Here is a 142,874-nt window from a genome sequence, read left to right on the forward strand (position 1 = left end):
CCTAGATCAGAGAATAAGCTTAGAGACAAGTGACTTGATTGATTTCACCATAGAGATGTACTGTACAATAGTGTTTAACACTTGGTAATAATTATTCTTACCTCCTTCCAGTCCATAAAACCAAACACTTTTATATGAACTGACAACCATCATTTTACACACACTAAGACGAGCCCTTTTGAACATGAGCAGCGTTAAACATTTTAATAAGGTTTATTTTCTTGTGTTTATTCATGTGTACTTTCGTAGCATAGTTGTATACCATAATGTTTAGCATGCTTTTGATGAGAGATTTTCATGCTCTGCTCATTTTCTAATCTGTCCTGTGATGTGGTGGTGATGCATTAAAAAGAATTGTCTCCAAACATTGTGACTCTTTTGTATCAGGGATCTGATTGCCAACATGTACACAAAAGTACAAATGTTAAGAACACGTGTGTGATATACTTGAGTTTACAGGGCTATGTTTCCGCCTTGTAATGTGTTGGAATGAATCTCAATGAAGATTGACAATGACAAAAATATCAATTAAGAGGTGATAAGAGTTGAACGTCCTGTTCATGTGAGTTATTTATGAATGTAGTTCATTCATTTAATCGACAGACATTTTGTGCTGTCCTACAAATCATTGCCAGATTATTTATTATACAGTATTTGGATTTCAATGTGTTATTTTGAATATGAAAATGTAAAAAAAAAAAACTTTTATATTGATCAATGTTGTCTGTGAACATTTGATCTAAAACCGGGATACTTCAGAACACACAGTACATGTGCTTGTGATACTTTACAAAATGATTTACTTCACTTTATTTTCAATGTATACACAGCATTGTTGATCATATCAAAAACAAAACCTGACTTGTAGCCAGAGACTCCTGCCAGTTTCTCAAGCCCCTTATAGTTTTGCTTGGAGGAAGACTTATTTTCTTTCTTGTTTCTGCATAAAAAAATCATAATGTATTGTTTTTGCCTAGCAAAAAAAAAGTTATAAATTATGCCTAAACAGAGTTCATTGAGAGCCTTGCTCAGATGGAATGCAGTCAAGGTTGGTTTCATCTCTCTGTGCAGAGTCCAGCATGTTTCACCAAAACGTTCCAACACTGGTGAGCGCCATGGAACAGTGCTCGGATCAATTCCATTTCAATACTAGTCGATACAGCAATTGAATTAGGAATGAAATTCAAAAAGATCAATGCTGTACACATTGAGGTTTGGTCTGGGAATGGAGCAATGTCAAGCGAATCTGGAAGTGATTTACAGATACTTTCCAACAATTCTAAGACAAGCAATTTTGTGGTAGACCTGAGAGTTTCACACCAGTGGAAACAGTGTCCTACCTCTGAGGCCTTGATGCCCATCGTGTCCTGGCAGACCTTTACCAGGCTCACCGCCCTTTCCTTTTGGACCTTTTATTCCTGTGGAGTAGAACAGAGATCATGCCTAATTCAACTCTGAAGCTATGCCACTAAAAAGGTGCTCCACTCATTTTCACTTGAATTACCCTTAGTGATCAGGGTTAGTTTACCTGGAATCAAGTTTGGAAGAACTATGTCTATTGGTTGGATTTACATACCTCTTTCACCCTCTGTCCCCTTCTGACCATCGCTGTGTCCCCTTGGATGCCCCTGCCTCCTTTGACTCCAGCTTTGCCCGCTTTACCCTGAGAGAGAGAGAGATCAACAGAACTTATCGTTTGGAATAAAGTCTTTCCTTAGTAGATAGGGGTTGGTTTGGGGGCTGTGTGACTCACGGGTTTGCCTGATTCTCCAGTTGGTCCCCTGGTTCCGGGCGGCCCAATAAGTGTGCGGTTGTTGATGGGGCAGCCCTGGGAACACTTGACCCGGATGGAAGCTGCATACTGGGAGATCTGGGCTGTCACCACTCCTTTACACAGCTGCAATACCTGCTCATCTGTCAGCCCTGAGGTCAAAAAGCTGGCAATCAATCAACCAAGCAAGTAATCAATCGATCAATCATTCAGTAAATGTTCTTGCTAGATATGTGTCAATGTACAATAATGCTCCTGATACGCACAGGAGCACCTAGCACTCCTTTAGGTCCAGAGCCACCTTTGAAGCCCAGGTCACCGCCTGGACCTGGCTCTCCTCTGGAGCCTGGGATGCCAGGGGGTCCATTTAGTCCAACAATGCCATCAGGGCCGATGGTACCTCTCTTGCTGCCATTTAGAGATGAGGGGAAGGAGAGAGACAGACAAAGGGGGGACATTGTTCAGTCACTAAACACAAAAAGTCACGATTTAAACTCAATCTCACTACTTGTACCTAATCAAATCATTTAATTCTCAATACTTCTACCAAATTAAAGAATTTAATTATCAACACTTCTACTTGATTAAAACAGTTCTCTTAGGATATTAACATATAACAGGAACTCAACACTACAGTATGTGCTGTTGTATCTGCTGTCATCTAGGAACAGCATAAAGTGTCAGTATTGTGGTTTTTACATGACATAAAATGAGTTGGGGTGAAAAAACTCATACTTTTACTAAATGGATTGTAGAAACCTGTCCTTTGTCACCACGTGCTCCAAAACTTCCCTGTTTGGAAAGAGGAACAGAAACATATTTGGTAAGAAGAAAAACAGTCCCACTGCATCAATGGAAACAGGAAGTAGATGTGAGAGTGACGTAGCCTCGGCATTGTCAAATGATTACCGTGTCTCCTTTCTCTCCCTTCACACCAATTCTTCCAACCCCACCCTGAGGAAGGAACAATCAGCACATTAGATAAGTCAGTAAGTAAGATGCCATGGCAATGATAGGACTGCTTATTACAGCTTATCAGTCACAAAGGAAAGACCCAAACATAAACAGTAGATGGCCAATACACATCCACTTTCACTTACTGGGGTGTGTGTGTGTGCTTGATTAACTGTGAGAAATTGACTGGTAATTTAGCAGTGTGATGGGGAATGTAAATACAAGGTTACCTTCTCACCATCAGGTCCTGTCTCCCCTTTGGCTCCCTAGAAACAACGCATCAAATCATTAAATCAGCAATTGTATAATCACAAAAGTCAATGATGATAATTGTAGTGGTAATGACAATGTTGGAGTAATGACATATACACACAGGCTGGGCCTGCAGGCCTTTAGGTCCTGGTTTCCCTGGAATTCCTGCATCTCCTCTCGCTCCTTGAGGCCCCTGTAATAAGAAACACACACATAGGTAAACTGCTGCAAATACACACACACACACTTTATAATGAGAATCTTTGTTCAAAAAGAGTAATTTAGTTAAATTTCAATGAATGCCATAACATCTCTGACAGTTTTTCTCTTTAAAAAAAAGAATACTAAAACCAGCATGACCATCTGTGGTTTTACATGACACTGAAACCTTTTTGGGGACTTTACTAACATATCTGTTACCTTCCTTGTTTAAATGTCAACAATGTCACATGGGTGTCTGTCCACCCACACGAAACGCTCAAGCAACATTACCACCAACCCCGGACTGTCTTGTCTCATTACGCACACGTGGTTCCCATTCCCCCTGATTAGTAAGTGTATATATGTGCCCTCCGTTCCCCATTGTCCTTGTCGATTATTGTTCCATGTCCGTTGGTCTTGTGAGGATCTGTGCTCTGTTGTCTCGGCTTACGTGTGAGTGTGCACTTGTTATTACGGATCTCATCCTGTGTATTTATTAGAGGTTTACATTTCGTTCTTTGGTTTGGGTTACAGCCCTGTGTTATATAATACGTGTTTGTTTTGAGCTTTGTCCCCGTAATGTTCATGACGTACTCTATTTTGGGTAGTGAAATTTTAAAAACGATTTCATATTCCTTCGCTTGTCTCCTATCATTGTACAACGTGACAAGCTCCTACTCTCCCACACCACGATTCCCTCTCGCGCCCTAGGACAGAAGACTGGCCATTATTTACAAAGTACTAATTTACAGTTGAAGTAAGGTTAGTTTAGGTTGGAGTCATTAAAACTCGTTTTTCAACCACTCCACAAATTTCTTGTTAACAAACTATAGTTTTGTCAAGTCGGTTAGGACATCTACTTTTTGCATGACAAAGTAGATAAGTAATTTGTCCAACAAATGTTTACCGACAGATTATTTCACTTAAAATTTACTGTATCACAATTCCAGTGGGTCAGAAGTTTACATGCACTAAGTTGACTGTGCCTTTAAACAGCTTTAGAAGCTTCTGATAGGCTAATTGACATCATTTGAGTCAATTGGAGGTGTACCTGTGGATGTATTTCAAGGCCTACCTTCAAACTCAGTGCCTCATTGCTTGACATCATGGGGGAAAAAGTCTGGTTCGTCCTTGGGAGCAATTTCCAAATGCCTGAAGGTACCACGTTCATCTGTACAAACAATAGTACGCATGTATAAACACCATGGGACCACGCAGCCATCATACCACTCAGGAAGGAGATGCGTTCTGTCTCCTAGAGATTAATGTACTTTGGTGCGAAAAGTGCAAATCAATTCCAGAACAACAGCAAAGGCCCTTGTGAAGATGCTGGCGGAAACAGGTACAAAAGTATCTATATCCACAGTAAAACGAGTCCTATATCGACATAACCTGAAAGGTCGCTCAGCAAGGAAGAAGCCACTGCTCCAAAACCACCATAAAGTAAGACTACGGTTTGCAACTGCACATGGGGACAAAGATCGTACTTTTTGGAGAAATGTCCTCTGGTCTGAAGAAACAAAAATATAACTGTGGACATAATGACCATCATTATTTGGAGGGAAAATGGGGAGACTAAAGAACACCAAAGAGCCAAAGAACACCATCCCAACCGTGAAGCACGGGGGTGGCAGCATCATGTTGTGGGGGTGCTTTGCTGCAGGAGGGACTGGTGCACTTCACAAAATAGATGGCATCAAGAAGTAGGAAAATTATGTGGATATATTGAAGCAACATCTCAAGACATCAGGCGGGAAGTTAAAGCTTGGTCGCAGATGGGTCTTCCAAATGGACAATGACCCCAATTATACTTCCAAAGTTGTGGCAAAATGGCTTAAAAGGACAACAATGTAAAGGTATTGGAGTGGCCATCACAACGTCCTGACCTCAATCCCATAGAAAATTTGTTGTCAGAACTGAAAAAGCGTGTGCGAGCAAGGAGGCCAACAAACCTGACTCAGTTACACCAGCTCTGTCAGGAGGAATGGGCCAAAATTCACCCAACGTATTGTGGGAAGCTTTTGGAAGGCTACCCAAAATATTTGACCCAAGTTAAACAATTTAAAGGCAATGCTACCAAATACTAATTGAGTGTATGTAAACTTCTGACTCAGTGGGAATGTGATGAAATAAATAAAAGCTGAAATAAATCATTCTCCCTACTATTATTCTGACATTTCACACTCTCAAAATAAAGTGGTGATCCTAACTGACCTAAAACAGGGACTTTTTACTATAATTAAATGTCAGGAATTGTGAGAAAAAAATACGGAGTTTAAATGTATTTGGCTAAGGTGTATGTAAACTTCCGACTTCAACTGTACATGCTAAAATCACCACTTAACCTAATACAATATCTGCCTATTTTCTTCCAGCAATTTAGCCCCTGTCTATGTGATGCGAGAGTTTGTCTATCACACTGTGTGTAGCCAGAGGATGTGATACAGAAATACTTTCCTCAAAACATTCTCAATCACATTTTAACTGCAAAGTAGGCTTACCTGGCAGACTAGCCTATATCATGAGTAAGTATATAAGTTGTATCTATTATTTGTTATTTGCTAACTTTACCATGAAATGAGCAGCAGCAGGACTGAACCATTGCTAGACCAGCACATTAGATAGTACATTCCTCACTTGCTGTATGCGCAATTAAAGGGCCAGATGCGTAAATAAATGGGAATTACACAAAAAAAATGGTCTGATGTAATTTAAACATTGACATGTACTCAGAACACCCAATTTCGCTGTTTCTCTATGAGAAATTGTCATTTTCAGAGTGGAAAGGCTAATACATTCTAAAACTTGGAAAAATTAAACTGAACAGAATTTGGGAAAATAGAAAACAGAACTTGGGAAGAAATTCACACATTTTACAACTATTAAAGTTGTTAACTAACCATTATTTTACCAGGTATATTGACCGTAAAATATAGTGCACTACTTTCTATTTTTTCTATTTGAAAGCTTGAAAAAAATGAGTCGGTCACGACATGTGTTATTGTTTTTAGGTTGCTCTCATGCTAAAATTGGTGATAGATTCATAGCACAAACATGTGGAACTGTTATGTAAATGTATGTGGAATGCAACAATGATGTGACTGTATCACAGAGTTTTAAAACCATCTACTCTCTTTGACTGTATTGTGTATCATGAATCTGCTCCACTCCAATATCTCAGAAATGCTTTATGTTCCTCACATGGATGTATTAAAAGGAGACATTTAAAATACCATACAAGAAGCCTTTTTGGAGTAATGTTTGTACTGTCATAATAATAATAATAATACTAATAATAATAATAATAATAATAATAATAACAACAAATACAAGTTATTATTAAGTCTTTGGACACTGTGTTAACTAACCTCCAGACGAGCTTCAATGCCATACAACTCTCCTTCCGCGGCCTCCAACTGCTCTTAAACGCAAGTAAAACTAAATGCATGCTATTCAATCGATCACTGCCTGCACCTGCTCGCCTGTCCAGCATCACTACTCTGGACGGCTCTATCTTAGAATACGTGGACAACTACAAATACCTGGGTGTCTGGTTAGACTGTAAACTCTCCTTCCAGACTCAAATTAAGCATCTCCAATCCAAAATTAAATCTAGAATCGGCTTCCTATATCGCAACAAAGCATCCTTCACTCATGCTGCCAAACATACCCTCGTAAAACTGACCATCCTACCGATCCTCCACTTCGGTGATGTCATCTATAAAATAGCCTCTAACACTCTACTCAACAAACTGGATGCAGTCTATCACAGTGCCATCCGTTTTGCCACCAAAGCCCCATATACTACCCACTATTGCGACCTGTATGCTCTCGTTGGTTGGCCCTCGCTTCATACTCGTCGCCAAACCCACTGGCTACAGGTTATCTACCAGTCTCTGCTAGGTAAAGCCCCGCCTTATCTCAGCTCACTGGTCACCATAGCAGCACCCACTCGTAGCACGCGTTCCAGCAGGTATATCTCACTGGTCACCCCCAAAGCCAATTCCTCATTTGGTCGTCTTTCCTTCCAGTTCTCTGCTGCCAATGACTGGAACGAACTGCAAAAATCTCTGAAGCTGGAGACTCATATCTCCCTCACTAACTTTAAGCACCAGCTGTCAGAGCAGATCACAGATCACTGCACCTGTACATAGCCCATCTGTAAACAGCCCATCTATCTACCTACCTCATCCCCATACTGTATTTATTTATCTTGCTCCTTTGCACCCCAGTATCTCTACTTGCACATTCATCTTCTGCACATCTACCATTCCAGTGTTTAATTGCTATATTGTAATTACTTCGCCACCATGGCCTATTTATTGCCTTAACTTACCTCATTTGCACTCACTGTATATAGACTTTTTGTTTTCTTTTGTTCTACTGTATTATTGACTGTATGTTTTGTTTATTCCATGTGTAACTCTGTGTTGTTGTATGTGTCGAATTGCTGTGCTTTATCTTGGCCAGGTCGCAGTTGCAAATGAGAACTTGTTCTCAACTAGCCTACCTGTTTAAATAAAGGTGTTCTCAACTAGCCTACCTGTTTAAATAAAGGTGTTCTCAACTAGCCTACCTGGTTAAATAAAGGTGAAACTAAATAAATAAATAAAAGTGCTTTTCATACACTATGCTCAAAGCGCAATGTTACCTTATTTGGAGGGGAACTTCCTCTCTTGAAGCATCTCAAGTTACGTTTTCCATTCATTTATTGACAAATGTTATGCTCTGTTTATATTTCAGGATTAATGATATTGTTGGTCCTGTCACCTCTGGTTATTGTGATCAGCGTGATCATCAGCCGTTACTGCAGATCTCGTCCAAATGAAGGTGAGGGGGCTTCATCCATGGTGTTGTAATCCCCCCCAAAGGACCTAGATGACATCTATCCTGCCAATGAAGAACACTGAATGAGGCATTATCTTAAAATTGAGCCAGTAGGATTATTGACAGATAATCCATTCGGGACTGCTGCTCTACCTCTCAAAAGGGAAAGAAAATGAGCTTTTAGACCATGTAGGTTTTTAGTTTCATTGCAGACAAATTAAAATGATGTAGTTCTGTGAAGCACTCAATGTTGTGCACTTTCCTGCATTCTCTTTTAATTCCAATACTCGAATAACCCCCTAAACTTGTTTACCAGTGATGCAGGAGACGTTGGCAGTCTTTTCACCTAAGACAGGAAGGAGAAAAGGCTTAGATTTTTCTGTGAAAATGTGTTCTTGCTGCTAACATTTGAAACTGCACTGCCTCACAATGCTGGGACATATACTTAGTGTTGTAGTATTAATGTAGTAATAAGTATTTCCAATATATTGATTGCTCAGTTCATGTGAATATGACATATGTATAAGTGTAAAATGAGAAAGGTATGGTATTTTTAGGTATTTTTTCCAACATTTCAGTTTAGTAATTGCTACACTGTTGTCGTGTCTTTGGCTATGCCGGATTAAGAGATATGACATGCTATTCTATAAAATAATATTACCTGATTGAGCTAATAATGTAATTAACTAGATAGTTGGGCACCACAAACTAATATTTATAGAGCTGTTATCTTCCGAATAAACTTTTAAAAACCTAGTAATATTTTATATCAATAGCAGTCAATATTAATTGTCATCTTAATTCAGTCTCATCTGAAAGTGGTAAATTCTTAGTTATTTGCACGAACCCTGGCTAACAAGTTGAATCAGCAATACAAAATTGGGTTTAATTACTAAATACCTAACTAACTAATCACACAGAATTACACATTAAATCATAACTTGATTACAAATTACATAAAGGAAAACGTCCCTAGCGGGCGGAACAGATATGACAGCTTGTTTCACAAAAGAAAAGGGGCTGGGTTAACAGAAAGCGCTCAAGGTTCATCAGTTCATCTTGGGCTTGGAATTGATGAAATGAACTGGCTATTGGAGAATTACTGGTCTGAAACCCTAATGATATTGTGCCCATGAGGAAGGTACTCACTTAACCTGTGGGACCAGTGTCAAAATGAACAAGGCAAAAAAAAATTAAACACATTTTTATAGTGTCCACTATCTACTCTGTAATTTGTTATTGGTACAGAAATACATTTCTTGTTGAAGTTACAAGCTACACTTACCCCTATATCAGACAATAAGCTTAGAGACAAGTGATTACATGAATATGTTGATATCAAGCTTAATATTATTATTATTATTATTGTGCAATAATGTATTGAGTGCTATGATCAGACAATTGTCATGAAAAAGGTCACTGTTATTGTATATGACCCATATCCATGCACTCCTCATGTCAAATCTGTCCTGTGATATGGTGACGCAATACATTTTAGTTATTCTATAGTATTAAATGTTTTTTAGCTACATGGAATTTCATGTTTGTAAAGGATTCACGTGTTCAATGTTGTTTAGATCATATGGCTTAACCTGGCTTTCATTTTATGCTGTGTGATGTTACTTTGTAATGTGTTTGACAATGACAGAGACTTCACACAATTGTTTGTCACTCAAAAGATTATTAGCAAAGAGGTATTTATGTATTTAACTATTAAAACAGCTATCCAAAAATATAATTGAGGATGATTGTGATCATCCCAATAATTGTGATCATCCCAATAATTGTGATCATCCGGGCTCAAAATTTGCACATTAGTCATTTACGTCACCTGTCAATGTTGTCAAGTCAAGGTACAGTATATAACTAATATAAAAAATGACAGAATGTGTCTTGTGAAATAGGTAGAGATTTGTTAAAAGCCATTTAGCACCTCAGACAGCATACATCAGATACAGTTAGTTACAAAATTATTTACAAGGCTTTATTTTCAATGTATCCACAGAATTGCTGATCATATTTAAAAAAACAATACAAGTTACTTTTCACCAAAGCCCACTTTCATTTTGCTTAGAGGAACATTAATCAATTTTATTTCAATACCAGTCAGTACAGGAATTGAATTAGGCGTGCAATTCTAAAAGATCAATGCTGTACACATTGGTCATTTCCCAGTTCAAAGTCAATGTCGACCTCAATTCCTGGGTTGACTCAAATGTAAATGGGATTAACCCCCACGTTGCCATGGAGCAACCCTCCAGAATGACCCCTCATCGTCGACCATTCTTGCACCCCTTCCTGAAGCTCCTTATTGAGGTTAGATCTTGGGGCTTAGATCGTGGGTCCCTTCAGCAGGCCCTGCTGCTTGCGCATCACAGGCGAGTGGATGCTGCAGACGAGCAATCATTGCTGGAGAACTGCTGTTCTAGCCTGACTTTGTACTGCTGTTTGGCTGCCTGAGTGAAAGGGTATAGGCTACAGTTTCATTTCTTTGAAAAGCCTACACATATTGGTTCTATAGTCCCGGCCAGAGGGTTGTCTGCCTCCATCTGCTCTAGAGGTGAACTCTTCTCCTGGAAGGTATAAGTATTGGGTTGTTAGTTTACCTGAAATGCACAAGGTCCTCTACTCTGACAATTAATCCAGAGATAAAAGGGTAAACTTAGTTTGTTTCTAGTAATCTCTCCTCCATCAGTCTTCTTCTGACTTTATATGGCGTTTGACAACCAACTTTAAGGTGCATTACCACCACCAACTGGGCTGGAGTGTGGATCGCATCTTTCAATCACCCATGTGGGTATATGCTCTGAAAAACCAATGAGGAGATGGGAGAAGCTGGACTTGCAGCGCATAAAGCGTCTATTTTAGCGCCTAGCTACGCAGGCGCTCGTTGATGCGCGCGAGCAGTTTGGATGGTATTGCTGAATAACAGGTATGTGTACATTTATTTTGCCACGCTCACGCACATAACGCAAGCGGTGTGGTCAGCATGATAGACTCGTTGCTCTGCTTCAAATGTGCCCTAGTATTTCTATGCATTTCCTCTTTACATTCAAGTATACAATGAGCCCAAACTAGCAGAACAGGCTCTCACACACAGACATGTTTTATGGAACCCTGTCTCGACCAGTTTGGCCCCAGAGTGTAAATCAACATTAAATCTTTCTTCTCAAGGGGTGCATCTAGAAGTGGTTCTTGTGGATACTTCTTACTCCTTTGCAATAACATATTCCGTAGGATGACCTATGGTAAAGATGAGGATTATTGAGTCAATAACTGTAACATTTCTAAGAAAATGAAATACATGAAAACCATCACCATAAAATGTTTGTTTCTTTTATCTGTTAAAAATAATAATAGAGGAACAGCTGGCAGTGTTGTAACTCACATAGCTGATGGTGAATATCAGCAATGCCGCCACAATCCCCACAATGGAAAGAACTAGAAAGGTATCCCTTTCTTCTGATTGGTCTGTGAACTCAAGGCAATCTACAAAAAAATGATCCACAAGTCTTTGAGCGTCACTGGAATTTAAAAAAAATATTTAGCAGCATAGATGAAGTCTCTCTCTGTCCAATTTAAAACACTCACATACATTATACAGTAGGTCTACATACCAAAACAAGCACATAATAAGAATAGAACACACTCACCTGTCACTCTGAGGTGAACCTGCCCCTCCTGGTTCTGCTCTCCTACAGGTGCTGCCAGGAGACACTTGTACCTCCCGCTATCAACAGCCGTTACATTGGGCAGGAAGATATCGAAAGAATCATCAGCCAAAAGTTCCACTTCACGCTCCAGACCTGCATACCATTGGGTGGTGCTTTTAGGTGACAGCCTCTTCATCAATAGACCAGACACCTTATTAGAGGGCTCCTCACCCAGCTGGGAGAAGAGGGTGTGAGGTTACTTTATGCCCTTAACAGCTGGTCTGGGACCAGTGCTGTATGTTTTTGGCATATATTGCACTTGTACAAAATTTGGTCAGATGGTTCATAACAGTTTGTGCTATCACAATAATTGAAAGCTTACCTTGTACCACCTCACCGCCAGGTATTGGACCCCAGGCTTACATATTGCTTTACATTTCAGAATTGAGTCCTCTCCACAAACTGACTTCACCTCTTGTGTAGGCCTATCCTGTGTGAGGCCACCTTGCACAGAGGCAGCTTTAGACAAACACAAGGTAAATCATTATTTCAGGTGAGCCTGCCTCATTGGAATATCAAATTCATTGTTAAAAATAAATGACAACATACCTATTATGCAGACGAGTTGAAAAAGCATAATTGTAGTACACAGCAACGAAGATGACGATTTAGAACAGGAGGGTAGCAGTTTATATACTTCCGAAAGAGAAGTTAAACTGGGATTTCCCCGACTGCGTCACATTCTGAAGTGCGCGTGTACTCCCTCCACCCACATGACCGAATGCGAATCTGACATGAGACATGCCCACCACCGCTCTCTGCAAAATAAATGTACACACAATATACCCACATGGGTGATTGATAGATGAATTGAGGTCCACACCGCCAGGTGGTGGTGGTAATGCACCTTAAAGGTGGTTGCCAACCGCCATATAACGTCCAAAAATAAGAGATTCTTAGAAATGTACTAGGTTTACCCTTTCATCTGTAGATTAATTGTCAGAGTAGAGGATCGTGTGCATTTCAGATATATTAACAACCCAATGTTTATATCCCAGGGCAAATTAGGTAGCTAAATTGGCATGAATGTTTCAGGCGTTTTGACCTGTCTCCAAATTAATATAGTTGGTTCAGAGTTCGTTTTGATATTTCCACGTGCGTGTCCTGATCAAGTCTGGTGTGGATGGACAAAATTAACATGCGCACATGGATGTACGAGCGCGCGGGCTCTGTCATCATGAGTCAGTGGAGATATGATGGCGATGCGTTGGTTCATTCTCCAGATGTGTTTGGTTATGTTTTTTTCAATGAATCTGGCGTTAAATTTAAGAGAAACCGGAATTTTAGTTACTGGGTGTCGTTTTTTCAGAACGTTAACTCAATACTTTATTTCGCAGTTTATTAGTTGTAGCCTGTATCATTGCATCATATCCTAATTTGTAGAAGGCAATTTTACGCACGTGCTTGTAATGTATGGCGGTAACTTTGGTGTCGTGCCTATGATTTTCTTTCTGTTGAAGAAGGTGTTAAAATAGATAGAAATACAACATTACAATATAGGCAAAATATTAAGATAGGTCTACACTATATTAACCTTTGGACTGGTTTTTGCTACCTGAAAGTGAATGTTTGGGGTGGGGGAATTCCCAATGAATTCCGCGATCAGACTTCCTCAATTAGATTTGGTTTACTCGAAACGTGTTGAGTGGGTCGTTGGAGTAATTATAGCTGTCTGTGTCAGATTAAATAACATCTCTTATAGTGTATTAGGTATTTCAGTTAAAAGACAATCATGGAAATACACACTTCATTGACAAGTATGTGGGCACCTGCTCATCGAACACCTCATTTCAAAATCATGGCCATTAATATGGAGTAGGTCCCCCTGTTTCTGCTATAACAGCCTCCGCTCTTCTGGGAAGGCTTTCCATAAGATGTTGGAACATTGCTGAGGGGACATGCTTACATTCAGTCACAAGAGCATTAGTGAGGTCAGGCACTGATGTTCGGGATTAGGAGTCTGCGTTCCAATTCATCCCTAAGGTGTTAGATGGGGTTGAGCTGCTCTGTGCAGGCCAGCTAAATTCTTCCACAACGATCTCAACAAACCATTTATTTATGGACCTCGCTTTGTGCACAGGGGCCTTGTCATGCTGAAACAGGAAAGAGCCTTCCCCAAACTGTTGCCACACATTTGGAAGCCCAGAATTGTCTAGAATTATATTGTATTGTGTAGCGGTAAGATTTCCCTTCACTGGAACTAAGGAGCCAAGCCCGAACCATGAAAAACAGCCCCAGACCATTATTCTTCCTCCATCAAACTTTACAGTTGGCACTATGCATTGGGGAAGGTAGCATTCTTTTGGCATCCACCAAACCCAGGTTATTCTGTCAGACTGCCAGATGGTGAAGTGTGATTCATCACTCACAAGAACATGTTTCCACTGTTCCAGAGTCCAATGGCAGCGAGCTTTACACCACTGCAGCCGACGCTTAGCATTGCGATCTTAGTGTGTGGCTGCTCTGCCATTGATACCCATTTCATGAAGCACCTGACGAAAAGTTATTGTGCTGACTTTGCTTCCAAAGGCAGTTTGGAACTCGGTAGTGAGTGTTGCAACCGAGGACAGACGATTTTTATGCACTACTGTTTCAGCACTTGGCTGTCCCATTCTGTGAGGTTTTGTGGCCTACCACTTTGCGGCTGAGCCATTGTTGCTCCTAGACGTTTCTAGGACTTACAGTTGAATGTGGCAGCTCTAGCAGGGCAGAAATTTGACAAACGGACTTGTTGGAAAGGTGGACTCCTATGACGGTGCCACATTGAAAGTCACTGAGCTCTTCAGTGTCAGTGTTTCCTATGGAGATTGCATGGCTGTGTGCTCGATGTTATACACCTTTTTGCAACATGTGTGACTGAAATAGCCAAATCCACTAATTTGAAGGAGTGTCCCCATACTTTCGGCCGTGTAGTACAGTTCACTCCTGGTACATGGTGATATCATGTACTTTTTGACCAATAGTTGTTTTTTTTGGCTTGTTTCCCTCGTTTTTCTGTTTTGTCCTTTAACCAATGTATGTTAAAATAAATAGCTTAGATACAATAGTGAAAACAGATAAACAGTTCTACAACTGAACATCAGAAATCAACAAAGTGCCTAACCTGACACGAAAGGCTGAGGTATATGAATGACGCTGGAGAGAATGGCTGCCGTTTTACAGTATCCTAACCAATTGTGCTATTGTGTTTTTTAAAAAGTTATTTGTAACCTATTTTGTACATCAAGTTTCTGCCACCGTCTCTTATGACCGAAAAGAGCTTCTCGAAATCAGGACAGCTATTACTCACCTCGTATTGAAAGACAATTTTTTTCTTTAACAAGGCGGACGAGAGGGATTTACTCCAGACACCCGACAAGGCCCTCATCCCCGTCATTTGCAGGAGACAGAGATATTGAGAATGAAGATCGGGAAGCCTTGTAAGGATCCGGTGGTGAGTGGGTAATTTGCCTTTGTACGTCGGCTAATAGGACCGATGGTAATCATTGGATAATAAAATAGACAAGCACGTATATCCTACCAATAGGACATTAGAAACTGTAATATCTTAAGTTTCACCGAGTCGTGGCTGAACGACGACATGAATAACATACAGCTGGCGGGTTAAACACTGTATCGGCAGGATAGAACAGTAACCTCTGGTAAGACAAGGGGTGGCGGTCTATGTATTTTTGTAAACAACTGCGGGTGCACGATATCTAAGGAAGTCTCAAGGTTTCGCTTGCCTGAGAGTATCTCATGATATGCTGTAGACCACACTATTTACCAAGAGAGTTTTCATCTATATTCTTCGTAGCTGTCTATTTACCACCACAAACCGATGCTGGCACTAAGACAGCACTCAATGAGCTGTATATGGCCATAAGCCGTATAGGAAATTGCTCATCCAAAGGCGGTGCTCCTATTGGCCGGGGACTTTAATGCTGGGAAACTTAAATCCGTTTTAGCTCATTTCTACCAGCATGTTAAATGTGCAACCAGAGAGAAAAAAAATCTTGACCACCTTTCCTTCTCACACAGAGACGCATACAAAACTCTCCCTAGCCCTCCATTTGGCAAATCTGACCATAATTCTATCCTCCTGATTCCTGCTTACAAGCTAAAACTAAAGCAGGAAGCACCAGTGAATCGGTCAATAAATGAGTGGTCAAATGAAGCAGATGCTAAGCTACAGGACTGTTATGCTAGCACAGACTGGAATATGTTCCGGGATTCTTCCGATGGCAGTGAGGAGTACACCACATCAGTCACTGGCTTCATCAATAAGTGCACCGATGACGTCGTCCCCACAGTGACTGTACGTACATACCTCAACTAGAAGCCATGGATTACAGGCAACATCCACACTGAGCTAAAGGGTATAGCTACTGCTTTCAAGGAGCAAGACTAACCCAGAAGCTTATAAGAAATCCTGCTATGCCCTCCGACAAACTGTCAAACAGGGAAAGTGTCAATACCGGACTAAGATCGAATTGTACTACACTGGCTCCGACGCTGGTCAGATGTGGCAGGGCTTGCAAACTATTAGACTACAAAGGGAAGCACAGCCGCGAGCTGCTCAGTGACCCGAGCTTACCAGTCAAGCTTAATAACTTTGATGCTCGCTTCGAGGCAAGTAACACTGAAACATGCATGAGATCATCAGCTGTTCCGGACGACTGTGATCACGCTCTCTGTAGCCGATGTGAGTAATACCTTTTTAAAGTTGTGCACATTTTTCAGGAACTTATTTTTGCTCGTGAGAGCTAATTTCAAAACCATTGTTTTTATAATTTAAGCCATTCTGGAAAATGGATTTTAAAGCTTAGCTTTGGGGATCTAACGCAAGTTTTTAGGTCTCCGGAAAGGTCATCGCACTATTGTGACCACATCCATTAAACTGACACTAGTTAGTTTAGTATGCTGCATAATACAGTGGATTTAGGTTGAAATCATCCTTTCTTGATGTTAAGTGGATTCCCAATCCCACTCATCCTTTTCTTTGTTCACTTTTCAGTTTCAGTGTCCGCAGCCCCTGTAGCGGATAATCAAATTGCCTACATATGTCAGGAGGGTAATGTCACACTAGAAGCACCGTTTTAAAGAATTGGATGCCCAATGTGAGGAGAGCTGGACCATTGGCAAAGAGGTAAACTATTGCATATATGCTTATGACAAGTAGATACAATGTGAAGTCAGGCATTTTCTATTAGCATTATAATTTTTTCACATCTCACCATTGATAGTATCATCAACAGTATGCAGAGGGGCAGGGGCCATTTCAATTGAGACATGACATGTGATAAGATATTTTTCTTTCTGCAGCCCATTGCCATTTATAAAAACGACAAGGGTAAAGTAAGGACAAAGGAATACATTCCTCTATGCAAGGATGTGTTCTTTGAAAAAGTCATCCTTAGTAAATGTGCCAATTAACTATTGGTTGCACCAAGGTAGGTCAACTTTCTGAATACAATTCACCTTCCTTTCCTCTGTTAGTGTCTGCAAAGTACCAACATAGTACAAACCTTTCTTTTTATTCACCCCTTCATTTTTTAGAAACAGGATGGGTTACATAAAGAGACCAGGATCCACTTCTTAGGTATGGTTTCCCCTGAAGTTATTGGTGTATTACACAACATATCTACCATTGATATAAATATAAAGCATTGTTGTCATCATTGCTCATATCACTCTTTTTGCTACTTAGAGACAAACGCTATCGCTGCCACCGCAAACGCTCAAATTGCTCATTATGGTAAATTATGCTTTTTTTAGACCATGCATTACATTTTGATTGTACTATTATCAAAATAAAATATACTTTACAGCTGCAGATGATCCATTTCTATAACTATCAGAACAAGTTTTGTTGCCACAGGGAAATTCTTGTTATTTTAATTTTATTACAATAAGAGATTTTGAAATGAGTGTTAGACAATCAGCATTTTTCTAATAATGCAAGTAATTATTTTAACAACTATTTTCTTCTTTTTAAAATTGTAGGGCTTTGGGCATTGATGATGCTTTTGGTCTTTCTGATTGTACTTTAAATGTCATCTGAAGGAAGCTAAAGCAACGGGACTCCAACGATGTTGGTCTCACCCAGATGACACCCCTTGACATCGATCCAGCTGGTAAAGCACAGTTAGGCCCACTTTTTCAAAGTTAATCTACTATAAGCATGATGTAATTAATCTAAGGGAAACAAATGACTTCTACAGCTTTTAGTTGTATGGTTTTTGTCTCATTACTGTCTTCTACGCAACGTTACTTTCTTTCTTTCTTATGACCACCCATTTTTTTTTAACCTGTACAGAACATAGTAAAACTCAACCAAGTAAACCAGTATGATGGGTAAAGTTCACATCTTTTTACCTGAGAGGAAGAAAGTGTATTGTGTTTTAAATGAAAATTCAACAGAACATTTCTCACTGCTGACCGCCTAGTGAATATAAAATGCAAGTATGAATGTACAATTAGCTAGAAAAACATTGCCTTCTCTCCCTTGGACAATTTAAGGCACACAATGGTTATACTTCATCAAGATGCTTTGGAACCAGTGCCACATTTTAAGAATATATATATTGTAAAGTAGTCTTATATAAGTACTCCTACTCACCCCTAGATCAGAGAATAAGCTTAGAGACAAGTGACTCGATTGATTTCACCATAGAGATGTACTGTACAATAATGTTTAACACTTGGTAATAATTCTTCTTACCTCCTTCCAGTCCATAAAACAAAACACTTTTATATGAACTGACAACCATCATTTTACACACACTAAGACGAGCCCTTTTGAACATGAGCAGCGTTAAACATTTTAATAAGGTTTATTTTCTTGTGTTTATTCATGTGTACTTTCGTAGCATAGTTGTATACCATAATGTTTAGCATGCTTTTGATGAGAGATAATCACCCATTTTCATGCTCTGCTCATTTTCTAATCTGTCCTGTGATGTGGTGATGCATTAAAAAGAATTGTCTCCAAACATTGTGACTCTTTTGTATCAGGGATCTGATTGCCAACACGTACACAAAAGTACAAATGTTAAGAACACGTGTGTGATATACTTGAGTTTACAGGGCTATGTTTCCGCCTTGTAATGTGTTGGAATGAATCTCAATGAAGATTGACAATGACAAAAATATCAATTAAGAGATAAGAGTAAAGAGATAAGAGATGAGATTAAGTGATAAGAGTTTAACATCCTGTTCATGTGAAAGTTATTTATGCAAAATAAATAATGTACATGAAAATCTATTTAAAAATCAAAATCGCCATCCAATGAATATAGTAAATTTATTTAATCGACAGACATTTTGTGATGTCCTACAAATCATTGCCAGATTATTTAACTATAGAAATTCCAAATACAATATACTGTATAACACATTTCAATGTATTATTTTTAATATGAAATAATATCAAATAGTATGTTATTTTTTATTTTATATTGATCAATGTTATCTTGACTGTGAACATCTGTTAATTGGGGGGGGGGGAATAAATTATTTAGATTAACCCAAATATGAGATGACTGAAAGAGACCACACATTCTCAGAAACACGCTCAAACTGTGGCGACTAAAAAAGTGAGGACTCATCTTAAGAAAAAGTAAGACAGAATTTATCTAAAACAGTGATATTTCAGAACACACAGTACATGTACTTGCGATACTTTACAAAATTATTTACATCACTTTTTATTTTCAATGTATACCCATCATTGTTGATCATATCAAAAACAAAACCTGACTGGTAGCCAGAGACTCCTGCAAGTTTCATTTTCTGCCAATTTCTTTTAGCCAGTTTCTCAAGCCCCTTTACTTATGGTTTGCATGGAGGAAGACAATTTCATTTTTTGTTTCTGCATAAAAAAATCAATTTTGGCCTAACAAAAAAGGTATCAATTATGCCTAAACAGAGTTCATTTGGAGCCTTGCTTGGCTCAGATGAAATGCGTCAAGGCTGGTTTCATCTCTGTGCAGAGTCCAGCGTGTCCCACCAAACCCTTCCATCACTGGTGAGCCCCATTGAACAGTGCTCAGATTAATTACATTTCAATACCAGTCAATACAGGAATTGAATTAGGCATGAAATTCAAAAAGATCAATGCTGTACACATTGGTAATTTCCCAGTTCAAAACTCAATGTCAATTCCTGGTTTGGCTGAGATGTGAATTGAATTAACTTCAATGTTGCCATGGAGCGACCGTCCAGAGTGACCCCTCGTCGTGGACCATTCCTTCCCCTTTTCCTGAAGCTCCTTGTTGGGGTTAAATCTTGGGGCTTAGATCGCGGGGTCCCTTCACTAGGCCCTGCTCCTTGCGCATCACAGGCGCGTGAATGCTGCAGTCCCGTGCCTCACAGAAGCCGGGCACTCCTGCGTTGCCTGCCATGCCAGGCTGGCCCAAAGCGCCTGTGAAACCACGGGGCCCTCTGTGACCTGCCATACCATTCTTTGGCTCTGCTGGGTGGCCTGGCAGCCCTGTGGGGAAATGTTTTTAACAATTGGAGGTGGCGTCTTAAAAGTTCACTTGAAAAGACTTCCTGCTAACATCAATGTTGAATAAAACCACACAATGCCTATTCCAGTGAATCTGGATGTGAGTTACAGATACTTTCCAACAATTCTAAGACAAGCAATTTTGAGGTAGACCTGAGAGTTTCACACCAGTGGAAACAGTGTCCTACCTCTGAGGCCTTGATGCCCATCGTGTCCTGGCAGACCTTTACCAGGCTCACCGCCCTTTCCTTTCGGGCCTTTTGTTCCTGTGGAGTAGAACAGAGAGCTTAGGGGTGCACTCTGAAGCTATGCCACTACAAAGGAGCACCACTAATTTTCACTTGAAATGAGCCTTACTGATCAGGGTTTAGTTTACCTGTAATCAAGTTTGGTTGAACTAAGACATTTGGATTACATACCTCTTTCACCCACTGTCCCCTTCTGACCATCCACTCCTGTGTCCCCTTGGATGCCCCTGCCTCCTTTGACTCCAGCTTTGCCCGCTTTACCCTGAGAGAGAGAAAGGTCAACAGAACTTATCATCGTTTGGAATAAAGGCTTTCCTTAGTAGATAGGGGTTGGTTTGGGGGCTGTGTGACTCACGGGTTTGCCTGATTCTCCAGTTGGTCCCCTGGTTCCGGGCGGCCCAATAAGTGTGCGGTTGTTGATGGGGCAGCCCTGGGAACACTTGACTCGGATAGAAGCTGCATACTGGGAGATCTGGGCTGTCACCACTCCTTTACACAGCTGCAATACCTGCTCATCTGTCAGCCCAGGGCCCTGAGGTCAAAAAGCTGGCAATCAATCAATCAATCAATCAACCAAGCAAATAAATAATCAATCAATCAATCAGTCAGCAAACGTTCTTGCTAGATATGTGTCAATGTAAAATAAGGGGGAGACCCTTCCTCCAGGCAGACTGGAGTTGGCTCCTGATACGCACAGGGGCACCTGGCACTCCTTTAGGTCCAGAGCCACCTTTGACGCCCAGGTCACCGCCTGGACCTGGCTCTCCTCTGGAGCCTGGGATGCCGGGGGGTCCATTTCGTCCAACAATGCCATCAGGGCCGATGGTACCTCTCTCCCCTTGCTGCCATTCAGAGATGAGGGGAAGGAAGGAGAGAGACAGACAGAGGGGGGACACTGTTCAGTCACTGAACACAAAAAGTCACAATTTAAACTCAATCTCAATACTTCTCCCTAATCAAATCATTTAATTCTCAATAATTTTACCTAATTAAAACAGTTCCTTTAGGATTTTATGACATAACAGGAACTCAACTCTCTACAGTATGTGCTGTTGTGTCTGATGTCATCTAGGAACAACCTATGATTTTTATGTGACATAGAATGGGTTAGGGTGAAAAAAACCATACTTTCACAGAATGGAGTATACAAACCTGTCCTTTGTCACCACGTGCTCCAAAACTTCCCTGTTTGGAAAGAGGAACAGAAACATTTTTGGTAAGAAGAAAAACAAACCCACTACATCAATGGAAACAGGAAGTAGATAGATGAGAGAGTGACGTCGCCTCGGCCTTGTCATATGATTTACCTTTTCCTCTTTTTCTCCCTTCACACCAGTTCTTCCAACCCCACCCTGAGGAAGGAACAATCAGCACATGAGATAAGTCAGTAAGATGCCATGGCAATGATAGGACTGCTTATTACAGCTCATCAGTCACAAAGGAAAGACCCAAACATAAACAGTAGATGACCAATACACATCCACTTTCACTTACTGGTGTGTGTGTGTGTGTGTGTGTGTATGTGTGTGCTTGATTAACTGTGAGAAATTGACTGGTAATTTAGCAGTGTGATGGGGAATGTAAATAAAAGGTTACCTTCTCACCATCAGGTCCTGTCTCCCCTTTGGCTCCCTAGAAACAACGCATTAAATCAACAATTGTATAATCACAAAAGTCAATGATGATAATTGTAGTGTTAATGACAATGTTGGAGTAATGACATATACACACAGGCTGGGCCTGCAGGCCTTTAGGTCCTGGTTTCCCTGGAATTCCTGCATCTCCTCTCGCTCCTTGAGGCCCCTGTATAATATGAAACACACACATAGGTAAACTGAATGAGAACCCTTGTTCAAAAAGAGGAATTTAGTTAAATTCCAATGACAGATAATTTTTAATTGTCTCAACTTATAGCAAGAGACACGGTACTCTTGCCACAACATCTCTGACAGTGTTTTTTTAAACTAAAACCATCTGTGTTTTTAACTGGCACTGAAACCTTTTCAGGGACTTTACCAACAGATCTGATGTTTTCAGGGACTTTACTAACATATCTGTTACCTTCCTTGTTTTGACTGTCAACAATATCACATGGGTGTCTGTCCACCCACAGGAAACCCTTAAGCAACATGGCATTTACATCTGATTAACAACACTGAGGGGACTTTACTGAGGAATGTGGAAGTGACAGTGTCTGTATTGTGATCTGTAGTCTACTGTGCACATGTGATTGAGATTAGAGCACCTCATATAGTGGTTATAAAGCCTGTCTTACCCCAGATCCTACTCTCCCAGGAGGTCCCCTCACACCACGATCCCCGCTCGTGCCCTAGGAGGGAAGACTGGCCATTATTCACAAAGTATTCATTTAAGTATTAAAAGTTCATGTCCACTTTTAGTTTATTTAGTAAATATTTTCTTAAAACTGCATTGTTCGTTAAGTGCTTGTAAGTAAGCATTTCACGGCCATTGTGATAATGTCATCCTGATACCCAGCATGCAATTCTCCTTCACTTTACCTTTTGTCCAAACTCTCCAGGAAAGCCGATCACCCCAGGAACTCCAAGAGGACCCTGGAAAATAAACAGTAAATGTAGTTTGTTAGGAGAAATCCCATCAACAGATTCCTTATCTATTTATTACTAATTTAGTGGTTATCATACTGGTACTCACATCCTCTCCAGGCTCCCCATCACTGCCTGGCATGCCCCCTGGGCCTTGGTCACCCTGAGAGAGAGGAAAGAGAGAGATACAGAGAAAATAGAAAGTAGAAGAGAAGAGAGCAAGGGAGACATACTACAGTATCAATCTAATCTCCCACGTGGAGAAGGTGCTATCGTTATGGACAAAAGTGTTGAACAGCCACATGACTCACAAAATCAACAATAGCAAAACCTTCAGTGAAAATAACAGTATGCAGTTTAGGGAAAACACCCATGAACACACATACATCTTGGGGGAACCAGAGTAGTTTCTGTGAAGAGTAATGGACAATGACTTTTGAGAGCAACTAGAGTACTTTCTGTGAAAACAATATAACTCCTGTGCCCCTAAACATACCTTGTGACCGGTCTCTCCTCTGCCTCCCGGCTCTCCAGGATACCCCTATAAAACACAGAAAGAAAAAGCAAGTTAGGATTGGTCTCTCTCCATGTAGGGAATAGCATAGTCTTAGTAGATAAGGAGAAACAAGAGATCCAAATGGAGAGATGAATGGTGTGACAGATAGACAGACATCCATCTTACATTATAGCCCATCTCCCCATGGTCTCCTGAGAATCCAGGTGCTCCAATCTGACCCTGTGGAAGAGAACGGATGAGATGGAAGACATTTTAGACAGGAAATAGAAGTTATATGATTTGTTTTAAATAATGAGTTATTCAACCCCGGTTTAATTAACCATAGTCACAAAGCAAGGTTGAAAGGCATTACCTTTTCCCCTTCTGTTCCCTCAGGACCCTGTTTCCCTTCTGCTCCAGTTGATCCCTGAGAAGGTCGGAAAAAAATATGTCTCAACATGGCCAGAACAAATTATAAATGTTAAATGGAAATGATCACATCACATAGCCTGTTTGAGGCTTTCACGTCACAAAGTCTTAGTATTGCTTCTAGTGAGAGCTGTGTAAGGAGCTGAGTGAAGAATTGATTTGAGCATGTTGAGAATGTGCTGAGTTGTGGTAGCAACACTGAGCGGTGGCAACTGTTGTGAGTGGACGGTGCTGAGTTGTGGGAGCCACCATATTTACCTTGATACCTCCAGTTCCATCAGGCCCACCAGGCCCTGCCTCACCAATTCGACCCTAGAAAAAGACAAAGAACTAAAGACATGAGTAGGGACAGACAGAAACATGCTGGGGATTTAGCATCACATTTCCTTACACTCATTTGAGGAATAACTTTATTTTATGCTACAGAAATGACCAGGTAGTGGATTTCCTTAGAAAATCCAACGGTAACTGGTAATTACACGATAATAACCTATGGATTGTTTCTTTGTTTCTGTGAGATTAATTGAAATAAAATCCCTGCTATCAAACCAAATATGGTTACCTACAAAACATAACAGCTACATTGTGTCAATACTCACAGTCTCACCCGTTACCCCCACTCCTCCGCGTGGCCCCTCCATACCGATGTCACCCTGTTGAGGATAAGGAACACACTCAGGCATAGACAGCTTCAAATTGTCAATGAAGATTTTTTTGGTGTAATTATCAAATACTTGTGATGGCACAATGGTATTCTATGATGCCATGCTGATACTCTGTGATGTCTCTGTGGAATAGTGGGGATTGATAATGTCATACCTTTTTGCTGGTTTTGGGGTCTACCTTTATAGATGCGGTAAAGGAGTCAATGAAACGCAGACCGTTACATTGACCATATCTGTGGTGTCTTTCAGTACAACTCGGAAACTCAGAACCTCTGAGTTAAAATGTACCTACGTTTTTTACGTAGAGCTTCCTGCTGGTCAATTCTGATATTTTCCAAGTGGAAAACTCGGGCCCCATCTTTCTACAATACCTTTTTAAGAGTTTCTGAGTTCCGAGTTGTCTTGACCGTGGCAATACGGGTTTTCTGTAATGTCACACTGGTTCCCTGTGATGTCATACTGGTCCTATGTGATGTCATATTGGTTCTCAGTGGTACAGCAGGGGTTTTATGTGATGTCATGCTGTTTCTTGTAGGTTTAAACTTTAATAATAACATTATGGTGGCTTGGGCTGTTATTAGTGAACATTCAAATAAGATTTTGTAAAGGGTCACACTGTTTTTGATATGGGGTTATAATGGCTTTTTAGGTAAAGAGTGATTTTGTTTGATGTGATACATATTTTGTAGGATGCCGGTCTGGTTTAGAGGAAGGGTCTTTACCTTCAGTCCTAGCACCCCTGTCTCACCTGGATCTCCAGGAAGACCAGGCAAGCCCTGTAGGAGAGAGAAAGAATGAGAGACAAGGTGCAAAAGAATGGAATAAAATATAGACCAAGATAGAGAATGAGAAAGAGCTATCCTAGTTGTTGGAGCTCAGCCTTTCACCTCAACGACACAACATAGCCACTCTCCAGTTCTGAATAATAAAGAGATCGCCATCTACTGGCCATAATCAATATAGAAAAACGTTACATTGCTTGTGCCATGTCACAGAATTTAGACCAGAGCAAAACAATGAAAGAGAGATACATTACATCTGTGATATCCTTTGGACGCCGATTATTACCTGGGCTCCAGAGAAACCAGAGGCACCGCCCTCCCCATCAGGCCCGGAGTCACCCTGTAGAGAAGGCAAAGGTCAATACAGCTGTTGAGTCAAGTTCAAGGGTAATGTTGATGCCATACTTTTTAAGTTACAAACATTCTTCCCAGGGAGATACTGTTTCTCTTTTGAGGTTGTGGCAAGCCTGTTTGCAGTGGGGTTGGGCAACCTGGGTTCAAGCCTCGCTTAGGGAGATGGATAGTGTCTAAGGCTGATTTGGGTGAGGTCTTTTATTTGACTTTTTTCACTTCCTCACCTCAGGCCCTGTGTCTCCTCCTCTTCCTAGAACTCCTTTGAATCCTTTGTACCCCTGAACACAACACAAAGGAACAATATCAACAGCATTACTCTAATAAGGATATGAGCACTATGAATTTGATTTAGTGACTATACAGTGATTAACACTCACCTCCCGTCCCTGAACCCCAGGGAAGCCATCTTTACCTTGCAGTCCTCTGGCTCCCTAGGTGGACAGACAGATAGACAGACAGATATTTTGTTTAGTCCAGAAAACAAAATGATACCACAGGATGGTGGTAGATGGGGTGAGTTACCCCCATACAACGCAAATCACTTAAGGACCCAGTGAATGCTATATAAATGCCATTTAATCAGTATTAATCAGCAAAGCAAATGGATGTTTGCTGTTTATAAGTTTCTAAATTACATTTGCACCTTTGTCCTACCTTGGGCCCTGCAAACCCAGCGAACCCTGGCTCTCCAGGCTCACAGTTACAGTCTGTTGGCCCCTCCTCCCCCAGAGAAGCCTCCCCACCACCAGGGGCCTGGAGCGACTCTTCGTAGGGCTCCTGCTCGTATGGTACCTGCAGTTATAACATGATATCAACTTACATGACAGAACACAATGTTACATGACATGACATTACTAAACATCACACATAACATACTTTCCCCCATGACTTCCCCTCACCTGTGTGGTGGTGGTGTAGGGGTAGGAGTCCTCTGTGATCATGCTCACACTGGTGGGGGCTGGTGCATAGGGGTCATATCCAGATGAGGGTTGCTGCTCCTCATAGCTGTGAGTGGGCTCCGGTGGGTATTCCTCTGCCAGCGAGGAATGGGGAGCGGTGGAGGGGTTTAAGTGAGGGAAACGTTTGCATTCTGGCTTTTGACTAGAAGGAGAGACTTTGCTATGTTGTAGTTATTACCTGGTTGTGGGTATCCTGAATGCTCATAGTTGTCGACCAAGGAGCCCTCATTGGTGTGTTCATCACCTAATATGACACAAAACAATAATTGAACAAGCCTGAAACCTTCCCAGTAAAATGATAGTCTGTTTACAAAACAAAATAGCCTGTTATTAGATAGATAAACCAATGTAATGTTTGTAAGCAAATATCAAAAATGTTTCATTGTGGTGACATGAGAATATAGGTCTATACATTTTAACTGCAATCTAGGTCAACTGAAATAAAATCAAGATATAGCCTACTGTTTTAGCTTACCTCTAGAAATGTGGATAATTAGCTAACATCAAGCAGTAGCTATTGGTGCAAGGCTAATGGCGCTAACAGTGCACGTCAGGCAGCTCACCTGAGTGGTAACCAGAGTACTCGTCCTGAGCGTGGGAGGGGAGGATGCACAATAGGAACACGAGCAGCGGAGAGATAACCAAAACCTGTCGAAAAGGCGGGAAAACAAAGCGAGGTTAAAACGACCATTTAGGCTGTAGCCTATTTCTTCGCCGCTATAACGATAACAGAAGGTAAAGATTGGAAGACCTACCTTTGTTGGAAGATGGAAGACCTCTCAGCTCAAAATGAATAGCCTACAGGCGCTCTTATTTCGTTACACTTTTAACTCCTTCTTAAATTAATAACAGTTTTGAGGACGAAAAAGTAGGTGACTGTAGACGTCTAGGCTAATGAAGGCTAATGGATCACTAAGAACATTTTATACCCAATAACCATGGCCCTTTTAAAATGTCAGATATATCTCCCTCTGGTGGTGGTTACGCACATTATAACAACTCATTAAACGCAAGCCTGTTTTCTTGTCTTGGCATTCCAGACATGTATTAATTGCCCACTTGTAGGCTATGTAACACTTGTAGGCTATGAATAATATTCAACATTTATATGGTCTATATTTGACTAATTCCTTGACAAACATCAGATTTCATATCAATCATAGTATGACATCTGCAAGATCATAGGTCTGTAGTTATATATCATATAGGCCTGCAGTAAGCCTAGGCTACAGTTGGAGTAGGCTAAATGACTACATTTAGGCCTGCCAATAAGGCCTATGATTAATCTGCTAAATAAGAAAAATGCTAACTTTATTTTCACAAAACGGTATATATTGTATGACAAGCAGCAAGAGTGTATATCCTACTTCAAAATGAATTCACAAAAAGCAACAATTTGTGGAGTTGTTGCTTGGGGTTGTTGAAATACAAATTGGGCTGCAAGGTGGCATATTAGACCATCACTAGAAAAGGCTATATGTTATTAGGGAAGATGACCAAAGATGGTCTGTGGTTGGGTAGTTTGCCAGAATATTTGGTAAATATTTGTTAAAAGACACGCTGGACATGTCACGAAGCAATCATTTCTGGTATTGAGGCATATGGCTAAATCATGTCCAAAAATAGTCGCTTCTTCTTATTTTCCAGAAAGAAAATGGGCCAATAAACTGAAGTCACTTCCTTGGATTAACAGCAGCCTATTGGATGTCACATGACATGAGACATGTGGGAGGAAATTCTGCAGGTATCAGCCATCCAGGTGATAGGGTTGTATTATGCTCTGTAGATGTAGGCAAGAGCTCATCTGTGCCTTGAACAAGATAGAGATGAGAAATACAGGCTCAAAACGCTCTTTGTTAAGGTAAAACCACAAGGTGAGCCACAGCAGTTCTCAGGCCCTTCTCACATTCCAGGGCACTTTCTCTGTACTCTAAAGGCTCTCTTCATCCCACTCCTCTGAGAAGGTAAAAGGCCTTTTCTCTGTTTGCTGTGATGTCAAGCAGCTGTCTGTCTACCATGAGTCAACCACTTTTCGTCCATGCCATTTCCAGCTTGTTATTCAAAACTCCAGAGGACATCAATAAAACACATGTGCAGTAGTCTATAATGGACTTAAATCAATTATTAAAAGACGATGAATAAGAGCATACATGACAAATGGTGCTCAATGATGACGCAGGTAATTGAGTATATCTGTTGAAATAAACCAATTGATTTGGAGTATTCCATACATTACCTGGGCAAGTACCCAGAATGTAGAGTTGACGCCATACGTCTGCCTGGTGGTGTAAATCGGTGATCACCACCGACCTCCAGGCCCCCTGGGACACTGAGGTGCAGTGTGGGATATAGACTGCTCACCTCCACTAACCCTAATCCTTCCATTTGAACAGTTAGTAGTCATGAAAAAGCTATTCATTGAATAGTAATACACTATCCACAAATAATTGCTGCAAAGAAATAAGAAATGTAACTGCTTCCATCTGTACCCAGAGTGTAAAATGAGATCCTGGACTTCTTGATTGATGCAAATTTGATATTGTTAATTTATATTTAGCTACCGTTAACAAAGAAAAAACATACATTTACACAAATTTTCAAACAACAAAATCACCTCTCAAAGTTGTAAAGTGCAATGTTTCAAGCCTTGTTGGTTGACTTGCTGTTGTGTGTAGTGGAGTGCTCTGTAAGATAAAGTCAAATCGGCACATTCCTGAGAAACGTACAGACTAAAGTAATCACCCTTAATTCAGAGGGAACTCAAACACTGTTATGGGCTGCATGTGAACCACTAGGCTAATCATCCTGAAAATAGGTCACATAGTATTTAAACGCCAATGTATATTTAGGTTTCTTTATGCTCACAACCCACCAGCTAAATCAGTCCATGTCAAATACACTCTCACACAGTACCAAAAATAAACCCTCATTACCGCATCATTACACAACCACTAGTTAGATTAGGTTCCTCAATCCAGCATCACTGAGTACACCACCTGCGGACCAGAGAACCTAGGCCCAAGAACCACACTAGTGGACCAAATACAGCATTCACATCCAGAATCTCAGAAACCTTGTTAGACCATGCCTGCTCTGCTTGCTTACCTTCACCCTGGGGGCTTCCATGGTGCTGGTTCTGTCTGTTTGGTTCTGTATAATCCACTGAGACCCTCACTCAACGTATCAGATAGTCCACAGGTTTTTTTTAAAGAAAGACAGAAAAGTCCAGTTTATTTCCTCCCTGAACTGTACTCCTTACAGCATTCTCGCTCCCCACTCACAGCACTGGTCCCCTTCCTCTCTCTCTCTCCCTTGCTCTCCCTCTCTCAGGGATCCATAAGGTTCTCAGGCAGCCACGGGCTCGGCTCCCTCTTCTCCTCGACAGGGTGAGAAATACCGGAGTCTAACCCTAACCCCAAATACAAACAGGGGCAGAGACCCAGACAGAAGAGAGGGATGAGAGAGTAATGAGAAAATGATAAATACAGAATTAGAGAGGGAGGGTTTAAAACAGATGAGACTAGTGCAGGGTCCATTTTGTTGTGACCATTTCAGTATACTGACACAGTTGTGCAGGTGGTGAATACCCCAATAACTAAAAACATTCAAAAGTTGACATTTGGAGCTGTTCAAGTAGTTAAGGTCAATTCTATAGTCATTCAGTCAAAAATAATCTATTGACATTCTGATTATGAATTGAATACCCATTAAAAGTAAGTATTTTTATCCCATCATTAAAACACTGCAGATGCACATTGACCCCAGGCCTGACCTTTTATGTCCTTTTGACCTGCTGGCAAAAGTGTGCCAACTATGGACACTCCTGTCCAACATTCAATACAGTACACACTGAGAAAGGCACAAACTGCCCTGAGGGGTCTCAACCAATAGGGTTGGCCTGGGAGGGGCCATTTACACCTAAATGATTACATTAATATACATATCTGTAGATATTTCTGACCATTTCTAGTCGCAACATGGAAAGACACTGACAATTGTTTATGCAGAGTTCTTGTTAAAAAAGGAAGTAATCCAAGAATTCTAAAGTAATTGTGGCTTTACAACAGAAGTCATTTTTGTGAGAATGAAAGGTAACCTTACTGAAGTAAGACTTTTCTCTGAATACTTCTAAATAAGGGCCATCACACAAAAGCTTTTACACAGATTATGACCATGATCATTAAAGTACACATATGAAGCTTCTATTCAAAGTTCAAACACAATGCTGTTTTAACTTTAAACATCAAACCGTTTTTTTGGAAGTGAGTCAAATACAGGGGTAATTATGAATGTACAACAGAATTCTGAGAATCGTGTTCTAACAGTTTATTTACATTCTGTAATCTAATACAACAGGCATTTAATAACCTCTCTAGTTTAAGACAAATGTTTAAAGCTGCACTGTTGCTTTAAAATATCATCATCAGATTACATCAAAGAAAGATTTGTCTGTGAGTCAAACTATAATTTCTACACACGCATACCACTTAGTATGAAGCCATGAATTGGGCACTTAGTATGAAGGCGTACATTCTAAGTGGTACGCCATTATGAACATTGGATCGTAGCTTTGGTTGGCTCCTTGACCTAATCTCTGGTTTTCCAAGCCAAAGTACTAAACTTGAAAATCGCTTCTCTTCCTTTTTCTTCTTATTTTTCTTCTTTCGATCATGAGGTCTCTCATCCGGCGAGCAGGAATCCCTGTGAATGTCCACACATTCAATTGATCAAACATGTTTACAACCAAAGCATTCATCAACCACTAAATGTCTACAACCAGCCTTGATGGGGACTTCATACAATTAAACACTGTCAGATTTGAATGCATGAGACAATTGATATTCAGTCAATCCACTACTCTCTGACTCACCTCTTTCTCTTCTTCTTGCGCTCCTTCTCTCGGCTGCGCCCCTGGCCCTGCTCTGGGCTGGGGTCTTTTCTGCGCTCTTCACTGCGGTGGCGTTTGTGTTGGGAGACGTGTCCATCCCTGGAGCTGGCGTGAGATTGGCGGGACTCTATGGAGGCAGACCGCCTGTCCTCAGAACTTCTCCTGAGAAACAAACGGTTCAGGGGAGTCTGTTTTTATTTTTTACATGCTCCTTAAATAAGTATTACAGTACTAACTGGATTTTGTATGAGCCATCATGTAGGTACGAAGACATTGGTTGGATTACCTGTGAGGGCCGTGTTTGGACTCTCTAACCTCTTCCTTCCTCTCCTCCTCTTTCCACTGACTGGACAGTTCAACAGAGTGGACATTAATCACATCCCGAATCACCTGCAGGATTGATGAAAAACATATCCAGATATAACACACACACACACACACACACACACACACACACACACACACACACACACACACACACACACACACACACACACACACACACACACACACACACACACACACACACACACACACACACACACACACACACACCAAAGTCAAGTACATCCATTAACATTCTATTGAAACAGTCACACCCCCACACACCTCAGTGTAGGACTTCTTGGTGTTATGGACGTTCTTGGCTCTGTAAGACTGCCGCCGTCTCTTGTAGTCCCTCATCTCAGCCATCAGCTCCAGGTGAGACTTGTGCTCGTTCTGATCGTTACCTAAAGAACAGAAATTAACACAACAGACTCACTGGAATGGATTTAGAGGAGCAATTCATAAGAAAAGTGGCTTAAACCACACTACTGATCTCAATAGTTCATGTTTATAGGCCTACCCTTTTTGAGCTTGGCCACCAAATCAACATAAAGGTCCTCGTTGTTGGTTGCAACAGCTTGATCCTTCTGTTTGATGCCCTCCCTTGTCACGTGATCAAAAAGAGCCAATCGGTCTGCCACAGTAAGGTCACAGATAGCTCGCTTCTGGTTCTGAGGAACTTCTGTAGGGTCTGTGGAGTATTCACCTGCAGCACAATGAAAAGGGCTTTACACACACTCACATCCTACAACAGTATCACACAGAGTAGAGAGTCATGAGAAGTCATTCATTCAAAAGCTTTTCAGAACACACTGATCACATTGAGATAATCACTCACACCTTCAGTATGAAAGGGTTAAAAAAAGAGTTAAGGCCTTTCCCCAACACGTACAGGGAAAACATGTGTGTGAAGCGCCGCCAACAGAGGCAGCATGTTTGAAAGGATATGGCATTAAAGGATACTGCACGTAATCAGTAAGCCTGAACGAGGGAAGAACCTCCTGTAATTACTCACCCCTGTCACTGAAAACAAAACACAGAACACATACAGATGACAAACTCAAAGAAACTATATCAAGAAATAAAAAACCACAGCCACCATATTTAGCAGTGTTTATAATGAATTAATGCATGTTAATTGAGACCTTTTTAGATTTGGGCAAGGCACTGAAGACCTACGAGCTTGGTAAAAAAAAAAGCAAAACATTGGTTGCTCTTTGGTGAAATGACCGTTAATTGCTTCTCCAGAATAAAAGCATAAATATTTTGTGGGGCATGTCTACCACAGAGGCGAACTAATGTCGATGGCCATGAATACAAGCATAGGGTTTTATCAGTGACCTAACACTAATGTAAGGGTGTAAAGATCTTACTTTGGCTGTACAGTCCCTCTGTCCTAATTGGCGGTGCACTTGCTCTTGCTTGAAGAATCACTTGTTGCTGTGTGTGTTTGTCTACAGGTGAGGCAAAACACAAAGAAAGATGTGAGACAAGCAGTGGGCTTCCCCAACCCAGGGTCAGTCCATGGAATTTTGACTACTACATTAAGTTGAGATTCACTTTGCAGTGGAATAGTGTGACACTCACCCATTGTGAAGCTGGTAATGCTGGCATTCTCATAACACAGAGAGGGGTCATACATCTCAGCCTTGGAAAAGGAGTTTACTTTTTATAAAAGCTTTTAAAGAACATAACAGATAAGGTTGTTGTATAATTAGGGTGGAGAGTTTTTCCTGATCATTTGACCTCACCACTTTGGTCCGCTCTAGTTATAGGGTCCAGTTTTTCTAGGTCTGGCCCCATGGTCAGGAAAAACTCCTTACCCTAATGACAAGCTACACCAAAAAGTGTTGATGGCTCAGTTGATATTTCAGTTGAGTTTGTGTGTGTGTGTGTGTATGTGATACTGTATACAGTGCATTGCGAAAGTATTCGGCCCCCTTGAACTTTGCGACCTTTTGCCACATTTCAGGCTTCAAACATAAAGATATAAAACTGTATTTTTTTGTGAAGAATCAACAGTACTACTATACAGTGCATTGCGAAAGTATTCTGCCCCCTTGAACTTTGCGACCTTTTGCCACATTTCAGGCTTCAAACATAAAGATATAAAACTGTATTTTTTTGTGAAGAATCAACAGCAAGTGGGACACAATCATGAAGTGGAACGACATTTATTGGATATTTCAAACTTTTTTAACAAATCAAAAACTGAAAAATTGGGCGTGCAAAATTATTCAGCCCCTTTACTTTCAGTGCAGCAAACTCTCTCCAGAAGTTCAGTGAGGATCTCTGAATGATCCAATGTTGACCTAAATGACTAATGATGATAAATACAATCCACCTGTGTGTAATCAAGTCTCCGTATAAATGCACCTGCACTGTGATAGTCTCAGAGGTCCGTTAAAAGCGCAGAGAGCATCATGAAGAGCAAGGAACACACCAGGCAGGTCTGAGATACTGTTGTGAAGAAGTTTAAAGCCGGATTTGGATACAAAAAGATTTCCCAAGCTTTAAACATCCCAAGGAGCACTGTGCAAGCGATAATATTGAAATGGAAGGAGTATCAGACCACTGCAAATCTACCAAGACCTGGCCGTCCCTCTAAACTTTCAGCTCATACAAGGAGAAGACTGATCAGAGATGCAGCCAAGAGCCCCATGATCACTCTGGATGAACTGCAGAGATCTACAGCTGAGGTGGGAGACTCTGTCCATAGGACAAATCTGGCCTTTATGGAAAAGTCTGGCCTTTATGGAAAAGTGGCAAGAAGAAAGCCATTTCTTAAAGATATCCATAAAAAGTGTCATTTAAAGTTTGCCACAAGCCACCTGGGAGACACACCAAACATGTGGAAGAAGGTGCTCTGGTCAGATGAAACCAAAATTGAACTTTTTGGCAACAATGCAAAATGTTATGTTTGGCGTAAAAGCAACACAGCTCATCACACTGAACACACCATCCCCACTGTCAAACATGGTGGTGGCAGCATCATGGTTTGGGCCTGCTTTTCTTCAGCAGGGACAGGGAAGATGGTTAAAATTGATGGGAAGATGGATGGAGCCAAATACAGGACCATTCTGGAAGAAAACCTGATGGAGTCTGCAAAAGACCTGAGACTGGGACGGAGATTTGTCTTCCAACAAGACAATGATCCAAAACATAAAGCAAAATCTTCAATGGAATGGTTCAAAAATAAACATATCCAGGTGTTAGAATGGCCAAGTCAAAGTCCAGACCTGAATCCAATCGAGAATCTGTGGAAAGAACTGAAACCTGCTGTTCACAAATGCTCTCCATCCAACCTCACTGAGCTCGAGCTGTTTTGCAAGGAAGAATGGGAAAAAAATTCAGTCTCTCGATGTGCAAAACTGATAGAGACATACCCCAAGCGACTTACAGCTGTAATCGCAGCAAAAGGTGGCGCTACAAAGTATTAACTTAATTAAGGGGGCTGAATAATTTTGCACGCCCAATTTTTCAGTTTTTGATTTGTTAAAAAAGTTTGAAATATCCAATAAATGTCGTTCCACTTCATGATTGTGTCCCACTTGTTGTTGATTCTTCACAAAAAAAATACAGTTTTATATCTTTGTTTGAAGCCTGAAATGTGGCAAAAGGTTGCAAAGTTCAAGGGGGCCGAATACTTTCGCAATGCACTGTAGCTCTTTAACCTGTTCCTCATGGAAGTATCCAATCTGGCGGAATTGGCAGGTGGCTTTGTGTCTCCCCATGCTCCTACTTGGCACTCTGTGGTTCGGGTCATAGGGGCACATCTCCATCAGCTCCTGTGGAAGGTCATTTACAAGTTATAATCTCATCTCTACTTGTTGTAGCATGCATGTCATGTATACGGAGACTTAATGAATCACCCATCATCTAGGGTTTTCCCATTTATTTGGAGGCCTCCTATCTAGCTAGCTACACATACACAACAGATGGTGCACATTTTTAATATAGATATATGGATATTAGCTCAGGTAACGTTATGAAAACATTGATTATGGGGTGAACTAGTCCTATAAAGAACGCCGTAGTTTCAGGGCTAGGAGAACCACCCATCGTATCTGAGCAGTTGAATGAATATAGCTAACTAGCTTCCTGACCTACCTGAACTGGGCCGTTATCGTGGTTCTGTCTCCATCCCAGCGTCTCGAACAGCTCATTCAGTTGTCTCTGGCAGTTCTCGGTGAACTCCGTCAACTCTTCCAAACTTCGCAGACGAGCCTGGTGATTTTCTGGTGAGTCGCACATGTCGTAGTCAGGTAAAATCTAAATTGTGTTTACATTAAAAGGGGATTCCTTACATTTTACTAGTTAATGTCCAACCCATATTTGATACGCAGATTTTCGAACGTTGTTCAGCACCACTGTCGCATTTTAAAAACGTAGGCTGTGTGGCGCATGTAGATGACGTAAGCCGGACTGAGGTGCATTGGTGGTAATTGAAGAATAAAAATACATTTAAGGGTTAGTTTTGAATTGTACACATTTGCCGCTAAAAGCTTAATTGCAGCATACGCAGGCCTACGTAAGTAAATCAAATAAAACATATGAGATGTAGTATACAATATTACAGTTAAACAACTTCACAAAGTAAGGCATTGGGCTGTTGTAGTATCTGTCTGTCCGAATAGGGGGAAGGACTAGATGGGTAGATCTGACACTGACATTTCCTATCGTCTGAGGCAGCTAACGTTATTTGTTGCTGGGATTTTGCGAGCTTCTGGACAAAGGATCTGCAGTGGTGGGTGCGGTGGGACTCCAAGGACTGCAAGCCCAGGTCATTGCATGCAGAAGGTGTAGGTGGTGCCCATGATGATTTTGGTTTCATGTCGTTGGATCTTCTCAAGTTGGTTGTGTTGGTGGGCTGTGAGACCTGGGTGCTATACTGGAGCACTGGACGGACAAAGCAGGTGTAGACTGTCAGAAGGTCTTGGAAGTTACATACACTATATCTTCATTAGAAGTTCAAATCAAGACAACAAGCATAGGTTTTCTTATTTTATTGGGTAAATGTTTTTTAAAATTAAAGTAACGTCACTTACATAACACTGACATATAAAAGGCCTTTAAATGGTATTTAAAATAAATTGTAATATTTAAACTACATTTAAATACGTTTAAAATACATTCAAACGACAAAGCTGACATTTAAAAACACAGAAAGTTCCCTTTCAAACAACTTTTGAAGGAATGCAGGTTTAGGTGGGGAAAAGCTGGTCATCGTGCAGCAAAATGGTTTCCATCAAATAATTTGGATAGACTCCTGATCTAAAAACAAAGACATACAAACATTATCTACTGCATAGCCCTACTTTGTTTATGTGCTTCAGCAATGTGTAAATAAACCATGACCTTGAATCATTTAACTACTTACATGACTTCAAGTGTCTCTGTGTCCTCATAGGCTACTTCCTCCACTATTTCCACCTCGACTCCTACCATTATTGTCTTCCTCACTGGGAAACAGAAGTATTTGATTAGAGAAAAATACTACATTGCAGCCATACTGGATCACCATAGAGAAGAATGACCCTCTTTCACATAAACAGACACATACACTTACTTCTGAAATTGAAGAGAGGGGAACCAGCACAACTGTGGCAACATCTTCCTGGTCCACTTGGTCCATGCACACAAGCACAGCCATGGCCCTCTGTCCTGTGGCTCCCCCATTGACTGTCTAAACAATGCTGGGATGATTCTTCTCCATCAGCACCACCCAAGGAGGGCTGGTGTGGGGGGACATCCATCCACATTTCAGGGGCATCTAGCCCTGTGTCACTCTGGCTTTGGATGCTAACTAGGTCTGTGTGAACAGGGCCAAAGGGACTCTCGGTACCAGCCCAGCCCCAGTGGTTCTGAACACACTCTTGGGTGAGACCATGGCCATCTGAAGACACAGGGGACAGAGGAGAGAAGGAGAGAACCTAAGAACATTTGACAAAAAGCTATTCTGTTCATACCACTGATGATGTCTAAAGGGATTCATGTGAATGGAGAAACCAAGCAAATGGCATTATGTCCAAATGTTGGATGGCACTTTAATGAGCATACAAAACAATGGGAATAGGGGAGATGAAGACTGAAACGTGGATAAAGAGATAGAAGGCTGAGAGAGGAGGGGAAGGGATGAGATGGAGGAGCGATAACAGTGAGGTGTGGTGAGAAGGGATGATGGAAGGTTGGATGCTGTTCTGTTGCAGTCTGTCGTTGTGTCACGTGTTTGGTCCTGCTGTCTCTTTGGCCTGCCAATGGGCCTGCTGAGTTTGGGCAAGGCTCTTAGTCACAAGTCATCTGGCCACACTGGCAAGCACTGAGGGAGTGGTAGGTAAGCAAAACCAGAATAGCACCATTGGGAAAACATAATGTTAATTGATACAAACCAGCATAAACCCTGTTTACCCCAAGACAACAAGGCATGCCACTTGAAAACAAACCTAAAACAGGAAAAACAGGGTTGAAACAGATAAACAATGAAAGAGTCCCCTGTACTATTTTGCAATGAGCCAGCAATATTCTCTCACAGTTACCTCATACACCTCACTCTTACTTGTAGAATAGCAACAGATTGCTGGGTGCTCCCTGGTCCAAATTGCATGTTCTTCCTCTTTTCCTTCTTCCTCATCCTCCCATTGCCTCAGGGTTGCTGAGCCAAGTCTGCCCAGGTGCCCTTGGTGGCGTAGAGGCGCTCCGTTCGACCACAACCAGTTAGGGTTCTGTCCATACATCTCAGTCAGGGCTTCTACTGTATACCAAGGCAAAGAAGAATCACTTTGCGTGTTTGATTCCCTAGTCGATAAAGGCAGGTCTATAGGCTAGAGATGAGCCAGATTTGTCCATGGACTGGCGCTGCATGGGCTCCGCAGCAGTGCCCTCTGATCCTGTCAGCCGCAGAATAGCTTTTCAGTGGAGGCACGATTCAGCGTTTCCTGTCCAAAAAGGAAGCGCACCCTAATGGTTCTGAGACGAGAGTGTTTCTGATCTTGTGTAATGATGTAATGATGACTCTTGGTGGTCTTACTGTATTACAATACAACACAAATACAATACAACATTATTAGCCTGTGGGACAGTTAATGCTGTGCAGTAGCATTAGGAACATGCACACTCACACATAATATATACAAAAAATACAATACCCAATGCAATGGCTGGCCTGGTGAAAGTAATGTTTAGCACAATAGTAAGACACAGTAACAATTGAGACAACTCACAATTTGGCATCATATTCACTTGTTTAAATTTTTTTGAAAAATCTATATGCAAATCTATTACTATAAGCACAACTACTATCTATAGTATTACTTTATTAGTCAGCGTTGCATTTATCTTCGTTGACAAGTATTATTGTTACATGATTGGCAGGCAGCTGGTCACATGTTAATGCAAGGCCAATCAGGGACTAGTGCGTTGAGGTGATGGGCGTGAATGAAACATAAAATACTGGAATGTGCCTGGAATATACCATTTACTTCCTCGAGTGTTCATTTCATTTTAGCAAAACATACTCTGGTAAAAGTTTATACTTTGACTTCTATTCAACTACATCCACTCTTTTACTCCAAATAAAGGTTCCCAAAGACAACAGCTTAGAACTCAAATTCATCCCTCCCATTGCTTATTGTAAAGCAGGACAGCCGACACTCCCCTTGTGTGTCAAGAAGGGCAAGTCGTGGAAGTGGATACTTTATTGCCAGTTGGTTTCACAGTCTTATTCTTTTCATTCATAGAAATGAGTTATCCTGGATATGGTGCTCCCGCAGGCGGATACCCAGGAGGGGTAAGATCTTACAGACAAGTGTCTTCTACACAAATATGAAAATAAATGGGTATCGGCAGGACCGTTTAGTTGTCCGGAAGTAGAACTGCAAATCGACATAATATCCTACATAATATAACAAGCGTATATTGCACAGTGTTTTCCGAATACAGTAGAGTATTTGTTGTATCTAATACAATTTGTAGGCCTGCCTGCCAACGAATCTCTACCATTGGCAAGCCGTAGCAGATATTTTATGCTTTATGCGCTTTAGCCTCCAGGGAGGCCTGTTGTTCCCGGAGTGAAGAGACTTGTTGGATACAACAGAGACACTCTTACAATGTAACAATCTGAGCTGATCAAAAGATAACATGAAGTGCAAATGTTAGCTTTACTGTGATTGATTATAGGGCCTATACTTTGTATAAAAAGTTCAGTAGCGTATAGGTCTATAGAAGTACTGGTTTTGAATTAACTCAGTTCACCCAACCCTGGGAGTGGTCAGGCACACATAATAGCTGGGACTCACTGTCCTGGTGTTGCTGGCCGAAGTGCAGTTTGGCACTCTTGCTGATTGGAATAAATAATCTATATTAAATAATTCTCAGCACCTTGCACTGATTTGAGACACAATTGTCTGTTGTCTTTTGACTATTGGTTAGGTGGTTCAGAGTGAGTCATTGGGATGTTCAACTTTGGTCACTTTCATGGCACTTGACCTATGTTGTCACTAACTGTTTCATAGTAACCTTATCGTGTTTACTGTTTCTCTTTCTCTCTCTAAATCATTGTCTGTCTGTTTCTCTATAAATCATTGTCTGTCTGTCTCGCAGTATGGAGGTGCCCCTGCTGGTGGCCACCCCCCTGGTGGCCCTGGCTTTGGAGGATACCCTGGTCAGCAGCAAGACCCTCTCTATGGATATTTTGCTGCTGTTGCAGGCCAGGTAATAAGACTTACAGATTGACATATTGAGCTATCTGCTAGTCTCAACACAGTCAAAACAGCTTACTGTCATCTAAAAATGCATTGTTTCGGTCTCAGTAAGTATTTTTTCCCCTATATGTTTTGACATTGGAAGGATGGGCACATATCAGCGGAAGAGCTCCAGCAATGCCTCACACAGGCTAACTTCTCTGGTGGCTACAAACGTAAGAGTGACACCATGTACAAGACCGACGGGAACCGCAAACTCCCAGTCATTTTTCAATGCAGTATTTTGTTTTATTCTATTCTTTACACTGTATGGAGAGCTGACTGTGGTTTGATGAACTGTTTTCTTATCTCTGACAGCTTTTAACCTGGAGACCTGCAGACTGATGATCAACATGCTGGATGTATCCTTGACTAACCAGTCAGTACAGACACACAGATTTTTAAAATACTATGGTCCCTACTAGCTACCAGGACAATAATATGAGATGGAATATGTGTAAGTGACAGTTTTTTGTGCATTCAGAGTTTGCAGAAAGTCCTCTCACATTGTATGACTGTGTTCCATGGATTTTTCTTGAATGGGGAAAAAACAAACTAGATATATCAGGACAACATAATCTAAATATTGAAATTATTCAGGAAACCTTTAGCCGTCTATATTCATGTTTGAGGTAAGGTTGTGAGGTCACTGCTGTTCCTGTTCCTTGACTGAAGCGACCCCTCAGAGAGACATGTCATGTACTATGGGCTTCAACGAGTTCAAGGAGCTGTGGACTGTGCTCAATGGCTGGAAGCAGCACTTCATGTCCATTGATCGTGACCAGAGTGGGACCGTGGACCCCCAGGAGATGCACCAGGCAGTCACTTCCATGGGTACGTACAAGCACAAAGGGTGTATTCGTTTATATGTGTATATACAATAAGTTGACATGTTTGTTTGTGTGTTACAGGCTACAGACTGAGCCCACAAGCCATGAACTGCATCATCAAGAGATTCAGTTCTCAGGGGAAGATCACCTTTGATGACTATGTAGCTTGTTGTGTGAAGCTCAGAACCCTGACTGGTGAGTGGACTGTTTTGATCACTTGTCCATTATCAGTATGACTATTGTATATGTGGTTGTTTGGTAATAGTTTATCTCTGTATGTTTGCTACAGATTTGTTCCGAAAGCGGGACCAAGCTGGACAGGGAATGGCCACATTTCCATACGATGATGTAAGTCTTTCAAATTTCTTACATTTTATTTTCAGATCCTCTTCCTTGTTGTAAGCACTTACTGTAAATGGCCCCTTCTTAAATGTAAAGTATTATAATCACTCTCTCTCTCTCTCTCTCTCAGTTCATCCAGTGCACGATGAGCACATGAAGAGACAGAGCAGAAAAACATCTGAGGGACTACCTCTTAACTCCCATAATATTTACAATTTAGCATGTGTAAAAATTAATTCTGTATTTTTGATACTCACAAATCACTTGCTTTTTTTGATTGCTTTTATACAAACATGACTAAATAGGAAGTTTTGAAATAGGAAGTTGCTATAAAATTGTAACATTACCTTAGGAAACTGGAATATTTGCCAACTTTAACCACTAGGTGTGCCTATAAACCCGTGTCACCACTGCATGTTCTGTATGTTATGTCACTGTTGAAAGTCTTTACTATTCATCATGATAATCAAGATATCCCTAAATATAGCTGGGAGTAATTTTGTCTGTATGTGAAAGAGTAATAAACACAACCATATATGTGGAATACACCTCTGATGATCTGCTGTTTTCCTATTAGGTCTTGGTGACAGTTCAATTAAATCGAGTGAGCATTATCAGCATTTCACACTGTAGGTCCACATGCACTCTCCATGGGAAAATAAGAACAATAGAACAAGGTATGAATCCAGAAAATAATTGATTTAACTTACGAGTGATTTTATGGTTTCTAAAATGTCAACATCACTCACTTCTGACCATCACTCTTGTCCACTTGGAGAGAGACTGAGGAGGCTATGACTTGAGCAGGCAGAACTTCCACTCTGTCGTTTCCTGGAGGTCCAGTCTGCCCACTCCTCACGTCCAAAGTGGAAAGACTGGGTCTCCTATTGAGCTAGATGTAAAGACCATTTTTGTTGAGTTCTTTACAGGAGAAATTGTGGACCAAGATGTAGAGCTTTTCCTAAACCTGTGAAATTATACAGCCGGTCTACAAGCAACTAGACAAGTTTGGGATCTGGTATGGGGTCAGAAGGTACAAAGTACATTTGTGGAAAATCAACAGATTTCCAGTACAGATCCTTAACTCAACCGCAATGGGTCCCTAGTGGTTAGAGCGTTGGACTAGTAACCGGAAGGTTGCAAGTTCAAACCCCCGAGCTGACAAGGTACAAATCTGTCGTTCTGCCCCTGAACAGGCAGTTAACCCACTGTTCCTAGGCGTCATTGAAAATAAGAATTTGTTCTTAACTGACTTGCCTAGTTAAATAAAGGTAAAATAGAAAAAAAACATTGGGAGAGTCAGTTATCAAGGTCAGACCCATCGCTGCTACATCTGTCAGAGTCTGGACCATCAGGTCAGAGATTGTCATAAAACATTATGCGCTGGACTGGGCCGCAATGCAAAATACTTTACTGAAGAAGCGATGTACAGCCTATGTGGAGGTGAAGGTCACACCTTCCAATGTCCAGTGTCCTACGCGGGCATGGTAAGAAGAGGTCCAGCCTCTAATCCAAGGCTTGACGAAACGGGATAAAGAGAAAGTGAGCCCGCAGCATTAGACCCAGCACCCTAGACCACCAGCAAGACTACAACTCGCGCTGTGGCACTGTGTGCCGTCACCCGCTGCTTCTCCAGGAACTGTGACAGAGAGTGAGCCCGGGAGAGAGAGAGTTGAGACGGCATAAGAAGAAAGAAATGGAACTAGTAAGGTCGTCCACCCGAGCGCTGAAGTAGACGTCACCCACCAGTCTTCCAACTCCATCCCGAGCGACGGTGAAGAAGAAAGTGACAGCAGTGAGCGTGAGGCCAAAAGGGAACATGAGAGAGATGAAGACGACACCAATGAAAGTGCAGCGAATACACCGACCCAGTGAATACCGTGCCCCTCTTCTCCTCTATCACTACCTCCCAATGATGGCCCTTAATGTGAAATGTCTAGAAAACAAAGATATGATAAATGAATTGAAGTTTGAAATATGTGAACTGAAAATTGTATTAAACTGACATTGACTTGTCGGACATTATGAAGTCCAGAATAAGGGGATTTAAAAAAAATCAAATGTAAGTATTTAGATAGGCCTACACTAAAATATTTAAATTACACGGAACAAAAATATAAACGCAACAATTTAAAAGATTTTACTGAGTTATAGTTCATGTAAGGAAATCATTAGACCCTAATCTATGGATTTCACATGACTGGGAATACAGATATTCATCTGTTGGTCACAGATACCTTCAAAAAAAGGTAGGGCAGGGACCAGAACCTGTCAGTTTCTGTTGTGCAGCGCAACACATCTCCTTCGCATACAGTTGATCAGTCTGTTGAAGGTGTCCTGTGGAATGTTGTCCCGCTCTTCTTGGATGGTTGTGCGAAGTTCCTGGATATCGTCGGAAACTGGAACACACTGTTGTACACGTAGATCCAGAACATCCCAAACACGTTCAATTGACATTTTCAGCTTCCAAGGATGATCAAATCTAATTTTGTTGGTCACATACACATATTTAGCAGACGTTATTGCGGGTGTAGTGAAATGCTTGTGTTACTAGCTCCAACAGTGCAGTAGTATCTAACAATTCACAATAATACACACAAATCTAAAAGTAAAAGAATGGAATTAAGAAATATATAAATATTAGGATGAGCAATGTCTGAGTGGCATTGACTAAAATACAGTAGAATACAGTATATGAAATTAGTTAAACAGTATGTAAACATTAAAGTGACTAGTGTTCAATTTAAAGTGACCAGTGATTCCATGTCTATGTAGTACATAGGGCAGCAGCCTCTTAAGGTGCAGGGTTGAGTAACCGGGTGCTAGCCGGTAGTCATGGCTATTTAACAGTGTGATACTGTAGAAGCTGTTTTTCAGTCTCTTGGTCCCAGCTTTGATGCACCTGTACTGACCTCGCCTTCTGGATGATAACGGGGTGAACAGGTAGTGTGGCTCGAGTGGTTGATATCCTTGATGATCTTTTTGGTCTTCCTGTTACATCGTGCTGTAGGTGTCCTGCAGGGCAGGCAGTGTCCCCGGTGATGCGTTGGACATACCCAGCGGCGACCAGTCATTTAGATTTTTTGGGGCTTGCCTGTTTTAAATGTTATTTTGGCATTAATATGTGTCACATATCAGTTTGCAAACAATTACAAATATATATAAATCTTTGAGTTAATAGAGCCGCATACAAACACGGTCTCTTTTTTGTTTTCTTGAGTAAGGCAGCTCCAAAATACAGGTGTTTCAGCCCAGCTCAGTGCTTTCTATGATGGTGGGGCAAGCCAGCAGAAAATACGGAGCTTTGCACCGTGATTGGCTCAGTGTTCTGTCACTCATGAGGAAACTACGTCACCGCATAGTCTAAGGGGAGACCTCGAAAATTCTAGCCCTTTCAGGTATTGACATAGAGATACATTAGAATTGCCCATCCAAGAAGGCTCAAGGTCATTGGCCACAGATAAAATGACGTCAAATCTCGTTATATGTATAGTAGCTTTGATTGGACTGATCATGTCAAAATCATACTTTCAAAATCTTAGCTAGAAGTCATCATCATGAATCAAGTCGACAATCTACTGGCAAATCCTTTTCAATCCTTGTCATATGAAGATAAATAATGAAGAGAAATTATAGATGAAACGAATCGGTGCTTATCGGCCATTGGATATAAACATTACACAACAAGATGTAAATTGCAAATTCAACATTGAGTGGTTTGGAAGGAAGTGAGCACAACAAGATGAGTCCAAAAATGTATTGTATGCTGCTGCATAAATTATGTAATATGCCAGGAGATATGCATACTGTAGCTAAGAAAGTAATACTAATGTTGTGTATGTTGTCTATGTTGTGTAGTAAGCTGTTAGTAGCCCATGTGCCTCACGCTAATAATTTGGTCCCCTTTCCCCTCTTTTCCCTACTGTTCTGACTTGGTGGTGCACGTGCACATGTAGCCTATAGCCTGTTTTAGAGAAATGCAATCATCAAATATTGTAAGAGCTTTCATTGTTTGCTTATATGGCACCGTTATTTATCCTACGGTTCTGACTTGGTGTACAGGGAGAATACGGTAAGAACAGCCCATGTTCTGAATTCTATCGCTGTACATTTCAAAAGTGCTGAACAAATAGTTAAATTGACAACATCCATCCTAGCTCGCTCATTAATGTCTCAATTTAAATTACGGATTGTCCTTCCCTTATGTCATAGTCTATACTTCTCAATTGTCAGTAGAAACCACCATTTTTAACAGGTCAGCCATATCAGCTATGTTTTTTAAAAAGGCAGTAAATGAGGCTGAATTAACTGATTCGCTACCAGACAAGGCTCCGCTGATAGCCAGGTGTAGCAGTGGTAAGGTGTTGGGACTGCTTTTGGGACAGCTTTATGTAGGTCCTAACTGTTTGTGGGCACTGTTTGTCACCGTTATAGTACAATGAATGTATTGTTTAGTGTTGTGTTGTGTAGTGCCTTTGCTGGCATGCATACATTTATTTATAATTTTTTTTGCCCCACCAAGATTTATATGCTAAAATCGCCACTGGGCAGACCGTACCATCCTCTGGAGAGCCCTGTGGTTGCAGCAGTGCAGTTGTCGTACAAGGCGGTGATACAATCCGACAGGATGCTCTCAATTGTACATCTATAAAAGTTTGTGAGGTTCTTAGGGGCCAAGCCAAATTTCTTCAGCCTCCTGAGGTTGAAGAGGCGCTGTTGCGCCTTCTTCCCCACACTGTCTTCTCCACTGCCGTCCCGTCGATGTGAATAGGGGAATGCTCTCTCTGTTGTCTCCTGAAGTCCACGATCAGCTCCTTCGTTTTGTTGAGGGAGAGTTATTTTCCTGGCACCACTCCGCTAGGACCTTCACCTCCTCCCTGTAGGCTGTCTCGTCATTGTTGTAATCAGGCCTAATACTGTTGTGTCCTCTGCAAACTTGATGATTGAGTTAGAGGCGTGCGTTGCCACGGAGTTATGTTTGAACAGGGAGTACAGGAGGGGGCTGAGCACCCACCCGTGTGGGGCCCCTGTGTTGAGAATCAGCGTAGTGGAGGTGTTGTTTCTTACCTTCACCACCTGGGAGGCGGCCAATCAGGAATTCCAGGACCCAGTTGCACAGGGCGGGGTTCAGACCCTGGGCCCCGAGCTTAATGATGAGCTTGGAGGGTACTATGGTGTTGAAGGTTGAGCTATAGTCAATGAACAGCATTCGTGCATAGGTATTCCTCATCCAGATGGGATAGGGCATTGTGTAGGGCAATGGCAATTGCATCATCTGTGGATCTATTGGGGCAGTATGCAAATTACAGTGGGTCTAGGTTGTCAGGTAAGATGGAGGTGATATGATCCTTATCTAGCCTCTCAAAGCACTTCATAATGACAGAAGTGAGTGCTACAGTCATTTAGTTCAGTTACTTTCGCTTTCTTGAGTACAGGAACAATGGTGAACATCTTGACGCAAGTGGAGAGAGCAGACTGGGATAGGGAGAGATTGAACATGTCCTAACGACTCTAGCCATATGGTCTGCGCATGCTCTGAGAAGTGGCTAAGGTTACAGTCTGAGCCAGTAGCCTTGCGAGGGTCAACACGCTTAAATGTCTTACTCAAATCGGCCACGGAGAACGAGAGCCCACAGTCCTTGGGAGCGGACCATGTCGGTGGCACTGTGTTATCCTCAAAGCTGGCGAAGAAGGTGTTAAGCTTGTGTACAAATCCTTGCAACATGGGGGTAGTGCATTATGCTGAAACATGAGGTGATGGTGGTGGATGAATGGCACGACAATGGACCTCAGGATCTCATCACGGTATCTCTGTGCATTCAAATTGCCATTGATAAAATGCAATTGTGTTCATTGTCCATTGCTTATACCTGCCCATACCATAATCCCACTGCACTCTGTTCACAACGTTGACATCAGCTAAATGCTCGCCCACACAACGCCATACACGTGGTCTGCGGTTGTGAGCTACGTTGGATGTACTGCTAAATTCTCTAATAAGACGTTGGAGGCGGCTGGTGGTAGAGAAATTAGCATTCAAGTCTCTGGCAACCGCTTTGGTGGACATTCCTGCAGTCAGCATGTCAATTGCACGCTCCCTCAACTTGAGACATCTGTGGCATTGTTTTGCATGACAAAACTGCACAGTGGCCTTTTATTGTCCCAAGCACAAAGTGCACCTGTGTAATGATCATGTTGTTTAATCAGCTTCTTGATATGCTACACTTGTCAGGTGGATGGATTATCTCGGAAAAGGAGAAATGCTCACTAACAGGGATATAAACTAATTTGTGCACAACATTTGAGAGAAATAAGCTTTTTGTGTGTATGGAACATTTCAGGGATATTTTATTTCAGCTCATGAAACATGGGACGAACACTTTACATGTTGCATTTATATTTTTGTTCACTCTATATCTTAATCTGAATTGTAAAATAAATACAGCTACATTTGAAAAAATATAATTTATATGAATTGGAAAATGAAATAGGCTGGATGGAGGATTCTTGACTTTTCAATTCCTTTTAATCCTTCTCTATCGTTTTGTACTATGAACTGTACATGTGATGTAATATATTGTATGTTTGTTAATCACCTCTTTTTGATCCAAAACAACTAGCAAAATGTAATCAACAATATGAAATATGGAATAAAGATATTATATATATATATATATATATATATATATATATATTTAAAAAAATGTTTTTAAAGCATCAAAACAAGAGGTGATTCAAAACAAATGTTTGTAACTCATGAAAGAGACCTGGAACAGAGAGATATAGTTTTTAAAGCAGATTGCAAAATAAGGAGTTGGCCCTATGTATTGGAGCAGGTAGCATTCTCCTGGTATCCGCCAAACCCAGATTCGTCTGTTGGACTGCCAGATTGTGAAGTGTGATTCATCACTCCACAGACAAGTTTCCACTGCTCCAGAGTCCAATGGCAGCAAGCTTTTCACCACTCCAGCCGACGCTTGGCATTGCGCATGCTGATCTTAGGCCTATGTGCGGCCATGCAAACCCATTTCATGAAGCTCCCGATGAACAGTTCTTGTGCTGACGTTGCACTTCAGCACTCAGAGTCCCGTTCTTTGAGGACAGATGATTTATACGTGCTTCAAGCTTCAGCACTTGGAGTGCCATTCTGTGAGCTTGTGTGGACTACCACTTTGTGGCTGAGCCTTTGTTGCTGCTTATAGAAGTTTCCACTTCACAATAACAGCACTTACAGTTGACCGGGGCAGCTCTAGCAGTGCAGAAATTTGACGAACTGACTTGTTGGAAAGATAGCGTCCTATGACGGTGACACGTTGAAGGTCACTGAGCTCTTCAGTAAGGCCATTCTACTGCCAATGTTTGTCTATGGAGATGGCATGGCTGTGTGCTCAATTTTATTGTCAGCAATTGGTGTATCTGAAATAGCTAAATCCACTAATTTGAAGGGGTGTCCACATACTTTTGTATACATAGTGTATCAACTTACAGATTCAATACCAGGCTCCAACCAGCACACCACTACACTGCATCATTATTTAAACAACTATGATCAGGGCAGGCAAAGGTTAGGAAAATTAGTTTCAGTTTCCTTTGCCTGCTCATAGTTGGTCAAAGTCACATGATGCACACCAGATGATAAATGACATGTTTAAAAAGGGTAAAGTGCCCCTTTAAACATAAATTGTCAATATCAAAATGTTTGGCGAGGAAAGGAAAGAAAGGAAACCTCAATCAGTTTTGCCTGGTGAAGTAAAGGTAAACATCCTTCAATAATAATGATTGCTGATTGGTGAATATGAGGTATTTTGTTGTTTCCTCTTCAGTGTGGGGTGACCAGTGCTCCGTCCCCTGAGGGCCCCTGCCAGCCAATCACCATTCCACTGTGCCAGGGCATCTCCTACAACCTGACGGCCATGCCAAATCTGCTGGGGCACAAAAAACAGGCGGAGGCGGCCGTTAAGATGGCTCAAATGGAGTATGTTTTGAAATTGACTTGTTCTGTGGATATCCGCTTCTTTCTGTGTTCTGTCTACGCTCCCCAGTGTGTGGAAGGGGAGGTGCAGCGCCCTTGCAGATCCCTTTGTGAGAGAGCCAAACTGGGGTGTGACAGTGTGTTGAATAAGTTTGGGATGTTCTGGCCTGATGATCTGAGCTGTGAATCCTTTCCAGAGGAGTCATGCGTGAGAGTAGGTACCGATACTCTAGTCATTTTTTAACCCTTATTAAGTCACCACTTTTAATAAATCAGTAGTTTCTCCAAGTTGTTTAATTCAGTAATACCTTGCAATAAGTACATGGGCCAGTAGTGGCTGCAACAATGATTTGGCTTTCATTATTTTGCTACAGACCCAACAGGGTGCATGCTAGCGGTATCGTCACCTTTGTTTGAGATGTGTACAAAACAATTTACTCTAAAATATTGTCTACTTCTTTTCACAGGGGGACAGTAATCCCGAGGTGTGTTTAAAATATTTTTCTCCGACAACTGAAGAGTAAATATTTATATGTAGCAAGTGAATGATACCTATAATGTGTTTAATGAGGAATGTATGAAGTGAAGTGGGAGTAGGTGGATAGGTGGCAAGTGAAAATTGGAGAATATTACCGTCATCCTATCAAATGTTTGTGTTTTTTGGTCTCCACAGCAACTCACGGCTGAGGAACTCCTGGTCAAGCTGAAAGAACTTGGTCACTCTGTTCGGGACCAATGTTAGTTGTGGTTTCTGAGATTTAAAGCATTATGTATGACGTGTGTGTGTATTTAATTTATACATATATGTTCTTGTCTACTTCAATTGTAGCACTAAGTCTTCAAACTGCCCACATATTGTTGGTTCTAGAAGATGTATCCTACACCTGTTTCTGTTTTTAGTTCACTTTTATATGAGTTTATTAATTAATATTTCTTCCCCGAAACCATTTTTTTGTGTTTCCTGCCAATTATTTTATTTATTTACTTCTTTCTGAGCTATATTGTAGATCAACTGAGGCCCCAGTAGGCTCCCTGGTTGACAATGGTTTCAATACTGTATCAACCATCAATCCTTTCTCCTTTAACCAGCTCCTTTCAGAAAGACAAATCAGGCAAACTGGATGTGAAAGAATTCCACAACCTAAAGCACTATGTGTCTGTTACCAAGAGAGAGTACTCAGAGTCCTATGAGTGGCAGAACCCAGGGTTCGTCACAGAATACCAGATGAAGAATGCCCTTGATGTCCGTGGTTAGTCATGTATCACAGTTACGATCAAAGGATGTATTTACAGTGGCAAGAAAAAGTATGTGAACCCTTTGGAAATACCTGGATTTCTGCATAAATTGGTCATCAAATTTTATCTGATCTTCGTCTAGGTCACAACAATAGACAAACACAGTCTGCTTAAACTAATAACACACAAACAATTATAAGTTTTCATGTCTTTATTGAACACACCATATAAAACATTCACAGTGCAGGGTGGGAAAAGTATGTGAACCCTTGGATTTAATAATTGCTTGACCCTCCTTTGGCAGCAATAACCTCAACCAAACATTTTATGTAGTTGCAGATCAGACCTGCACAACAGTCAGGAAGATTTTTGAATCATCATCATCTTTACAAAACTGTTTTAGTTCAGCAATATTCTTGGGATGTCTGGTGTGAACCGCTCTCTTGAGGTCATGCCACAGCATCTCAATCGGGTTGAGGTCAGGACTCTGACTGGGACACTCCAGAAGGCTTATTTTCTTCTGTTGAAGCCATTCTTTTGTTGATTTACTTCTGTGTTTTGGGTTGTTGACCTGTTGCATCACCCAACTTCTGTTGAGCTTCAATTGGCAGACAGATAGCCTAACATTCTCCTGTAAATTGTCTTGATAAACTTGGGAATTCATTTTTCCGTTGATGATAGCAAGTTGTCCAGGCCCTAAGGCAGCAAAGCAGCCCCAAACCATGATGCTCCCTCCACCATACTTTACAGTTGTGATGTGGTTTTGATGTTGGTGTACTGTTCCTTTTTCTCTCCAGTGTTGTGTGTTCCTTCCAAACAACTCAATTATAGTTACATCTGTCCACAGAATATTTTGCCAGTAGCGCTGTGGGAAATCCCTGTGCACTTTATGGCCATTCTCACAAGGCTCAAGATCCCGAAGGGTAACTCTTTACTCACTATATAACACATTTCTGACTTTCCAATCAATCTACTACATCTAAATATATTTATATATATATATATAGTCACATACTGTACACATACTGTACACCAAATAGGTGCATTAAAATGTGTTGTTTTACAATGTTTACAATGTACAGTGGGGAGAACAAGTATTTGATACACTGCTGATTTTGCAGGTTTTCCTACTTACAAAGCATGTAGAGGTCTGTACTTTTTATCTTAGGTACACTTCAACTGTGAGAGACGGAATCTAAAACAAAAATCCAGAAAATCACATTGTATGATTTTATTGCATGATATTTGATCACCTACCAACCAGTAAGAATTCCGGCTCTCACAGACATGTTAGTTTTTCTTTAAGAAGCCCTCCTGTTCTCCACTCATTACCTGTATTAACTGCACCTGTTTGAACTCTTTACCTGTATAAAAGACACCTGTCCACACACTCAATCAAACAGACTCCAACCTCTCCACAATGGCCAAGACCAGCGAGCTGTGTAAGGTTATCAGGGTTAAATTGTAGACCTGCACAAGGCTGGGATGGGCTACAGGACAATAGGCAAGCAGCTTGGTGAGAACGCAACAACTGTTGGTGCAATTATTAGAAAATGGAAGAAGGTCAAGATGACGGTTAATCACCCTCAGTCTGGGGCTCCATGCAAGATCTCACCTCGTGTGGCATCAATGATCATGAGGAAGGTGAGGGATCAGCCCAGAACTACACGGCAGGACCTGGTCAATGACATGAAGAGAGCTGGGACCACAGTCTCAAAGAAAACCATTAGTAACACACTACGCCGTCATGGATTAAAATCCTGCAGGACACGCAAGGTCCCCCTGCTCAAGCCAGCGCATGTCCAGGCCCGTCTGAAGTTTGCCAATGACCATCTGGATAATCCAGAGGAGGAACGAGAGAAGGTCATGTGGTCTGATGAGAAAAAAATCGAGCTTTTTGGTCTAAACTCCACTCGCTGTGTTTGGAGGAAGAAGAAGGATGAGTACAACCCCAAGAACACCATCCCAACCGTGAAGCATGGAGGTGGAAACATCATTCTTTGGGGATGCTTTTCTGCAAAGGGGACAGGACGACTGCACCGCATTGATGGGAGGATGGATGGGGCCATGTATCGCGAGATCTTGGCCAACAACCTCCTTCCCTCAGTAAGAGCATTGAAGATGGGTCGTGGCTGGGTCTTCCAGCATGACAATGACCCGAAACACACAGCCAGAGCAACTAAGGATTCGCTCCTTAAGAAGCATCTCAAGGTCCTGGAGTGGCCTAGCCAGTCTCCAGACCTGAACCCAATAGAAAATCTTTGGAGGGAGCTGAAAGTCCGTATTGCCCAGCGACAGCCCCGAAACCTGAAGGATCTGGATAAGGTCTGTATGGAGGAGTGGGCCAAAATCCCTGCTGCAGTGTGTGCAAACCTGGTCATGAATTACAGGAAACGTATGATCTCTGCAATTGAAAACAAAGGTTTCTGTACCAAATATTAAGTTCTGCTTTTCTGATGTATCAAATACTTATGTCAAACATACTTATGTCATACAATAAAATGCTAATTAATTACTTACTTACTTTTTGTTTTAGATTCCGTCTCTCACAGTTGAAGTGTACCTATGATAAAAATTACAGACCTCTACATGCTTTGTAAGTGAGAAAACCTGCAAAATCGGCAGTGTATCAAATACTTGTTCTCCCCACTGTATATGTTACAATGTTTTACAATCTACAATGTTGCATAGTGCCTTGAGAACAAGTGCTTTATGAATACAATGTATTATTATTATGATCAGTGTTGCAATGATCTATAAACAAATAGAACACAGTGAGATTTGTACATCTTTTTTGTTCTCCTGCTCCAGCTCGCTTTAAATCCCGACTCATTTCACCCTGTGATGCTGCAACAGACTGTGAGGTCGACAGTTTCTCCTTCAGTCAGGTGAGTTTGCTCTGGCAGAGTTATCAAGCTTTGAAGCTTTGTCTTTGGCCACAGTGACTACGTCTATCTCTACCTAAAGAAGAACAGAATATGAAGAAGTAATCACCACTGAGAAGCTTTATTTGTGGAAGATGTCGAATTTTTCTCCCCCTGTTCCAGTTAATCCAAGTTACCATTATGTAGGCCAGCGGCAGCTGTCCAGTCACCAGCAGGAGTTCAATTGACCTGGAATGCAAAGCAATGCAGTAACCTGTTTTGGACCAAAAAAACAACATTCTACTGCCTTTTAGTACATACCTGTCAAAAATGATTGTCATAGTGCTGTATAATTTGTGACTGATGTCCACCTGAATATGATGGCTGTTTCCTCCTGGTCTGTTTGAATCTCTTTCTGTACATTTTCTTGCTACATTGTTTATAACACATTTACACACATATTTTGTTGGACTCAGTATTCTATCTTGCTTGTCAGTTATACAACAAGACTAGAGACTTTCTTCTCCATATCGGCATTTTTTCTTAAACTTTAATCTCATGTTTCTTTTTCTTTCTTTTGTCTGTATACTGTCATTCAGCTTTTAGCTGCAGAGTTGTACAAGACAGCCTAACAAATAAAATATATGCCCTGGCGGATATTCATACATGTGTGTGTGTGTGTAAAATTCTGAATTATAAGACGATTTTGCCAGCCTATCCTCTCATCTTTTCAGTTAACAGTAGCTACTATCCTCCATCATACTACTTCACCAGTATAATGTATCCAGTTGATTTCCTGTTGATAGAGTAGCATGTTATTTATCATTCAGACCACCTCCCTCAAAAGACTTCACAATATCCCCTTTTCTTAAGTAATTATGTTTATTATGTTCATGAATAGCCATTAATTCACTCAAAGACCCATATATTTAAATGTAAACGAGAAGCTAGATAGTGATTAAGTACTATTGGAATCTGCGTTGTGTTCTTGAGGATTCGAGTGGTGTCATCTGTTAAAAGCAGACTGGCTGATAGCCAATGGACTTTCCATTTCAAGGGAGGGATTTGAAAGAAAGTCACAGGCACAGGACTCACTTCCCGAATAACAGTGAGAGTAGTGATAATGTGGCAACAATATTGAAAGTTCAACTTTTGGACCAAATTCATTAAATTATCCTCCCTCTGGAAGTGCATCCCTGTGTTTCAACTTTCTTTCAAAATCCTCATCCACCAACATCTCTCATGGCCTACACGATCATGACATACAGTGCCTTGCGAAAGTATTCGGCCCCCTTGAACTTTGCGACCTTTTGCCACATTTCAGGCTTCAAACATAAAGATATAAAACTGTATTTTTTTGTGAAGAATCAACAACAAGTGGGACACAATCATGAAGTGGAACGACATTTATTGGATATTTCAAACTTTTTTAACAAATCAAAAACTGAAAAATTGGGCGTGCAAAATTATTCAGCCCCCTTAAGTTAATACTTTGTAGCGCCACCTTTTGCTGCGATTACAGCTGTAAGTCGCTTGGGGTATGTCTCTATCAGTTTTGCACATCGAGAGACTGAATTTTTTTCCCATTCCTCCTTGCAAAACAGCTCGAGCTCAGTGAGGTTGGATGGAGAGCATTTGTGAACAGCAGTTTTCAGTTCTTTCCACAGATTCTCGATTGGATTCAGATCTGGACTTTGACTTGGCCATTCTAACACCTGGATATGTTTATTTTTGAACCATTCCATTGTAGATTTTGCTTTATGTTTTGGATCATTGTCTTGTTGGAAGACAAATCTCCGTCCCAGTCTCAGGTCTTTTGCAGACTCCATCAGGTTTTCTTCCAGAATGGTCCTGTATTTGGCTCCATCCATCTTCCCATCAATTTTAACCATCTTCCCTGTCCCTGCTGAAGAAAAGCAGGCCCAAACCATGATGCTGCCACCGCCATGTTTGACAGTGGGGATGGTGTGTTCAGGGTGATGAGCTGTGTTGCTTTTACGCCAAACATAACGTTTTGCATTGTTGCCAAAAAGTTCAATTTTGGTTTCATCTGACCAGAGCCCCTTCTTCCACATGTTTGGTGTGTCTCCCAGGTGGCTTGTGGCAAACTTTAAACGACACTTTTTATGGATATCTTTAAGAAATGGCTTTCTTCTTGCCACTCTTCCATAAAGGCCAGATTTGTGCAATATACGACTGATTGTTGTCCTATGGACAGAGTCTCCCACCTCAGCTGTAGATCTCTGCAGTTCATCCAGAGTGATCATGGGCCTCTTGGCTGCATCTCTGATCAGTCTTCTCCTTGTATGAGCTGAAAGTTTAGAGGGACGGCCAGGTCTTGGTAGATTTGCAGTGGTCTGATACTCCTTCCATTTCAATATTATCGCTTGCACAGTGCTCCTTGGGATGTGTAAAGCTTGGGAAATCTTTTTGTATCCAAATCCGGCTTTAAACTTCTTCACAACAGTATCTCGGACCTGCCTGGTGTGTTCCTTGTTCTTCATGATGCTCTCTGCGCTTTTAACAGACCTCTGAGACTATCACAGTGCAGGTGCATTTATACGGAGACTTGATTACACACAGGTGGATTGTATTTATCATCATTAGTCATTTAGGTCAACATTGGATCATTCAGAGATCCTCACTGAACTTCTGGAGAGAGTTTGCTGCACTGAAAGTAAAGGGGCTGAATAATTTTGCACGCCCAATTTTTCAGTTTTTGATTTGTTAAAAAAGTTTGAAATATCCAATAAATGTCGTTCCACTTCATGATTGTGTCCCACTTGTTGTTGATTCTTCACAAAAAAATACAGTTTTATATCTTTATGTTTGAAGCCTGAAATGTGGCAAAAGGTCGCAAAGTTCAAGGGGGCCGAATACTTTCGCAAGGCACTGTAAGACTTCTGATAACAACGCAACACGTTTGGGGTGATAATGGGCCACAACATTGTGAAGTGCTATAACCAATGGTAGGAAAGTACAGTAAGCTCCAAAAGTATTGGGACAGTGACACATGTTTTGTTGTGCAGACTGTCAGCTTGTATTTGAGGGTATTTCGATCCATATCGGGTTAACCGTTTAGAAATAACGGCACTTTTTGTACATAGTCCCCCCATTTTATTGTGGCAAAAGTATTGGGACAAATTCACTTGGGTCCCATATTCATAGCACACAACGTCTACATGAAGCTTGTGACTCTACACATTTGTTGGATGCATTTGCTGTTTGTTTTGGTTGTGTTTCAGATTATTTTGTGTCCAATAGAAATTAATTGTAAATAATGTATTGTGTCATTTTTGTGTCATTTTTGTCACTTTTATTGTAAATAAGCAGTGGTGGAAAAAGTAACCAATTGTCATACTTGAGTGAAAGTAAAGATACCTTAGTAGAAATTACTTGAGTAAAAGTGAAAATCACCCAGAAAAATACTACTTGAGTAAAAGTCTAAACGTTTTTGGTTTTAAATATACTTAAGTATCAAAAGTAAAAGTACAAGTATGAATCATTTCAAATTCCTTATATTAAGCAAAGCAGACAGACACATTTTCTAGTTATTTACAGATAGCCAGGTGCACACCCCAACACTCCAAACGAAGCATGTGTTTAGTGAGTCCGCCAGATCAGAGGCAGTAGTGATGACCAGGGATAGTCTCTTGATAAGTGTGGGAATTAGACCATATTCCTGTCCTGCTAAGCATTCAACATGTAACGAACACTTTTGGGTGTCAGGGAAAATATATGGAGTAAAAAGTACATCATTTTCTTTAGGAATGTAGTGAAGTAAAAATAAAAGTTGTCAAAAATATAAATAGTAAAGTACAGATACCCCAAAAAACTACTTAAGTAGTACTTTGAAGTATTTTACACCACTGTAAATAAGAGTAGAATATGTTTCTAAACACTTCTACATTAATGTGGCTGGTACCATGATTACGGATAATTCTGAATGAATTGTGAATAATGATGAGTGAGAAAGTTACAGATGCACAAATATCCTACTCCCCACCCTGATAACGACTTCCTCTTCCTCATCACTGCTGTCATCAATGATGATAATTTGTCTTAAGACCTGAGGAATACAAATTAGACAAAAAATCACATGACAGTCATAATCCCTGGTGGACAGACTACGTAAACATAAAGTTGCAGGCACATTCCATTTGAAAATTATCTCTATGGTTACAGGGCTCTGTTTGGCTGATACATTTCCCACTGTTGCTATGTCACCTGTACCTGCACCAGATGAAAAAGAGCACTGAAGTGAATGCACTCGGTTACTACCAAAATCTACGTATGCGTTTGTCCACTGAGCAGTGCCACGAGTCACGTTTCTCCTGCACCTGACATTGACCTGACATGAAAAATAGGAAGTCTGACAGGCCATGTGTGCCTTGTTGAACTTTTTTAAAAGCACGATCCAGCCTGTAGGTCTACTGAGAACCACTCAGGCTCAGAGGACACAGACAAAGCCCAGCATTCACTGATCACCCACAGACAGCTAAACAGTACCGTTCTAAAATCACAAGCTTTTTATATTTAGTTTACAATTGTACCACCTGCAGGCCAATTAGAGAACCTCTCTCAAGTGTCATTCAATTGAACCAATCAAATCAAATCGAACCAAATCAAATTTTATTTGCCACCAGTTTAGACCTTACAGTGAAATGCTTACTTACGAGCCCCTAACTGACAGTGCAGTTTCAAAAAAATATGGATAAGAATAAGAGATAAAAGTAACAGGTAATTAGAGGAGCAGTAAAAAATAACAATATATACAGGGGGGTGCCGGTACATGAGTCAATGTGCAGGGGCACCGGTTAGTTGAGGTAGTATGTACATGTAGGTAGAGTTATTAAAGTGACTATGCATAGATGACACCAGAAAGTGTCAGTGGAGGGGGGAAATGTGAATAGTCTGGGTAGCCATTTGACTAGATGTTCAGGAGTCTTATGGCTTGGGGGTAGAAGCTGTTTAGAAGCCACTTGGACTTAGACCTGGCGCTCCGATACCGCTTGTTGTGTGGTAGAAGAGAGAACAGTCTAAGGAGGCTGGAGTCTTCGACAATTTTCAGGGCCATCCTTTGACACCGCCTGGCATAGAGGTCCTGGATGGCAGGAAGCTTGGCTCCAGTGATGCACTAGGCCGTTCGCACTATCCCTGTAGTGCCTTGCAGTCGGAGGCCGAGCAGTTGCCATACCAGGCAGTGATGCAACCAGTCAGGATACTGGTGCAGCTGTAGAACTTTTTGAGGATCTGAGGACCCATGCAAATATTTTCAGTTTCCTGAGGGGGAATAGTTTTTGTTGTGTCTGCTTCACGACTGTCATGGTGTGCTTGGACCATGTTAGTTTGTTGGTGATGTGGACACCAAGGAACTTGAAGCTCTCAACCTGCTCCATTGCAGCCCCTTCGATGAGAATGGGGGCGTGCTCGGTCCTCCTTTTCCTGTAGTCCACAATCATCTCCTTTGTCTTGATCACGTTGAGGGAGAGGTTGTTGTCCTTGCACCACACGGTCAGGTCTCTGACCTCCCTATAGGCTGTCTCGTTGTTGTCGGTGATCAGGCCTACCACTGTTGTGTCATCTGCAAATTTAATGACGGTGTTAGAGTCGTGCCTGGCCGTGCAGTCATGAGTGAACAGGGAGTACAGGAGGGGGCTGAGCATGCACCCCTGAGGGGCCCCTGTGTTGAGGATCAGCGTGGCGGATGTGTTGTTACCTACCCTTACCACCTGGGAACGGCCCGCCAGGAAGTCCAGGATCCAGTTGCAGAGGGAGGTGTTTAGTCCCAGGGTCCTTAGCTTATTGATGAGCTTTGAGGGCACTATGGTGTTGAAAGCTGAGCTGTAGTCAATGAACAGCATTCTCACATAGGTGTTCCTTTTGTTCAGGTGGGAAAGGGCAGTGTGGAGTGCAATAGTGACTGCATCATCTGTGGATCTGTTGGGGCGATATGCAAATTGGAGTGGGTCTAGGGTTTCTGGGATGACGGCATTGATGTGAGCCATGACTAGCCTTTCAAAGCACTTCATGGCTACAGACGGGAGTGTGGATCGAAGTTGTTTTATTTGGAGATTACCAACATTGCCTATAGAAATGTATCCGTCTCATATTAGTTGAGAGAGAAACAACACATTTCTCTTGCAGAATGCACTAACACAATCAAAACTTTAAAAAGCCTACCGGTCACAAAATGCAATAACTCCGAAACAGTATAATTTGTCGTCTGGAAAGATTATCAACTATCACCCTCAGAATTTAGAAAACATGTCACAAGCATAGTCACGGGAAGTAGGGGTGCTGCTGCTGCACCCCCTGAAAAAGTAGAATTGAATAATAATTTATATTCACAAAAGTAGTGCACTGGGCCTTTGCTAGTCCTGTATTAGCAGACCGATAAAGCCTTCTGTAATGCGGGAAACATTTTTTTTCCAGCCCCTAATCTCTGAACTGATCAATTAGCTCAGTTGTGGTGCCTAGTTGGAACAAAATCCTGCAGTACTCCAGGAACAGGATTGCCTACCCGTCATAGAGGTTAAGGTGGCTAGAAGTTTCTTCAGCTTCCAGAGACCCAGGTGGTGGTCTCAAAAAAGGCCTCAGAATTGGTTAATGATTCTAGGTTGAAGTAACCACCATCATGCCATAGGTTCTCACGTTCCTCCTGCTGCTGCTCTACTTTAACATCATAGTGCCCATTGGGTATGAAGTTTATTACTAGGTATTGCTGCACTGTTGGAGCAAGAAATACAAGCATTTCTCTGCACCTGCGATAACATCTGCAAACCTGTGTACTCGACCAATAAACTTGATTTGAGTAGTCATCAAGCAGCCATCTTGGAGGATGAAGTAGAATTCCTGAGTTATCTAAGCTGTATCATGCATAGAATACTCATTATAGGATATCTATGGTTACAGGGCTTTGAACGGATGATTCAATTCCACTACGTCAACTGCACCAGATGAAAAAGAGCATGAACTTCCACTTAGTGACTCCCAAATAAAGTAGGTCAAAGAGAACATCTCACTTGCCCTTCAATTGAACCAATCATAGAACACAGTTCACACACACACACACACACACACACACACACACGAAACCACAAGGCTTTTATTCAAAAACGCATTTGGTCAGGAATTAAGATGTATATATTTATATGTAAATAGATAATGCTCATATACACAGAGAGAATCAATGTGCTAGAGTCATTGCAATATTCATACACATTTAGGTGTGTATGTCCTTTCATCTATTCTCCAAAACCAAAACGATAAATGCAATGGCTGTATCACTGCTTACAATGGATGACCTTTCGAAGCCTTTCAATGCCACCAAAATCTAAATGAGCAGACATGATCAAAGGTAATAAAGTGTGTGTGTGTGTACCGGTTTGTATGATGAAATCAGAGAAGCCTCTGTAATATAAAGCATTGTTAGCTTGTTTAACATGGCATAACATGTTAGTTTGTTCGATGCTCACTGATTTATTCAAGACTTCCCCCACACTGCAGCACTTTTTACAGTCTGGTAGTTGGCAGCATGGGAGGTTGTTACTGGGGGGGGGGGTCTCCCTCCCTGATTTAGTTGGCGGGGTGGGGGGGTCCCTCTGGGATGAGGGAGGTGAAGAAGGTGCTGATGAAGGACCAGGCGGAGGCCAGGAAGCCGTGGTGGCGGGGGGCAGCGGGAGCTGCCGGGTCCTCTGGGCCTTCCTCTCCACTGTCGCCCTCCTCATCCTCCAGCCCTTCATCCATCATCCGCTCCTGAGATGGAGAGAAACAGGACAAGGAAATGAGAGAGAATAAGAGAAGGACCATCGGTTTAAAAAACAGAGACGGAGAGAGAATGTGGCAGAGAGAAAGGAGCAGCTTGGACACAGACAGAAAAACAACCACACAGACAGAGATGGAGTCCATCTTAAACAAGAAGCACCTACCATCTCCTGGATGTCCTGGTGTCTCTCTGCCTCGTCCTGATGAGCTAACCCCGCTCCTCCTCTTCCGGGGTTCTGCAGCTCTGGCCTAAAGGGGAACCAACCAGCCCTGTGCCTAGTTAACACCACAAAATTAGTATCTCACACACAGACACAGTGGGCTCCAAAATTACTGTCACCCCTGACTGACAATGCACAAACAATACTTGAACAAATATAAACAATATAATTATAGAGATACTCAAAATACCAACATGTGAGAAATACTGTACTTTATTAATGTTTTAATGGAACCCACCAAAATCATACAATTATTTAACACAAATACATTTAATCAAAATCAAGGTTTCATAATTATTGGCACTCCTCATTTAGTACTTAGTGCATCCACCTCTGGCAAGGATAACAGCATGGTCTTTTCCTGTAATGTTTGACAAGGTTAAGGAACACATTTGGAGGGATTTTGAACCATTCTTCTATGCAGATCCTTTCAAGAGCTTTCACATTCTTGGGTTTGCACTTATCAACTTCCCTCTTCCACTCAGCCCACAGGTTTTCGATTGGATTGAGGTCCGGCGACTGAGATGGCCATGGCAGAACATTGATTTTGCTGTCACAGAAGCATTTGTGTGTGGATCTTGAGGTATGTTTTGGGTCATTGTCTTGTTGGAAAGTCCACCTACGACCAAGTCCAAGCCTTCTGGCAGAGGCAACCAGAATGTCAGCCAAAATTGCCTGATTCTTGGTGGAATTCATTATGCCATCAATCTTAACCTCTGGAATTAAAACAGCCCCAAAACATCACTGACCCACCACCATATTTCAACGTACGAGGTGCCTTTCCTTGTATGCATCTCTGTTTCGACACCAAAACCTTAAATTTTGGTCTCATCTGACCAGAGCACCTTCTTCCAGTCATAATTTAAATGACGTTTGGCTCCAAGCACTTGCGTCCGTGTCTTGGGGTCAGAAAGGGCTTTCTTATGGCAACCCTTCCAAAGAGGCTGTGGTTGTCTGATGGTGCTTTTTGAAAACTGGTGACCCCAAGACGCCACCAAGGCCTGCAAATCTTTCACAGTAATTCTTGGGGATTTTGTTGCTTCTCTCACCATCCTCCTCACTATCTTGGGGGGCAAAATGCATTTGCGTCCTCTACCCATGAGGTTTTCAACTGTTCCATATCTTTTGAATTGTTTAATAATTGCCCTGACAGTGCTCAGTGGTATATTCAATTGTTTGTGGATCTTCTTGTAGCCATTAACAGATTTAAAGCTCATCACTAAGCTAAGGATCCTGGGACTAATCACCTTCCTCTGCAACTGGATCCTGGACTCCCTGACGGGCCACCCCCAGGTGGTAAGGGTAGGTAACAACATCCGCCACGTTGATCCTCAACACAGAGGCCCCTCAGGGGTGCGTGCTCAGTCCCCTCCTGTACTCCCTGTTCACACACGACTGCGTGGCCAAGCATGACTCCAACACCCTCAATAACTTTGCAGACGACACAACGACAAGACAGCCTATAGGGAGAAGGTCGGAGACCTGGCCGGGTGGTGCCAGAATAACAACCTATCCCTCAACGTAATCAAGACAAAGGAGATGATTGTGGTTTACAAGAAAAGGAGGATTGAGCACACCATCATTCTCATTGACGGGGCTGTAGTGGAGAAGGTTGAGAGCTTCATGTTCCTTGGTGTCCACATCACCAACAAACTAGAATGGTCCAAACAGACCAAGACCGTCGTGAAGGGGGCACGACAAAGCCTCAGAAAACGAAAAAGATTTGGCATGGGTCCTCAGATCCTCAAAAGGTTCTACAGGTGCAACATCGAGAGCATCCTGACTGGTTGAGTCACTGCCTGGTACGCAAATGCTCGGCCTACGACCGCAAGGCACTACAGAGGGTAATGCGTAGTGCCCAGAACATCACTGGGGCCAAGCTTTCTGCCATCCAGGACCTCTACAGCAGGCGGTGTCAGAGGAAGGCCCTAAAAATTGACAAAAACCCCAGCCACCCTAATCATAGACTGTTCTCTCTACTACCGCATGGCAAGCGGTACCGGACCGCCAAGTCTAGGATTAAAAGGCTTCTCAACAGCTTCTACCCCGAAGCCATAAGACTCCTGAACAGGTAATAAAATGGCTACCCGGACTATTTCCATTGTGTCCCGCCACCCCTTCTTTTACGCTGCTGCTACTCTGTTTATTATCTATGCATAGTCACTTTAACTAAACCTACATACAGTGGGGCAAAAAAGTATTTAGTCAGCCACCAATTGTGCAAGTTCTCCCACTTAAAAAGATGAGAGAGGCCTGTACTTTTCATCATAGATACACTTCAACTATGACAGACAAAATTAGGGAAAAAATCCAGAAAAATCACATTGTAGGATTTTTTATGAATTTATTTGCAAATTATGGTGGAAAATAAGTATTTGGTCACCTACAAACAAGTAAGATTTCTGGCTCTCACAGACCTGTAACAACTTATTTAAGAGGCTCCTCTGTCCTCCACTCGTTACCTGTATTAATGGCACCCGTTTGAACTTGTTATCAGTATAAAAGACACCTGTCCACAACCTCAAACAGTCACACTCCAAACTCCACTATGGCCAAGACCAAAGAGCTGTCAAAGGACACCAGAAACAAAATTGTAGACCTGCACCAGGCTGGGAAGACTGAATCTGCAATAGGTTAGCGGTTTGGTTTGAAGAAATCAACTGTTGGGAGCAATTATTAGGAAATGAAAGATATACAAGACCATTGATAATCTCCCTTGATCTGGGGCTCCACGCAAGATCTCACCTCGTGGGGTCAAAATTATCACAAGAACGGTGAGCAAAAATCCCAGAACCACACGGGGGGGACCTAGTGAATGACCTGTAGAAAGCTGGGGCCAAAGTAACAAAGCCTACAATCAGTAACACACTACGCCGCCAGGGACTCAAATCCTGCAGTGCCAGACGTGTTCCCCTGCTTAAGCCAGTACATGTCCAGGCCCATCTGAAGTTTGCTAGAGAGCATTTGGATGATCCAGAAGAAGATTGGGATAATGTCATATGGTCAGATGAAACCAAAATATAACTTTTTGGTAAAAACAACTCGTCGTGTTTGGAGGACAAAGAATGCTGAGTTGCATCCAAAGAACACCATACCTACTGTGAAGCATGGGGGTGGAAACATCATGCTTTGGGGCTGTTTTTCTGCAAAGGGACCAGGACGACTGATCCGTGTAAAGGAAAGAATGAATGGGGCCATGTATTGTGAGATTTTGAGTGAAAACCTCCTTCCATCAGCAAGGGCATTGAAGATGAAACGTGGCTGGGTCTTTCAGCATGACAATGATCCCAAACACACCGCCCGGGCAACGAAGGAGTGGCTTCGTAAGAAGCATTTCAAGGTCCCGGAGTGGCCTAGCCAGTCTCCAGATCTCAACCCCATAGAAAATCTTTGGAGGGAGTTGAAAGTCCGTGTTGCCCAGCAACAGCCCCAAAACATCACTGCATGGAGGAATGGCCCAAAATACCAGCAACAGTATGTGAAAACCTTACAGAAAAGGTTTGACCTCTGTCATTGCCAACAAAGGGTATATAACAAAGTATTGAGATTAAGTATTTGGTCAATAACAAAAGTTTTTTTCCACCATAATTTGCAAATAAATTCATTAAAAATCCTACAATGTGATTTTCTGGATTTTTTTTCCTCATTTTGTCTGTCATAGTTGAAGTGTACCTCTGATGAAAATTACAGGCCTCTCATCTTTTTAAGTGGGAGAACTTGCACAATTGGTGTCTGACTAAATACTTTTTTGCCCCACTGTATTACTTCAATTAGCCTGACTAACCGGTGCCTGTATATAGCCTCGCTACTGTATATAGCAACTGACCTTTTTACTGTGGTTTTTTATTTCTTTACTTATCTATTGTTCACCTAATACCTATTTTTTTACTTAAAAATTGTACTGTTGGTTAGGGCCTGTAAGTAAGCATTTCACTGTAAGGTTGTATTCAGTGCACGTGACAAATAAACATTGGTTTGCTTTATGAAGGTCTATGACCATCTGTCTCTTTTGAACTGCCAGTTTTTTTGTTTTTTTTCATAGTGTTGGATGACAAAGGGATATTGCATTACCTCATTTATTAAATCAACAAATTACTTTGGTGGGTTCCATTGAAATATTAATAAAGTAGAGTATTTCTCACATGTTGGTGTTTTGAGTTTCTCTATAATTATATTGTTTATATTTTTTCAAGTATTGTTTGTGCATTGCCAGTCAGGGTTGCCAGTCATTTTGGAGCCCACTGTACAAAGTAAACAGGGTCCTTCAAAAGTATCCACTCTAATGTCAAACTGATAGTGTACAGACGAGAACTCACAAAAAGACGAGCAGCATGGCGCCTATCACCATGACGAAGCGGCCAAAGGAGGAGTAGAAATACACAATGCTGAGCAAGATGGCAGCGCGGGAGACCGCGTACATCCAGTCCAGCCAATCCCGGTTCAGTTCATCCTCATTTAGCACGGCCCCGCCCTGGGCATTCATCTGGATATTGGGATTGGCCGGCCTGTCCTCTTGAATGGGGTTAGGTCCCTGGGGAGGTGGAGCTTCATTGGGCTGTGCGGGTTGGGGGGAGTGGGTGGGACTGGGGGAGGAGGGAGGGGTGGAGGGGGGCTGTGAGGCTGCCACTGCTGCTTGACTGGAAGAGGGAGAGAAAGAAAGACATAAATAAGTATTAGCGGATAGAAGCCAGTGAATATAACTCATTCCAACATAGAAAAGTCTGTGGTCCTTATGGGTTGTTAGGATTGGGCTCTAAATGCAGACGACTGACTTACTATTGCATGTAGTAGTGGCGTGCATACATTTGCTGCCACCAGAGGACCTGCATGGGCATGTACATGGGGTGGGGGGGCACACCTGCAGCCATACCCCCCTGTACTGGGACCTGCGTCCCATCTGGCCTATGGAGGAAAAACAGTAACACATGCAATCAAAAATCATGCGCACACAATATTTTCTGCATTATTCCCACCATTTTTTGTAATTGAATTTCAATTATTTTCCTGACTAGGTAGAAACTGAACTAGAATTGATCCCAATACACGAGAACAGTGCTTACCATTGCATTATACCAGTAGAGGTAGGATTTTGAGGGTTAAATTGAGGGAAGCCTCCACGATGCCTTAGTCCATCATAACTTCCTGCTACTGAGGCAGCGGACTGACCGTCCTGATTTGGTGTTGTGGCTTGGGGGGTGGAGCCAGCACTGTCTGAACTCTGAGTGACAAGACATACACCAATCATAAACCAGCAAAGGTCTATATAGGTTTTAAAAAAAAACAATGCACCTATGGGAATAAGGACAGCTGCAAAGTAGGGCTGGGCTGTATAGAGTATTTTACTATATACACACACACCGGTACTGATGCACAGACAAGCTTGGGTTTTTACTTTACCTTGTATAACGGTATTTCAATGTTTGGTTTGTTAAATGTGTTATGCCACTGTGTGTAATGTCGGTTGGTTCCTACCCTGTCACAATAACCTCTCCCTCGCTTTTTCATTCATTGTGTCAATCACTGGATTCAAAGTGCCCACTATATTCAAACTTTTGGTTGAAGTTTCTTGAATGTCCAAAGCCCTATTAAAAACCCTTAGAATGTATGTGTTGCCACCCCAGGGTCATGCACTACAAACAAAGCATATTTAGAACTTGTAATGTTAAAAAACTCAAATACCGCAAGAAATTTGAAAAATATTGTGATATATTTGGGTCATGTCGCCCAGCCCTACCGCAAAGACACCAAACGGATACGTTCCAAGTCACCGAGTAGAAATGTAACGTATAGACCACACCCCACTCTCCATTCCAAATGACAGAGCATTCTGTTATGTGTTCTAGGCATTTCATTTCTATCTGATTGAATTGTTGAGCTCCACAGAATGACTCCACACCATTAGACGTACCCCAGAGCTGGAGCTGGGGTCAGAGGTCACCGAGCTGGGGGTGGAGCAGTGGGGCGTGGGCGAGGTTGGCGGGCTACGGGAGGCACACACCAGGTGCATCATGTGATAACCCTCCTGCTGTAGGCAGAAATAGAGGGTTGGATGTGGGGGAAAAGGAGAAGGGCATAATTAATCATTTGATTCTGTTTTGGTGATTGGAGGACGTGAGAGTGAGAGCGAGGGAGGAATTTCAGGGAACAGGCTAGAATTCAGGGACAAAGCCAACCTCAACAATGTTGCTTACTACATCGGATCAGCTATTGTTATACCATCACAGTCTCTGCCTCACGTTCACCCTCTCTCTCAGACACACAAGGGGGTGGGCCCTATTCAATAACGGCTCAGCAGTCAGTTGTCTGTTATGTTGAGTGAGGTTTCTGTGATATTGCATACCAATTCTAACATTTCAGATACAGTGTTAGTCCACCATACTCCAAACCTCTCGACCATATGCCACATCAGAAAAACAGAGACAAGGTTGAGAGTGATCTTTACCTTCCTGAGGACATCCCTCAGTTGCAGGTGGTCCTGGAGGAGATGGCCTGAGTATACCAGCCGCTGATCCTTGGATGACTAAAACAACACAACTGTCATTCTGAGAAAGCCTGTTGCAGAATATGCTACTAGATCATTTAAAAATCACATAGTTTGGGTTGATAAGCCCTAAATGCAAAAATTATGGAAATGTTACATGCAAGAACAATGGTGCTGAAAGTATATCAACAAGGTGGTAGGGCAATATTACGTTTATTAATACAGAAGTACTATTGCACCCATAGACCTAAATGTTTGATTGATCCGATACAGTGACAGAACATGCCATTAGTAATATCTCTGGTTGGAAAATGTGCATTGTTTTTATGTAGATTTTAGAATATTTGCATGAAAATCTGGCACCAATTGGATGGAAACCTAGCTTGTGTTCCAGAGAGACTAAGCATTTTCAGATTAGATTACATTAGGGTAGATTACACACTTGAACACATACCTGCAGCGTCACAAGACAACGCCTTACAGAATTATTTCACATGATGTACAGTACCAGTCAAAAGTTGGGACACCAAATCATTCAAGGGTTTTTATTTTTTACTATTTTTTACATTGTAGAATAATAGTGTAGACATCAAAACTATGAAATAACACATATGGAATCATATAGTAACCAAAAAAGGGTTAAACAAATCAAAATACATTTTATATTTGAGATCCTTCAAAGTAGCCACCCTTTGCTTTAATGACAGCTTTGCATACTATTGGCATTCTCTCAACCAGCTTCATGAGGAATACTATTGGACATCCACCTGGGAATACTACAGACTATTCTATTCACAATTCACATTGCCCCCCTCCCCTCCACTGACACTTTCTGGTGTCATCTATGCATAGTCACTTTAATAACTCTACCTACATGTACATACTACCTCAACTAACCGGTGCCCCTGCACATTGACTCATGTACCGGCACCCCCCTGTATATATTGTTATTTTTTACTGCTCCTCTAATTACCTGTTACTTTTATCTCTTATTCTTATCCATATTTTTTTGAAACTGCACTGTCAGTTAGGGGCTCGTAAGTAAGCATTTCACTGTAAGGTCTAAACCGGTTGTATTCGGCGAGTTCCCACATATGCTGAGCACTTGTTGGCTGCTTTTCCTTCACTCTGCGGTCCAACTCATCCCAAACTACCACAATTGGGTTGAGGTCTGGTGATTGTGGAGGCCAGGTCATCTGACGCAGCATCATCACTCTCCTTCTTGGTCAAATAGTCCTTACACAGCCTGGAGGTGTGTTTTGGGTCATTGTCCTGTTGAAAAACAAATGATAGGGGGACTAGGCGCAAACCAGATGGGATGGCAAATCACTGCAGAATGCTGTGGTAGCCATGCTGGTTAGTGTGCCTTGAATTCTAAATAAATCACCAACAGTGTCAACAGCAAAGCACCCTCACACCATCACACCTCCTCCTCGCTTCACGGTGGGAACCACACATGCGGAGATCATCCGTTCACCTACTCTGCATCTCACAAAGACACAGCGGTTGGAAGCAAAAATCTCAAATTTGGACTCATTAGACCGGTCTAATGTCCATTGCTCGTGTTTCTTGGCTCAAGCAAATCTTCTTATTGGGGTCCTTTAGTAGTGGTTTCTTTGCAGCAATTTGACCACGAAGGCCTGATTCACGCAGTCTCCTCTGAACAGTTGATTTTGAGACGTGTCTGTTACTTGAACTCTGAAGCATTTATTTGGGCTGCAATCTGAGGTGCAGTTAACTCCAATTAATGTATCCTCTGCAGCAGAGGTAACTCTGGGTCTTCCTTTCCTGTGGCGGTCCTCATGAGAGCCAGTTTCATCATAGCGCTTGATGGTTTTTGCGACTGCACTTGAAGAAACTTTAAAAGTCCTTGAAATGTTCTGTATTGACTGGCATCCATGTCTTAAAGGAATGATGGACTGTTGTTTCTCTTTGCTTATTTGAGCTGTTCTCGCCATAATATGGACTTGGCCTTCTACCAAATAGGGCTCTCTTCTGTATACCACCCCTACCTTGTCAATACAACTGATTGGCTCAAATGCATTAAGGAAAGAAATTCCACATATTCACTTTAAAACAAGGCACACCTGTTAATTGAAATACATACCAGATGACTACCTCATGAAGCTGGTTGAGACAATGCCAAGAGCATGCAAAGCTGTCATCAAGGCAAAAGGTGGGCTACTTTGAAGAATCTCAAGTATATTTGGATTTGCTTAACACCTTTTTGGTTAATACATGTTTCCATATGTATTATTTCATAGTTTTGATGTCTTCACTATTATTCTACAATGTAGAAAATAGTTAAAATAAATAAAAACCCTTGAATGAGTAGGTGTCCAAACTTTTGACTGGTACTATATGTAAATGTAGACCTACGCACATGTAAAAACAAGCATTTCAAATCCCCAAAACGTAGTCTATGCTCAGAAGGAATAGTTGGGTTTTGTTTTGGTGGTCAAGACGCAGCAAGATAGTGCTCACAGATAAACAACGTGGCAGAGAACCCAATGTGTCATTCATTTTGGAAAACCTGACAAATTAACTATTAAGATAATATCCCTTAACTAATCCCTTCATTTAGGATGCTTGGTTGGTTGCTGTGGTTACACAGTTCTGTTCTGCTTTCCCAGGTGGATGTCCAGTTTTGAGATTTACTCAACAGCTGTCACATCTTTCAGTTTATGGAGCTCAGCTAGGAAACAATTAGACTGTCTACAGCTTCCTCTGGTTATAGAAAATGCTAAGATGAACAACGCAATTGCAATTACCTCACAAGTGTATAACATGAAAAATCAGGGCTTGTTTCTTACTCAAATTCTGGAGAAGTCTACTTCGAAACTATATTGAACAAAAATAAAAAACGCAACATGTAAAGTGTTTGACCCATGTTCCAGGAGCTGAAATAAAAGGTTGCAGAAATGTTTCATAAGGCCACTCTAAAATGTGCAGTTGTCACACAACACAATGCCACAGATGTCTTAAGTTATGAAGGAGCTTGCAATTGGAATGCTGACTGCAGGAATGTCCACCAGAGCCGTTGCTAGTGCAAGCTTTAACTTCCTGACTGATGTCTTGAGATGTTGCTTCAATATACCCACATCATTTTCCTGCCTCATGATGCTATCTATCCTGCAGCAAAGCACCCTAACAACATGATGCTGCCACCCCAGTGTTTCACGGTTGGGATGGTGTTCTTTGGCTTACAAGCCTCCCCCTTTTCCCTCCAAGCATAACGATGGTCATTATGGCCAAACAGTTCCGTTTTTGTTTCATCAGATCAGAGGACATTTCTCTAAAAAGTATGAGCTTTGTCCTCATGTGCAGTTGCAAACCATAGTCTGGCTTCTTTTATGGCGGGTTTGGAGCAGTAGCTTCTTCCTTGCTGAGTGGCCTTTCAGGTTATGTCGAAATAGGACTCGTTTTACTGTGGATATAGATACTTTTCTACCCGTTTCCTCCAGCATCTTCACAAGGTCCTTTGCTGTTGTTCTGGGATTGATTTGTACTTTTCGCACCAAAGTACGTTTATCTCTAGGAGACAGAATGCGTCTCTTTCCTGAGTGGTATGATGGCTGAGTGGTCCCATGGTGTTTATACTTGCGTGCTGTTGTTTGTACATATGAACGTGGTACCTTCAGGCGTTAGGAAATTGCTCCCAAGGATGAACCAGACTTGTGGAGGTCTACAATTTATTCTCTGACGTCTTGGCTGATTTATTTTGATTTTCCCATGATGTCAAGCAAAGAGGCCTTGAAATACATCCACAGGTACACCTCCAATTGACTCAAATTATGTCAATTCGCCTATCAGAAGCTTCTAAAGCCATGACATAATTTTCTGGAATTTTCCAAGCTGTTTAAAGGCACAGCCAACTTAGTGTATGTAAACTTCTTACCCACTGTAATTGTGATACAGTAAATTATAAGTGAAATAATCTGTCTGTAAACAATTGTTGGAAAATGTACTCGTTGGGTTTTGTTTTGGTGGTCAAGACGCAGCAAGATAGTGCTCACAGATAAACAACGTGGCAGAGAACCCAATGTGTCATTCATTTTGGAAAACCTGACAAATAAACTATTAAGATAATATCCCTTAAATAATCCCTTCATTTAGGATGCTTGGTTGGTTGCTGTGGTTACACAGTTCTGTTCTACACAAAGTAGATGTCTTAACCTACAGTGGGGCAAAAAAGCACCAATTGTGCAAGTTCTCCCACCTAAAAAGATGAGAGGCCTGTCATTTTTATCATAGGTACACTTCAACTATGACAGACAAAATGAGGAAATAAAATCCAGAAAATCACATTGTAGGATTTTAAATGAATTTGCAAATTATGGTGGAAAATAAGTATTTGGTCACCTACAAAGAAACAAGATTTCTGACTCTCACAGACCTGTAACAACTTCTTTAAGAGGCTCCTCTGTCCTCCACTCGTTACCTGTATTAATGGCACCTGTTTGAACTTGTTATCAGTATAAAAGACACCTGTCCACAACCTCAAACAGTCACACTCCAAACTCCACTATGGCCAAGACCAAAGAGCTGTCAAAGGACACCAGAAACAAAATTGTAGACCTGCACCAGGCTGGGAAGACTGAATCTGCAATAGGTAAGCGGTTTGCTTTGAAGAAATCAACTGTGGGAGCAATTATTAGGAAATGGAAGACATACAAGACCACTGATATTCTCCCTCGATCTGGGGCTCCACGCAAGATCTCACCCCGTGGGGTCAAAATGATCACAAGAACGGTGAGCAAAAATCACAGAACCACACGGGGGGACCTAGTGAATGACCTGCAGAGAGCTGGGGCCAAAGTAACAAAGCCTACCATCAGTAACACACTACGCCGCCAGGGACTCAAATCCTGCAGTGCCAGACGTGTCCCCCTGCTTAAGCCAGTACATGTCCAGGCCCGTCTGAAGTTTGCTAGAGAGCATTTTGATGATCCAGAAGAAGATTGGGAGAATGTCATATGGTCAGATGAAACCAAAATATAACTTTTTGGTAAAAACTCAACTCGTCATGTTTGGAGGACAAAGAATGCTGAGTTGCATCCAAATAACACCATACCTACTGTGAGTTGCTGAGTTGAAAGTCCGTGTTGCCCAGCAACAGCCCCAAAACATCACTGCTCTAGAGGAGATCTGCATGGAGGAATGGCCAAAATACCAGCAACAGTGTGTGAAAACCTTGTGAAGACTTACAGAAAATGTTTGACCTCTGTCATTGCCAACAAAGGGTATATAACAAAGTATTGAGATAAACTTTTGTTATTGACCAAATACTTATTTTCCACCATAATTTGCAAATAAATTCATTAAAAATCCTACAATGTGATTTTCTGGATTTTTTTTCTAATTTTGTCTGTCATAGTTGAAGTGTACATATGATGAAAATTACAGGCCTCTCATCTTTTTAAGTGGGAGAACTTGCACAATTGGTGGCTGACTAAATACTTTTTTGCCCCACTGTACTTGCCAAAACTATAGTTTGTTAACAAGACATTTGTGGAGTGGTTGAAAAATGAGTTTTAATGACTCCAACCTAAGTGTAAGTAACTTCCGACTTCAACTGTAGGTGGGGCCTTAGTGACTATGCATAGGTAACAAACAAGCAGCGAGTAGCAGCAGTGTACAAGGGGTGGGGGGGGTCAATCTAAATTATCCGTTGGCGATTTTTATGAATTGTTCAACAGTCTAATGGCTTGGGCGTAGAAGATTTTGAGGAGCCTTTTGGTCCTAGACTTGGCGCTCCGGTACCGCTTGCCGTGCGGCAGCAGAGAAAACAGTCTACAACTTGGGTGACTGGAGTCTGACAATTTTATGGGCTTTCCTCTGACACTGCCTATTCATAGGTCCTGGATGGCAGGACGTTTAGCCCCAGTGATGTACTGGGCCGTTCGCACAACACTCTGTAACTCCTCACGGTCAGAAGCCGAGCAGTTGCCATACCAGGCGGTGATGCAACCAGGATGCTCTCGATGGCGCAGCTGTCGAACCTTTTGAGGATCTGCGTGCCCATGCCAAATCCTTTCAGTCTCCTGAGGGGGAAAAGGTTTTGTCGTGCCCTCTTCACGACTGTCTTGGCATGTTTGGACCATGATAGTTCATTGGTGATGTGGACATCAAGGAACTTGAAACTCTCGACCCGCTCCACTAATGGGGGCCTGTTCGGCCCGCCTTTTCCTGTAGTCCACGATCAGCTCCTTTGTCTTGCTCACGTTGAGGGAGAAGTTGTTGTCCTGGCACCACACTGCCAGTTCTCTGACCTCCTCCCTATAGGCCGTCTCATCGTTGTCGGTGATCAGGCCTACCACTGTTGTGTCGTCAGCAAACTTAATGGTGGTGTTGGATCGTGTTTGGCCACACAGTCATGGGTGAACAGGGAATACAGGACGGGACTAAGTCCACACTCCTGAGGGGCCCCAGTGTTAAGGATCAGCGTGGCAGACGCGCTGTTGCCTACTCTTACCACCTGGGGTCAGCCCATCAGGAAGTACAAGAACCAGTAGCATAGGGAGGTGTTTAGTCCCAGGATCCTTAGCTTAGTGATGAGCTTCGTGGGCACTATGGTGTTGAACGCTGACTTGTAGTCGATGAACAGCATTCTCACATAGGTGTTCCTTTTGTCCAGGTGAGAAAGAGCGGTGTGGAGTGCGATTGCGTCATCTGTGGATCTGTTTGGGCGGTATGCCAATTGGAGTGGGTCTAGGGTGTCCGGGAGGATGCTGTTGATGTGAGCCATGAAAAACCTTTCAAAGCACCTCATGGCTACCGGCGTGAGTGCCAGGGGGCGGTAATCATTTAGGCAGGTTACCTTTGTTTCCTTGGGCACAGGGACTATGGTGGTCTGCTTGAAACATGTAGGTATTACAGACTCAGTCAGGGAGATGTTGAAAATGTGAGTGAAGACTAGAGGTTGACCGATTAATCGGAATGGCCGATTAATTAGGGCCGATTTCAAGTTAACAACGTTTTTTTTAACACCTTTACTTAATCTTTATTTAACTAGGCAAGTCAGTTAAGAACATATTCTTATTTTTAATTACGGCCTAGGAACGGTGGGTTAACTGCCTCGTTCAGGGGCAGAACGACAGATTTTCACCTTGTCAGCTCGGGGGATCTAATCTTGCAACCTTAAAGTTAACTTGTCCTTGTGCACTCCACAAGGAGAATGCCTGTTACGCGAATGCAGTAAGCCAAGGTAAGTTGCTAGCTAGCATTAAACGTATCTTATAAAAACAACCAATCAATCATAATCACTAGTTAACTACACATGGTTGATGATATTACTAGATATTATCTAGCGTGTCCTGCGTTGCATATAATCTGACTGAGCATACAAGCATACAAGTATCTAAGTATCTGACTGAGCGGTGGTAGGCAGAAGCAGGCGGGTAAACATTCATTCAAACAGCACTTTTGTGCGTTTTGACAGCAGCTCTTCGTTGTGCGTCAAGCATTGCGCTGTTTATGACTTCAAGCCTATCAACTCCCGAGATGAGGCTGGTGTAACCGAAGTGAAATGACTAGCTAGTTAGCGTGCGCTAATAGCGTTTCAAACGTCACTCGCTCTGAGCCTGTGGTCGTTTCCCTTGCTCTGCATGGGTAACGCTGCTTCGAGGGTGGCTGTTGTCGATGTGTTCCTGGTTCGAGCCCAGGTAGGGGCGAGGAGAGGGACGGAAGCTATACTGTTACACTGGCAATACTAAAGTGCCTATAAGAACATCCAATAGTCAAAGGTTAATGAAATACAAATGATATAGAGGAAAATAGTCCTATAATAACTACAACCTAAAACTTCTTACCTGGGAATATTGAAGACTCATGTTAAAAGGAACCACCAGCTTTCATATGTTCTCATGTTCTGAGCAAGGAACTGAAACGTTAGCTTTCTTACATGGCAAATATTGCACTTTTACTTTCTTCTCCAACACTTTGTTTTTGCATTATTTAAACCAAATTGAACATGTTTCATTATTTATTTGAGGCTAAATTGATTTTATTGATATATTATATTAAGTTAAAATAAGTGTTCATTCAGTATTGTTGTAATTGTCATTATTACAAATAAAATAAAAAAATTGGCCGATTAATCAGTATCGGCTTTTTTGGTCCTTCAATAATCGGTATCGGCACTGAAAAATCATAATCGGTCGACCTCTAGTGAAGACACTTGACAGTGTCATTATTACAAATAAAATTTAATTAATATTGGCCGATTAATCGGTATCGGCTTTTTTGGTCCTCCAATAATCGGTATCGGCGCTGAAAAATCACAATCGGTCGACCTCTATAATCGGTTGACCTGTTTAAAGGTTTTGTTCACATCGGCTACCGAGAGCGTTATCACACAGTCATCCAAAACAGCTGGTGCTCTCATGCATGCTTCAGTGTTGCTTGCCTCGAAGTGAGCATAAAAGGCATTTTGCTTGTCTGGTAGGCACACGTCACTGGGCAGCTCGCATCTGGGTTTCCCTTTGTAGTCTTTGAGATGCTCTTTGAGATGCTCTGGATCGACATGTATTATTGCATGTTCCAGTTCCCACCAATATCCAGCAACTTTGCACAGCCATTGAAGAGGAGTTGGACAACATTCCACAGGCCATAATCAACAGCCTGATCAACTCTATGCAAAGGAGATGTGTCGTCCTGCATGAGGAAAATGGTGGTAACACCAGATACTGACTAGTTTTCTGATCCACACCTCTACTTTTCTTTAAAGGTATCTGTATTACAGTCATGTAAAATCCATAGATTCGGGTCTAATTAATTTATTTCAATTGACTGATTATATGAACTGCAACTCAGTAAAATATTTGAAATTGTTGCGTTTATAGTTTTGTTCAGTATACTTTGCAGATACTTTTACTGTGGTTATTCCTCTGAGAGTTAGACCTAGAGCTGAGCTGGAGCAAAAGCCTGCACACCCAGTAGCTCTCCAGGCGGACGGTTCCCCAGTCCTATCCACTCCCCTTAGTTAATGGAATGGTGGAGATGAGGAAACCAAAAAATGGCAGTACCAACTCACCGGCTTGCTTGGGTACACATTCGAGATGTGACTCTTCAGTTTCTCTACCGTCCAGTTGAGAAAACAGTTTATTGTCTGGTCGTCATACTTCTGGTTGGGGGCCTTGATGACTAAGGTGACAGGACTGTCAACTGCTCCTGGGTCCATGGTTCATATTAATGGGTGTGTCAAGGGGATGGGAAAGGACAGGGCTCGCCTCCTACACCTGAGGAGGAAGACTCCCTCAGATCCTCTTCATCATTGTGATCTAAAGTCCAGCTCAGCCAATGACTGTGGTGGACAGGGTATTTTCCCCTCTAAAGAGCTGTCATTAGCGGGGAGATGGTTCTGTGTCCAATCACGATGTAATCCTGGTGGAGAGTGAAGCAGCTATGTTTCTTGGGGTTCTGTCAAATAGAGAAAGTCATTAAGACAATGCTTCTCAAACAGTTATGAATATGAACGTTTTGAATGTCCTTACTTGTGGTACTAACTAGGCTACTCAAATGTATTGACATGCACAGATTGACAGTCTCTGGAATTGTTTATGTTAATTTATCATAAAAAAAAAGAAGGGATATTGGCTAGCTAGCTAATACTTTTAAATGCTTTCATAATGTAATTAATGAGTGAGACACAGCCAGTCCTGATGATTACTATTTCATCCCATGTATGGCCAGTTGAAGAAAATATTATTGCTCAAGAGCTTAGTCAGCATGACTATATTCAACAGACAAGTCCCGGATAAACATAAACACAGACACTAGATCTCTGACACCCCTGACCTAGCTAGCAACAATTCAGGGGGAGACATTCCAGTCTTCAGAACACCTGTCGCGTTGCGTCATACAGCCGTCAAAACGAGCCACCCAGCCAGAGACTAGTTAGCGACCTACTTGTTTATTGTTTACACTAACCACCAAAACTAGTGTATGTAGAAAGTAATTGTATGATGTTAACTACTTTAGCATATCTGACAAATAGACGTTCGTTTTACGAGTGCTGTGCTATCAAAGCTCCAGAGATTACTGTTGCTAGTTAGCTAGCTACCTATTAGCCAAGCTAACATTACGTTAGCATATCGTGAAATGCTGGTTTGCTACTTCTCTTGATAATACGAACGACATGACAGTATCGGGGACAGGAGGTTTATTCATACACAACGTTAACTTACTTTAGATTATTTGAGTATTTTCGACCCCTTTTGACTGCTCCTTCCCAGTTCGACAGGTTTTTTTGGTGAGTCGGGCGTGATACCGGAAACTACGTCATAATATTCCATTGACAGCTAGTGGGTACCAGTCATAGAGATATATAGAGGACACTATAATAACTCACGGGTGTTAGTCGTCCAACGAAAATATTTGTAAATATATTTGAAATATTGATGAGAAATGTAAATTTTGTCAATCTGGGGAAATAATAAATTGAGCATTTGTTTTTCCAATGTGTGTATAAAACATGTTCTGGGTGGATCTTCTGATTTGGTAGGGACATCCATCTGCAAGCTTGTGCTGTTCTTTTTGTTTTTGATAGTGCAAGATTCTCAACTAACGACAAGTATGTGATGAATTTCATTATAATTCTTACTAATTCTTCTTAAATGTATTAAATTGCCCCCCCCCCCCCCCCCCATCAACCTACACACAATACCCCATAATGGCAAAGCAGAAACAGGTTTTTAGACATTTTTGCAAATGTATAATAAAAAATAAAAAAAATGAAATATACATTTACATTATTCTGATCCTTTACTCAGTACTTTGTTGAAGCACCTTTGGAAGTTATTACAATCTTGAGTCTTCTTGGGTATGATGCTACAATCTTGGCACACCTGTATTTGGGGAGTTTCTCCTATTGAACGGATGGTGGCAGACATTTTTTTTGGTAACCTTCCCCAGATCTGTGACTTGACACAATCCTGTCTTGGCGCTATTATCCTCAGCATAAATGAAATATCTTATAGAATTCTACAGTCTGGCCACACAGCAATGTTGTTTGTAATTTACAGATTTGTTTTACCAAGTCAATGTTTTGACTGAATAGCTGAATAGGGCCATAAATTCACTCCATTGTTTTTGTGTGACAGTGCTCTCTTTCCAGGGGCTGAAATTAAATTTAAATTCCATCAAGTCAGGAGATAAATTGAAATGTAAGAATGAAAAGTGTCATTCCTTTTCAATGAGAAAGTTTTCCATTTTGGAACTAGAATTTAAATTTGCTTTCACTGGGTGGATAGGTATGGATAGGTATGTTTATCAGGAGGGGTGGAGGGGGTATTACTGAAATAGAGCCCTGTAGTTAGTGGAAAAGTTTGTTGGTCAACGTGACTCCTGCAGGAGCTCTCCTCCCGATGTAGTGATGACCTCATCCTAGGGAAAATAACACAGCAGTGAAGAATAGATATTGGATATTGAGACAGAAATACAATTTACACAGATTAATTTAGCGCAGACACAGCAAATGCGCATAGACAAGTGAGAGCTAAATCAAGCCCAGACAGGCAGACATGACAGACCGATAGACAGAGACCAAGAAAACGACAAGAAAAGAAAGACAGACTAAAAATAAAGACCTTGTGGATTTAAATGAGGTTGGCCAGAGTGAAAAAACATGTTCTGATCAAGCTTTCTCCAGAGACATCCACCAGGAAGTGTTTGAAGCCACAGGTGGTGCAGTTGCTCAGGGTGTAACCCATAGAGATTGATAGAGGACTCAACATAAATATTTATTTAGCTTTTTTATTTAACCAGGCAAGTCAATTAAGAACACATTATTATTTACAATGACAGCCTACCACAGCCAAAGCTGGATGACACTGGGACAATTATGTGGTGCCCTATGGGACTCCCAATCACAGCCAGATGTGATACAGCCTGGATTTGAATCAGGGAGTGATGTAGTTATGCCTCTTGCACTGAGATGCAGTGCCTTAGACCACTGCGCCACTTGGGAGCCCTCACTTATAGCTTGTTTTCGCATGGACATTGCCATTGAGGGCGTCCACCATTTTAAAGTAGTCAACTGGCTGGGGGTTCCTTCGGGTTGGGAGCAATCAGCCAATGACTTCCAATTTAAATTGGGTGCTATGGTATCTAAATGGCTTTAAACTATAAAACCACCCTCTAGTGGCCACAATAAATTAATGACACACAATATTTGGTTTCAGGACTAAATCAGCAATATTAGCTTTACACTTTATTTAAACACAAATAAGAAGAAAATTGATTACTTTAAAATTGAGATGTCAATGGCGCTGCCCATGCTGTTGCATACGCTATAATAGCAGGTATGCAAAGATGAGTCTTCTATCTAGCTCTATGGTGTAACCCCAGATCTGCTCCCTGGTTCGAACCAGGAAGCATCTCTCTAAAGCATTCATCAGCAAAGACTCAGACTTCTGGCAAGAGATGATGCCTACAGAGAGAAACCTTATATCTGTAGTTATAGGGCCAGATACAGTAATTTCCATGTTTATCTTCTTGGGAGTGTACTGTCAAGGGTGGGTATCAGTGCCTTTCAGAGTGGTCCTATATAGGCTAATTAAGAACTAGTAGGCCTACACTACACGTATGCAAAAATGTACACAGACATACATGCACATATATACATTTGTCTGATGTCTAGTGATGGCAGAAGAGTAGGGCTCATATTGTTGAGAACTAAGGGGTGTGTTCAGGAGAGAGCAATGTTACAGATTGTCAGATTCAAATATTTTGTGTGGAGATACATGATTATCTTTCAGGTAGAATAGGGAATCATGTTAGCTCTATCCATTACCGTTCTACCTGAAACGTTCAAAAGATTTCACCTCACTGAATAGACCCATGACTCCTTACCCAGTGGGCAAAACTGGTTGAAATTATGTCATAATGACGTCGAACCAAGACAGAGGGAGGAAGCTGGGAGATGTTGGTTCATAGGTGAATGGCAATATTGTGCTGCATTGTTGTGATGTAATAAATGCAGAAGGAAAACCATGTGGAATCATCATACACCAATCACAGGAGATAATCCATTTATTTTGATTAAGACATCATTCATTTTGTTTAGAATTGTCACGTCTTCACCGGTCCTGGTAACCCATCTATATGCACACCTGTCAACCTTCATTACGCACAGCTGTGCCTCATCATTAGGCACACCTGGACTTCATCACCTCCTTGATTATTTCCTATTTATCTTGTATTCCATTGTTATCACCCACCAGGCAATATTGTTTATTTTTCCATGTTAGACGCATCTCTTGTTTTGTACTGTGCCATGGTCTTAGTCATTAAACTCCCTAACTGCACTTGCTTTCTGACTCCCTGCATCTACGTTACAAGCATTTAATTGCAAAGTTGTTTATACTGCTTGGTCAATATTTATTACTGTAAGTGTAACATTTTATATTATATAATATTAATTCAAACTTTTCCAAACCCACCTTTTTCTGAAAGAAATTTAAAAATTCAAGAGTTGGCTCAACTTAATAAAAATGTCCTTCAAAATAAGCAATTAAGTTCAACTAAATTAGGTTTATGTATTTAGCAGGTATGCAAAGATGAGTCTTGGCCCTCTTTTACATATTCCTTACCGGTGTTGTATCTTGTCTTATCTTGTGAACCCTATTATGCCTCTTTGGGGGTTTAATTTAACATGTTTATAACTTGAACGAGTTTTGTAATAAGATCAAAATGAATAAAAACAAAAGTCATGTGACCTACCGATGAGGTGAATCAACCTGCTTGTCATGCTAATGTCGTGCGAATGACTGACAAAACATCACTTAAATTAAATGCACTAATCTTCTAAGCTTGTGAAATAGTCCACGTGACTCTGTGATAATGTGACACTTATAGCTCAGACACACTGGTAGGATTGTCAAACGTTTGCCTGCCAACAGTTCTTAGCACCTCTGAACAGTGTCAGCAGTCAATAGCTTCTGTGTTCACACAGCAACGACCTTGAATTCGTCAGCCACCTTGTTAAAATACTCCAAACCAGAAGGTGGCAGTAGCATTGTATGGCAATGCATGTCTGTGTGTGTTGCTTATGGTTTAGATTGAGCTAATGTTGCTATTTTGTAGAAAGCCTTGTTTATACTAGCCAGATGGCCACAGCTAGATAACTACCTAGCAAGATGATGAAGAAATAATTTAATTAAATCTCCATAATCCCATACTGCCAGTCCCTAGCTGAATGTTTAGCTAGCTAGCTAGCTAACGTTAGCATATTCGCTAGCTATCACAACATAAAGGACACCACTAACTCGGCATCTAACACAGGCAGCTGTTTCATGGAAACTAGCTAAGTAATAGTGATGTAATTATAATGTCAATACTAGCCATAGTGGTTTGCTAGCTTGGAGGAAGTATTTAGTTCAGATTCAGTTTCAGAGTGTTTAATAGTCACATGGTTGCAGGTGTGATTGTAGGGTACAGTGACAATCTTAGGTTTCGATCTCTAAGTGGACTAAAATAATGAAAATTGTAATAAAAAAACAGCAATAGAAATAACACTATATACATAACAACTGTGGCAGTGGTGAATTAATAAATGTCCTTTGGGATGGAGGCAGAGTACAGACTGTTGAGGGGGTGGGGAGGAATGTCCATAGTGGGAGTGTTATGTGTATTGTGTCTGTGTCAACTTCCACAAGAAATATAATACATAGAATTATGAAATATTTACAATCTTCATTATTTTATAGTCCTAGATAAATTCAATAAAGTTTTTTCATGATTATTGTATTTATTATTATTATTTGATTTATGATTCTGTGTGTCCCTGATATCACTTCCCACCCTGTTAGTTTGTTGTTCTCCATTTAAGAAAACAACCCCTTCCTAAAATGACACCACATTCAGGAAGTGTCATAATTTATTTGGTGTGAAAACAATGGTGCAAAGCTAAATAAATACAAACACTCAGTTTTATCTATTTGTCCATGTTTCATGTTGTTTGTATGTCCCACTCATACATTTCCACCATGCTTGGCTAAAGTATAGATAAAATTAACAACATTTAAAAATGTTAAAATATGTTTGATAGAGAAGTTAAAATTATGTTTAAGTGTTCACCATTATGCTAGCTCAATCTTGCCCATTCACAGAGCTACGGCTAATTTAGGCTCCAAATTTCCTGAGCTTGACCAATATGTTTTTCTGAGAGCCAAACATGTCCTTTTTTTAATAGAATACCAAACAATGTAAAGGTCATGAGGCAAAAAGCAGTGGTGGTAAAAGTACTCAATTGTCATACTTGAGTAAAAGCAAAGATACCTTAATAGAAAATGACTCAAGTAAAAGTGAAATTCACCCAGTAAAATACTACTTGAGTAAATGTCTAAAAGTATTTGGTTTTAAATATACTTAAGTATCAAACGCAAATGTGATTGCTAAAATATAATTAAGTATCAAAAGTAAAAAATAATTTAAAATTCCTTACATTCAGCAAAACAAACAGCACCATTTCTTTTTTGTTTACATTTACGGATCGCTATGGGGCACGCTCCAACACTCAGACATCATTTACAAGCAATGCATGTGTTGAGTGAGTCCACCTATTCAGAGGCAGTAGGGATGATCAGGAATGTTCTCTCAGGACAGGTGTCCTGTTAAGGATTTAAAATATAAGGAGTACTTTTGGATGTCAGGGAAAATGTATGGAGTAGAAAGTACATTATTGTCTTTAGGAATGTAGTGAAGTAAAAGTTGTCAAAAATATAAATAGTATAGTACACATAGCAAAAAAAATACTTAAGTAGTATTTTCAAATATTTTTACTTAAATACTTTACACAACTGGCAAAAAGCTACCATCCCACAGCCTACATTGCATATGAAATGTGACTGGCTCATCCATTGATGTAGAAAATGCCCTCTTTTTAAAAACGTTTTGTGTTTGCTCTCTGATTGGCTCAAAGTCAAGTTGTTGGTAGATAGATTTGGTAGGTTTGTCGCTACCTACAGGGGCGATTCGCAGCAGGTACCGCTTTTGTTGTAGCAGGAGAAGGAAGAACCTACCACTGCGATAAGTACCTAGTATGCCACTTTGTTTACATACTCATCTCATTTGTACATACTGTACCCGATACCATCTACTGTATCTTGCCTATGCTGCTCTGTACCATCACTCATTCATATATCCTTATGTACATATTCTTTATCCCCTTACACTGTGTACAAGACAGTAGTTTTGGAATTGTTAGTTAGATTACTTGTTATTACTGCATTGTCGGAACTAGAAGCACAAGCATTTCGCTACACTCGCATTAACATCTGCTAACCATGTGTATGTGACAAATAAAATTTGATTTGATTTGATTTGGTAATACCTAGTGATATTATAGGTGTGTTTAATGGTTTAAGTATTAAGGGCACTTCCAAAACATAAAGAATACACTACTAGGCTATATAACACCTCAAATGGCCCCCGTTTCTGGCACACACAATGCAACATGTGATCGATAATAGCGGCCATTCAAATGTGATTGATAGGGTCTCTCATCAATATGGTTGAAATCCAGCTCGCATTGCAACTCTTGTGAGGTGGTAACTATCTTCAATTGATGTCATCTGGCTACTGGAAATATTTCAAAAAGGTTTACAAGTTCATATCATTTTGGAATCTTGTTCAACTTTAATCTAATGAATTCTATATACAAGTGAGGTCAGTAAATATAAAGTATACACATGCACATGCATCTCTGCATTGTCCATTGTTAATTGTTAATTTTGTCCATTGTTAATTTCTAAATAACTAAATAGCCACATAAAACAAGTTTGCCCTCTTTTTAATATCACAATTACTATAGTTTGAATTAATAACAATTGTACTACTTGGGTGAGATTCAGTAAAACATTGTTAAAATGATCCTGAATGTGTTTGTTGTTTATGACATTGACTTATTTACCATTGTGCCTATGTGACTCACCACCTGGACTCGGTCTTAAAACTAGATACTTTTACTCAAGTAGTATTTTACTTGGTGACTTTTACTTGTGTCATTTTCTATTAAGATATGTTTACTCAATTGTCATACTTGAGTAAAAATAGTTTTTATACGACTGAAAATGAGGATCAATATCTGTGTGTTCCAGAATCTGAATGAATTCACAATCAGAATACATTTTTAAATGCCCGGCACTGTGTTCATTGTTGTTTAACTAGCTAACGTTCGCTGGCTGGCTCGTTAGCTAATGTTACAGTGCCTTGCGAAAGTATTCGGCCCCCTTGAACTTTGCGACCTTTTGCCACATTTCAGGCTTCAAACATAAAGATATAAAACTGTATTTTTTTGTGAAGAATCAACAACAAGTGGGACACAATCATGAAGTGGAACAACATTTATTGGATATTTCAAACTTTTTTAACAAATCAAAAACTGAAAAATTGGGCGTGCAAAATTATTCAGCCCCCTTAAGTTAATACTTTGTAGCGCCACCTTTTGCTGCGATTACAGCTGTAAGTCGCTTGGGGTATGTCTCTATCAGTTTTGCACATCAAGAGACTGAAAATTTTTCCCATTCCTCCTTGCAAAACAGCTCGAGCTCAGTGAGGTTGAATGGAGAGCATTTGTGAACAGCAGTTTTCAGTTCTTTCCACAGATTCTCGATTGGATTCAGGTCTGGACTTTGACTTGGCCATTCTAACACCTGGATATGTTTTTTATTGAACCATTCCATTGTAGATTTTGCTTTATGTTTTGGATCATTGTCTTGTTGGAAGACAAATCTTCGTCCCAGTCTCAGGTCTTTTGCAGACTCCATCAGGTTTTCTTCCAGAATGGTCCTGTATTTGGCTCCATCCATCTTCCCATCAATTTTAACCATCTTCCCTGTCCCTGCTGAAGAAAAGCAGGCCCAAACCATGATGCTGCCACCGCCATGTTTGACAGTGGGGATGGTGTGTTCAGCTGTGTTGCTTTTACGCCAAACATAACGTTTTGCATTGTTGCCAAAAAGTTCAATTTTGGTTTCATCTGACCAGAGCACCTTCGTCCACATGTTTGGTGTGTCTCCCAGGTGGCTTGTGGCAAACTTTAAACAACACTTTTTATGGATATCTTTAAGAAATGGCTTTCTTCTTGCCACTCTTCCATTAAGGCCAGATTTGTGCAATATACGACTGATTGTTGTCCTATGGACAGAGTCTCCCACCTCAGCTGTAGATCTCTGCAGTTCATCCAGAGTGATCATGGGCCTCTTGGCTGCATCTCTGATCAGTCTTCTCCTTGTATGAGCTGAAAGTTTAGAGGGACGGCCAGGTCTTGGTAGATTTGCAGTGGTCTGATACTCCTTCCATTTCAATATTATCGCTTGCACAGTGCTCCTTGGGATGTGTAAAGCTTGGGAAATCTTTTTGTATCCAAATCCGGCTTTAAACTTCTTCACAACAGTATCTCGGACCTGCCTGGTGTGTTCCTTGTTCTTCATGATGCTCTCTGCGCTTTTAACGGACCTCTGAGACTATCACAGTGCAGGTGCATTTATACGGAGACTTGATTACACACAGGTGGATTGTATTTATCATCATTAGTCATTTAGGTCAACATTGGATCATTCAGAGATCCTCACTGAACTTCTGGAGAGAGTTTGCTGCACTGAAAGTAAAGGGGCTGAATAATTTTGCACGCCCAATTTTTCAGTTTTTGATTTGTTAAAAAAGTTTGAAATATCCAATAAATGTCGTTCCACTTCATGATTGTGTCCCACTTGTTGTTGATTCTTCACAAAAAAATACAGTTTTATATCTTTATGTTTGAAGCCTGAAATGTGGCAAAAGGTTGCAAAGTTCAAGGGGGCCGAATACTTTCGCAAGGCACTGTATGTGACGTGTGTACAACACCCTTTGAATATGGCCGGTGTCAGTAAACGTCTGCAAAATAATTTTATGAAATTGTTGCCAGCAGAGCCGGTAAGGCTGTTTTCATGTTATCCATAGGTAAACAAATCATCGCCAGAGCGTCAAGTGTGTGCTCCGAGAGCGAAACTAGATGGGTGTGAACGATGCTGAATGGGTGTAGACAAAGAAGAGCTCTTCACTAGATACCAAAACATTCAAAGGCCAATTTCTCAAAAGTGAGTTTGCAAGTTGATCAACTTTCAAAGCAGAATCACTTACCCATTGTTCCTCAAATGATATACCATTTTGTAGCGCTACTTTTAACCATTGTTGTAAAAAATAATTTAAAAAAAATAATTTCAAATGTTGCTACATTAAATGTACTTAAGTACAGTGGAGTAAAAAGTACTCAGTCATCATACTTTTGTAAAAGTAAAAATGTTATACAATTAATTCCTTTTATTAAGCAGTGGATGTACTTAAGTATCAAAAGCATGAAACATTAGAGCCGTAAACACAAAAAGCAAAAAAGACAGACATTTTATTCAGTTTGAGCTTTTCTAAAGGTAACAGTCTTACTTACGGATGCAAGAAGAGCTCAGATAAATAAATACAAGTGGATTCTCAAATAGGAAACACTTCAAAATATATCTCTTACAGACAAAATAGAATTATGCCTTAATAATGAAGGAATATAGCCAGTACACATAAGAACTTACAATCACTGACACTTTGCTTTAGAAAAAAACCCATCATATAATAGAACCCTATACATAAAAATAAAATGTTTAGCTCATTCAAAGTACATACAACCTCACTGTGGGGATATGAGGACATCACCACTGATGGAACTGTATTAGAAATCAGTGTGTCAGGTCATGCCTTTGTAACAAGGACACCTATAACTTGTGAATTTTAAACAATTTAACAAAACGCATAAGGCATCCGTGTCCTCGGGCTTGCTAGTGTTAAGCTGTCATTACTTGAAGTTGAAGAATTTACAGTTCATCTTCAATAAAATATTGTTTTCTAGAATCCAGCCTTGCTCTCCTGGGGCTGAAAACAAGTCCTGCAATGCTGAACAGCCTTTCACAGGCAGCTGATACAGGTAAGGATGCGTTTAACCTCAGAGATAGCTTACAGACTTGAGCAACTCCATATGATCAGCTGAACAGGCCAGGTATTCGTCCAGCTGTTTGGAGCTTTCTTATGCTTGAGATGTTTGCATGGCAGAGAAGTCATCCTCATCTGATGAACTGGTGCCATAACCCAGCTGCAGCAAGGGTTCTTCCAGGTGGTCCTTGATGTAGAGTTGCAGCTTGTACCTCGTTGGGTTTCTCATGTAGACTGGTCGCCAGCGCATAATCCTCGAATTCATCCCTGAAGTTGTTCCAATTAGTATTCCAGTCCCCTGTGAGAACCATTGGATTTGGTGGCGGAATGTTCGCTGCCATAGCAATGGAATAGGAGATTTATTTTGTTAAGGGTTGCGTCAATCGAATCTGGTATCAGGATAAATATGACAATGAGTCACTGATTGTATACTATGTACTTTTTATTAGCTAGGCAATAAGTGGTCAATTCAATTTTCGTATATACGGGCTCTCTGTCCCACCTCGCAGGGCAAACAGAGAACTGACTTGTTCCTGACAAAGATATTATAATATACTCTGATGACAGAAGTAGTTCCTGCTTCCGAGCCGGCCCGTCAGAGTAAAGACTGGGCGTGGTTTAAACTCACCCAGCCTATCGTTGATTGTTGGTGCAAGAGCTGGTCCCAGCCCCCGCGCGCAGTCCTTATAATTGTGTAGAATATCTATGAGCTCACACACTCAATACAGTTCTCTCACCTGGCTCCTGTTATCTAACAAAATACCGTTTGTTCTCGCAACACTACGTTCTGAATGTGCCCCCACAACTCATTGCACAGTTCCTGTCTTCATGTTATTCTGTATTTTTCCATCACGAGAAAGGCCCGTGGCCCTGAAACTGTTAACAATGTCTCAAGTCAGCTATGTTGCATAACACACAAGCCAACAGCAAATAATATTCCATCACATATGATATGGTAAGGGCTATAGTGTATAACACAGAACCTCACACTTTTTCCTTCAGTCATCGAGGTAGGTAGTGATGCTAGCAAGCCAGCTAACAACAAGTTGATCAGTGTTGTGAGTAGGAAACGGCGTATGTTCGCAAATGGAACGTAACTGCGCCTATACTGTACTTAGTTACAAAAATAACCAACGTGTGTTTTCCGAGCCACTTCTGATACCATGTTTCTGTATGATATGTTGGATAAAGGAATAAAGACGGACACAAATGTCAAGATCAATAGCCTTGTTTGTGCATTGTACAAATCCCTACACGCGGAGTCCGGGGAACAGTCCGGCTAGTCGAATACCTATCAACTTAACTCCGTAAGAGTTAACTAGCTTGCTAAGACGTTAGCTCGTCAGTTTAGTTAGATTGCTTTAGCTAGAAAGCTTTCGAATCTGGTTAAATTTTAGCCAGCTAAAGTAGATAGTTAGTGATCTAGCTAGTGATCTATTTAGGCATAGGATTAGTTAGCATCAACTAACACTGCTTGTTGTATTGGCAAATGTGGGTTAGCTATCATGCTAATTAGCATGCTAACGTTATTCTAGCTAGCTAGCAAGCTAACAAAATACTTACCTCAATGTGTTTTTTAGGTTCGACGGCGAGTTCTTGAACGCTAGTATTTCCTGAACTTTTGTTAAACACAACAGACATTTTATCCGGTAGGATAAATCCTTTATTCCGAGAAAATAAAACAACATTTATTGTAGATACAGCCAAGGGTGTTCGTCCTCACCAGGGGGTGGTGGTAGAGCGATGTCAGACATGACTGGGCGTTGATGACTGTTTCACCCGGTGGGTGAGGTTATTTTATTTTACACAATTTATTTTAATTTGTTTTCAATCAAATATATTTCAAACCATACTTTGCATACTGTACATGCGCTACACACAAAATGATCAAATCAAGATTACATTGCCTTGAAACAAGAAGGCACCATTCACACCTGTTAGCTGTTTTAATCTGTTTTATTGTCTCTTTCATAAAGTCAATGAGCTGTAAACGTATGGGCAGTACCTGAAATAAAAAACAAACATTAATGATGTAATGATTGTGTTGAGGAGAGGGTGGGGTAAGTGTTAATTGTGTATGTGTGTCACATGGTTAAGGTGATTAGGACAGGGGAGGGGGGAAGTGTGTTGCAAATGACCTCCTTGAGATGAAAATGTCTTGTCTTCCAAGGGAACACCACACCCCACTATTCCAACTTTCTCTTTAGAGTTTCGTATAAAAACGGCACTGCTGATCTCCAGTGTCAGAGATCTATAGCAAGAAACATATCTTAGATCCACAAGTTATTCAGTCACAGAGACTGAGGACTAGACCAAGACTAGAGAGCAACTGACACAGAGCTAAACAACAGAGAAATGTCGATGGACTGCAACTTTGGTGAGGATAGAAATCTATGGATTTTGGGCTTCTGGATTTAGCCTTTTTACTTTTAAGATCACAGTTGTGCTGTTTTTACTTACATTCTTTAATATATTTTTTATAGTCTAGTTACAATCAGGTTTGCCTTGCTGCGTGCATTTATGTCCTTGGGAAGACTTTATTTGACTAGTCCATCTGTAGATGCTCTACAATCCATCTACAGCCTATCAGTAACATTTCTACTAACTCTAGCACTAACCTTAACCCTTATCCCAAATTAATCGTAACCTTAGCAAGCAGTTGCTTATCAACAGATCATTTGTTGATAGTATGACATAGTATTCAGACTATCCAAGTGTTTGTGTTTCTGTCTATTCGTAGTATTACAGACTTAACATGTGAACTGTCCTCAGTGAATTGTATGTATTTACTGTATTAACTGTCTTGACATGTTTTACTTACCACTGTTCGTCTTATACTTGTGATTCATTCATCCTTTACCTTTTTGTCTGTATGTTTGTTTATCTCTTTGTACTGTTTGAAGTGTGTGTCTATACCAGTAGGAGATTCGGCAGTGAGGAAGAGGTAATTTCCCTCCCTGATACACTTCCCTTTGTCCCATTTCCATTGGCTCCCACCTTGATGTAATCATTGGGATGCCAGAGGTATTTAGAGCTGTAGTGGCCGTTTTGTTCTATTATTCAAAATACAATATCTAAATCAATGTGAGTAACATTGGTACTGTTCTGCAGGTCAAAACAATGCCGCACAGATGGGTGCTAGGACCATGGGGCGCAGGAAGAGAACTATCTTCACCAAAGAGCACCTGAAGCTTCTGCGGGTGGATTTTGATGTTGATCCCTACCCAAGCATTGCTGTGAGGGAGCGCCTATCCCAAGCCACTGGCCTAACAGAATCCCGCATTCAGGTAAGCGGTTGCACACACCTTTCCCATTCAATTACGTTGTAAAAAGCACATTCTCATCTAGCTATCCCTATCTGTTGCAGGTGTGGTTTCAGAACAGGAGAGCCAGAACAATGAAGCACAGGGACCACAAAGTCTCCCCTCAGCCAGAGTCATCTCACCCTATCCCCAGTCCTTTTCTACCTACACAGTCTTTCTCCAAACTCCTCCATGGGATCAAAGATGTGACCCACCAGGTCGACATAGAGGAAGTCTCTTATTACCAGCCGCTGAGCCACAGCCAGATGCACGAGGAGGACTGCTTCTACGGTCCCTCATCTTGTCCCCCCACCTTCCCGCTCTCTCCAGGGGATGCCGGATACAGCAGTCCCTCATTCAGTGTGGGAGTGAGACATGACAGGTTCCTGGACACTATCTCTCCAGGTGCTTTGCCAGAAGCTCAATGGTGCAACGTTGCCCAAGAGTTCCCGTTCTGCTCCCAGGGGGAGGGCCAGGACTTCCACTACTCACCTCCGTCTGGACTTCTTCATCCCCAGTACGCCCACGGCGGACTCCAGTCCGTTCGTGCCAGCAGCACCTTCGACCCGTTCTCCAGTTGCCCTGCCACACCGGACTCAGCCTGCTGGGACATAGGACTTGAGAACCCCTATCCCATAGACCAGGGTTTCCTGTACAGGGAAGTCTCCGATGAGTACTCAAGTCCTTTTGGGTACTTTGATGCTGTGCAAGAAGCCCCACTACATGAACTGTCTTTCCCAGTGGCAGGACCAGTAAACACCCCTACCATATTCTAGATCTTCAATGGCAAGGGTTGCCAGCACTCCAGGTTTGAATAGGTCTAGCTCTTGTGAGAAGTAGTGCTGTTCCGGGATGGTCTCAATGAAACAAATAATGAACATTTGAATTATGTCGATGGATTTATAATCAATCCCAGAATGAGTTCGGCAACATTAAGGCATACCTGAATGTATTAGCCATGTACAATAGGACTGTTGCATGAATGAACATAGCTGCTGCGTTATGTAGGGAGGTACGTTACTACTATAATATAGGGTTAATTTATTTATTTTTAAAACATGTATTTTACCAGGTGAGTCAGTTAAGAAAAACACATATTTACTGGCTATAAAGGGTGTATAATATGAGTAGAATAATACATTGACAATTTATTTTACATAATGTATCACTATTTATTCCAAATAAACACCTACTTTGTGAACTGCTTGATATTTTATTCTCTCATAATTGACAATGAAATAGGACTACCATACCCGCAGTAATTTGAGTCATGTGTCCGGTAAGTAGCATGTGACTCCCATCTAATTTAGGAGAAGGCTTTTAAATCACTCTTCCTTTGTCATTGATAGATATATTTTTGCAGATATTAGACTACAACCAAATGGCGGAACGTGTTAGGAGGCGGATCTTAAATTGGTGTGATGTTTCCTAGACGCCTGGAAATACAGATGGCCATCACTTCCGGATTCTCTGTACGCATGTGAGACAGTTGGAAACACGTTTGTTTTGCAACTATTGTGTTTGCCCAGATGAAGTAAACAAATGCACTTCATTAACTGACTGGAAATCAAGTCGTTTGAAGTAGATTTCTCGCAGGTAATGTGGCTTTATTTCTCCGTGCCTTCATAAATTGCAATTAGCTTTGACAAGTACAGAAAACTGGTCTAAGAATATTTCGTATTCTGTATTTAAATCACACACTCCATGTATACTGAACAAAAATATAAACTCAACATGCAACTATTTCAACGATTTTACTGAGTTACAGTTCATATAAGAAAATCAGTCCATTTGAATTTAATTAGACCCTAATCAATGGTTTCACACACTGGGCAGGGGCGCAGCCATGGGTGGGCTTGGAATAGCATAGGCCCACCCACTTGGAGGCCAGGCCCAGCCAATCAGAATGAGTTTTAACCCCACAAAAGGGCTTTGTTACAGACAGAAATACTTCTGTTTCATCAGCTGTCCGGGTGGCTGGCCTCAGATGCTGCAGGTGAAGAGCCGCGTGTGGAGGTCCAGGGCTGGCGTGGTCACACGTGGTCTGCGGTTCTGAGGCCGGTTGGGCGTACTGCCAAATTATCAAAAATGACATTGGAGGCGGCTTATGGTAGAGAAATGAACATTCTCAATTACCTGGCAACAGCTCTGGTGCACATTGCTGCAGTCAGCATGCCAATTCCATGCTCCCCTAAAACTTGAGACTTCTGTGGCATTGTGTTATGTGACACAACTGCACATTTTAAGTGGCCTTTTATTGGCCACAGCGTTTATATTTTTATTCTGTGTATGTGTTACATTTAATTTGTGAATGTCCATCCATTTCGTATGATATATTACGAATTACAATTCGTATTATAGCTTACGAATTTGCTAAACTTACAACCTTCTAGGCTAGGGGTAAAGGTTAGGAGTTAGGTTAACATGCTAAATGGTTGCAAAGTAGCTAAAAAGTAGTAAGTAGTTGAAACATTGCTTAAGTTATCCATGATGAGATCGGTATCCATGGGAGAGCCATCCCTTAAGTAGACTGGAACTGTGCCCATTTTTTTCAATGGTGAACTACCTGAGTAAAACATCATTTATTCACCAGCTTTGCCTCAACTCCTTCAGAGTAGAGAGTAGCCCACCTGCCGGCAGATGGCGCTAATATTCCTTTTAGGTTGTTTTTCAATTGCATCCAACTGTAATCTATGCAGTAGGCTATACACTTGTCATGTCCCCCGGTGACCGGCTCGTACATAAAACATCCTCCATTCAGGCTGCAAGGGCGTCGATTTCCTTCTTACGTAGCTTTAATGGCGAGCCGTAAAAAAAAATAGGTAAAATTGGCGTACTGTTTAAAAAAATAAAAAAATACACCACCATGCTAGTCACTAATGCTACTTCCTGATTTGGAAAAGTGTAGAGTGTTTTGTTGACATTTGGAAAGTTTACTGACAAATTTGCTGTTTCCATCAGGCATATCGTGACTTTAAAAAAAAAGTACTTTACGTGCATAAAAGGTTGGATGGAAGCCTGGGTAGTGGCATTTCCCATCCCTTTGAGGTATGTTTTCCAACCCATCTCTCGCCGGCTCTGCAGTGTCTAAATCTAACAAAGAGGGGTTTCCGACTCCAGTGCAACTCAGTGTAAACAAGTGTAATAGTCGAAATCTGCTGGCTAAGCCAGTTGCATAGATTCCAGTTGGACGCAGTTGACAAAAACAACGTAAAAGGAACAATAGCGCCATCTGCCAGCCAGTTGGGCTAGAGTTGACAGCAGGCAAGAGTTTTTGAAATGAACCTCCAACTCATTTGAGTCGCTATGCGTCAATACTTTAAAAAAAATTACATTCTTAATCCTGTGTACCTAAGTTGCGTGCCTTTCTTAGTATTTCACAGTCAGTGGTTGTATTTGATTAACGTTTTATTAAAATGTATGGATTTCAGCAAGCAAAGGCACGCAACAACAAAGAATGCATAGGTTAATTTAAACATTTTGCACCGAGTGAGGTGTTCCTTCGACATTTTAGCTGCCAGACATCTTGCATTTCCCAACATCTTTGCAGGAGCTAGTCATTTCTATTCGCCTTGGCCACTTGTAGAGGTAGTTGGCAGCGCATCACACATTGCGGCCAAAACAAAGATGTACACACATGCAAGATGCATTTCTCACTTGATATAAAACATGGATGTAATATCTTTCTGAATATTCAGTTTTTTTGGAGAACCATCTGTAACCAGACACAGACATTTTTAAGATACTTTTTTCACTGAAACGAGAACAAAGAAAGTATTGTCAAGGACAGGTAAGTTGAAAAATCTATGGCGACGTTTTGTTTGGAGTAACATGCTGACCACCGCTCCCGTGCGTTGCAAAATAAATGTACATAAATAACATAAATGTTATTCAATCATTGCACCCACACTGCTCGGGTGTCTGCGTGGCAAGGCGCTAAAATTGAACTTGGTTCTATTTGTGATGCTTAACGCGCTCCAAGTCTTGCCTCTCCCGTCTCTTAATTGGTTTTTAGGAGCATATACCCACGTGGGTGATTGAAAGATGAACTGTGGTCCACACTCGGTTCATCTTTGTGGTAATGCTCTGTAAAGTTGTTTGCCAACCTCAAGTCCAAAGAAGAAAAATAATCCTGAAGGAAGGAGGAGAGATGACGAGAAACTAATTTGGCTCACCGTTTTATCTGTGGATTAATTGTCGGAGTAGAGGACATTGTTCATTTCAGTTAAAATAACAACCCAATGTTGATATCCCAAGACAAAGTAGCTTGCAACAGTAAGCTAGCAAGCTAAATTGCCATAATTGTTTAATGCTTTTTGATCTGTTCCCAAATTATATAATATAATTGGTTCAATGTGTTTTGATATTTCAACCTGTGTGTCCCGATTGCGTCTGGCGTGGGTGAACAAAATCAACTTGCCCGCAATGGAAGACGGACGCACGGTTGGTCAGCATGTTATGCCCAGTAATGGAAACGCATTGTTAAGTTATATCACGTTATCTGGCGTGCAAACTGTAGCTTAGGTTGAAATGAGTTCCAAGCTAAATCTGTTTGCATGGTAGCTAGCTGGACATGCAGTTAGTGTATTAACAGTCAGGTTATCTTTAGGAAGTACAAAAAGAGACTCAACACTTGAGTAAATGTCGTAACACGAAGACGACTGACTTAATGGTCGTTAAATGAGGCAAACAATTTATGATCATGTTGTTACATGTAGTTGATTGTAGGTATTGGTGCTCCCAAAACACCCACTAGCTATTAGGGCCAGGACGATACCAGTATCTCAATATTTTTTTCCATGGCAAAAATGAAAACACGAAGCTGGTAACTCTTTGTTCCTTTAAAAATTTGCTGTATGTAAAATAGTATATTTCTTACTCATACTTATTTCAGATTTCCATGAGTTGAGTGACCCTGTTGTTACTAGCAAATGCACTACAACCATTATGGGCAAGTTTCTTGACATACTGTAGGTAGTTCACTCACATACAGGGAGGTAGTTGGAACTATCTAAATTATTGTTACATGAAGCACCTAATTAAGTGGGATGTGCATAAGGCAAAGCTACATTTGATCCTCCAAGCTTCAGTTTCTGACGTGTGTGTGATTCTCAGAAAGGAGAAGATGGAGGGGAAGGAGCCAAAGAAGGAACAAAAGCGGCACCAGCAGAAGCACAGCGGGCCCAAGGCGGAGAGGAAGAAGAGCAGGAAGCAGCTGGGAACTCCTGCCGGAGATGACGAGCGCAAGAGGAACCCCAAAGCGTTTGCTGTCCAGTCAGCAGTGCGCATGGCCAAAACCTTCCACAGGTCAGCAGCATTCATATATACATGCCCCACTATACTACACTACATGAAAAATCATCCCACCATCAGCTTTCATGTTTATGTTTTTAGCATTTATTTTGTTTTGTTTCACAAGGTTTACATAGTATATTGTTGTCATTTTAGTTACTGTGACACTAATCTGTGGTTTACAAGTTCATAGAAATAACCATAGGAGTGAATGCTGTTAACATGTATCTTGAGTGGTTCAGACAGAAGGACAGACATTGAGATTTAGGAAAGCATTGTAGAGGAGGCAGCACAAAAAGTGCAGACAGACACAGTTAAACATTGTAGGAAACTATAAACACTGTTCTTTCCCCCTCTCCCAGAGCCCAGGACCTAAAGGCCAAGAAGCATCACATACCCTTGGTGGACCGCACCCCTTTAGAGCCTCCCCCGATAGTGGTGGTGGTGGTGGTAGGACCCCCCAAGGTGGGCAAGAGCACCCTCATCCGCTGCCTGATCAAAAACTTCACACGGCAGAAACTAGGGGACATCTGCGGGCCTGTTACCATCGTCTCTGGTGAGCTGAGCTTGGATGTTTCTTACAGTATTACGATCAGTTAGGTCATATTAATTAGTGCACACCATAGCAATGCAATTTGCAACCGAAAATGGAAACGAGCACTTCTTGGAAAAGTTAAGGTAGTCCCATTTGCTTCCGTTTAGTTCCTAGTGAATACAACCTTGTGTGACCACAGAGCTGTCATTTAATGTGTTGTGTTTACCTTGTGTGACCACAGAGCTGTCATTTAATGTGTTGTGTTTACCTTGTGTGACCACAGAGCTGTCATTCATTGTGTTGTGTTACCTTGTGTGACCACAGAGCTGTCATTTATTGTGTTGTGTTTACCTTGTGTGACCACAGAGCTGTCATTTAATGTGTTGTGTTTACCTTGTGTGACCACAGAGCTGTAATTCATTGTGTTGTGTTACCTTGTGTGACCACAGAGCTGTCATTTATTGTGTTGTGTTTACCTTGTGTGACCACAAAGCTGTCATTTGTGTTGCGTTTACCTTGTGTGACCACAAAGCTGTCATTTAATGTGTTGTGTTTACCTTGTGTGACCACAGAGCTGTCATTTAATGTGTTGTGTTTACCTTGTGTGACCACAGAGCTGTCATTCATTGTGTTGTGTTACCTTGTGTGACCACAAAGCTGTCATTTAATGTGTTGTGTTTACCTTGTGTGACCACAGAGCTGTCATTTAATGTGTTGTGTTTACCTTGTGTGCTAATGCCGCCGCAGTACCATCTTAATTTTCCTTTCAGGAAAGAAGAGGCGTCTTACCTTCATCGAGTGTAGCAATGACATCAATACAATGATTGACTTGGCAAAGGTTGCTGACCTGGTAAGTTAATTTGTGTATGGTAGTTGAAGCCAAAATGTCAGAATTTCAAAGGGATCGATAACTAGATCGAATTGTACTTCTTATGATATTGGCGTACGTACAGTGACTATTTGTGAGTCCCAAATGACATCCTATTCACTATATAGTACACTACTTTTGACCAGGACCCATATGGCTCTGGTCAAAAGTAGGTCATTATATAGCAAGTAGGTTGCCATTTGAGATGGACATATGAGACAATTGAATTGAACCCAGACTTCCTTACCAGACAATAAAAATAGACTTGACGTGGGGCTATAAGTGAGCTAAAGACTGACATCCCTGTGGTCCACCAGGTGCTGATGCTCATTGACGCCAGCTTCGGCTTTGAGATGGAGACCTTTGAGTTCCTCAACATCTGCCAGGTGCACGGCTTCCCGCGCATCATGGGCGTGCTCACCCACCTGGACTCGTTCCGCAACAACAAGGCCCTTCGCAAGACCAAGAAGCGGCTCAAGCATCGCTTCTGGACTGAGGTCTACCAGGTCAGCCCCGAATTAGAATGAGAAACTTTTTATCTTTGGTTTCACACCATAAATCGTATTAGCAATTGTGTGTAAGAGTGAGTGAGTCCATGCAAATAGTCTCTTAAAATGCAGGTGAGTACAGGTAGACTGGTCTGTACAGGTAGATGGGTCTGTGCAGGTAGACAGCTTAGGGTTAGCTGCTCAACAGTCTTATGGACTGGAGGTAGGAGCTGTCTCGGAACCTGTTCGTCCGAGACCTGATGCTCAGGTACTGCCTGCCGGAAGGTAGCTGAGAGAGCAGTCCGTGGCTGGAATCGTTGGCGATCTTCCGAACTTTCTCAGTGACCGCCTGGTGTAGATGTCCTGCTGCCTGCATGACTGGGCAGTCTTCACCACCCTCTGTAGAGCCTTGTGGTTCAGGCCGGGTAGTTGCCGTACCAGGCGGTGATGAAGCCAGACAGAATGCTCTCAATGGTGCACCTGTAAAGGTCCCTGAGGATCTGAGGGGCCAAGCCAAATCTCTACAGCCGTCCTGTAGTCTACGATCACCTCCTTGGTTTTCCTGAGGTTGAGAGGTTATTGTCCTGGCACAACTGCCAGGGCTCTAACCACCTATCTGTAGGCTTTCTCGTCATTGTCGGTGATCAGCCCTATCACCGTCGTGTCGTCAGCAAACTTGATGATGGAGTTGGTTTGGCCAGGTTTTTGTGAAGTATTTTTATTGGTTTTCACAAATATATTCAAACGGTACTGAGCATGGATAATACCAAAAGAAACAACAACTGAACACCATACTGTAACTAAATATATACAATCTATATATACACAATCTATAGCTAGCACATTTCATATTTAATTTCTTGGCAAGAGCTGAGATATTTCTGATGTGCTAGATAAACCTAGGAGTTAAATTAGCGGCGTTGGCCAGTCTGTGCCAACCCTGCACGTCCCCATCATACATCCTGCGACTCAGCTTTTTTCTCTTGTGCTATCGAAGTGACAAGTTGACTTGTGATTTTCTTAGGCTTGTCTTGATAAGACGTTTAAAAAAGTGCACACTCTCTGTCAGAGCTTGTAAATGTGTTATGTGTTAAAGGCTAACAATCTCATAAACAAGACATACGGAACCTAATCCAACACAAGTCCCTTTCCTGAACAGTGTTCCACGTCCCCTCTTTGTTCCCACAGGGTGCCAAACTCTTCTACCTGTCCGGTATGGTGTACGGGGAGTACCAGACCCAGGAGGTCAAGAACCTGGGCCGCTTCATCTCCGTCATGAAGTTCCGCCCGCTGGTGTGGCAGCAATCTCATCCCTACGTCGTGACCGACCGACCGGTGAGTGTCCAGACCTTTTAGAGCAATGTGCTTGTAATGGAACGTAGCCAGAACTCATTCAGAGTAGGGAAAGTGACATGGATCAAATCAACTAACTACCAGGGAGAAGCAGTACCCAAACTTTGGGCAAGTGGTGTGTACTGTATGTTGCTATTATTGTTTTGTAAATGCTATGCTGCTGTTGAATGGTGCCATGTATGGTTGTGTGTAACAGAGCTGTTTTCTAATAGAAGTAATGTTTATGGTTTGTGTGTGTGTTGTGCACACTTGCGTGCCTGTGAGCGATGGATCCTAGCACCCTGCTTCCGTTTTCAAATGTTCTTGTTGAACTGTACCCCTTCACTGTTCCTCGATCACACTCGCCATCTACACAGCATGGAGGATTTGACGGACCCTGAGATGGTGAGGGTGGACCCCAAGTGTGATCGTACTGTATCTCTCTATGGCTACCTGAGAGGGACATACTTGAAGAATAAAGGCCAGGTCCATATCCCTGGTATGTATGCTCATTGGGTTAAGAGCAAATAAGAATCTGAGCCCTTTTGAGGAACACTAACTTGTAGAGAATAGATTAATTTAATACTGCATCAATACTCTCACACCTAGCACATATTGAGATGCACTATTCACATTCACCTATGTATTTAGCAAATAAACAGCATGTGGTTACTGCGGTGGTGTGTTTGGGAAATGTTTCACTCCTACACAGTTGTACAAAAGTGGGGTTTTGAAAACATCGATTCTGAAAGCTATATTGTCTTAACATTGGGCAATTTGGTTTGAAACCTAACACATGATGGCACCCTCTGCAGGTGTAGGGGACTTTGCGGTGGCAGACATCAGCTTCCTGCCAGACCCCTGCGCTCTGCCTGAAGTTCAGAAGAAGAGGGCGCTGAACGAGAAGGAGCGGCTGCTCTACGCTCCCATGGCAGGGGTCGGGGGGGTCGTGTACGATAAGGACGCAGTGTACATCGGCCTGCCCGGCGGCCACGTCAATCAAGAACAGGTCAGTTCCAACCCCCGGGCCATGTTCAGTAAGACTCAAAAAAGGAAAATACTGAAACATTTAACAAAAAATAAAAAAACTATGTATTTTTATTGGTCAAAGTCAGATAGTTGATAGATGTGATATGGAAGTCCTCCTGAATATAATTGACTCCTGTTATATACAATGGCTTGAGACTGTTGTAATGAGTGTACTAAACCAAAAGTGTCATGGGCCATTGAAAATTCCCTCTCCCCTGAACCTAGATAATGTCCAGAGGATTTTTGTAATGTAATTTTGGTAACACGCTCCTTTAATCAGTCATTTCTGTCCCGTGTCCACTAGGAGGAGGTCCGTCCCACCACAGAGTTGGTCCAATCCCTCATCGGTACACACACCACCCTGGATGCCAAGATAGCCGCCAGCAAAGTCTCACTATTCACAGGGGCGGCTGCCCTGACCCCCGGGGAAGTGGAGCAGGAGGAGGAGAACGGGTTAGTGACGCTCGCGCATCTTGGAAATCTCAAATGATACCCTATTCCATATATTGATTGTGTGCTACTTTTGAAAGCCACTAAGGAATCATTTGAGACACAGCCTCATTGTTAAAATTGGTTAGACTAATTGTCAAGAGTCGCAGCCCTAAAATCTGTCAGTCCTTGCAATTTTGAGAGTCGCTACATTTCTCTAGTCCTAATCCTCAGCTTTATAGCAAACTAAGTGGCTGCCGTTTTGTTCTTTTATGAAATAAAAAGTGGACCCTTAAATAAAGGAATAAAGAAAATGATATACATTTTTGCCTCTGACTTGTGTTGGTCTCCATCTTGTCTTACAGGCTGACGTCAGGACCCCAGGAGAGCCGAGTCTGGGACCCTGAGACACAGCGAGAGAGGAGGAAGGCTGTCTTCACTGAAGAGGAAGATGACGATGATGACAGCGAGGGTAGCAGTGACGAAGAGGGGGACGAGGAAGGAAAGTCTGAAGAAGAGGATGAGGGGGAAAACAAAGGGGAAGAAGAAGAAACTGTTTTGAAGAAAGAGGCAAAGGACAGAATTGAACCAAAAGAGAAGCAAGGAATAAAGACCATCCCTTCGGTGAAGAGACAGAAGATGGAGGAAAGGAAAGTGGAGAAAGAGCCAGTGGTGGAGGTACCTGCCTTTGCAGACAGTGAGGATGAGCTGGAAATGAGTGAGGAGGAGGAAGGAGAAGGGGGGAAGGGAGAGCGGGAGAGTGAAGGAGAGGAAAGTGATTCGGAGGGGGAAGACGATGAAGAAGACGGTGCAGTGGAAAAGGGTGATCTCAAACCAATAGACTCGGGTCATTGCTCGGAGGAAGATGCGAGTGATTCAATAGAAGATGACTGTGAAACCAATGTCTCGGGCAAAGAAAGCAAGAAGTCAAATGCCACCTCCAAAATGGAAGAGGAAGATGAGGAGATGGAGGGAGGAGAGCTGTGCTATGAAAGTGCAGGTAATATTAGGTCTATTCAGCGTATTTCCATTGTGACCCCTCCCCCTTGTCTATACTACCTCTTCAGGGTCCACAGATTTTGTTCAATAATGCTGCTCTGAATTTAATACCAAGTTGAGTACTTGAATCAGGTGTGTTAGTGGCAGGCTGGAACAAAAACCTGCACACACTGGTGTAAGCAATATTGTGATGGATGCACCTTACTCCAACAGTTGTCTGTTGAATTCAAAACCAACCTAGCCCTTACTCTCTAGGCACTCCTGTAGATCTGACAGGACTGGATAGGTTTCTTGCCTTGTGATAGGATAATCTAATGACCTATCCAATCATATTAAATTTACAGGACTGCCTAGGAGCTAAGGGTCGATTTAGCATTCAGAATGCGTGCTTCGGTCTGCCATATTGCTTTCGCCTTGTGAATACTGATGGGGAGGGGAAGTGGCAAAACGGAACAAGAACTGAAGTTGGAATCAATAATTAATTTGACCTTTGACCCTAACCACCTCATGTTTCTCAGGGGCACTGCGGTGGAAGGAGGGTCTGCAACAGAAAGCGTCGGAGGCGTTTCTACGGCAACAGCGCGCCGCCCCCAACCTGCGTAAACTGGTGTACGGCACAGGTAACGTCTCCTCCTCGGTTTCAGTAACAATATTATAATTTTTTGCTGTTAATTTTACTGCCATTTTCCCTTTCATCCTAATGTCATGGCGGTCTTGTTTGTTGTCTATTCATTAATGCACACTATAGCATAATGTTTAGCAATGAAAATTAGCATTTGTTATTGGACTATTTTGCCCCATTTGCTTCTGTTTGTGCCTAGCCTTGATTTCTGACTGACTACGCTTGTCTCCTTCAGTGGCAGAGGATGAACGTGATGGGGAGGAGGATGAAGAGGAGCTGGGAGGGCTGTTTCGAGTCAGCCGCCCCGAGAAGGGCAAGAAGCATCGTGCGGATGGTGTGGACTGCTCCCGTTTTGACCCCGATGCCGCTCGCAATTGGGACCTGGAAGAGGTAAAAGAAATCTACAAAACCATATTGTAGCGCCCCTTTCCTTTGTCCCATCTCTTTTACTACAGGGTTTATCTTCCTCTGGGACCCCAAGGGTTGCACATTTTTGTTTTAACCCAGCACTAGCACACCTTATTTGGCACTGGACATTTTAAAGTGTGGAAAGACCAACAGTTGGAAGAAAGGCATTAAGTAAGACGTTAGAAGGAGCTATGGATGGAGGCATCCATACATTTCATATTCTTACCTGGGTTGGGGTCAATATAATTTAGTTTCCATCAATTCAAGAGATGAATTACATTTAATTGATAATATTTTTTCTAATTGACACAAATATTGTTTCCTCAGATGCTGGACTCGATACGGGACTGTTTTGTGACGGGGAAATGGGAAGACGATCAAGATGCTGCTACATTGCTGAAAGAGGATGGTAAAGGAGTTGCTGCTCGTTTCTCAATGATGTTGGGATTGTTTTCATGACTTTCTTTGTCTTATCCTTAAGTGCGTTATAACTGCAATTTGTCCCATTTTAAATGCAATCTGTAAAGGTCGACTCCTGTGTTCACATCAAATAGGGTAAGCAGAGAGCAGTTGAAATTCATCTTCCCCAATTCAAATTATTTTCATGTGCTCCGGATATGGGCTCATATTCCCAACAGAGTAGTCCCAATCCATCAGGGCTATGTACTGTATAGCAGAAGTCCACTGTTCATTATCACCCCCTTGCTAACTCGCTCTTCTTTTCTCTTTTAGAGGAGCTGTATGGCGACTTTGAGGACTTGGAGACAGGGGCGGTGCACAAGGGGAAAGCTGCCAAGCCAAGGAAGAAAGTGATGATGATGATGAAGAGGAGGAGAAGCTGATGATGGTGGACGACGAGACCCAGAAGAACAAGCGTCTGGAGAAGAAATGGCGGCTGAAGGAGCGTTTCGACACGGAGTACGATGACGGAGACGCCACCTACTTTGACGACCTCAAGGAGGAGATGCAAAAACAGGCAGAGGTGAGGGGTTATGGGGTCATAGGTAAACGTTTGATATGACAGGAGACAGAAGTCTCTTGCCCTGTTTGAGTACTTCAGAAATGCCTCCTTTGTCCTTGATGTAATCACAGATAAAAATAAATAAATAATGTTTTGTGTAGGTATTTTGACACTTCATTTAGACAGTTATGAAATGAGTGGGGGTTACAGTCAGGTGGGAGAAACAGTGGGAAGGGTGGATGCAGGCAATGTTCCCTAAAAAATGTAGTCACTGAGCAAATTTCAGGTCTGCTGAGCGCAAACTTTAATTTGTGAACTTCCGGTGCACGTTTACTGTGCACACTCAGGCTGTACCCGCTTTAAGTTCGTTTTAACAGTGGCCAAGTAGCCTACTGTGGCTATTTGATCATAATGTAGGCCATACAAAAACAATGAAGAACATTTTTGTATGGAAATAGCTGTTCTATCATTCAGCCTGCAGTAGCAGCCAATATGTGGTGTTCAATGCCTACATTTCATTAGAGTTAAAAAAATAAAAATACAGTTGAAGTCGAAAGTTTACATATCCCTTAGCCAAATACATGTAAATTCAGTTTTTAACAATTCCTGACATTTAATCCTAGTAAAAATTCACGGTCTTAGGTCAGTTAGGGTCACCACTTTATTTTAAGAATGTGAAATGTCAGAATAATAATAGTAGAGATTTATTTCAGCTTGTACTTCTTTCATCACATTCCCAGTGGGTCAGAAGTTTACATACTCTAATTATGCCTGTTTAACTTGGGTCAAATGTGTAGCCTTCCACAAGCTTCCCACAATAAGTTGGGTGAATTTTGGCCTATTCCTCCTGACAGAGCTGGTGTAACTGTGTCAGGTTGTAGGCCTCCTTGCTCGCACATGTTTTTTCAGTTCTGCCCACAAATAATAGTTTCTATAGTATTGAGGTCAGGTCTTTGTGATGGCCTCTCCAATACCTTGACTTTGTTGTCCTTAAGCCATATTGTCACAACTGTAAGTATGCTTGTGGTCATTGTCCATTTGGAAGACCCATTTGCAACCAAGCTTTAACTTCCTGACTGATGTCTTGAGATGTTGCTTCAATATATCCACGTAATTGTCCTTCCTCATGATGAAGTGCACCAGTCCCTATTGCAGCAAAGCACCCCCACAATATGATGCTGCCACGCCCGTGCTTCACGGTTGGGATGGTGTTCTTCGGCTTGCAAGCCTCCCCCTTTATCCTCCAAACATAACGATGGTCATTATGGCCAAACAGTTCTATTTTTGTTTCATCAGACCAGAGGACATTTCTCTAAAAACTACGATTTGTCCCCATGTGCGTTGCAAACCGTAGTCTGGCTTTTTTATGGTGGTTTTGGAGCAGTGGCCACTTCCTTGCTTCCTTGTCGATATAGGACTCGTTTTACTGTGGATATAGATACTTTTGTACCGGTTTCAGCCAGCATCTTCACAAGGTTATTTGCTGCTGTTCTGGAATTGATTTGCACTTTTCGCACCAAAGTACATTCATCTCTAGGAGACAGAACACGTCTCCTTCCTGAGCGGTATGATGGCTGCGTGGTCCCACTACCAATAGGCTAATTGACATCATTTGAGTCAATCAGAAGCTTCTAAAGCCATGACATCATTTTCTGGAATTTTCCAAGCTGTTTAAAGGCACAGTCAACTTAGTGTATGTAAACTTCTGACCCACTGGAATTGTGATACAGTGAATTATAAGTGAAATAATCTGTCTGTAAACAATTGTCGGAAAAATGACTTGTGTCATGCACAAAGTAGATGTCCTATCCGACTTGCCAAAACTATAGTTTGTTAACAAGACATTTGTGGAGTGGTTGAAAAACAAGTTTTAATGACTCCAATCTAAGTTTATGTAAACTTCTGACTTCAACTGTGTATATATATATTTTTTTACATGCAGGCTTGAAGTTAACCTGTTTATCCAAGGAGGTAACTGAAAAATGTTATTTTATGCAAGAAACCACAAATGCATTATTATTCCCACACCATTATTACAGAGAATCAGACAAATTATGCTACCCTCTGCTTATTGGCTACTTATTCAAGACCGTCTCAAAATCCAACACTTCCCCTTTAAGAGATTAAAAAGCTCAGTACCTGACTTGCTTTTCAAAGATGACTATAAATGAGCTATACCAGGGCTAATAACTCACTAAGTAGCCAAGAATATGAACAACTGTGAACACGTGGCAACATGCAGCTCTCACTTTGATCTCAAAACAAGCGCATCTACTCAAGACCGCTCATACTGTAGCCTAAACACAGTACAGTTGAAAGTGAATGACACAGATCCATATGGCAATGGCTATTTGCATATAGGCCTACTGCAGCTCTGATTGGTTATGGCGCACCGGTCTGTGTAGAATACTGCGGAGTCATGCCTGACAATGCAATAGAATCCTACTCCAAGAAAATCTCTTGCATATTTAGTTTTGCATACGGAATCTTGCAGTTAGTTCTGTTTTCGGTACATTACATTGAAAGTGGCTAGTATTGCGTTGATGCGTTCACAATTGCCACAGTAGAGCGAAACGTTGTAGTGTTAATTAAAGGGGAAAACTGTAGAAAGTTGAGTGACGTTCAACCTCAAGCTTCTGTGCGCACTCTCATATTTCTTCTACACACAACTTAGAGGGAACATTGGATGCAAGGCATTGTCTCCAGTGGGGAGCTTCGCATATGTGACATGGCTGGAGTGTTACCACTGCGCGTAATCACAGATCTGAATTGATTGGATTGGGGAGTGAACAGGGTGGTAAACTTACTTGCACCTACCCAACCACCAGATCTGTGCTTACGTCTAAGAAACAAGGAAGGATACATTTGGAAATTATTGAAGCGGGGTCAAGGTAACATCTTATTATGCCCAAAAGGAAACCAAAGTTGTCTGTGGTATTCCGATCAGACATTGGGTCATGTTCATGAGACACAATGGGGGAAAATCGGTCTTAAAACGCAAAACAAAATTGTGCATGCTTTTTTTTTATCTTTAAAAAAAAATCCACTTACAGGACTGTCAACCTTGGCACTCACACAAAGTATATTCAGTATGTGGCCCATGTGGGATTCAAACCAACAACCCTGATGTTGACAGCACCATGTTCTAACCCACTGAGCCTTTCATTTCACCACAATCTCTAAACCTTTCCTCTTCCTAGCTGAACCGGGCTGAGTTTGAGGACGTGGATGACGAGACACGGGTCCAGTACGAGGGCTTCCGGCCTGGCATGTATGTCCGTCTGGAGATCCCCTCCCTGCCCTGCGAGTTTGTCACCAACTTTGACCCCCACTATCCCATCATCCTCGGGGCTCTAGGTGCCAGCGAGGGGAATGTAGGCTACCTGCAGGTAAGTGAAGGGTTAACGAGTCAGGCTCTATTTAATTTAAATTGAAATAGAGTGAATTGGACTTCCAGTTCAAGAACAAACTCCTTGACTGTGTCTGAAATATCACCCTAAATACATGGATGTCCCATTGAGACCGATGTTTCTTTTGCAAGGGAGCCCTGAGTCACACAAGTGCCTGACACAATTATAACAATCCAAGACTGGAGCATGAAACATACAAAAATACTATTTTGAAAAACGCATGCATTCCTCTGTAAAAAGGTAATTTACCAATTCCCTGAAATGTCTGAAAGGCAATGGTGCGTCCAATTGTAGGGTATTCTGAAATGTGTTCCATGTATGTGGCACGTAAAAACTAAAGGCTGTTTTACCTAAATCAGTAATGAGAACAGGGATTTCAAGAATTCCTGTGAGCGAGTAAGGTATTTGTACTTCTGTAGGTCAGGAGCGATGTAGTATGGTAGTTTCTGCACGAGCGCTTTATAAATTAAGAGAAGGCCATGTTCTCTGCGTTGCCAATGATGGCCAGTCTACTTCCTGATACAGATCACAGTGACGGAAAGTCAACTGAACTATTTATTCTATCACGCGAAAGGCACAATCTGTTTCTGTAGAAGAAGCCCATCTTAATTCTGTTTCTTCGTTAGCTCATCTACATGTTTTAAATTACTACTTGTCATCGATCCAAATGCCAAGGTATTTATGAGTGGACGTGCTCCATTCAGCGTGCAGATATGTCTGAGCTCCGGAGAACAGAATATACTTTGTTTTATCTGCATTCAGTACCAGTTCGACATTTTAAAGCAGTCTGCAGATCAGCTATAGCCTGGTTCAAAGAGGAGGCAGAGTACAGCACAATGTCATCAGCATAAGTGTAGCTTACAGTTTTTGACTAAGGAACCAATATAGTTTATGTACAGTGGGAATAGTATTTGCCGTAAATCAGTGATGTAGTGGTGCCTGGAGAAGTGGGTACATAGGCCTAAACTCGCTCTCACACTTTCTTTTAAACAGAATGTTTTAAGTCCACAACAATGCTTATACCATATCAGGAGACCACTTTTGAGGTCTGGGGAAAAATCTAAGAAATGTTACATTTTGAGTGTAGTTACCCTTTAATTCAACTGCAGGCATCTAGCACTGTTCGGTTAGCTGTGTTTCTGTATTGCACATGAGATGGAGTTTGCAAAACAAATGGCCACTGGATTGATATCATTCTGCCGGGTAGGCATAGGCTACTTTGTAGCTAGTTAACATTTAATTGAAGGTTTTTGGGAAAACCTTTCCATCTACCAGAAGATGGTTAGGCCCATCATTAGCGTCACTAAATTGTTTCTGTTCCTTAATTGTTTGAAACCTTGTTTTATTAAGTACTTTGCTTCAAAGTCGCGTATAGCCAAAACATTGAGAAAAAATATTTATCCTTTAACTAGGCAAGTCAGTTAAGAACAAATTCTTATTTACAATGATGGCCTACAACAGCCAAACCCGGACAAGCTGGGCCAATTGTGCGCCGCCCCATGGGACTACCAATCATGGCCGGTTGTGATACAGCCTGGATTCGAACCAGGGTGTCTGTAGTAATGCCTCTAGCACTGAGATGCAGTGCCTTAAACTGCTGCGTCACTCCGGAGCCCCAAACCCACTATAGAAATGTGGAGGTAATTCTTTTAAAGACTTCGTTCTCCTGTGGTATTGCTTTTAAAATCAACTTTCTTTCATTGTTTAGCAGCCAAAATCATTATCCTAGTCATATTAGCAACCCCTGATAGTTGTTGCATCAATAGATCTCCCCTTCTAAATTTCTTATCCCTTCTGATAGTGCCTCTTTACTGCATCACACCGATGCAAAGAAGCTAGCTAGCTACATGGAAGTAAGAGTGAGATTAAACATAATTGTTTCTAGTTGAGGTTAGTGACAAATGAAGTGTCCTGGCTTCGCATCTGTTCAAAAGATTGACGAGTGGCTGAAGAGACCACCTACGAGCTGTGTGGGAGAGCCGCACAGATCAGCTCAGTCAGATTGCGCAACTGAAATATGTAAATTCTGCTGATGAGAAGATGGCATAAAATATTCTGCAAGCATCCTTCTGATTGGACAAAAAAGATGAAACAGAGCTTCACGTCAAATTAAATGTCCTTTAGTCTCGCATGGAATTCTCGTCTCATCACATTTTTGTCGACTAAAATGAAAAATAAATTGTAATAATTCTAGTTTTATATTAGGTTCTTGGTCACCACCCTGACAAAGGTCTTTCTTGCCTGGTTGTTCAGTTTGGTCGAACTGCCAACTCTAAGCAGAGTATTTCCATATCTTTTTCAATTTCCCAATGATGGAGGCCGCTGTGCTCCTGGAAACATTAAACACATTTAGGTTTTATACCCTTCTCCAGATATAGTGCCTTCAGAAAGCATTCAGACCCCTTTACTTTTCCCCACATTGTTACGTAAAAGAGCTTTTACGCTCTCTTCCAAATGGTAGCTATAAATGCAGAGGATGCGCACAGTGCAACAATATGATGAAGTGTGAATATTTCTGCCAACCACACACAGGAAAACGGTTCCAAATAAATGACATCATTACGTGTTCTACCACCCATGTTATTTACATTATTAAATGTCCATGTGGGCTCTGCTATGTCGGTAAAACCTCCCGCTCCCTCAAACAGAGAATTAGTGAACATAAAAGTTCAATCAGGAGAAACGACAGGGATTATCCAGTCGCAGTACATTTTAATGACCTAAAGCATGAAATTTCTACCTTTTAGATTTTGTGGCATAGAGAAAGTGTGATATTAATAATACTCTGAGTTAAAGAGAATGTTTTTGGATTTTCACCCTCCAGACATTATTTCTTAAAGGACTTAATGATGAAATGACTATGTATGTTATGTTGTGAATTACTCTGAATTACTCTGTTTTTCGTATGATGTACCCAATGATTAATGAAAACTTGCTGTGTCCTAATTGTGGTTCTACAGACGTGTTTAATACGTCTTATTTACACACTTTATTTGAATATTAATGAAATGCATATTGTTATATTTGGTAGGACTTATTTGTTTTTCCGTTGCCTCCAACCCCTTTCGATGCGTGGAACGGATGTGGGTGGGGCCAGGTCTACATAAGGGTGCTAGTTTTAAGAAATTCACAAAAGCTCTGACGAAGGCTGTGAGGCCGATACATAAGCTTATTAAAGATCGGTGATACTATCAAGAGCAGTGTGCAGTTTCCTTTTTCCTTCTTGTTCAACTGTTACCATGCACCTGCAAAAAAAGATTGCTCAGATGTGTGACTGCCTTTTGGAATTTAGAATAAGGCTGTAAAGGGTCTGAATACTTTCCGTGGGCACTGTATATGCCTCATCACAACATCACAAAAAAAGAAACGTCGCATTTTCAGGACACTGTCTTTCAAAGATAATTTGTAAAAATCCAAATAACTTCACAGATCTTCATTGTAAAGGGTTTAAACACTGTTTCCCATGCTTGTTCAATGAACCATAAACAATAAATAAACATACACCTGTGGAACGGTCGTTAAGACACTGACCGCGTACAGACGTGAGGCAATTAAGGTCACAGTTATGAAAACTTAGGCCACTAAAGAGGCCTTTCTACTGACTCTGAAAAACACCAAAAGAAAGATGCCCAGGGTCCATGCTCATCTGTGTGAACATGCTGGAAGGAGGAATGAGGACTGCAGATGTGGCCAGGGCAATAAATTGCAATGTCCATAAGGTGAGACCCCGAAGACAGCGCTACAGGGAGACAGGACGGACAGCTGATCGTCCTCGCAGTGGCAGACCACGTGTAACAACACCTGCACAGGATCGGTATATCCGAACATCACACCTGCGGGAGAGGTACAGGATTGCAACAACACCTGCCCGAGTTAAACCAAGAACGCACAATCACTCCATCAGTGCTCAGACTGTCCGCAATAGGCTGAGAGAGGCTGGACTGAGGGCTTGTAGGCCTGTTGTAAAGGCAGGTCCTCACCAGACGTCACCGGCAACAACGTCGCCTATGGGCACAAACCCACCGTTGCTGGACCAGACAGGACTGGCAAAAAGTGCTCTTTGCTGACAAGTCGTGGTTGTCTCACCAGGGGTGATGATCGGATTCGCGTTTATCGTCAAAGGAATGAGCGTTACACCGAGGCCTGTACTCTGGAGCGGGATCGATTTGGAGGTGGAGGGTCCGTCATGGTCTGGGGCGGTGAGTCACAGCATCATCGGACTGAGCATGTTGTCATTGCCAGCAATCTCAACGCTGTGCGTTACAGGGAAGACATCCTCCTCCCTCATGAGGTACCCTTCCTGCAGGCTCATCCTAACATGACCCTCCAGCATGACAATGCCACCAGCCATACTGCTCGTTCAGTGTGTGATTTCCTGCAAGACAGGAATGTCAATGTTCTGCCATGGCCAGCAAAGAGCCCGGATCTCAATCCCATTGACCATGTCTGGGACCTGTTGGATCAGAGGGCTAGGGCCATTCCCCCAAGAAATGTCTGGGAACTTGCAGGTGCCTTGGTGGAAGAGTAGGGTATCATCTCACAGCAAGAACTGGCAAATCTGGTGCAGTCCATGAGGAAGAGATGCACTTAATGCAGCTGGTCGCCACACCAGATACTGAGTGTTAATTCTGATTTTGACCCCCTCCTCTGTTCAGGGACACATTCCATTTCTGTTAGTCACATGTCTGTGGAACTTGTTCAGTTTATGAATCTTGTTATGTTCATGCAAATATTTACACATGTTAAGTTTGCTGAAAATAAATGCAGTTGACAGTGAGAGGACATTTCTTTTTTTTGCTGAGTTTATCACGGAGCTCTACGGAGAGTTCCTTGGACTTCATGGTATAGCTTCTGCTCTGACATGCACTGTCAACTGTGGGACCTTATATAGACAGGTGTGGTTCTTTCTAAATCATGTCCAAACAATTCAATTGGCCACAGGTGGACTCCAAGTTGTAGTGATATCTCAAGTATGATCAAAGGATGCACCTGGGCTAAATTCAGGCAGAATTTGTTTGGGGGGATAAGTCAAGGGGTATGAATATTTTCTGAAACCACGGTGACTATCTTAGTTAGCTTCTTTACATCGATTTGATTCAGTCAAGACAGGCACTACCAGGTGGTATGATGGATTCTACAAGTTTATCTAACTAGCGCCAGTCTGTATAGCCACTCTCTCCCTCCCATGTAAAACTCACCGGCCCCTGCCCATCATACTGCTGCAATCAAGCGGCACCTAAGTCGTGCAGCAAGCCAGTTCCCAAGTTGAAACAATGTTATTTAAAACAAATAAAATAAAAAGTGTACATGTATTTTGACCATTCGGATATCTGAAGAAATGTCATGATATTCGAATCAAGCTAAAAAATAAAAAAAATCTCATCCCTAGAATAGGGTGCATTTTGGGCGCATCCCTCGTTTCCAACTCTTTTATTTTTTATTTTATCTTCTGAATTTAAATGGAATTGACCCCAACCCTGCAATGGGTGATACAGTCCTTTTGAGAGCACTAAATGTAATGGAAGGTTGTTTGTTGAATAGTAATGTAAATCCCCTCAGATTTTTTGGGGTCAGCTAAACTGCTTTACAGACTAGGCCTAAGTAATGGGCCAAGAACCATGCTTTGTCATGCATACTGAACTTGCCTATATTCATAATTTGTCAGAAAGCAATATGATGCAACACATCCATCCCATTGTTGCTTTATATGATTGATAAAAAAAAAATATTGTTTTATTTGCATCTGTCCGATATAAATTAAGATCAAAACAAATGGCATTAAACAATTCCTCAAAACACCGAAAGTGATATTGAGACTAATTGATAATGAGTCATTTGTATAGAACTTTTCCAAGTGCCTCAAGGTGGTCTTTCTCTTGTCCCAGATGCGGTTAAAGAAACATCGATGGCACAACCGTATCCTGAAAACACGCGACCCTCTCATCCTGTCCCTGGGCTGGCGTCGCTTCCAGACCATCCCCCTGTACCACATCGAGGACCACAACGGGCGCCACCGCCTGCTCAAGTACACACACCGCAGCACATGCACTGTGGTGCCACCATCTGGGGTGAGAGCAGTAATGCGGCTGTAGTTTTAGTATTTGTTAGTTATTTGATTCAGGTGACATCTTTTTCCTCCATAGCAACTATTCATCAGAGGGCTGTATCACATAGCAGGATCACTACATTAACCAGCTAAATTTGATGCACATTCAGATATAGCTCTTGATTATCTGGTTCCTTAAAGAAGACAAAATGTTGACGGTGTCGATCTGGTTACCATGCCTATAGAACTACATATCTCTATGAAGTCAGAAATATTAAGTTATTTCAGTAAACTTACTAAAAGACATGCCCCCCTGGTCAGAATGACATGGATCCTAAATTAACTTACCTGTTAGAATATAGGTCAAATAATGAATAAAATGTGAACCCTGTCCTTCTCTGCTGTGTTCCCAGGTCCCATCACACCTCAGGGCACTGGCTTCCTGGCTGTGCGGTCAGTCGCAGGAACTAAGGTAAGAATCACAGAGGCAGGCCACAAAGGAAATAATGACATGTAATCCTTTTACACTTGTGGGAATTGGGCTATATGTATAGGGCTACATTGAAGTGTTTCTTACAGCAGATATATAATATGCATATTGCATAACCATGGTAGAAATTGAAAGGGAACAGGTTGGAGATTGTGGAATTTATTAGACCAAAGGTGAGGACAACAGTTACCTGACACAAGACTGAATCCAAACATTACATTGTTGATACTGTTAGGTTCTAAATAAATAGAGTAAAAAAATTAACAGACGCTTAGTAAAGCTCAAACCTAGTTTATTCACCCACTGGGTCATACAGCTGCATAAGACAAAAAACATTCACATCTCACTGGTATATAACCCTTTCTGCTATGCTGAGCCCCTCCTTACACATATGAACAGCTAATACACCTCTGTTGCTATCCAGAAGATTGGTGATAGGTTCTTCCTCACTTCATCTAACCTGACCTCTGCCCAAATTCCTCACTCCTCCCCAACTCACGGCTAACATGTTGACTCGTACCAGACCGTGGTTCTTCTCCTCACGTAGGATCCCTGATGACTAACAATAACATATCCTGACAGAATGTAAACGTTCTACATTCCCCTCTCTCCTTGTGATACGATTAAGGATATTTCATATTTTCAAGTTTAGAAGTCAGAACCCATCAATACTATCTGCATTTTACATGTACTGTACTTTTTGCAGCATTTGTTGATTATGAAATCTGAAAATACTGCATACATTCAGTAACATAATAACCCAAATTTACCACGACTATTCTTATCAGCCTTTGACTTTTTCCACATATTACTATGTAAAATGCCCATCAATCTACACACAATACCCCATAATGACAAAAGGAAAAGCTTTCTTAGACATTTAAAAAAAATACATGAAATGACACATTTACTTAAGTATTCAGACCCTTTACTCAGTACTTTAAAGCACCTTTAGCAGCGATTACAGCCTCAAGTCTTCTTCGGTATGACGCTACAAGCTTGGCACACCTGTATTTGGGGAGTTTTCTCCCTTCTCTGCAGATCCTCTCAAGCACTGTCAGGTTGGATGTGGAGCGTTGCTGCACAGCTATTTTCAGGTTTCTCCATAGATGTTCGATCGGGTTCAAGTCTGGGTTCTGGCTGGGCCACTCAAGGATATTCAGAGACTTGTACCGAAGCCACTCCTGCATTGTCTTGGCTGTGTGCTTATGGTCGTTGTCCTGTTGGAAGGTGAACCTTCACCCCAGTCTGACGTCCTGAGCGCTCTGGAGCAGGTTTTCATCAAGGATCTCTCTGTACTTTGCTCCGTTAATCTTTTCCTCATTCCTGACTAGTCTTCCAGTCCCTGCCACTGAATAACATCCCCACAGCCTAATGCTGTCACCACCATGCTTCACCTTAGGGATGGTGCCAGGTTTCCTCCAGACGTGACTCTTGGCATTCAGGCCAAAGAGTTGGTTTCATCAGACCAGAGAATCTTGTTTCTTGTGGTCAGAGTCCAAGCGGCTGTCATGTGCCTTTTACTAAGGAGTGGCCTGATTGGTGGAGTGCTGCAGAGATGGTTGTCCTTCTGGAAGGTTCTCCCATCACCACTGAGGAACTCTGGAGCTCTGTTAGAGTAACCATCAGGTTCACCGGTCCCGTCATCTCCCTGACCAAAGCCCTTCTCCCCCGATTGATCAGTTTGGCCAGGCGGCCAGCTCTAGGAAGAGTCTTGGAGTCTCATAGCAAACGGTCTGAATACTTGTGTAAATAAGGTATTGTTTTATTTTTTATACATTTGCAAACATTTCTGATAACCTGTTCACTTTGTCATTATGGGTTGGTGTATAGATTGAGAAATGTTTTATTTAATCCATTTTAGAATGAGGCTATAATGTCACAAAATGTGGAAAAAGTCAATGGGTCTGAATACACTGTTAGTCAAAAACAATGACGAGGTGTAACTGGTGTCTCCAAGTGTCTACACACCTCTCCAAAGTGTACAGTTCCTAAGTAATTTCAATGCACTTTCATTACTCAAGGAAAGAGACTTAAACTATTAGGTGCTTTTTTGAGCTCTCCTAGCTGTGCTGTTGAGGAAGTGAAGTAAGCACACTTGTAGTTTTTTGTTTGGAACACAGCCTTGCATCCTAACCATCACACAATTACTGTTTACGCAATCCAAAAACGGTCCATTATAAATCCCAATCTGAGTCTGCTGGGCATCATTTGAAGGCTTATTCTATTGTCAACATGATACAATCTCAGTGTTAGGCTTTCACAAGAAACAGTCATTTTGGTGAGTATAATAGAGTTGGGTGCGTGTTCTGCTGCAAATGTTCTTCACAATACGACAAACAGGCTCATTCTGTTCCAAACAGCTCATGGTATTGATCCCTTGTCATTCTTGTAACTGTACATCAAACATGGTGATCATTAACGTTGGTAATGTAAATTACATGAGTTTTATAATATGGGAATGTGGAGTGTGATTGGCGGATAGAGGGTAGAGGGTTAACATCCCTGACATGGATGCACAACAGCAGTCAACCCCGAGGCTACGGCTGAGGACAAACGCGTACAAGTAGTCCTGCTACGACCTCCGCAGAGCCATCAACTAGGCAAAAGGACAATATCGGAACAAGGTGGAATCCTATTATAACAGCTCCAACACATGACGGGCTAAAGTACATTACGGACCACAAAGGAATCCCTAGCCGTGATCTGCCCAACGATGCCTCTCTACAAGACAAACTCAATGCATTTTATACAGGCTTCAACAACACAGAGCCCTTCTCGATGGCCCCCACTAATCCAGAGGACTGGGTGATCTCTCTCTCTCTCTCAGGGGCTGATGTAAGGTTTTTAAACAGGTCAACACTCTTAAGGCTCTGGGCCAGACGGTATTCCGGGGCATGTCCTCGGGGCATGCACAGACCAGCTGGCAGGCATCTTCACTGACATTTTCATTTTCTCTTTGTCCCAGTCAGTAACCCTCACATGTTTCAAACCAACTGCCAACATCCCTGTTCCCAAAAACTCTAAGGCATCCTGCCACAATGACTACCGCCCTGTAGCACTCACATCTGTAATAATGAAGTACTTTGAAAGGCTGGTCATGGCACATATTAACTCAATCATCCCAGACACCCTGGACCCATTACAATTTGCATAGTGCCCCAACAGATCCACTGACAACGCAATGTCAATTGCACATTTTGCTCTTTCCCACCTAGAGTGCATTCCTTTTTTCTATGTGAAAACATTGTTCATTGACTACAGCTCAGCGTTCAACACCATAGTGCCCTCCAAGCTCAGGACCTTGGAACTAAACACCCCCCTCTGCAACGAGGCGATGAGACAGCCTACAGGGAGGTGGTCAGAGACTTGTTCATGTGAGACCAGGACATAAACCTCTCCGTCAACGTCAGCAAGACCAAGGATCTGATCGTGGACTTCAGGAAGGAGGGGTGAGTGCAGATCTACATTGACGAGTAAAGGGTCAAGAGCTCGGTATTCACATCACTGAGGACTTAACTTGGACCTCTCACACCAGCACAGTCATAGAGAATGAACGGCATTGCCTCTTCTCCCTCAGGAGGCTGAAATGATTTTGCAGGGCCCCTCAGATTCTTAACTTTTACAGCTGCTCACTCTGGTATAGCAACTGCACTGCCCTTGACCGGAAGGCCCTACAGTGGGTGGTGCGAAAGGCCTAGCGCATCACAAGGAAAACATGCATGCCTGGCAGTGTCTGAGAAAGGCCTGAAAAATTGCCAAAGACTCCAATCACCCGAGACATGGACTGTTCTCCGTGCTCACGTCCGGCAGACAGTATCGGTGAATCAAGGCTCAGACCAACAGACTTCTTAAACAGCTTCTATATCCTGGCCATAAGACTGTTAAATGGCTAAACTGCTTCACCCTGCTGTTCATTGATTGCCACTACCTTTTATCTATCTATTTTATCCTGCTACCGGTTACTATTACTCTTGTTTACATGTATATTACCATAAGTATTTATATATTCTTGCTACCAGTCACTTTTCAGCCCTGTTTACATGTACAGTGCCTTCAAAGTATTCACACTTTTACTTTTTCCACATTTTGTTCTTACAGCCTGAATTTTTAAAATTGATCAAATTTAGATTTGTCATTGATCTACACACAATACCCCATATGTCAAAGTGGAATCTTTGTAGCTGAAATGTTTTGAGTCAATAAGTATTCAAATCATTTTATGACAAGCCTAAATAAGTTCAGGAGTAAAAACGTGCGTAACAACAAATCTCATAAATTGCATGGGTTAACATGATTTTTGAATGACTACCCAATCTCTATACCCTACACATACAATTATCTTTAAAGTACCTTAATCAAGTAGTGAATTTCAAGCACAGATTGAACCACAAAGAATGGAGGTTTTTCAATGCCTCGGAATGAAGGATGGCGATTTGGTAGATGTGTGTATAAAAAAAAAAAGCAGATGCTAAATATCCCTTTGAGCCTGGTGAAGTTATTAATTATCATTTGGATGGTGTATCAATACACCCAGTCACTACAAATATACGGGTGTACTCCTAACTCAGTTGCCGGAGAGGAAGGAAACTGCTCAGGGATTTCACCATGAGCCCAATGGTGATTTTGAAACAGAGTAATGGTTGGGATATGAGAACTGAGGCTGGATCAACAACATTGTAGTTACTCCACATTACTAAACTAAATGACAGAGTGAAAATAAAGGAAGACTATGCAGAAGATATTTTTTTTCTCCAAAACATGCATCCTGTTTGCAACTAGGCACTTAAGTAATACTGCAAAAAACGTGGCAAAGCAATTCATCACATTTAAGAGTATGGTGGTGACAGAATCTTGCTGTGTTGTATGCCTGTCATTGTTAAGGACTGGAGTATTTCCAGATAAAACAATTAACTTAGAGCTAAGCACAGGCAAAATCCTACAAGAAAACCTTGTTCAGTCTGTTTTCCATATTCATTTATTTGTCATTATTAGCTCAATACGTACGTACACGTATTACACCAAAGATGGCTCATTTGCATTTGTCCAGAGTAACCTACCGTACACAGTATGGGTTACTTCTAGTAGGATCTTTTAAGTTTTCTGTTCTCTTACAGACCAGTTTCCGCATCGCAGCTACAGGAGTTGTCCTTGACTTGGACAAATCTGTGACCATAGCCAAAAAGCTCAAGCTGATTGGCTACCCATACAAGATCTACAAGAACACATCCTTCATCAAGGTAGGATGCACCTCATAGCACTACTGACATACCATAGTTCAGCTACAATATATTTACTTTGTGGTAGACATTTGTTATTCTGTTGTAGAACAGGATAACAGAAATAATCTAACACTATGGACCAACTGTGTGTAAGTAATGGTTTATGAATGTATTAATATCTAATTATTGGTTCACAGCAAAACTGTGAAACCTGTTGTTCTATGAATTATTATTATATTTTTTCCCATGACATGGTCAAATAACTAGATTTTTTTCATCTAATTTGGCACACAGAAACTAGAGGCCATGAGTAACTTGGTCAAAAAGAATGGCACGATTGACCTCCATCACACTGTTTGACCTCGAGACTTGAAACGGTTGTTGTCTTTCCTCTTGTTGAACAAATTTGCCTCAAGGACCCATAAGGTCTGTCGGGATAGATATCCCTCCATCTTGGACATTTTGGAAAAACGTATTCTCAATAACCATAAATCCAAATAACACCAAATGATGTATGTATGCCCATGGTATCTCTTAACTTAGTTTGAGAAAAGCTAAGGGATTGGTTAAGAAATGGCTGGGTTATTGATCAATTAGGAAATACTTTAAACTTTGTATGGTCATTACCATGATGAACCATGTTCAATTTGGAATTTAGTTTCCTCATTTAACAATTCAGATTTTTTATGATTAAGCATAGTTAAAAAAGTTAATGGACTAAGTCAGATTTTACTCCAAATGTGGTCTTTGGACCGATCACAATAGTCCCTAAAGAATGAGAAAATAACGTTGATGCATTCAAAGATGGCCACACTATACCAGTAGATGCATAATAGCACTATATGCTAAAAAAAAAACGTATTTTTTCAAATTTCATGAACCAGATTTTACGTGTCCATTTTAGCCACTGTAAATCCACTCCGCAGTGGCCTATCAATTTGAAACTTGTAATCGCTATCACGGACTTCCCTAAGATGAAACGCACTGTATTTGGTATTGATATCTCAAAAAACAAGGAAACTATTGACTTATTATTTGCATATGTAACGCTAATACTTAATCCTCTGCAATCATCTTCTCCTCATGAACCATGCATCAGATTCACTCCAGATTTTGTATTTCGACTCATTACATCAGTCTTCAATGGGTTAGAATTTTTGTTGCTGCATTCATATGGCTGTACTGTACCAATAGACGCACATATGCTAATGCTAAAAATACTTTACAAACCTTCTTATGAACCATAAATCAGATTGACTCCAGATTTGGTATATAGACGTGTTGGTTGTTTAGCAACAAAACTGACACATGCGCTGCTATGGGGCAAAACAGACTGGGCTGGCTTAGATTGTCGACAACATGTAAACTATATTTCTTCTCCAATGTTTAGTCTCACAAAAACATTGTTACAGTTGTTGGTTAGCTAGCTAGTCAATTTTAGCCATTTTAGTATTGACTTGAAGTCAGTCTAAACACCTCAAAACAATACATGGTATCAAGAACCAGATTAAACTAGCTGAAACGAGTCACTTACGATTCTCCACATAGCTACCAACAATGTCAAGAAACTGCTATCTGGCCATCCAGAATCACAACTCAAGCTTCTGCCCCATTGATGTGTGCACATAGTTTGTGACTTTGTCAGCTAACCCATCTAATGAATTTGAGAATGATTAGTTGCTGCACTCAAAGTCAACCACACTACATGGCCCTTATAGCCCTGGTGTGATAAGAACGGAACCGATGAACATGGGGCTATGAAATTTGGTATGTGAACCTTATGTTTATGTCCTTATAAGTTGTGTGAATATAAAGTCAGTTCAGCCCTACTACTCTGAGTATGAATGAGACTAAGGTCCACCCCAAAAAATTCAGAAAAACGTGAGCTTTACACTTCTGTTTTGTTCCCAGGGGATGTTCAACACCGTGCTGGAGGTGGCGAAATTCGAAGGGGCTTCCATCCGAACTGTCAGTGGGGTCAGAGGTCAAATTAAGAAGGCCCTGTCAACGCCGGCGGGAGCCTACAGAGCCACGTTCGAAGACAGGCTGCTGATGAGTGGTGAGCAACTGGCTCAGTCTAGAGTATTTCATAGTCCCAAAAACAACCCGTAGCCCCCTCACCCTACCCTCTATGCGCTTGTGGAGATCTGAAGGCTTGGATAGGTGAAAGTAATATGGTGAAAATTCCAGTAGTAGTGGGATTTACTAAATTTGACAAATGTAGGAATTGCCTGCAGCAGATTGCTCCTACTGTTTTGGTTGCACATTTCATGGAAACTTCTATGGACGTTACAGTAATTTGCATGGAATACTGCCTTTATATTCCTAGCTAGTACTTCTGGGTGTGTTTACACATTGCGTCCCTGTGATCCTGTTTCATGTTGTTCATTACTCTTGTGTGTAGATGTTTGTAGACATTGGTTACCTGTGCTCCTAGTATATGTTATTTAGGGCTGTCCCCAACTTTTAAAAAAAATATTGGTAGACCGAAAGTCGTCTGTTCTTTTCACCAATTGATTGGTAAAAATTTAAAACCGTGTATTTTTCCATATATAGACACACCCTATATGCTTTTAATAAAACCAACTATATATGCATTGAGCTTGTCTGATGCTTTAAACTCACTGTTTGATGAAATAAGACACATGACTGAGGGAGCCAGAGATCAAGATAACCAGAAGAAAGAACCTTAACCTGACCAGACCATCCTCCTCCCGCTCCTACTGGCTTTTACAGATTCTGCCATTATTCTCCTGAAGTTGCCGGTAATGGGCTGTACGAGGAGTTAGCAAACTTTCTCATGTGGAATACAAATGTATCTTACCATTTCTACTGATCTGCATGCCAGTTAAGGTTTTCATATGTACATTTTCGTGGAACAGTTTCATTTTATTTATAATAATGTCTTCGTATCTCTAAATCATTGTCATGTGTTTAATCAAAATTCTATCCAAATGAAAACGATGAACCTAAAAAGTAACTTCTGCCATTGACAATTATGTAAAAATAGCCTATAAAGCCAACAAATAAAAACCTTGCTGCCTGCAGGTAGAAAATAATCCTGATTAAAAATAAATATCCTATAAATCACATTGGCTACGCGTGGCCTTTCTGCAACGAACTTGAAACATTGAATTAACTTAGGTCCGGCCTGAAGCGCCTTTTGTATACATTTTGTATAAAATATTCTGAGCACAGAGGCCGTGTCTAGACTTGACAGTTCATGCAGCTTTAGTATTCTGAACATAGAGTTCTGTTCACGGAATTCCGTACGCGTTTAAATGTAGGCGTAGATGCACGTGTCCGGATTCCCTATTCCCGCGCTATATTGAAATGCCAGTATGCGTTCTAAAAACGGTGAAATCGGCAAAATATGGTAGCACAACAACTGATGGCAGTATATAACTATTGTAGCTAACAAGCAATGCTAAAAGGGATTGCAAACGGGTTAGCATAACTCTAGCCCAAAAAAATGTTGTTCCAAATATTAGCTAGCTGGCTAGTATTTGATGCCAGCAAACACGTTACTCACACACTAGGAACGTATTTACTCCAACGTTATAATGAAAAGGTGCCTCGGTCCCAGAACAGAAGTATTCTTGAGACTGTACCCACTGTATGAGCTTTCTGTAGCCTGATTGCATCCAGACTCAGGAGAAATCTGCACACAATGCAGCCTGACCTCCTTCTGAAGTGGTCAGTTTGATCTAAACACAATCGGACCAAAAAGCAACTTTTGTGCATCTAGACCAGTCTTTTCAATGTGGTCTTTTGTATTCTGATAGCGAGAAGTCAAATGTAAGTGTCAAGTGTAGACACCAGAGTTTCCCGCGCCAGTGAGCTCAGCACAGGAATTGTCATTCTCAATGGATGTAAAAACAGACTTTGTTTGAGGTGAACAAAACATTACTTTGAGACGCTCCACAGCTCATTAGTGGTGGTGCGTTAAGCCAATCAGAAATACTAACAGATCCCCAAATGGGTACATTTATGTCAACAAGCCAATACGCCTACATCTATGTATAATCAGGCACGCATCCTTAATCAACATTGACAGGAGCGCTCCAAACAAAAGACAATGACTAAATTGACAAAACTCATAAATGGAATGAAATAAACCAAAACTTGTTTCTCAAGTGTAGCAAAGGTTGTGCACTCTGCAAACAGTGTTCACTCTGACAATGATTAGTCTCGGCCTCCGCAATGGATTAGTTCACTGAGAAATATATCTATATTTGCTACTCTTCGACTAAAACAAATCTGTCGATCAACCGCCTATCGGCCAAACAATCGACCAGTCGAATAATTGGGGTCAGCCATAATGTTAATAATTACTCTTGTTCATGTGTGTAGACATTGTGTTCCTGCGCTCCTGGTACCCGGTGTCAGTCCCTCAGCTCTACAACCCCGTGACCTCCCTGCTGATGCCAGCGGGCCAGAAGGACAGTTGGTCGGGCATGAGGACGGTGGGCCAGCTGAAACACGACCTGGGGGTCCGCAACAAGCCCAACACAGACTCACTGTACAAGGTAAGGCCAGACCGACGAGGTGGCAGCCAGAATACATAGAGAAAAAAGGAATGTCCGCTCACTGTTTTGCTGCTCCCAAACATGACCCTAATTCTAAACCTAACCGTAACCCTAGCCCACAGTTGCATATCAACAGATAGTTTGTCCATCTGTAGATGAACGATAGGGGACTATCCAAATAGTGTAACCTGATCTTTTGATGGAGCTCAATTTATTAAATATGGAGGCAGTTAGACTATCAACCGTTTGTTCACAAAAGGGGCGTTTTTATTAGATATTTGGGGTGAATAACGTAAGACATTTGGTAAGTAAAAATGGCGCATAGCAAAACATAACACCACACAAATTCATTTATGGGTACATTTCCTACTTCCTGCCAATCCAAGAAGCATCCAGCTGGGCACTGAGGGCGCCGGGTCTGCAAATCTCAAAAGTCATGTGCGTGCGTCTCAGATGGAATGTGTGCAGTGCATTAACACCCGGGACCAGAGCTATACTATATCACTAGCTCTGGTCCAGGGCGTTAGTGCGCTGCACGCATATCATCTGAGCCACTACGTATCGTAGTGGCCGACATTGAGAAAGTGTTCAGGATTAATTTAGTTTTGTAACACCTTTTGGATACAATGTTAATTTCCTACTTGTAGTGATTTTTCACCGAAAATGTACAACCAAGCAACCACTGTTGCTTGTGCTTTAGCTTCCACCTTGATATATTGGCTACGCTAGCTAGCTGACTACTTCCCTCGCCATAGGGTTAAAGGATCTGTGGGAAAGCTGTGCTCGGCAGGCGGGGGCGAAGGACACTGTCCCGGTGTTGTGAAACACCTGCTTGCCATGCGTGCTCTCCCCACTATCACGCGGTGACATCCTGGTGGTTACCAATATAGTTATTTCTCATAAAGGCTGCTATCCTACTTGGAATTAAAAAAAATTGTAGCAAAACATTTGGCTACGTTCGCTAACATCAGCAACACTGTGATACAACTGCCCAGTGGGAGGCACCTCGATACAACACCGGTCATCACTGGTCATTCGGCACAGGCTTGTTGTCGTGCATCCCAAGGCATGTCACTGTGACATCCATGGTGACCAATATTACAAGTTTATTTCTCGCTCGCCCATTAGAATAAACATATCTCTTTAACTAGCGCCCAGGATTTAATGTATGTTTGACATATGTGAAACCAAAGGCAACTTTCCACACTGCGTGGACAGTAAAGTTTGTCTAAATCTAATTTCACCACCTGTGCTGTTGGTGGCGTTTACGCTCCATCTTCTCTGGCACCATTTGACATCCGTCCTCAGCTCCAATGTCTCACAGCGTCTGTAGTATGAAAAGGTATCTGCTGAAGCCAGACTATTGGTCTGATTGGATTCTGAACCTCTGACCTAACCCATGACCCTTTCTCCCCTCTTGGCAGCCGGTGGTGCGAGCGCAGCGCCACTTCAACAAGCTGCACATCCCCCGGGAGCTGCAGAAGGCATTGCCCTTCAAGAGCAAGCCCAAACAGGACCAGCCCAAGGGTAAAACGCCTAAGGACCTCCAGAGGCCTGCTGTCATACGGGAGCCCCACGAGAGGAAGGTAAGGGTCTCCTTACGGAAACGATAATGAAATTCCCATTGAATTCTGGGATGTTTGTCAGATTTACTCATTCTCTTTATCTCTGATGTACTAATATGCTCTGAAAGCGAAAAACATAAATCACCACCTTATTTTATCAGAAACCGGACTGGCCGAGGTGCAGACTTTTGTTCTAGCCCAGCACTAACACATTTGATTCAACAAATGGTATTCTAGATGATCTAAATCTGTGTAAAAGCTGGGCTGTAACAAAAACCTACACACTGTCGCCACCTCATAATATGTGGTGGGCACGCACACACACCAATAACGGTATATATGAATGGACAAAGCCATTGATCACGGGATGCCATTCATTCCTATGTGAAGACTTCATAGCACATTGAAGCCAAATTTAAGTCAGTTAAGTTACAGTGCTGCTCCCTCATTGAGTAACTCCAGTTAAAGGACGACCCAGGTACTGCAGGCTGCCATTAGCAACTAATTTCTTGTGAGATTTTAAAATAGTTTCAAGGACATACAACTGGTGTATTAATGTAATTATTGGTACCATGATTGTCTTAGAATTGGATTTTTTACAGTAAGAAGATTTCTGCCAACAATGCCTGCAGTACCGCGATCAGCCTCAACAACATTTGTGGCTTCAATGACTGCCCCTGACGCGCACACACACGAATGACACTGCATTTGAAATCTGAGCATGTGCCCTCTCTTGTCCACCAGGTGGCGGCGCTGCTCAACGTGCTGAGCACGGTGCACAACTACAAGAGCAAGAAAGCGCACATGGCGCAGCACACTAAGCACAAGGACTTCTTGCGGCAGTGGAGGACAAGCTCAAGAGGCAGAAGGAGGCAAAGAAGAAGCTTTACCGTATGATGGGCCAGAAGGAGAAGAAGAGTCAGAGGTCCAGTCTGAAAGGGGCACCGCAGGATGACTGATTTTAAATCAATATGACTCTTAAAGACCAGTGTAATAACTTTTCGGCCTACCAATGGATTGGAATAACCCTGTTTAAGCATAATCTGTTGGGCTGCAGTGGAGTAGGGAGAAATTGCCCCTAGATGCTGATCTCGGGTCAGTTTAGCATTTTCCCCACTAATGGTTAGTGATATTTTGGCAATTAAGCCTATTGTTTACTTCCCTAGTCAGAGAAACTCATTCATGGATACCATTTCTATGTCTCTGCATACAGTATGAAGGAAGGATTGGGGGAGGGGAAGCTGATCCTAGATCTGTACCTAGGCGAGTCTTCACCCAGAGCGTCTTCAGTACTGGGGTAGGAGTGTAAATGCAAGGAATGGATGAACATCCTTCAGCTTCTGTAGCCTGGTTGTGTAATGTGGTTTTTCAACCCCAGTTATTGACACCTCATTTCAAGTGGTTCCATAGAGGAACCAGAAAGAACTGTATATTAGTCATATCTCTACCACTCGTCTAGCTTCAATCTTGTGTGGTGTTTTAATAAAAATAACAAAGATATTACAAAACTGTGAGTACCTTAACTCTAAAAGAGCATAGAAGTAAAGTAAGTGTAATTCTATAATATATTTTGATCGAGTAGAAGTTTCATAATGGCTAGGTTGTTTCAAATGCACTGATAAGTGGAAGCACATGGCATTTCAGCAACTTTGAAGTTGTGCCTGTCAGAGCGAACTCATCATGGATATAACCCATTTTAGCATGGACATTTCCATTGAGGACTACCACCATTTTAAAGTAGTCAACTGGGTGGGATTCATCCACACATGAATACAAATTTACTACTTTAAAATGGAGATGGTCACAATGGCGCTGCCCATGCAGTCAGACGCTATAGAGCCCCACATTTGAGGTGTCATAATACCCTAGTGGTCTAACAGGGTAATGGTAATCGTTTTTCCACCATTCATTTTTCCCATAAGGAATTTTAGAAACACTTGTGTAGGCTTAACCTGGTCGGACGTTTTGATATCATGCAAGGTGATTTATCAATATATTCGGCTCTATTTACTCATTCTAAAATGCTAATTAGACATCATGCAAGACTAAAAATCCCTGCAAGAGGCTGCACGTCATCTCTAGCTGACATCTTTGCTAACAGGTATTGTGTCAATTTAAAACTTGCACAAGACAGCTCACAGAAGTGTCAATTGTGAAGACATTTATTCATTACTAAATGTAGCTAACATTAGATAGTTAATCCAGAGATTCTTACTTTTGCCACTGTTCGGCAGTCTCGTTCAGATCATTGTGGCATTTAGTTCTTTATGATGGCCACATTAGTGTTTAAATTCTAATATATTGATAAAAGCCACCTTGTCCTAGACTTGAGAGATTTACATGGTTATCAAAATGTCACTCCAGGATAAACCTACATGAAACACGGCCGTTATTATTTTCTAAAACCCCTATGGGGGAAAATGAATGGTCGAAAAGCGATTGGAACCATTTCCTTGTTTGACCGCTAGGTTTTATGGGTATGAAGACTCAACCTGGGGTACTTTAAAGTCAGATACAAAAGAGTTCTCTGTCTCTATGGCTCTCATTGGCTAGAATGGTCCCACCTGATCTCGCCTCCTCCCACCTGCCTTCCATCTTTGAGAACATGTATTTTCATTGTTAGTGGTCACTCGAATATAGGTTAACACAGACTAAGGAGATCTTATACGTTTTTGTTCTGAGATAGTCAGTTAACATGACCTTAATGAATGCCTTTTGTGCTTGTTGTGATTACATTGAATGCTTCAAAGTTCAAAAAGTGACGTTAGCTAATGAACATGATCTCATAGAATAAAATGTGTAAAATCGAAGCCTGTGTTTACGGCAGACTTTTTCACTGTTTATCTAAATATATATATATATATATATACGCTGCTCAAAAAAATAAAGGGAACACTAAAATAACACATCCTAGATCTGAATGAATGAAATATTCTTATTAAATATTTTTTTCTTTACATAGTTGAATGTGCTGACAACAACATCACACAAAAACTATCAATGGAAATCAGGTCTGGGGAACGGGCGGGCCAGTCCATAGCATCAATACCTTCCTCTTGCAGGAACTGCTGACACACTCCAGCCACATGAGGTCTAGCATTGTCTTGCATTAGGAGGAACCTAGGGCCAACTGCACCAGCATATGGTCTCACAAGGGGTCTGAGGAGCTCATCTCGGTACCTAATGGCAGTCAGGCTACCTCTGGCGAGCACATGGAGGGCTGTGCGGCCCCCCAAAGAAATGCCACCCCATACCATGACTGACCCACCGCCAAACCGGTCATGCTGGAGGATGTTGCAGGCAGCAGAACATTTTCCACAGCGTCTCCAGACTCTGTCACATGTGCTCAGCGTGAACCTGCTTTCATCTGTGAAGAGCTCAGGGCGCCAGTGGCGAATTTGCCAATCTTGGTGTTCTCTGGCAAATGCCAAACGTCCTGCACAGTGTTGGGCTGAAAGCACAACCCCCACCTGTGGACGTCGGGCCCTCATACCAGTCTGTTTCTGACCGTTTGAGCAGACACATGCACATTTGTGGCCTGCTGGAGGTCATTTTGCAGGGCTCTGGCAGTGCTCCTCATGTTCCTCCTTGCACAAAGGCGGAGGTAGCGGTCCTGTTGCTGGGTTGTTGCCCTCCTATGGCCTCCTCCACGTCTCCTGATGTACTGGCCTGTCTCCTGGTAGCGCCTCCTTGCTCTGGACACTACGCTGACAGACACAGCAAACCTTCTTGCCACAGCTCGCATTGATGTGTCATCCTGGATGAGCTGCACTACCTGAGCCACTTGTGTGAGTTGTAGACTCCGTCTCATGCTACCACTAGAGTGAAAGCACCGCCAGCATTCAAAAGTGACCAAAACATCAGCCAGGAAGCATAGGAACTGAGAAGTGGTCTGTGGTCACCACCTGCAGAACCACTCCTTTATTGGGGGTGTCTTGCTAATTGCCTATAATTCCCACCTGTTGTCTATTCCATTTGGAGAACAGCATGTGAAATGTATTGTCAATCAGTGTTGCATCCTAAGTGGACAGTTTGATTTCACAGAAGTGTGATTGACTTGGAGTTACATTGTGTTGTTTAAGTGTTCCCTTTATTTTTTTGAGCAGTGTATATCTAATTTCCCCATAGGCTTTGGCCAACGAGCCATGCCGGAGGTAGTGCCTATAAAAAGACGCCATTACTATTATGCTCTATACAACAGCTGATCCAAAGGGGGTGTGATATATGTCAAAACTCTTCTGCAGTGGGATACATTTGGGAACTCCCTAAAAACATGCCACTTCGATGCAGGTTAGGAGAGCATTTTCACGAATCCTAACCCTTTTTCTAAAATTACTAGGTTAGGAGAATTAGGTTAAGGTTAGGAAAAGGGTTTGGGAAAATCACTTTTGGTCATAGCTGTATCGAAGTGGGGTGTTTTTAGGGGATCTCGTGTGCAACAGCTGATTACAATATGTCGCTAACTACAGTTATTTTGGCTGGATCTGACTCCATCTCATCTGCACTGATATGAAAATTCCAAATAGGTGAAAGTACTATTGTGGGTCGCTATCAGGGAGGTGCCTTCAACTATCCAGCACCTATTTTACATCCGTGCAGATAGGAAAGAGAAATACACTTCACACTTGATGCACTCTGGTACTACATTTTGGTTGTCTGTTTTCGTTAACTTGTCCCCATAGAGAAAGCATAGGGAATGTGTCATTCTTTGTGGTAAATTATGGTTAAAAGTTCTCATTCTTACAAGCTATGCAGAACCAAAACACTGCAAGGTGGGAATTAAAAGTGCTTTATTAAGTTTATCTGCAGATATCAAATTGCAGCTTAGTCACGAAACGTGGCAATTCCTTAAATTGTGTAGGCAATGCCATACACACTTACATAGAGAAAAAACTAAATGTCCCTTGTCTGTCAAATGTTGAATAAAATTATATTTGAACTGCCGATTGTCCGTGGTGTTGGTCCGTCAACTGGACATTTCTTGTTGTTGTACTTATCCACAGTAAAGTATTATTAAACCGATTAAAGTACATACACGTGATGCATACTAACGGGTGTTTACATGGTTTTGTGCATATGGGTGATAGAAATGTATACTTCAGTACCTGTGCTCTAAATAGTCGGGTAAAAACTTTCAGTGAATGTCTCAAATTTCAAGCAGCTGAAGAACCAGCCGCACAGACAACTGCTAAAGTAAGTTTAAATGTATTTTAAAACATTCTAGCTTGTAAGGAAAACTTTTTTCAGTGCATTGTTTGATTGTATACCAATAATTGGGCTCAAAGTCTGCCTAATAAATCAATATTCTGCTCTCCTCCCAACAACACACACATCAAATCAGTTTTTCTGATCTACATCCCTCAATACAATCCAGTCCAATCAGCAGGTGATTGATGAGCCTAAATGGCAGAGGCTTTAGTCACCGTTTCAGTTTCCTCAGCACCTCTTTAGTCAGCTGCTTAGTGTATCTGTTGATCTTCCGGTGTCCTGGCATCCATCCCAGGAGAAAGCGATGGAAGTCTGTCCAGGCAAAGGCAAACATCTCCCGCCACTCTTTCTCCAGGGCAGCAAAGTCCACCTGCTTGGTCACTGATGCCCTCAGTTCTGTGAAGTAGTAGTCCAGCAGGCTGGGAACCCTCTTTTCAAGCTGTTTCTCCTCTATTTCCTCCAGAAGGTAGACAACATCCTTCATCCCACAGCCTCCGCCCACGTACTGAAAGTCCACTGCCGCCACACCCTGCCCACTCCCAGAGAAGCAGAAGTTGGCTAGTTTGGCATCTCCGTGAACGATTGTCTTGAAGCTGCATTCATTGAGGATCCTGTCAATCTCCCCGGCAGCTGCTTTGAGCTGGGCGTCATCCATGGTATTCAGCTCGTCAGGGCGTGTTTCCAGGTGCCAATAGGTACCTACGGGCCACAGCCCCTCTGGCACCACCCCCAGGAAGAGGCCATGGAAGTGGGCCAGCCAGCTGAGGCAGGCCCTCATCTCTGCATCCCTAACGCTGGTTCTTCTCTGGTCGAAGCCCACCACATCCAGGTCCTCCAGAACGATCAGCTTTTCGTCCCCGTATGAACAAGCAGCCAGGCAGGCTGGCATTCGACAGCCATCATTGGTGGAGTAGTTCTGGTACCAGTGCGTCTCCACTTGGTAGGACCTCACCTTGCGCATGTGAGACAGGTCTGTGTTCCAGCCTCCAGTGTGCTCGGCCTCCTTTGGGAACATTACATGTTTGACAACGACAGAGGGGCGGTCACAGCCATCTAAATGGACCCTCACAATCTGACCATAGCCGCTCCACAGCGTCTGGATTGTGTCACCAACACGCAGAGCCTTTGCACCACACTCCTGCAGAATAAGGTCCTGATATTCTTGTTTCATCCTGAAGTCTTTCACCAGACCGAAAAATAACAGATTAGGTTGTGTCAAAATCTGTCAAAACGACATCTTTTCACAAAAGACTGATAAATTAGGACATTAAAGTGTTGACTGAAGGAACAACAAAGCAAGCATGCACACAGTTTGATTGAGTAGGAAATGCAAGTCTATGCGTTTCACACACATGGAGGAAATTGAACTTCGACTGAAACTATTTAATTAAGTGTCATATTTCAAATCCACACACCGCCATCTCACGAGGGACACAGACAAAACATTAGTTAACAACGCCAATGTGCGTAAAACTCACGATGAACATGTGTTGCACGTCGAGTTGAACTGTGTTATGTTTCGATCATGAATACTCTTCAATGTGGACTGGAGATTTACATCAATCAATGGCGCAATACTGCCACCAACTGGATTGGAGGGTAAAAGCTCTCGTCATCGTTGGAGCTACCCGGAAGCTAAATCATGGAAATGACTTTTGTTGTTGTTATCGAGCAGAAAGTAGCTCGTCTACTTGCTAGCTGTATATCATAATGTTTTACGGATATTGTCAAGGCGGTTGTTTCTATTTCATTAATTTGATAATCTTATTTTAAAAACCCAAATTTTGGAACTGTAACTCATTGCTTTGATTTAGCTGTCTGACGTTCTATCAAGTTCGGCTTGCTAGCTAACGCCGCTAGCTAGTTAAAGTTGGTTACGAATGACAGGGACAGTCATATTTTCCAGACTGTATGAAGGCGTATGAAAAAACGTTAGAACAAAATGGATTGCACGGCACTGGAGCACGATGCAGTTAAATTTGCTAAAACTGCTGTCATCTGCGACCAGAATGGAAAATACAACGAAGCGGTCTTCTATTATAAGGTAACGAGAAGGACTCTGAAATGGATGTTGTGGAATAATTTGCCGCACTCCACATTGGCTTTTACTTTCACCTGCATCTTATCGTCACCATTGTGGAATAGACGACTTGATCACTGATGCACTTGTACTGTTTTAGCCTTTAGAAGTGGCATTCCAGTGTTTACACCTGTGTAACAAACGGTATGTATTCAGCCTTTAAGGGATATCCAGAAACTCAAATAATATAGGGTTAGTTACTATCTTAGAGGTACTTGACCCATGGTTAAGACACGCTTGTATTTTGCTACATAAAAATAAATTTGTCATTTTGAAAGCAATAATGTTGGTGTTGTATGTGATATTAGGAGGCGGCACAAGCCCTGATCTACGCCGGCATGGCAGGGTCTAAACTGGAGGGCATCCAGGATAAAGTCAATGAGTACCTGGACCGGGTTCAGGCCCTGCACAATGCTGGTGAGTCCAACTCAACAGTTTAGGGAAAGTGGTGATCCTCAATAACCACTTCTGATCCAACTTCATTCACTCTCATACTCCATCCAGAATGAGTGGACCCATATTCATAAAGCATAGCAGTGAGTAGCCTACAGTGCATTCGGAAAGTATTCAGATCCCTTGTCTTTTTCCACATTTTGTTACAGTACAGCCTTCTAAAATTAATTACATTAAAATTGTGATCAGCAATCTACACACAATACCCCATAGTGACAAAGCAAAAACAGGTTTTTAGAAATGTTTGCAAATTTATTTGAAAAAACAACAGAAATAGCTTATTTACCAAAGTATTCAGTCCCTTTGCAATGAGACTTGAAATTGAGCTCAGGTGTGTCCTTGAGATGTTTCTACAGCTTGGAGTCCACCTGTGATAAATTACAATGATTGGACATGATTTGGAAAGGCACCTGTATAAGGTCCCACAGTTGACAGTGCATGTCAGAGCAAAAACCAGACAGGATTGTGTCAAAGCACAGATCTGGGGAAGGGTACTAAAACATTTCTGCAGCATTGAAGGTCCCCAAGAACACAGTGGCCTCCATCATTCTTAAATGGAAGAAGTTTGTAGCCACCAACACTCTTCCTAGAGCTGGACGCAGGAGTGGCTTCGGGGCAAGTCTCTGAATGTCCTTGAGTGGCCCAGGTGGAGCCATCTCTGGAGAGACCTGGGAATAGCTGTGCAGCGACGCTCCCCATCCAACCTGACAAGAGCTTGAGAGGATCTGCAGAGAAGAATGGGAGAAACTCCCCAAATACAGGTGTCTCAAGAAGACTTGAGGCTGTAATCGCTGCCAAAGGTGCTAAGACAATGTACTGAGTAAAGGGTCTGAATACTTATGTAAATGTCCAGCAACCGAAAGGTTGAGGTTTGACTCGCATCTGGCAAGGTGAAAAATTGGTCTGTGCCCTTGAGCAATGCACTTAATCCTTATTTGCTCCAGGGGCACAGTACTACTATGGCTGTAAAACAACATTTCACTGCACCTATCCAGTGTATTTGAAAATATATATTTTTAATGTTCCATTGTGTCCTACCCCATGCAGTTCAAGCTCAAAGTAGCGACCCTCTGAAGAGCAAGCAGCAGGTGGATCTGGAGCGGGCCCACTTCTTGGTCACCCAGGCCTTTGAGGAGGATGAGAAGGGCAATGGGGGCGAGGCCATCGAGCTCTACACACAGGCCGTGGAACTCTGCATCCAGACGGTAGGGACTGCTCAGGAAAGGCCCAGGCTTCTTTTAGACCAGCTGTGTGACTACATGGGCAACTTTCACCACCGATGCTCTTGTATTGAGCAAATCAACAACAACAAAATGACCTGTACTCTGCTATTCAGACCACTGTATCAAACATTATACAGGATGTTAATTCCTGGGTCATCACCAGGTCCAATGGAGGTATAGTCAGGAATGAGTATAAGAACAGTTTATTTGGATTAGGCCATGAACCTACTAGTCTTCATTGTATGTACTGACATCCCCCTTGACCTAGACTCTAGGGTACATACTGTGTGGCAGGTGTCAAATGTAACTCTCCCCTCACTCCTTTTCTCCCATTTTCTTTTCTCACAGTCTCATGATACGACAGACCAGGGGCTGCAGGGCAAATTGAAGCAGCTGGCTCGTCAGGCCCTCGATAGGTAAGGAGGTCACTCTACCCTCCTCTCTATAGTGTAATATTTCTACATTTCTAGTGTTGTATACAGTGCATTCGGAAAGTATTCAGACCCCTTTACTTTTTCCACATTTTGTTACGTTACAGCCTTATTTTTAAATGGATTAAATAAATACAAATTGTCATCAATCTACTCACAATACCCCATAATGACAAAGCGATTTTTCAAAATGTATTATAAATAAAAACCAGAAATACCTTATTTACATAACTATTCAGTCCCTTTGCTGTAAGACTTGAAATTGAACTCAGGTGCATCCTTGAGATGTTTCTACAACTTGATTGGAGTCCACCTGTGGTAAATTAAATTGATTGGACATGATTTGGAAAGGCACACACCTGTCCATATAAGGTCCCGCAGTTGCAAGTGCATGTCAGAGCAAAAACCAAGCCATGAGATCGAAGGAATTCTCCATAGAGCTCCGAGACAGGATTGTGTCGAGGCACAGATCTGGGGAAGAGTAACAAAACATTTCTGCAGCATTGAAGGTCCCCAAGAACACATTGGCCTCCATCGTTCTTAAATGGAAGATGTTTGGAACCCCCAAGACTCTTCCTAGAGCTCGCCGCCTGGCCAAACTGAGAAATCGGGGAGAAGGGCTTTGGTCAGGGAGGTGAACGAGAAACCGATGGTCACTCTGACAGATGGGAGAACCTTCCAGAAGAACATCCATCTCTGTAGCACTCCACCAACCATGCCTTTATGGTAGAATGGCCAGACAGAAGCCACTCCTCAGTAAATGGCACATGACAGCCAGCTTGGAATTTGCTAAAAGGCACCTACGGGGAAGCATGGTGGTGGCAGCATCATGCCGTGGGGATGTTTTTCAGTGGCAGGGACTGGGAGACAAGTCAGGATTGAGGGAAAGATTAACGGATCAAAGTACAGAGAGATCCTTGATGAAAACCTGCTCCAGAGCGCTCATGACTTCAGACTGGGGCAACGGTTCACCTTCCAACAAGACAATGACCCTAAGCACACAGCCAAGACAACACAGGAGTGGATTCAGGACAAATCTTTGAATGTCCTTGACTGGCCCAGCCAGAGACTGGACTTGAACCTTGATCGAACATCTCTGGAGAGACCTGAAAATAGCTGTGCAGGGACACCCCCCATCCAACCTGACAGAGCTTGAGAGGATCTACAGAGAAGAATGGGAGAAACTCCCCAAATACAGATGTGCCATGCTTGTAGCGTCATACCCAAGAAGACTCGAGGCTGTGATTGCTGCCAAAGGTGCTTTAACAAAGTACTGAGTAAAGGGTCTGAATACTTATGTAAATGTGATATTTCAGTTTTTTCTTTTTTTTTGCAAAATTTCTGAACCTGTTTTTGCTTTGTCATTATGGGGTATTGTGAGTAGATAAGGATTTTTTATTTATTATTCTGAGAATAAGGCTGTAACAAAATCTGGAAAAAGTCAAGGGGTCTGTATACTTTCCGAATGCACTGTTGATCAAGGAACACCAACCCGACCGACCGACCAACCAACCGACCCCTTTGTTTCTCTCCAGGGCGGAGGGGCTGAAGGAGTCCCAGTCCGCCAGTCCCTTAGCCCAGTCGCCACAGGACAGGCCGGGGCCCTCAGGGGCCAAACCCAGTGGGGGGCCTTGTCCCGTCAGACAGTTCTTCCCCCTGGGGCCTGACTTCTCTCTCCAGGACCGCCCCCAGCCAGTTAGGCCGGTCCAGTCCAGCGAGCCTCAGGGTCAGCGCTACACCTCAGAAGAGATCGAGGTGCTCAGGTGAGCAGGCTGGGATATATCTGGACTCTGGAGAATCATAGAACATGGTCAACACATTGAGTTTAGGCTCCCAAGAAGCAATGATCTGTGGTTCCATAATCATCCCCATTTCCCTAGGAGCATAATGCCAGTGTGTGACTTGTTTTTCTAAAGGTTAGACAATAACACACCTTTGTTTGGTAAAGGTTCAGGTTTGACTCGCATCTACATTTTCATCTGCTGGCTAAGGTACACACGTTACATTTCTCCTGATTCTCCTCTCCACTTTTCCACATAGGAGCACGTCCAAGATCAACGGCATACCCTTCGTCCCCTTCATGAGTGTGGACCTGAAGGAGAGATTTGCCTTTCCTGTTCCATTCTCGTAAGTCAGGATATTCTTGTTCCTTAGTAAGTGGGTGTGCGGATTGTAGAATACACACGTAATACATTTCTACCTGCAACCAGAAAGCAGATACTATCTGGAGTGCCACTTGATTGCATTCATTTTTAATTTGTGATAAACATCAGACTTTTTATTCTCTGTGGATGATTTCCAGGGACAAACTAGGCAAGCTGGCCCTGTCTCCCAAGCAGAAAACCATCTTCTCCCGCTGGGTTCGCCCTGACGAGATCTGCAATAACCCCACCATGATCTTATCTGTATCCAGCTTCAGCATCAAACAGGTCCGGCCACACACACAGCCGTCAATATTCACTATCAATAATCAAGACCAAAATGTTCCCAAATGCTCCCTGTAAAATACAGAATTATTTAAGGTGTATTGGAATTGACTCATCATCAGATGGCGCCACTTGTACGTATGTTTTGACTGATAAAACCTACCTACTTTATGGACAATCTGCTCTAAACTGAATACCTCTCAATGTGACGGATAAAACTGACAGATTTACCTCTCATCCTGGTGGTCGGATGTTAGTCTCATGCTCTTATTGTTGATCACCTACTCTCTCCCGTTAGACAGTGGTGTCTGACTGCTCGTTCGTGGCGTCGTTAGCCATCAGCGCTGCCTATGAGCGACGCTACAACAAGAAGCTCATCACTAGCATCATCTACCCCCAGAACCGGCGCGGGGAGCCAGAGTATAACCCCTGTGGGAAGTACATGGTGAAGCTTCACATCAACGGTGTGCCCAGGAAGGTAACACACTGCAAAACCTGGGAACTGGGTCCACTGGTGCTCAATGTCATTGTGAGATAAGCTAGCAAACCTCCCTCTCTAAATGACTAGACTGTCACTGTAAAGCTGCCATGTCGCTGACAGTGTCTACCAATGGGTTGTATTGTTGTAAGTGTTCCCCTTCCTGTTCCCTGCAGGTCATTATAGACGACTTCCTGCCATGTGGTCAGAATGGAGAGCTGCTGTGTTCCTACTCCAGCAACAGGAACGAGCTGTGGGTCTCCCTCATAGAGAAGGCCTACATGAAGGTCATGGGAGGTTACGACTTCCCCGGCTCCAACTCGGTGAGGGAGTTCCCCCTGTGAAAAGTACTAGTACTATCCCCTGTACTTTGCTCTGTCCAATAGCGAATGTTTCAGAGCTAACGAGTTCCCTCATTCACACCGTGTGCTAAATTCCACATTTCATCCACCGTACGTGATTGGACAGTTGGTTCTGTTCCCCACCTTGTTATTGTTGTTCTCTAAAGTGTGATCTCAATTCTTTCTGTCTTATTGTATTGTAGAACATCGATCTGCACGCACTCACTGGCTGGATCCCAGAGCGAATCGCCATGCATTCAGACAATCAGTCATTCATCAAGGACGACACCTTCCGCATGCTCTACCAGAGGTGAGACACGCAGACACAAACACACACTCATTAATTCACCCATGCACACACTTAAGGGCCTACATAGTCCATATGCTCTGTAGAATTCACACTAAGAGCTATAGAACTAAGAGTCTTACACAGTTTAAATACTTTATTTGAATCCACAAATCATATTACATTTGCAAAAAGATACACACACACACACCGAGTAATGCCACTATTCCATCCTCCAGTCAGGTATTGATTTTTCATGATTACCTTTGCTGCCAGATGGTAATAGACATGGTTATCAATACCACAAAGTTTTGTCTCCTAGCCAAGATAGCTGACCTACTACTCTCACATCCCCTCCTCTGATGACAGGTTTCACCGGGGAGACGTCCTAATCACCACAGCAACAGGGGTGATGACAGAGGAGGAGGGCGAGAGGTGGGGCCTTGTGCCAACGCATGCCTATGCTGTCCTGGATATCCGTGAGCACAAAGTAAGTGTTGGTGTTAAGCATAACCACTCATGGTTGTTACAGTAGCTTGTTAGCATAACCACTCATGGTTGTTACAGTAGCTTGGTTAGCATAACCACTCAGTTGTTACAGTAGCTTGGTTAGCATAACCACTCAGTTGTTACAGTAGCTTGTTAGCATAACCACTCATGGTTGTTACAGTAGCTTGGTTAGCATAACCACTCAGTTGTTACAGTAGCTTGGTTAGCATAACCACTCAGTTGTTACAGTAGCTTGGTTAGCATAACCACTCATAGTATAGCATGCTGTGTTTTATTTGTATCTGGTCAATTCCATTTATGTCTTTGGTATTTTATTAGGATCCCCATCAGCTGTTGCAAAAGCAGCAGCTACTCTTCCTGGGTTCCACACAAAACATGAAACAACATAATACAGAACATTAATAGACAAGATCAGCTCAAGGACAGAACTACATATATTTTTTTAAAGGCACACGTAGCCTACATATCAATACATACACACAAACTATCTAGGTCAAATAGGGGAGAGGCATTGTGCCGTGAGAGACTGGCATGCATAGTATTTATATCAGCCCTCTGAATATAAGGAAGAGCAAGACTGCTCTGTTCTGGGCCAGCTACAGTTTAACTCGGTCTTTCCTTGCAGCACTCGACCACACGACTGGACAATAATCAAGATAAGACAAAACTATAACTTTGTAACTTTGCGCATCGTTAATGGTGTTCTGCCTGCATGCTAAGCTTCTGTGCCATTTGATCTGGCTCTCAGGGGAAGCGATTCCTACAGCTGAAGAACCCGTGGAGCCACCTGAGGTGGAAAGGCCGCTTCAGTGAACGGGATGAGAAAAATTGGACCCCAGAACTTCTCAAATACCTCAACTTTGACCCCAAGACCGCACAGAAGTTTGATAACGGCGTGTTCTGGATCACGTTTGAGGACCTGTGCCAGTACTATGATGTCATCTACCTGAGCTGGAGCCCCGCCCTGTTTAGAGAGTCTTCCTGTATCCACAGGTCAGTCAACAACAGCCCTCTCATATCTCCCACAAGGGTCTGCTATACCTATAACCAAGTACGATACAGTGCGTTCGGAAAGTATTCAGACAAACTTAACTTTTTCCACATTTTGTTACGTTTTGTTACGTGATTAAATCATTTTTCCCCCTCATCAATCTACACACAATACCCCATAAAGACAAAGCATAAACAAGTTTTTAGAATTTTTTGCAAATTTAATACAAATAAAAACCAGAAATCACATTTGCATTAAGTAATTCAGACCCTTTACTCAGTACTTTGTTAAAGCACCTTTGGCAGCGATTACAGCCTCGAGTCTTCTTGGGTATGACACTACAAGCTTGGCACACCTGTATTTGGGGAGTTTCTCCCATTCTTCTCTGCAGATCCTCTCAAGCTCCGTCAGGTTGGATGGGGAGTGTTGCTGCACAGCTATTTTCAGGTCTCTTCAGAGATGTTCGATCAGGTTCGGGCTCTGGCTGGGCCACTCAAGGACATTCATAGACCAGTCCCGAAGCCACCATGCTTCACCGTAAGGATGGTGTCAGGTTTCCTCTAGGCGTGACGCTTGGCATTCAGGCCAAAGAGTTCAGTCTTGGTTTCATCAGACCAGAGAATCTTGTTTCTCATGGACTGAGAATACTTTAGGTGCCTTTTAGCAAACTCCAAGCGGGATGTCAATGTGCCTGTTACTGAGAAGTGGCTTCCGTCTGGCCACTGTACCATAAAGGCCTTGGTGGAGTGCTGCTGAGATGGTTGTCCTTCTGGAAGGTTCTCACATCTTCACAGAAGGAACTCTGGAGCTTCTTGGTCACCTCCCTGACCAAGGCCCTTCTCCCCCGATTGCTCCGTTTGATCGGGTGGCGGGTCCTAGGAAGAATCTTGGTGTTTCCAAACTCCTTCCATTTAAGAGTGATGGAGGCCACTCAAGGATGATCAATGGAAACAGGATGTACCTGAGCTCAATTTCGAGTCTCACAGCAAAGGGTCTAAACACTTATGTAAACAAGGTATTTCATTTTTTTTGCCAAGCGTTCCAAAAACCTGTTTTTGCTTTGTCATTATGGGCTATTGTGTAGACTATAGACTGAGGATGTCTTTATTTATTACATTTTAGAATAATAATAACTTAACAAAATGTGAAAAAGTCAAGGGGTCTGAATACTTTCCAAATGCACTGTGTGTGTATAAAAAAAAATACACGTGTTTTGATATGTGAAGTATATTTCTGGTTGTGTGTGTGTGTGTGTCCCTGCAGTAGCTGGGATGGGAGGCAGGGCCCTGTGAAGGATGCCTACAGCCTGGCCAACAACCCTCAGTACCGGCTGGAGGTGACCTGTCCTGCAGGGGGCACTGCTGTCTGGGTGCTGCTGACCAGACACATCACTGACAAGGTGCACACCGTCTGTCTGGCTGTTCACCACCACACAGTATCAGACAATGTCGTCTCATTTTTTTCCCATAGAAACAATAATCGCTCTGTTTTTGTCCTTTTGATGTACAGGATGACTTTGCACAAAACAAGGAGTTCATCACCTTGGTGGTTTACAAGACGGAGGGAAAGAAAGTTTACTACCCTGGTGAGTTTCTCATGGAATTGTGTGTGTGTGTGTGTGTGTGTGTTTCCTCTGACTGTCTCGTATGTTCCTCCTCAGCGGACCCTCCCCCCTACATAGATGGGATCAGGATCAACAGCCCCCACTACCTGACCAAGATGAGACTAACCAGCGCTGGAACACACACATTCACACTGGTGGTGTCACAGTACGAGAAGCAGAACACCATCAACTACACCCTGAGGGTGAGACACACACACACACATATTGTGTCAGATACATCTCCTGAGTGTCAGATCTGTCGCTGTCAGGTAAACACTGCGATCCTGTTGTACTGCGGTGCAGAAGTGACCATATAGCATGCCTCAAGCATCTCACAATAGAGCGTGAGAAAAGAGAGTGGGATGGCGGGGGTGAAGAACAAGAGGGAGTGGGGGAAGATGGAGTGAGGGCACATGAGATGAAGGAAAGAGGAGAAGAGAGAGAAGAGTCTTGTTCCACTTAATGAGTGTCAAGTGTACATACACTACAGTTCAAAAGGCCAGCATCCCAGAGTCATCTCATCACTGTTGACATTGAGAATGGTGTTTTGCGGGTATTATTTAATGAAGCTGCCAGTTGAGGACTTGTGAGGCGTCTGTTTCCCAAGCTAGACACTCTAATTTACTTGTGCTCTTGCTCAGTTGTGCACCGGGGCCTCCCACTCCTCTTTCTATTCTGGCTAGAGCCAGTTTGCGCTGTTCTGTGAAGGGAGTAGTACACAGCGTTGTACGAGTGTCGTAGCAGAATCAGAATTAGTTAGGTAACATTGATAAATAAGATGTTTTATTTACATAATAATGCTTATGTGAGATATTTGTCATTAGAATGTCTTCTTTTGGATAATGTAGATGGCAGCTGCATTTTCCTCTTTCTTCTCCAGGGAAAAGTCACTTGGGGCCCAGAGAGGGGAGAGGTCAGGCTTGTCTTTTATCTGTCTGGTAATATGCAGAATATCAGAAAGGGAGAAGTCAGAATTGAACAGTGTCTTC

The 142,874-nt window shown here is 41.9% G+C and overlaps 10 protein-coding genes across 13 annotated transcripts in view; 4 read left to right on the plus strand and 6 right to left on the minus strand.

Annotated features, from left to right (window-relative positions):
- Positions 1–9,194: 9,194 nt before the first annotated feature.
- On the minus strand, positions 9,195–12,436 carry LOC139380444 (CD83 antigen-like). Its single transcript, XM_071123121.1, has 5 exons — positions 12,268–12,436; positions 12,041–12,177; positions 11,659–11,893; positions 11,394–11,494; positions 9,195–11,248 (listed from the first exon to the last, which is right to left on the minus strand). The coding sequence occupies exons 1-5, from the start codon at positions 12,293–12,295 to the stop codon at positions 11,096–11,098; spliced, it is 654 nt and encodes a 217-aa protein (XP_070979222.1). The 5' UTR covers positions 12,296–12,436; the 3' UTR covers positions 9,195–11,095.
- A 6,707-nt stretch (positions 12,437–19,143) lies between these two features.
- On the minus strand, positions 19,144–30,111 carry LOC139380453 (collagen alpha-2(IX) chain-like). Its single transcript, XM_071123135.1, has 26 exons — positions 29,812–30,111; positions 27,270–27,354; positions 26,885–26,950; positions 26,647–26,780; positions 26,402–26,539; positions 26,125–26,178; positions 25,972–26,025; positions 25,680–25,733; positions 25,334–25,387; positions 24,546–24,599; positions 24,205–24,258; positions 23,891–23,944; positions 23,704–23,757; positions 23,518–23,562; positions 23,131–23,184; positions 22,977–23,030; positions 22,733–22,786; positions 22,189–22,260; positions 22,054–22,089; positions 21,765–21,809; positions 21,610–21,642; positions 21,153–21,299; positions 20,813–20,989; positions 20,629–20,719; positions 20,398–20,475; positions 19,144–20,191 (listed from the first exon to the last, which is right to left on the minus strand). Exons 1-26 carry the CDS (start codon positions 29,830–29,832, stop codon positions 19,980–19,982), a joined length of 1,974 nt encoding a protein of 657 aa, XP_070979236.1. The 5' UTR covers positions 29,833–30,111; the 3' UTR covers positions 19,144–19,979.
- A 906-nt stretch (positions 30,112–31,017) lies between these two features.
- LOC139380461 (U11/U12 small nuclear ribonucleoprotein 48 kDa protein-like) lies at positions 31,018–36,304 on the minus strand. The gene is made up of 9 exons (XM_071123148.1): positions 36,032–36,304; positions 35,596–35,709; positions 33,509–33,569; positions 33,295–33,375; positions 32,442–32,627; positions 32,204–32,325; positions 31,881–31,984; positions 31,577–31,756; positions 31,018–31,407 (listed from the first exon to the last, which is right to left on the minus strand). The coding sequence occupies exons 1-9, from the start codon at positions 36,173–36,175 to the stop codon at positions 31,194–31,196; spliced, it is 1,206 nt and encodes a 401-aa protein (XP_070979249.1). The 5' UTR covers positions 36,176–36,304; the 3' UTR covers positions 31,018–31,193.
- A 648-nt stretch (positions 36,305–36,952) lies between these two features.
- LOC139380469 (uncharacterized) lies at positions 36,953–38,771 on the minus strand. 2 transcript variants are annotated; one of them, XM_071123169.1, is made up of 4 exons: positions 38,478–38,771; positions 37,491–37,817; positions 37,302–37,383; positions 36,953–37,190 (listed from the first exon to the last, which is right to left on the minus strand). In XM_071123169.1, exons 1-4 carry the CDS (start codon positions 38,653–38,655, stop codon positions 37,145–37,147), a joined length of 633 nt encoding a protein of 210 aa, XP_070979270.1. In that variant the 5' UTR covers positions 38,656–38,771; the 3' UTR covers positions 36,953–37,144. The 2 variants fall into 2 exon arrangements, with proteins under 2 accessions (XP_070979270.1, XP_070979262.1); XM_071123161.1 differs by having other exon boundaries at positions 36,953–37,195.
- Positions 38,772–39,396: 625 nt separating this feature from the next.
- LOC139380481 (sorcin) lies at positions 39,397–42,379 on the plus strand. The gene is made up of 9 exons (XM_071123181.1): positions 39,397–39,439; positions 39,658–39,707; positions 40,520–40,630; positions 40,766–40,835; positions 40,978–41,021; positions 41,346–41,493; positions 41,571–41,684; positions 41,779–41,837; positions 41,962–42,379. The coding sequence occupies exons 2-9, from the start codon at positions 39,660–39,662 to the stop codon at positions 41,986–41,988; spliced, it is 621 nt and encodes a 206-aa protein (XP_070979282.1). The 5' UTR covers positions 39,397–39,439; positions 39,658–39,659; the 3' UTR covers positions 41,989–42,379.
- Positions 42,380–60,997: 18,618 nt separating this feature from the next.
- LOC139364747 (HERPUD family member 2) lies at positions 60,998–78,716 on the minus strand. Of its 3 annotated transcripts, none has more exons than XM_071101790.1 (9): positions 78,560–78,716; positions 77,407–77,792; positions 68,334–68,411; positions 67,800–67,916; positions 66,952–67,109; positions 66,668–66,793; positions 66,208–66,528; positions 61,835–61,919; positions 60,998–61,661 (listed from the first exon to the last, which is right to left on the minus strand). In XM_071101790.1, the coding sequence occupies exons 2-9, from the start codon at positions 77,551–77,553 to the stop codon at positions 61,482–61,484; spliced, it is 1,212 nt and encodes a 403-aa protein (XP_070957891.1). In that variant the 5' UTR covers positions 77,554–77,792; positions 78,560–78,716; the 3' UTR covers positions 60,998–61,481. The 3 variants fall into 3 exon arrangements, with proteins under 3 accessions (XP_070957891.1, XP_070957883.1, XP_070957898.1); XM_071101782.1 differs by having other exon boundaries at positions 61,835–61,946; XM_071101797.1 differs by lacking the exon at positions 67,800–67,916 and having other exon boundaries at positions 61,835–61,946.
- A 12,374-nt stretch (positions 78,717–91,090) lies between these two features.
- Positions 91,091–92,406, plus strand: LOC139376969 (uncharacterized). The gene is made up of 3 exons (XM_071120003.1): positions 91,091–91,272; positions 91,440–91,615; positions 91,696–92,406. Exons 2-3 carry the CDS (start codon positions 91,460–91,462, stop codon positions 92,404–92,406), a joined length of 867 nt encoding a protein of 288 aa, XP_070976104.1. The 5' UTR covers positions 91,091–91,272; positions 91,440–91,459.
- Positions 92,407–96,751: 4,345 nt separating this feature from the next.
- LOC139380489 (ribosome biogenesis protein BMS1 homolog) lies at positions 96,752–127,086 on the plus strand. Its single transcript, XM_071123189.1, is given in 24 exon segments — positions 96,752–96,937; positions 97,285–97,478; positions 98,228–98,307; positions 98,643–98,831; positions 100,002–100,143; positions 100,522–100,644; positions 100,961–101,154; positions 101,479–101,627; positions 101,969–102,603; positions 103,121–103,222; positions 103,460–103,614; positions 103,960–104,041; positions 104,365–104,421; positions 104,424–104,614; positions 107,794–107,982; positions 113,889–114,032; positions 114,035–114,071; positions 114,463–114,521; positions 119,657–119,779; positions 121,673–121,820; positions 124,115–124,290; positions 125,715–125,876; positions 126,600–126,696; positions 126,699–127,086. Coding segments are annotated over 24 exon segments (3,726 nt in total). The 5' UTR covers positions 96,752–96,755; the 3' UTR covers positions 126,815–127,086.
- A 3,542-nt stretch (positions 127,087–130,628) lies between these two features.
- Positions 130,629–132,632, minus strand: LOC139380496 (protein kinase-like domain containing). Its single transcript, XM_071123201.1, has 2 exons — positions 132,542–132,632; positions 130,629–132,242 (listed from the first exon to the last, which is right to left on the minus strand). The coding sequence occupies exon 2, from the start codon at positions 132,232–132,234 to the stop codon at positions 131,275–131,277; it is 960 nt and encodes a 319-aa protein (XP_070979302.1). The 5' UTR covers positions 132,235–132,242; positions 132,542–132,632; the 3' UTR covers positions 130,629–131,274.
- A 68-nt stretch (positions 132,633–132,700) lies between these two features.
- LOC139364781 (calpain-7-like) overlaps positions 132,701–142,874 on the plus strand; it is a 16,320-nt gene continuing 6,146 nt past the window's right edge. The window contains exons 1-15 of the mRNA XM_071101847.1: positions 132,701–133,107; positions 133,452–133,560; positions 134,644–134,801; positions 135,168–135,235; positions 136,786–137,013; positions 137,291–137,377; positions 137,553–137,679; positions 137,975–138,154; positions 138,331–138,477; positions 138,699–138,805; positions 139,151–139,271; positions 140,040–140,284; positions 141,546–141,681; positions 141,792–141,867; positions 141,943–142,088. Of these exons, the coding sequence (XP_070957948.1) occupies positions 133,006–133,107; positions 133,452–133,560; positions 134,644–134,801; positions 135,168–135,235; positions 136,786–137,013; positions 137,291–137,377; positions 137,553–137,679; positions 137,975–138,154; positions 138,331–138,477; positions 138,699–138,805; positions 139,151–139,271; positions 140,040–140,284; positions 141,546–141,681; positions 141,792–141,867; positions 141,943–142,088 (2,037 nt within the window). The 5' untranslated portion in view covers positions 132,701–133,005. The remainder of the gene's footprint in view (positions 133,108–133,451; positions 133,561–134,643; positions 134,802–135,167; positions 135,236–136,785; positions 137,014–137,290; positions 137,378–137,552; positions 137,680–137,974; positions 138,155–138,330; positions 138,478–138,698; positions 138,806–139,150; positions 139,272–140,039; positions 140,285–141,545; positions 141,682–141,791; positions 141,868–141,942; positions 142,089–142,874) is intronic.

The sequence above is a fragment of the Oncorhynchus clarkii genome, chromosome 2 (genome assembly GCF_045791955.1).
Source record: "Oncorhynchus clarkii lewisi isolate Uvic-CL-2024 chromosome 2, UVic_Ocla_1.0, whole genome shotgun sequence".
NCBI lineage: Eukaryota > Metazoa > Chordata > Actinopteri > Salmoniformes > Salmonidae > Oncorhynchus > Oncorhynchus clarkii.

Excerpts from the sequence above, each read along its gene's own strand:
- LOC139380481 (XM_071123181.1), top strand. The coding sequence starts at position 39,660 with ATGAGTTATCCTGGATATGGTGCTCCCGCAGGCGGATACCCAGGAGGG. Across the intron at positions 39,708-40,519 it reads CAGGCGGATACCCAGGAGGG|TATGGAGGTGCCCCTGCTGG; the intron begins GTAAGATCTTAC and ends TCTGTCTCGCAG. Across the intron at positions 41,494-41,570 it reads CCAGGCAGTCACTTCCATGG|GCTACAGACTGAGCCCACAA; the intron begins GTACGTACAAGC and ends TGTGTGTTACAG.
- LOC139380469 (XM_071123161.1), bottom strand. The coding sequence starts at position 38,655 with ATGTATGGACAGAACCCTAACTGGTTGTGGTCGAACGGAGCGCCTCTA. Across the intron at positions 37,818-38,477 it reads AATCTGTTGCTATTCTACAA|ATGGCCATGGTCTCACCCAA; the intron begins GTAAGAGTGAGG and ends CTGTGTCTTCAG. Across the intron at positions 37,196-37,301 it reads ACAGAGACACTTGAAGTCAT|ATCAGGAGTCTATCCAAATT; the intron begins GTAAGTAGTTAA and ends CTTTGTTTTTAG.
- LOC139380496 (XM_071123201.1), bottom strand. The coding sequence starts at position 132,234 with ATGAAACAAGAATATCAGGACCTTATTCTGCAGGAGTGTGGTGCAAAG.
- LOC139380453 (XM_071123135.1), bottom strand. The coding sequence starts at position 29,832 with ATGGAAGCCCCCAGGGTGAAG. Across the intron at positions 26,179-26,401 it reads CTGGGTTTGCAGGGCCCAAG|GGAGCCAGAGGACTGCAAGG; the intron begins GTAGGACAAAGG and ends CTGTCCACCTAG. Across the intron at positions 26,026-26,124 it reads CTGGGGTTCAGGGACGGGAG|GGGTACAAAGGATTCAAAGG; the intron begins GTGAGTGTTAAT and ends TGTTGTGTTCAG.
- LOC139364747 (XM_071101782.1), bottom strand. The coding sequence starts at position 77,553 with ATGGACCCAGGAGCAGTTGACAGTCCTGTCACCTTAGTCATCAAGGCC. Across the intron at positions 67,917-68,333 it reads TGAGGGATGTCCTCAGGAAG|CAGGAGGGTTATCACATGAT; the intron begins GTAAAGATCACT and ends TTCTGCCTACAG. Across the intron at positions 61,947-66,207 it reads GCCATGCTGCTCGTCTTTTT|GCACAGGGCTGGTTGGTTCC; the intron begins GTGAGTTCTCGT and ends GGTGTTAACTAG.
- LOC139380444 (XM_071123121.1), bottom strand. The coding sequence starts at position 12,295 with ATGCTTTTTCAACTCGTCTGCATAATAG. Across the intron at positions 12,178-12,267 it reads TCAACTCGTCTGCATAATAG|CTGCCTCTGTGCAAGGTGGC; the intron begins GTATGTTGTCAT and ends GTTTGTCTAAAG. Across the intron at positions 11,495-11,658 it reads GGTTCACCTCAGAGTGACAG|ATTGCCTTGAGTTCACAGAC; the intron begins GTGAGTGTGTTC and ends ATTTTTTTGTAG.
- LOC139380461 (XM_071123148.1), bottom strand. The coding sequence starts at position 36,175 with ATGTGCGACTCACCAGAAAATCACCAGGCTCGTCTGCGAAGTTTGGAA. Across the intron at positions 31,985-32,203 it reads CCAAGAAGTCCTACACTGAG|GTGATTCGGGATGTGATTAA; the intron begins GTGTGTGGGGGT and ends TCAATCCTGCAG. Across the intron at positions 31,757-31,880 it reads TCCAAACACGGCCCTCACAG|GAGAAGTTCTGAGGACAGGC; the intron begins GTAATCCAACCA and ends TTTGTTTCTCAG.
- LOC139376969 (XM_071120003.1), top strand. The coding sequence starts at position 91,460 with ATGGGTGCTAGGACCATGGGGCGCAGGAAGAGAACTATCTTCACCAAA. Across the intron at positions 91,616-91,695 it reads TAACAGAATCCCGCATTCAG|GTGTGGTTTCAGAACAGGAG; the intron begins GTAAGCGGTTGC and ends TATCTGTTGCAG.